The 144179-nt window shown below is 37.9% G+C and overlaps 5 protein-coding genes across 9 annotated transcripts in view; 1 reads left to right on the forward strand and 4 right to left on the reverse strand.

The window, feature by feature from the left end:
• Lsm10 (U7 small nuclear RNA associated Lsm10) overlaps window positions 1-5507 on the reverse strand; it is a 7216-nt gene extending 1709 nt beyond the window's left edge. Inside the window, exons 1-2 of the mRNA XM_071591893.1 lie at window positions 5076-5507; window positions 4892-5009 (exon numbers count right to left, since the gene is read on the reverse strand). Of these exons, the coding sequence (XP_071447994.1) occupies window positions 4892-5009; window positions 5076-5215 (258 nt within the window). The 5' untranslated portion in view covers window positions 5216-5507. The remainder of the gene's footprint in view (window positions 1-4891; window positions 5010-5075) is intronic.
• On the reverse strand, window positions 2124-4733 carry Nt5a (5' nucleotidase A). The gene has a single exon (XM_071591881.1). The coding sequence runs from the start codon at window positions 4683-4685 to the stop codon at window positions 3216-3218; it is 1470 nt and encodes a 489-aa protein (XP_071447982.1). The 5' UTR covers window positions 4686-4733; the 3' UTR covers window positions 2124-3215.
• A 6493-nt stretch (window positions 5508-12000) lies between the features above and the next one.
• Window positions 12001-66042, forward strand: spel1 (DNA mismatch repair protein spel1). Its single transcript, XM_071583323.1, has 18 exons — window positions 12001-12107; window positions 12186-12235; window positions 41383-41506; window positions 42297-42439; window positions 42595-42705; window positions 43712-43885; window positions 45727-45927; window positions 46929-47207; window positions 48476-48609; window positions 50036-50250; window positions 51326-51471; window positions 52756-52927; window positions 53777-54013; window positions 55442-55674; window positions 56864-57031; window positions 57478-57642; window positions 60544-60636; window positions 65849-66042. The coding sequence occupies exons 1-18, from the start codon at window positions 12074-12076 to the stop codon at window positions 66011-66013; spliced, it is 2844 nt and encodes a 947-aa protein (XP_071439424.1). The 5' UTR covers window positions 12001-12073; the 3' UTR covers window positions 66014-66042.
• LOC139693662 (involucrin-like) lies at window positions 19348-34242 on the reverse strand. Its single transcript, XM_071591903.1, has 2 exons — window positions 34135-34242; window positions 19348-21621 (listed from the first exon to the last, which is right to left on the reverse strand). The coding sequence occupies exon 2, from the start codon at window positions 21607-21609 to the stop codon at window positions 19606-19608; it is 2004 nt and encodes a 667-aa protein (XP_071448004.1). The 5' UTR covers window positions 21610-21621; window positions 34135-34242; the 3' UTR covers window positions 19348-19605.
• A 9583-nt stretch (window positions 66043-75625) lies between the features above and the next one.
• On the reverse strand, window positions 75626-108280 carry LOC139693672 (monocarboxylate transporter 14). Of its 5 annotated transcripts, XM_071591914.1 has the most exons (8): window positions 108173-108280; window positions 103755-103918; window positions 88312-88437; window positions 86278-86404; window positions 84342-84485; window positions 82970-83899; window positions 80276-80467; window positions 75626-76054 (listed from the first exon to the last, which is right to left on the reverse strand). In XM_071591914.1, exons 2-8 carry the CDS (start codon window positions 103848-103850, stop codon window positions 75861-75863), a joined length of 1809 nt encoding a protein of 602 aa, XP_071448015.1. In that variant the 5' UTR covers window positions 103851-103918; window positions 108173-108280; the 3' UTR covers window positions 75626-75860. The 5 variants fall into 5 exon arrangements, with proteins under 5 accessions (XP_071448015.1, XP_071448024.1, XP_071448040.1 ...); XM_071591923.1 differs by lacking the exon at window positions 103755-103918 and having other exon boundaries at window positions 108173-108254; XM_071591939.1 differs by lacking the exons at window positions 103755-103918; window positions 108173-108280 and adding an exon at window positions 101382-101464.
• Window positions 108281-144179: the final 35899 nt, after the last annotated feature.

Genomic DNA, 144179 nt, shown 5'->3' on the forward strand with positions numbered 1-144179 from the left:
GAATCAATATTAACAAAACAAAGGTTATGCGATTTTCTAGAAAGAAAAAGGCTAAGCTAAACATTAAAATAGGAGGGCAAAAACAAGAGCAGGTAGAACAGTTCACGTATCTCGGGAGTGTTTTGGACCAACACGGTCGAAGTAGTAGGGACGTAAGGAGAAGAATTGCACTAGGCAAATAGGATTTCACAAGGAGGAGGGAGTTGATGACAGGGACATTGAGTAAGGATGTTAAGAAAAGACTCGTAAAAACTTTGATATGGAGCGTAGCTATGTACGGCACGGAAACGTGGTCATTGAAGCAGGAGGATAGACGTAGGTGAAATGGACAGAGAAGAAAACAAATTAGGAAGTACTAGGTATGGTGGGCCAAGAGAGGGGTTTGTTGGGAGAAATCCTATGGAGGCAGGAAAAGTGGGTGAAGGGGGTATTGACCGGCAGCGGGATGTTGAAGACTGTAATTGAGGGGAGAATGTTAGGCAAACAAGGAAAGGGAAGGAACAGGATAGGGATGTTGGACGGGATGAAGGGAGGAAGAAAGAACTCAGAGCTGAAGAGGGACCTGATGTAGAGTGGGATGTTGTGCTGGGGGTCACAAAATATTTAATTAGTAATTATGTCCATCCAAAAACCTACCTTAACTGGTAGATTACCTTATAATAATAATTAAACTACTCTTCAACAACATATGCTCCGTTCTTCCCTCCATTCCATCCAACTTGCCTATCCTTTTCATGACTCTTCCTAACTTGCCTAATGTTCTATCACTGTCTAAAAGTCTAGAACATCCTATCACCAATTAAAATGCTCAGCAATTATCTTTCCCACCTCCATTGAATTTCTCCTGACAACCCCCTCTTCATTCCCACTATGGCTAACACTTCTTGATAAGCTTCCTTTTCTGCCCATTTCACCTTTTCCATCCATCTCTACAACCATACTTCAAAAGCCTCCAACATACTATCATCTTGCCTCAATAAATGTTTCCATGACATACAAAACCACACTCAAAGTTTTCACAAGCTATGCCCATAGTTCTTTTCTTTGATACTCTAAGCTATTACTTTTCTAAAACCTCCAAAATCTAGATTTTCCTTCAGCATCCATGTTCCTGTGTCATTCAAAACCATGCTGTTCCCAAGTTTTCAAGGGACTTTTCTAAATACATCCTTATTTAACTTCCATATCATAAATTTCCCTTTTCTTATGAAAGCTTCTTTGCTTAATGCAATTCTTGTTAAGTCTCAACTACTCGGACCATCTTGGTCCAAAACACTGCCAAGATTGCTACACCTACTCAGGTTTTTGCTCTACAATTTTGATGATTCACTTAGTCTTCATCTTTCTAAAAAAAACCTCGTTACCTTTGTTTTGTTAACTTGATTCTCATCCCACAACTTTTATCCCCATGATATATAGAGCCTGCCAGATTAAGATTGAAATGGGGGAGTCTGACAACTCATACTTTGATGCCGTTGCAGATATATTAAAATTATCTAATACGAGGTTCTCCTTGACAATATCTCACATTTAGCTTAAGATAATTTCAACTGGATTCCTAAACCTCTAAATACAGGTCCCAAACCTTATTTGCGGGCTCATTTGCATTCCCTTGCAGAAGATAAAAAAGTCGCATACCTTATTACGCCAACAAAAATAGCATCATGAAACAATTGAAGCATGTCTTAGAAGCATAGCAGTGAATAATTCCTATGAAAACCATGACACTATAAGAGTAGTTTCCCTGTGTTCAATAAAAATCTCTCTACCTCAGCCTACTGATAAAAAAATCTCTTTTCAGTTGACTTGACAAAGGGTATTTATCCCAAGATTATTAATAGCTACAAAATATTTGTAAAGGGCTGAAAGTGCTTCATCATAGGGAGTATGATGATGATTGATATTTTTACATAAATTAGAGTCAAAATTTAAGATGATAAATGAAAACAATATTAATTCCCAAAATCAAAATTATTTTCAGAAAAGAAAACAATTTGTGTACCATACGAGGCAATGATTTAAGTTTTAATTGATGCCCTTAGTACTTAACAGGAATGTGCTAAAATTGAATCCAATACACAAACAGATTAACATCAACAACTTTATTAACATGAATAAATTACATTATTAAAACAGTAACAAACCATCACTTCCGTCATAGGTATCTTAGAAAATGATCATTAAAAGATGGAAAATACAAATAGCAAAACATGGATTACCCAAAAGTTTGTGCTTCTAACAAAACCAAAGAGATCTCCAAAAAGCTCTCAACAATAATTAATGGCCTTTATTGCTATATTACTTAAATGTCAACAAGCTAAGTTGATGACTAAAATTATACAGAACTACATAATTCTTGTAACTTAAAACTAAATTCTTGAAGCTATTAGCTTTGATTTTACTGGCCACTAACTAGAATGCCAGAAGCGAGTTTCATAGCCACTTTCATTAAAATACCTAAGAAGTATTTAACATTAACGTTTTAACAAAAAAATGGTCACAATAGTACCATGCTTATAATGAAAATTGACAATGTAAACAAACTGAGAAAATTTTTGGTATAAAATATTTCACTATCCTCATTTTAATTAAGAAAATCTGAGTTGTATAGAGACATTAATAAAAAAGGTAACAATTGTCCAAAATAGCAGGAAGAACAATGGAGTTTCTTAATTTAATGAGCAAACAGAATAAATTAATAATTTAACAACAATACTGGGATATAAATAACATTATAAAATTGATATAATAATTGAAAAATAAAATTCTTTTTAAGTTATATGTTCCATTAAAATCAATGTTTATAGTACTGAAGAGAAAATTGTGAAATTCATTAATGAAAATATAACACATTAGCACTGGTTAAATCCACGATAATAAATCCAATGAGGAAACAAGGCAGATTTGTAGAAACAAATATTTAACACTCCAAACTCTAAGGTGCTTTCAACCTTTCACAAATCACAAACTTTCTCTCAATTAATACATTATGGGCACGGATAATCACAACTCTAATGGCAGACAAAATGTATGTACGCTTCTTGCAATCAATTGCTACATTACAATGAACATTTATACAAACCCTACTTGGCAGTGGTAATGTTCTTAAAGGAATATAAAAATATGTTTAAAGCTCATATTAATTATACTTAGCACCAACATGTAAGGCTCAATATGACCATTTTTCTGGATATGTGCAGCAAAATATTACTATCTTAGCAAGGAGGGCAACCAGGATAGTAACCAATTTTAAATGGATAATCAATAGGCTTTGCAGCACAAGCATTTATCGAAGGAACACACAATTTTGAATACTTAGATAGAACATCTGACCAATATGAAATTATACCATGAGATGCAAAAAATGAGCCCCAATCACTGGAGAGCAAAAATTCATCTACTAGTTTATCAGAACCTTCGAAAGTCATGTGAGCTCCCATTTCTTCACAAATAGCCACTGTCTGGCACTTTGTGTACTCCACGGGTGAATATACATCCTGTATTATGTTGTCTCCCACATAGAGGACTTTACCACCATTTTCTTTTCCATTCGCATCACCCAACGCTATACGAAGACCATCCCATGACCCTTGCTCATATCTGACATGACAATTTAACTGTGGAACAGCGACTTTATTCTCCTTCACTAGACTAGGCTCACAGACCGTCATGAATGGCCTCTCTTCCTTATCAGCAATGAAGAACCAAGGCTTTCGTGCCAAGGAGATAACAATGTCAAAAAGAGACCGCCAATCAGGTCCCAACGAATGTTCTGCAACAACAGACGCAAAACTCATTCCTGATCCTGTGAGAAGAAATAATTTCTTCCCCCTTTGCTTCAAAGACTTCAACCAAACAACAACCTGATGATCGACAGGGTGGACATATTTACTGACATCAGACCTCATGCTATGGAAATATCCTTCTCCTGAATCGAAATTTTCAGGATTAAACATGTGTTTCAAACCATCTAAAACATCTGGCCAAACGTTATATTTGACGGGCATATCGCCTGATTCATCAATTGTATTTACTGTTCGCGCAAAAACTAGGGCAGAAGGGGCATCGAAGTAATCGAGCAACGGTCGCACTTTGTCGGAAAGAGGGCCTCTCCAAGCTTCCAAAGGATCTTTTATATACGTAAGGCCATCCTTCCATAATTGTTCTGGCCCATAAGTGTCCTTTATTTCACTTTCTGACAAAAACCGTGTTCCATGGCTAGCTTTAATCACTTCACCTTTTGCTCCTAGTTTTACCAAGTTACCGCGTTCAAAATCAACAAACAGACACCGCTGCACAAATCCAATGTCTTTACTAAAAGGCATGAGCAAATATTTCGAGTCGTACCCTTTAACTTCAACCATATACTTGGCTAACATGTCATACTCGAGCGTCATCAACTCCGTCAACTTGTACTTAACAAGGGTATTATCCAAATCAAAGCCAATACAATCGTAGTCAGAAAATTTCAACGTGTTTTCATGACTTGAATTTCCGCTCCTGTTCACTGAAAACGCAGTCTTCTTCATCTTCACACTAAAAGAATGAAGACTTCTTGTCCCAGCAACAATGTCAACACTAATGCACACAGCAACACGCTTAAGTGAGGAAAAGTGCTTCACCTGAGGCAATTTTATCAGGTTAAACTGATTACGAATGAGAAAAACGTATTGAAAAAGCCTCATAATGATAACAAGAGATCGGAATCTCTTGCGATTTACGAAATCATTGAACCTTTCGCAATTACTTAGATACTATAAATTCGAAGCCACCTAGCTCGAGAAGGCGTAACCATCGTAACACGTGCATAAAGAAATGCGAACACAAATTTAGCTACCATGCTGGATTACAGTGAAGTCATTGACAGCAATAACTAAGACTAGGTACTTACATCATCTGGAATGTGGATATATCTTACATTCCTGGCCTTAATAAAAAAATCGTCGAACAAATGCTGCGAGTTATCACCATCCACATATATGACATTACTCATTAAAATGTTCATATACCTGAAAATGAATTCTAAATTCAGATACCTTTCATAAATGTTGGAGCTTCTAGTTTTTTAAACGTACCCATCAACCTGTTCCACTAGTCCTGTTACAGATGCTTCATTTCTCAAATCTATAGTAGTCACTTGGCCAACCAAGCCGAGAGCTAAGCAAGTCAGATCGTTGTGAAGCAAATAAGTTTCCTTCTTTGAACGTAAATCCATATGGAAAATTAAGGTTCCTTAGAAGAAAATATCTGGTGTAAACACGAGAGGCACGCTTTACTTATCCTACAAATTTGCTCAATTCACGTTCACTTCTGCTCAGCATGGCGATTGTGTGATGTATACTAACTACGCCAATTCGCGACTTACGGGACTTACGTTTGGCTGCTTCGAGCCATCTACCAAATGGTCCTCGAACTACATCGACCACCCCTCTCTGCAAACAACCCGACCTAACTCGCCTCTCCAGCCGCCGACGTTTTCAAAAAGCAAAAACAGTACCGTTGAAATGGACATCGGATCTCTCCCGGAAGACGCTAATCCGCCACCTCTTCATTGAGGAAGGCAACCATCATTCTGCTTACGAAAGATTGGACAATGAGTGCCAAATTTCGCGTCGCAAGTTTTCCGGCGTGGCACTGATGTTCCGCTCTTTTATTACGGCGTTGAAACTAAAGGTCACGTCAACACATGATTCATAATATCCTATTGGTGTGCTTATTCATTACTAATGTTAGTATTTTTATTATAATGCGAAATTACCATTTTAAAACTCTAAAATCGAGTTTATGTTCCCCGTATCCATAATGCCATTATCCTATGGAAGAGAAAGCAATAAAAAAACAAACATCCCTGCCAATCTATTAAGATCTACACAATACTTTTACCGTAAACTATTGCAAAAATAGTGACACAATGCCATGCCTATCCTAAATGATTTCAATAAACTATAAGGCTTTAGAAGAAAATAGTCTTGTGAAGTAAAATAATTCAAAATTTCAAATTGGATTTTAATTTTAGGGTGTACATGTGTTTAAATGATAGACATGTCCACATGAACATCACTACAAGTAAAAGTGAAATGGCCTTAGAAACTAGAATAGCATAGATATCGATACTAACTACTACATACTCTTGGTGCAAAGTAATGGATGTTTCAAGTAGAAAAGTCTTTAAAGGGGAGACTGCAAGGAAGGGATGGGAGTGGAATAATTTTACTCCACTCCATATAGATAAATATTAAAAAGCCTGTGAAACAAGATTACGTCAAACTACACTCAGAGTGAGGAGATAAAAGTGATTCACTCATGAGTGGTATGACTACTGTTTGACTAATTACCATGAGAACTAAAAATGCAGCATTTGGGCCTAATAAATATTGCCCTAATTTTTTAAAATAAGTTCCAGGCAATGCGAGGGTCTCAATAAAATGTCACTATTTAAAAAAACTTCGTGAATATCAGTTAAAATATGTTCTACTCTGTCAATCAATATATGCAACTCGAACTTGCAGCTATATCATTTTCTTTGACATGTCCTATATTTGTTCTACAAATCCTTGGACAAAATAAATGATTTGATTTCCCCTGAAAGACATTATAATAACTGGTACATCTAATTTGTTACTAAAATTATAATGTTAATTAATATTCAAATATTAGTTTGTGTATCACACTTCCACCTTGAGAAAAGGGGTATGGCCCTACTATGCTATTTCCACTGAGTTAACAGTATAGACCAATTGGTGCGAAAGTTTCCATGGCATTGAATTGCTTTTCTCAGCACTTCCGGGTTCTCCATCCACGTTGGTTGTCTTTTGGTGACGACAGTTTTGCTGGCCATCCTGCCAGCGTCTTCAGGTCGAAGGTGCTTCTAAGGAATGGAGCGAGGGGCCGGTGCAAAGTTTAGTCCTTTCAAGAGACCTAACGTGGTGTGTTCATCCAATTCCACGTCAGCCAGGTTAATTATGATTCTGCTACAGTCCAGCGGCATTTTGACTGCCCTGGTGCTAGGCAGTCTGGCCAATTTTTCCCTCTGTTTCTCTGAATTCTTTTTCAGAGGCAATTCCCCATTGGTAGCTGTAGCACGGTGGATGTACTCCCAATCCATTGAAGAGAGTGTCGCTGCGAGATGAAGATACCATGATTTCGAATCCATGGTGTTCATATCGAGCGATTGTCATCTTTCATGTATGCATTCATGAACCAGGGTATGCCCGTAGCACTTCAGGATGCATTCGGTTGCCGGAGTTCTCACGGCAGACCGAACAATGGCAAAAGCAGGAATGGCTTCTTCATGGTGTCATTCCAAGAGAAAGGCGAGAGAACTCAGTAGTCTTGCCCTCCCTTTTCTGCAAGTGTTCAAAAGCACGGATGTTACAATGAATCTCCTCCGCGTAGAGGTAGGTGAAGTAAGATGTGTTGCTTTTCCGGTATCCTGATTCAAAGAAAGAGTGATGGTACACTCGAAAGTGGGGTGTATCGTAAGCTGACACATATTGACCTGAATGGAAAGAGCCACCACCACCCAGCACAGCCGCGAGCAGTGCTGAAAACTCTACTTCAGCGAACCAGGGTCATCGCTGACAAGAGCAGTTTGTCGGAGAAGATGAGCCACCTCAAGACAACCTTCCTCCAAAACGGGTATAGCGAACGTGACATCTCTTTGACCCTTAAAAGGTCCTTCAACCCGTGAGTATGCATGATAAAGGGGAATAAGGAAAAGGAGAAACCAATAGTCAGGGCCTGGTTGCCATATGCCTCCTTGATTTCTGGAAAAATATCCAGGATATTGGTGAGGCATAAATCGAGGCTGTCCACAAACCACCGGGAAAAATTAGAAATCTTTTCATCAGAGCCAAGGACCCAATCAGCCTAAAAACCCCAGGCATTAACCAAGACTTGCCTGTGGAGACGGCTACTTTGGAGAGATGGGGCCGACCACTGACACCAGGTTAAAGCCAGGGACTACGGCTGGGGCAGTTGGAAAAATCAGCCATCGACACAGCATAGGGATGGATGGCTCACTCCATTAATTTCAATGGGACAAGGCTACTTGCCCGCTCCGGTGGTTACTCCTACAACTGCTACCCTCTTTTGTAGCCTTTTACTGTTATTTTCCACCCTAAACGGGGTTTCCATATTGCTTTTATTAAATTTTCTATTAGATTTTATACGTATTTTGTGTACTGTGACTTTACGGAGATAAAAACCTTTAAAACTGAAAAGTGTTGTGATTTGTGATTCCACCAGTGACTTGTGTGAGTGCCTTTATGAAAAAACCAGTGCCTTACTATTAGAGGAACTATACTATAAGAAAAAACAATATGAATGTTATCTGTTATATCTGTTTCAATCTTCTTTCGGCAGCCTGAAGAAGGTTTTGTGGGTTTCCCTCCATCCACGGGTGAATACCGGGCCGATGCTGCTCCCAACAAAAAGATGCAAGTTTTTTCGCTACCACTTCCATTCTTTCTATGCATCCTGTTGTTATTGCTCCTCCCCAAACAGTTATACTTTCCTAAAACAGGATTTCTGTTATGTTAATGTTTTTCAATTCAGAGTTTATACTTATTTCACTGTACCCATGCATGATGGAAATAAAAACCTTTAAAACAGAGTTGGCACTCATCTGCCCTGAGGATGATGCACGAGTCAAGCATCGAAATGTTGGCCAATATGGAACTCCTGACCCGGTGGAAGACCCAAGAAAACTTAATCAAGAATGAAGCGCGTAATCATACTTATGGGCACATAAAAATGTGAAAAATTTCAAACCACCAGCATGTTGGCCCTAAATAATCAACTGAAGAATAGGAAGTAAATAAATATTTCTTAGACAGAGTTGATATTTTTATCTGAGGAAGTAGTCAAACAAGGAAAGTCTATATATAGCGCTAAGAAATATGATTGAGAAGAAATGCAAGAGTAATCAAGTGACTTTTTCAGCATTCACAGATCTGAAACAAAATTCAATGGAGGCATGCTTAAATAGAATAAATGTCTAACATATATGGAATTGCAGAGATGGAGTGAGCTAGCTGGCATTTTCTGGAAATTCTAGAACTTCCTAATTTGGTTTTATTTATGTATTCATTATTTCATCTTGTTACTATACAATGATAAAATATAAGATGTTACACAAAAACAAAAAATGTATACAAATATATATACAAGAAATTGTTAAAATAAAATTACTGCTTGTCATACCTTAGCAAAAATATTCATTTAGATCATAAAAACAATTCCCGGTTAAAAAAGATTTTAATCAACTTGTGGATTTAAACATCTGATAACAGTTGGTATCTTTTATGACTGCTGGTAAATGATTTTACAGTCTAATGCCAGCATAAAGGGGTCCTTTTTGAAATAAAGAAATGGAATGCTGTATTACATGCAACTTCTTTCTTTGTCCTGTGGCATAATCATGGATACTCTCATTTTTTAAAAAAATAGGCATGTTTTCATAAACATACACATGTACATAATATAGAAGTTTGTGCATTTATATGTATGTACAAACATGTTGCAGATAATTGTTCAAGATTCATAAATATGAGGTCTATACATGATTCTCTTTTAGGAATTTTACCTATGTACATACACATCTCATAACACTTTTTCCATGATGAATACATGGTCAACATCAATAGCAGAGCTCCAAAACAATAATTTCATAGCACACTAGAAACCAAAGTAGACTGATATTAAAACTGCTTGAGCAACAACCTTTGCTAGATTTCTTTGGGCATAGGAAATCCTGGAAAGTTTACTGTGTAAACACCTAATATGTTCATTCCAGTTTAGGCTTTCATTGATTATTGAACCTAAAAAGTTAACACTGCTAACTGTCTTCAGAATTATCTTCGATGTAAATATCCATTTCAGGGGTTTTTTATGGATTAAATTGTATAGTTTGTTTTTCAAAATTAATTGTAAGTTTATTTTTTGTGACCTAAATCTCCTATGAGTGCTATGGAATTATTAATATTCTACTCCAGCAAAAAGTTGTTCTTTTTATTTAGTATTAAATTCACATTGTCTGCATTAAGAATTATTTCATGATTCTTTGCATAGGTTGTTACATGAATACAAATTAAGAACTGTATGGAACCTAGTATACCTCCATGCAGCACACCGAAATTTATTGTTTCTGAAATGTATAAGTTACTGCTTCGTATACTTTTGGAGTAGGTAAAACTTCCACTGCCTGCTTTGTCTTCAAGGTAGGATTTAAACCATCTGCTAGCTATTCCTCTAATTTTTGCTATGTTCTAATTTTTTCAGCAACAAAGGGTTGTCTACGTAGTCAAAGATTCAAGAGAGATCATTAAAGATTCCAGGAGGGAATGAATTATTATCTAAGCTTGTCACAATGTTATTGATGAAACAACCTGAAGCAGATGGGAACTCTCCCTTAATGAAAGACTCATTTATTATATGAAAAAATGGTTTACAAATGATACCCATACATATTTAAATAACAACAACTGGAATATTGTCAATTCCAGTTGATTGCTTATTTTTGAGATTATATGAAACATTCAGTAATTCCTTTTCTATTAAAGGTAGTGAAATGCTATTTATATTTCAGGCAATATCTATGGTCCATTGCTTCTAGGAATAATAAATTGATTTTGATATTCAAATACTCCAGAACTTTGAACAAAAATGTTTTATTGTCCACTGACCATACAATCACATTTCCAATTCACAAGTATGGAAGGAGTATACAGGTACATTGCTTACCAATCAATGCAAATCTATGAATACATAGCATACGTAAATTTGACATATCGTGATAGACCATTTGTAAAATGTAATTAACATGATCTATTATAACAATTAAATATTTGAAAATTACTCTTCGCCAAATATTAAAATTTTGATTTGTTTAAAATGTTAGTCTCAAGATAAATTTGAAATCAAAAAAGCTTAAGCATGGTAATGAGAAGTTTATATACACACACAATATATCTGCATGTGTACCTATTGCCGCTCTTGGATATAGCACGATTGAAATTCAACTGGGTTATGCATTGCTTCATATCATCATTAAGACCATAGAGTATACATTTCAGAAACGTTAAAAACTAACATATGAAGCGATAGATTTCTTACTTCTATATGGTAATTCGAAATCTTCCAATAAATATTCTTATGTATACTCTTACAAGTAGGTAGGCCTACGGCAAAAGCATAAAACCTCTCTGGAAGTCATGTATGTTTAAAGATATTTTATATTCAATTTCCCAAGCATTCTCTTTGAGTTGGCGGAAATTGCTGCGTATAATATTATGAAAACGCATATTATGGGAAGGGTTGACTCTTCCCATAATCTTCATACGGCCCTAGTAACCGTTCGCTTAATACATAAAAACGCATCTCTGAAGTATCGGTCCAGATTGAGAGGCAAAATTCACGGTAGAATCTCTCATCAATTTCACTAGACAACAAATACATTTACAAGATATTACATTGCAGAATAAGTTATGTTGTGTGCCATAAAAGCCATTATTATAAATTAATGAAATTCAGTCACTTAACGAAAAAGACATTTGAAAACAAAAGGTGCCTCGTTTTGCTTTAGCACGTTTTTATTTAAGTACTATTTAAGTATTTTTAGCTATGAATACATGGATATGTGACACATATATGATACATGACTTGAATTCATCCCTTGGCTCTGTCTACAGCCAGTACTCTCATAAGGAAAACAATATAAAACCCCTCAACCGTTGGGCGTAAAGACTTAGTTAATGAATACGTTGACTTCTTCCAATGAGGGAGGCAGATGGTTGACCAACTTGTATGTATGTCAACAATTCGATCTCCTATTACGTGTGAACAAATACACAAGTTTAGGTCTTGCGCCAATTCGAAAAACTTTATCGTGACGTATGAGGAAACGGAAATACGTAGGGAATATTCGTTATTCAGTTTACTTTATTTTCGCGGTTATCGCGCTTTGGCTCATTAAGGTGGTTGTTTAGTATTAGAGATATTAAGAACACTAGGCATTAATTTTGATGTTCTTCAGGTTGATATTTGAAAATTATTACATCTTATTAGAACAAAAATGACGTCTCAAAATAATCATGAGCTCTCCCTTGGTAAGATAGTCAATTTTGTTTTACAAGTTATTTGTGGTGGGATCCTCAAACCGACTTAGTTGTTCTCTTATTTTGCAGATTCACGGCAAGCTGATGGATTTGTTAATTTTTTCCAGTCCCTTCCCGAGGTAATAAAATATTTTCTAAGAACTATTTCTTTTATTGAAAGGGATCTTGCCAGTTGGTTGAGTGGTAATGTGATCGGGTAGACGGGTTGTCGATGACCAAGGATAGTGACGGTCATTTGACATCGACTCTGTTTATCTAATCCTATTTGTTATTGCTATCAGAAGTGCACTTCTTAAACTAATTAAATGTTCTAACTTGATTGTAATGTAAAGTTATTTATGCTATTATGAGTTACATACATACTTATATCATCAGAATTAATCGGCAGGTTTCGCCAAACTTAATTGCTCATGGAAAAGGAAATCTTAGTAAGTTTTGACAGAAGAATAAAATGACCATGAAAATAATTGGGATTTAGATACCGCTCGGTATTTTCGATGAATTTATGTTAGCATTGTCAGGCAAAGTTCTCTCGTAAAATTTGTGGGGAAGTGTAAATCTGGTATTGTAAAAACACTCAACGGTGCATTATTTTGATGGTCGATTGTAGTTATGAAATTCAATTCTTTTACTCGAGTACTAGTTTCCCATAAAGGGCTTACGAGATAAAATATTCAGTGGTTCAAAATTCAATATCCTGTTACGTACTTGTAAGATTGTGGATGTCTACTTCTTGTCACTAAAGTAGTACCTATTTTTTTCAACTTCACTTGAGTTAATGCATTAATAATAATAATAATAGTTTTTATTTGCCTGAGGATCTGGGTACATACATGTTCCAAGTTATTCGGCCCGTCAATGATCATAACATAATATACATACAAAACATAGTTCAATGCTCAGAAATTCATCAATGGAGTAGAATAAACATAACATGAAAAACTCCCACACTTAAAATTTAAAAGTGGACAATTTTTCAATACTCTTGATAACCTGAGGAAGGTTATGATACAATGTGAGTCCCATGTTCTGGGGGGAAAGACTGGACTTGCAAGTTCTTCTGTAGTTCACATGTAGATAACTACAGGTCCTAGTATAATGGTTGTAGATGCTGTTGTTAGTGGCATATAATGAAATATGGCGTTCAGCATAAACAATAGTACTTAGCATATACGCACAGGGAAGAGGAAGCGTACAGTTTTTTGAAGAGGGGACGAGATGGAGCTCTAAGGGGTGTATTGCACATTAGTCTTAGTATCCGCATTTGGATTTTGAATACAACATGAGCACAGGGCAATGGGCCCCAAAAAATATTAAAAATTACATGGGCGTAGAACTCACCATAATATATTGACTTAAGTACTTCATAATTGGCAGTTAGCCTGATTGAACGTACCAAATAGCGCACTGAACAGAGTTTTCTGCGTAAACTAGAAATATGGCTATCCCAGCTTAGTCTACTATCCAGGGTAACACCCAGGAAGGAGGCATTATCACTCCTCGGAATAATCACAATGTCAAAAGACACTGAAATATATGTTATAGGCTAATTTTTGTTTACAAAGTATATTAAATTTGTTTTATCCTTATTAATATGAAGAAAATTATGATCACACCACTCTTGCAAAAGGTGGACAGTATTGTTAGCACTTGATTACAGGCCGTTGATTGAAGAGGCTGACACTAAGACATTTGTGTCATTGGCATACATTATGGGAAACGTATTAGGTACAGAATTAAGCATCCTTGGGAGGTCATTTATATATATGAGAAAAAGCACTGGGCCTAGAACAGCCCTGAGGAACCCCGCAGGATATTGTTTTTGCAGGCGATACATGAGATATTCCATCTTTCGTAACACTTACACTCGGTTGTCTGTTGTTTGGAAAAGATTTAATCCAATTATATGGTGTACCTCTTATGCCAGATTCTTGAAGTTTCAGCCATAACATATGGTGATTGACACAATCAAAGGCCTTGGAGAAATCAAATGATAAAACAAGAGATTCCAGTTTATTGTCTAGGTCAGACAATATTTTGTTTATACAGTGGTAGGTAGCAGTGGTAGTGGACATGGATTTTCTAAATCCATGCTGGGAGGTTGATAACAGTTTGTGCGATTCAAGGTATGATGTTAATTGAGAATAAAAAACTAATTCAAAAATTTTACCGAATTGATTGAGTATAGATATTGGTCGATAAGAGCTCATGTGCTGTTTACTTCCTTTACCTTTGTAAAGGGGAATGACTGGTGCTTTTAAGGGATAATGGAAACTGACCAAGCCTAAGAGATTCGTTGACTAAGAATAGTAGAGGGGGTTTAATGACATCTTAGGATTTTTTAATGATGATAAAAGGAATACCATCCGGACAAGTGGTGTACTTATTTCCCAATTTGTTTAAGATATTAGTTCTCTGGAATTGTTAGCTCAGCATAGTGTAAATGGTAGGCTAAAAAATAAGCTACTTATGGTGTTTGAGAAAATAACTTATTATTTTTTGTTTATATGAAAATATTAGGCATAACATTTTTTTGGAATTTGAAACAACATCTTTTATGTACTTTCTGAATTGTAAACTGGGAAATTCTCTCCCAGTGACAGTAGGAGTGGGTGAACCAGTGCAGGTGCAGGTGAAATTGATACATTCATTACATAGGGCTAAACATGAGTGTAATTTGAAGAAAAGTCTGTAAAAAAATAATTTGTTTGATATGCTTAGGCTTTAGCCAGTGTGTCTATCCTATGTGTTAGTTTAGTTTGGAAAGGTATTTTGCGCAAAAACTTGTCATTAAATGACTGAAAACAAAGCTCCTTGCTTTTGAGATTTTTATTTTTCCATGAAAATTGGAACTTAGACGTGCAACATTTTCTCTCTTGTCAGGTACACATCGCGAATGAAATTTTACATTTGCGTTGGATATTGTGTTAAACAGTTGCTTGAATGTGCAAAGAAAATTACTTTGGAAAAGTTAGCATTAATCTGAGAAACCTGGAAAATTCGGGAATTACAAAATTTATATTCACTGAATACCCTGTCCATGTACACTATTAGTGATGAATCTCCCATTCTTTCCATAAGTTGTAAATGAAGCTTATCAATGTGAGATAACACTTCCCTTTTATTTTTCATTATGGTTTCCTTCTGCCTATCTAATGAAGTCAACTTTATTTGAATAGGACTCTATTGTTCAGTCATCTTGGACCTTTGGAGATGAGAGTGACTATTAAGTAATCAACATTAAAATTAAGTACTCACTTTAATTAATTTGTTCGTGAAGTACTCTATGTTTCATAGCATCAAACAATCAATTTTAAGAGAAATATTAAAAATCAGTGATGTGCTTACAAAGGAGTGAGTTGGGAGGATTAATCTGTAAAATAGGATGTTAGCATTGAAAAAAATAACCTCTGCGAAAAATACTAATACACATTTGAGGTTATGAGGAAGGAGAGTTGAAATGTGGTGACCTTTGAAAAAGTGCATGTGTGTCAAGATATATGTTAAATATGGCACTACCAAAAGTTTAATGCTACTATAATAGGATCATATTTCTAACAAAATAAACACACTGAAATTTTTCTTCTTAATCTGTACTTTTAAGTCTTGAAGAAAAAGGCCTTTTAAGCAAATCACTCATTTGCCTTAAATTTTTGCCTTATTATTTTTTTAGTAATCCATTTGAGGTAGTATTTTGTTGGACACTGGTAATAAGTCCTCCTTAACACTAAATAGCTTAAACACCCTGCATTATGATGTACCCTTTTTAACTCCACATTCGTTCTCACCCCCTTATTTCTTCTTAACACATGCAAAATCTTTTCCTATTATCTTGCTTACCCAAAATTACCTCTGTCAGTCTTATACAATTAATGTTCACTTATTATATCATGAATTCACTTTTCTTGCATTTTTGTATTTCGTCCAACAATATTTCTTTCCTTACCATATATACCTGTAGTGTTTTTATACCTTTCTGTCCCTTTTTTTTCATTCTGCACCCCCTCATCTCAAAAGCCTCCAGTCTAAGCATACCCCCAGCCTCGGAGACCACGCTTCAGAGTCAATCATAACCATACTCTCAATCAAAGCTTTCATTTATTTTATTTGTATTCTCACCATTAATAAATACCATTAACTCCTTCCTTAATAAAATATCTGCCTAATGCATTTATTTTCTTACTTTCCTTACTACGTTGCCCATTTTCACTTCAAATGTCCTTCTGCTCTCACTTATGCTGTCCAGTTTTAATATTGTATCTTCCTATTTATTGAGAACCTCATTTCCTTTGTTTCGTTAAGTTTGACTCTTGTACTGTGCCTGCCACGTTGATTGTGTGATTCATTCAGCATTGATTATAATCTCTTGGCTGACTAGTTATGGGCTTGATCACTTGCAAAGCTGACTGATCTAATCTGGGGGTGGCGAACCTATGGAACATGTGCCCAAAGTGGCACGCAGAGCAATTATTATGGCACACACAGCTGGAGGGTGCTACAGGTCATTCCATGGTGATCACACGATGGGTTGGTATGCAAGTCAAGAGTATACTCTTATTACGCACATAAACATTGGCACTCGGTCGTCAAAAGGTTCACCAACTCTTACCTAGCCAGTATTCCCCATGCTTTCATTCCTATCTACCTCCAGCTTCTCCCTCGCTTTTCTTGCTTTTCCTTTGTGTTTACATATCAAAGCATGGCGTATAAGGGAAGTTTCTGTCTTTCCTTTTCCCTATCCTTGTTAATCCTAGTTTTCCAACTGTTACCTGCACTTATACAGTCTGAGAGGAGGTATATTTCCTCTCTATTTCCAGTCCACTCTTACCTCTGCAATATGTTCATTAATGGTACCCTGTGCAGCCTGTCTAATGCCTTTCCTGGTAGTCTTTTCCTTTCATTTTGGTTGAAGTCACTACATTTTATTTTATTAGTTTTCTTCCCTTTTTTATCATACTGAATGTCATGTGCATGGGCTCTAAATTATGATCTGAATTCACATCCATTGCTGACAAACTGCAAATTGATAATGCCTAAACCTGTTTGGCCACATCATAATCTAGATGATAATTCCCTGAATTTCCCAACATTTTCTTGATATATGTCCTCCCTAAATTATACAAACTAGGAGTTTGTCTGACCCATGCTGGTTGACATTCCCTTCTAACCTCTTATTCAATGAATTAAATATCTATAAATCATGTGACCTTAATTCCATTCCTAATACATGTACTGGTTGATCAAATTTTGGGCAAAAATTTTATGCAAAAATGTTCAGATGATCGAAAAAATAACGATCTGCGTTATGTAATGGAAATTGAAAAATTCCAAACATTTACATTCCAATGCACACAGAGTAATTTAAAGAAGTCTCGCAAAAATAAATTGGTCTGGATGCATGCCTTTCTAATAGCATTCTATTTTATACAGATCTGCTACTGTTACAGTTATTTCATCTCATAAATCCATGAGAAAAAGAAGAAATATATAATTTGTATACTTCATTTATTCTAATACTTAATGCTTCTTTATTCTAATGCATAGTACTTCAAGTATACGTAGAGCACATGGTATATACACGTACTTATGTACTTGTAAGTATATACAGGTATGTACCTGTATGTATGTATGTACGTAAAATATGATAGGTAAAGCCTAGTGATTTCCTTTTTCTTTTGCGAAATTGATGACTTCTAGCTTAAATATCGCTGTATACGATTTTCTTCTCCATGGGTAATTTTCTTGTGAAAATTCTAAATTACAAAAGCTTAACTCAATTCCGGTTTGAAACAATCACAGTATAGGCAGCTCTTTCATAGAACTTGGAGAATATCTAGAACAGCTGAGCTCCGAAACTAACAAAGCAAACAAAACAAGAAAATTCTCTTTCATTCATTCTCTTATTTTTTCCTATTTGATTTGCTGAAAGTTATTGTATATAGCAAATGAAAGTGCACAAACCTATGTCTCCTTTCGACTTGCAAATCATAGCAAAAAAGCAATGAGGCGACATATTGTGTTGGCATGTAAATATTGTTTATTTTTTGATTCTTCTGTTGTTTGGAATTAATTTCAATCACCTGGCTCTAATCTTCTGTATACTTACGGTAAATATAGCCACAGGCAATTATGATTTCACGTATTCATTGGTTGTTACCTTGTATTAGTGTATGGATATAGACTTATTTTTACACACAATACATATAATTTTTACGCGCATGTATACATATAGATGCGCAGCATCTATAAACGCTCAAGATAACTATGCAGCTCTGGGCACGCGGTATCTATAAAAATTTATGTTAACTACAAAGTTCTGGGTGCATATTATACATAAGGTGCACATTATATATAAGGTGCACGTTATCGATGGGAAAATACCTTATTTACTATCAGGCTATTAACAGGTGGTGTGGTTATGGGTTTATCTCATTTGCCACCTACTAACAGATTAAAGGGAAAACATTGATTAGAATAAACAGCTTTTCAAACCCTTACCTCATTGGCATTGATATTTGATATTCTTTGTCTCTAGACAGAAGTCAGCCTTCCATTCAATTTGTTCTAAATGGCTTTGGTCAATTCTCTGCCTTGAGTTTGTTTTCAGTGAAAAAAGATTCTCTTGATATAGTAATAATTTTAGGTTCTTCAGCTTCAGTAATTTGTCAGAAACAACTGCAACTTTGCTATCAACGAGAAGCCAGTTTATTCATTCCCTATTCCCAATGAATTTTCTAGCTGGTAATCAAAAAATTTATAATTTCTGAGACCTGACAAATGTGTTCTATTCAGATGTGCTTATTTCCATTTGCTTATAATCTGCCACATAAATTATCAAGACATATGTTGAACTCATTTAAAGAAGCATAGATGCTAGATGCTTAGCTCTCTCTTAGAATTCCTAGTTACAGTCATAGATGGGATGACTTCATAAAAACACACTTGAAGTCTCCCCACTCTTCTACAGCCCTGCCACCTTCTTGGTTACATTTTAATTGCATTTGAACTTAAAATAGTTCCTACCCTCCCTAAAAATAGTGAAATTAGTGTGGGATTTTTCCCACTCAATTTGGAACATACCTTGAGTGTATACTGGTCGAATATATTTTTGCAAAAATGGTGCCAATGTGATGCCTACTGGAGGTTTGCTACACATGGGATCTATGTTAAACAAATAATTGTGAAGTGATTCTGGGGTTAACTTTGAACAGTAATCAATAAGATATTTTATTACTTTAACTATTTATTAGTACAGTCTTTATTTGCTTTATCAATGTAAGAACTAGTGTTGTCATAAACATTGGTGTCTTCACTTTATTCTTTAAAATATCACATAGAAAAAGTTTGATTCAAATAAATTTTGACTTTCCACTGCTTGTCTTTATAAAATTAGTGAAAGCCCTTATACTTTATGTATAGTTTTGTACATTGTTGTGTTGGTTTATTCATAATTTAAGGTTTACTTGTAAAAGAGTGTTAATCACAAATTTTATCCAACACTTTCCTTAATGCTGTGAATGATTTGTTGACCTTTATCTTTGGCTTTGCCATAAGCAGACTCAATTTTAGAACCAAGTCTTTTCCAAAATCCAGGAGCAGGGTGTGTTGTGAGGTGGTAGTCACGGCTCAGAGCAATCATCTCATTGTTGAAGGCATCATCACTTGGCTTCTGATGAAGTTCTCCACCATAAACGGAGGGTACTTGCTCTGGTTCAATGTTCATGGAAGATCCACCCATGTCATGTGATTCAACTTCAGTTGCCTCATTTTCCTTATTATAACTGTAAGGCAGTTGCTCATGTCGTACTTGAGATATTTGCAGGGCTGGTATTTTTGGTTCAGTGTGAAATTGGCCAACAGAGTATGGATTTTGGCCTCCAAGTTGAGTTTGCTGTTCTGATCTATCAAAAAATTCAGCTGAATTTTGCTCTTGAGCATCTTGTCTTATTTGTCCCAGTTCTTGATCCTGATATAAGTCTTCATTTTGTTTTTCCTGGTGCTCCTGAAAAATAGTTTCATCACCCAAATCCTCTAGTCGGCCTGATTGTTGTTCATTGGTTATTTTCCCCTGTTGAAATAGGCTTAAATCCTCAACTTGAGATTGTTGTTGTGAGTCATCTACAAAACTATCGTGGTCTTGAATTTGCAAGTCAGCTGAAATTGGTACTTCACCCAGGTCCTGAATTTGTCCTTGTTGTTCTGGGAACTCGCGCAAGTCTTCAATTTGCTTGTCTTGTGTCTGCTGAAAAGTGTCTGCATCATCACCTAAATCCTCCAGTCGGCCGGACTGCTGTTCATTTATTTTTCCCTGCTGAAATTGACTGAAATCTTCAACTTGGGATTGTTGCTGTGAGTCATCTACAAAACTATTGTGGTCTTGAATTTGCAAGTCACCTGAAATTGGTACTTCACCCATGTCCTGAATTTGCCCTTGTTGTTCTGGGAACTCACGCAAGTCTTCAATTTGCTTGTCTTGTGTTTGCTGAAAAGTGTCTGCGTCATCACCCAAATCCTCCAGTCGGCCAGACTGCTGTTCATTTATTTTTCCCTGCTGAAATTGACTGAAATCTTCAACTTGAGAGTGTTGCTGTGAGTCGTCTACAAAACTATCGTGGTCTTGGATTTGCAGGTCACTTGAAATAGGTACTTCACCCAGGTTCTGAATTTGTCCTTGCTGTTCTGGGAACTCACGCAAGTCTTCAATTTGCTTGTCTTGTGTCTGCTGAAAAGTGTCTGCATCATCACCCAAATCCTCCAGTCGGCCAGACTGCTGTTCATTTATTTTTCCCTGCTGAAATTGACTGAAATCTTCAACTTGGGATTGTTGCTGTGAGTCTTCTATTAAACTGTCATGATCTTGGATCTGCTGAGTGTCATCTGTTAGTCTGCCCATGTCCTGAATTTGTCCCTGTTCTAGCTTCTCTGCATCTTGTGACTGTTGTTCATATTCACTCAAAAAGGCTTCGTGGCCCTGAAGTTGTTGAACATCATGTTCATCTTGGCCTATATCCTCAATGCGAGCAGATTGAGAAGCAATTGGGAGTAGCCCTTGTTGGTCCTGATGGAAGTCTTCAGTTTGAGATTGCTGCATGTCATAAGAGTCAGGTATAACTTCCCTCAGTTGCCCATGCTGTTCAGGAAATCGTTCTAAATTTGCTGCTTGTGATTGATGCAAATATCCAGCATCAAGTATTGCATCATTTTCTTGGGCTTGTTGAAATTCTTGAGCTCTCTGATTGAAATTTTGTAAGTGGCCAGACAGAAGATCCTGTGGGATATGTTCTTGTTGATATTGCTGCAAGTCCTCAGCGTGAGCTTGATGTTGTAAGCTCCCAAGAATGTCTTCATCCTCTTGTGTTTGGTGAAGCTGTTCACTATCATCATCTGGGTTTTCTAAGTTGGCATAATCTACAGAATCGTGTCTTTGATATGGTGCACATTCTGCCCAAGCCAGCACCACAATTAGCAGCACCAGCATATTTAGGGTCTTCATTGTTCTGTAGTTCTGAAAAGAAAACCATTGAAAGTTAATGATATTCTCTAACTAATGATTATTCTCTTGGGAATTTATAACAGGCATAGCATATGGAATGCATGAATCACTTCAGGAGTATTAATGAAGAAAGAAATATAAACTTGCCAACTGAATTAGGAAATAAAATTAATTATATGTGTTAGCATAATATTTTTTTTGTAAGTTGGTGATCTCATAAGTTGTTATCTTATTTTAAAATAGTTACCAAGATGTCATCTGAAATTCTTTTCCCTTTTGAAACATTTACCCATAATTGCATAATTAATGGCTGATTTAAAACCCAGTACATCTTGCCGCTACGGGAAATCAAAGAATATGATGCAGGGGTGCATGACTTGAAGTGCATAAACTTCTGAAGTGTGAAATATTATGATCTTCTGGTGTGATTCTGCATATATTTTCAAGATCATAACGAAGGCCATTGTATACCAAATTTGCCCCTTCCTTTTATGAACTTGAATGGAACTTAATTACATATAATTCAGTATTATGGTGACTTAAGATTCAATGCATATGTTGCAATGTTCATATTTTTTTTGTATAGTTTTCTACTTGCTTTTGTATTGTCTATTATTCTCAAGCTTATGTGGTATGCCCTTGTTCAAGTTTCTGCTGAAATCACTGAACTTAATTCTCAATGCCTATTGCATTTGTGGCTAATTGTGGCAGTTTAATAGCTTATTTGAATACTTAGAAATCTCTTTGCTTATTTCATTTCTGGGGACTTGTTTTCGTTCAAATATTTTTCTGACTGAAGGGTATGCTAAAATTTTGGATGAGATTACTTGTATTACGTTAGAATGTGTGATTAAACAGGCAAATAATTTGATTGTCACATGGTATTATCTGGGGTCAGAATTTGTTGTAATGATTTGATTATTAATACTGAAACATATTGGAGCTTTAAGCTATAAAGTGCATCTATGCGTGCGAGTATCTGCTTTAATTTTGTCTAACTGTGATAACAACAACCATTTGGTCATGAAAATTGGGAAATCAAGAAAAAGTCTGAAATTGCTCAATATCTTCAAGAATGTGAGAAAAATAGGGGACAAGGGTAGCATTAAAAATACTGAGAATTTGATGAATCAAATCAGAAATATGCATGAATCTGGATTCCCGGTGTGGGTGATTTAGTTGTGTAATGAGTTTGTCTTTGCTGTATGCCATCTTTTGAGCAGGCCCTATCAAGCACTAAAATCATAGTTTGACTATCTGTTGTGATACCTGTGCTATGCAAAGTAATAGGGGATAATCCGTATAAAAAACATAAAATCAGATTTCAAATTCTTGAGAGAAAGATGGGAAAAAGGAAGGAAAATCATGGCAATCGGGAAAAAGTTTGGAAAGGGAATCCGTAAAATGATTGGCCATCTTTTGATAGGTGTTACTGCATAACCTAGAACTGTGTATCAGTTTCAATTATGATTAGCATTCTGATCTGATACAGCTCTCCTCAACAATATTCCAGTACATTTCTACTATCTTCTTATCCTGTTCCTGGGAAAGCCCTAATTGTTGCAGATAGGGAATTGTTTAGGCCGCAGTCTTCTAAGGTGAATAATTTTTATGATAAGTTTCACAGAATAATTGCGTCATTTTTTTATTAATATAAATTTCATATCAAAGACTTTCATCCAGGCATCCAAAAGTACATACATTTTTAAATTTATTTTCCTGACTTATTTTGATAAAATTAAATTCTTGTTATATTTTCTACTTGTAGAAGATTGAATGTTCCTTGAATTGAACATTTGTCAAACTTAATTTCTTCTGAATATGTTACATAGGATCTTATCTAATCATAACACATGCATAATATCATCGTTTAGAAACAGCTATTTAATGTTATGCCAATAAGTAAACAAAATATTGTTGTAAAGCACATAATTATAAACAGAACTTAGATTATACTATGGCCAGGTTTTATGATGTTTCATTTCAATGAATTTTAACTTAGCCTCTGCTAAAGGTCTAATATCTATTTTTTGAGAGCTGCCTCTGTGTTATGAGACTACTAGTTAAGTCCAAAGTGATTGTTCAACTACTCAAAAACTGTTACCACAGTTAAAATGTACACATTCACTAATGAGCAATCTTATTTATTTATGAATTCAGATTTGTCAGTGTTCTCTGTGTTAAGGTAGGCTTCACATAAACGAACTATTGGATTTAATGGTTGCCAGCCCTGGAGGCGGTGGGGTCACACCCTCGTCTGCCAACGGAGAGGTCACTGGTTCGAGTTCCCACCTACGTGGTTTTCCTTCTCTTAGGGCATGGATGTTTGTGATTGTCTTTATTGTAATGTATAAGGTTAAGAAGGGATTATGGAGTCTCAAATTTCACTCCAGTGAAGTCATAATAGAAATAAATATGAGACCTTAAAATACCAGGCCTTATAATTATCCTACGTTAGTAATCATTAATAAACTCTCCTTGCTGATAAATAAATCTGAAAATGGTTGCTCCACTCTTAAGCCAAAACTAATGCTTTGATTGGATTGAAATTTGCTACTGGCATAGGTGGACACCTTCAGAGTGTTATTATTAGGTAATCTACCGGTTAAGGTAGATTTTGGATGGACACAACTACCAAATAAATATCTCCTAACAAAATACAATACAACATCCTACTCTACAACAAGTCCCTCTTCATCTCTGTGCACTTAATTCCTCCCTTCACCCCATCCAAAATCCCTATCCTATTCTTGATCTTTCCTCATTTGCCTAACATCCTCCTATCCTCCCATCCTACAGTCTTCAACATCTCAATACTGATTAATACGCTTTTTATCCATTTTTCCTGCCCCTTATGATTTCACCTAACAAATCCCTCTCATAGGCCACTATACCTAGTAATCCTCATTTGAATTTCTTCCGGTCCATTTCACATTCTTCATTCTTCTCCACACCCACTTTTCAAAAGCCTCTAATGTACTTCTATCCTCCTGCTTAAGTGACCACATTTCCATGCCATACAAAACTATGCTCCACATCAAAGTTTAATGAGTCTATTCTTAACATCCTTACTTAACAGTGTTGTCATCAACTCCCTCCTCCATGTGAATGCCTCTTTTTCTAGCACAATTCTTCTCCTTACATCCATACTACTTTGACCATGTTGGTCCAAATTATTACCAACATATATAAACTGTTCTACCTGCTCTAGTTTTTGCCCTTCTATTTTAATGTTTAGCTTAGCCTTTATCTTTCTGGAAAATCACATAACCTTTGTTTTTCTAATATTGATTTTCATCCCATATCTCTTGCACTGAGTTTCCTATCCACTCACCAATAGTTGCAACCCCTTGGCTAACTGACTAGCTAGAGCTTGATCATCAGCAAACCTAATTGATTCTACGAATTCCCCTTCCTCCAATTCTTCCCATGCCTATTTAATCATTCTCTATCTCTCTATCACAGTCTTCAACATCCCACTGCCGATCAATACGCCCGTCATCCATTTTTCCTCCCTCCTTAGGATTTCTCCCAACAAACCCCTCTCTTCGTCTACCATACCAAGTACTTCCTCATTTGTTTTCTTCTCGGTCAATTTCACCTTCTCCATTCTTCTCCGCACCCATTATTCAAAAGCCTCCAATCTACTTCTATCACTCGGCTTCAGTGACCACTTTTCTGTACATAGCTACGCTCCATATAAAAGTTTGTACAAGTCTTTTCTTAATATCCTTACTCAATGTCCCTGCCATCAACTCCCTCCTCCTTGCTTAGCGCAATTCTTCCCCTTATAACCCTACTACTTTGACCGTGTTGGTCCAAAATACTTCTGAGATATGTAAACTGCTCTAGATTTTGCCCTCCTATTTTAATGTTTAGCTTAGCCTTTTTCTTCCAGGGAAATCTCATAACCTTTGTTTTATTAATATTGATTCTCGTCCCACATCTGTCGCACTGAATTTCCAATTCACTCAGCAATGCTTGCAACCCCTTAGCTAACTGACAAACTAGAGCTTGGTCATCAGCAAACCTAATTGATTCTATGAATTCCGCTCCGACTTTTATTCCTACCTCCAATTCTTCCCATGCCTCTTTAATCATTCCCTCCACGTACAAACGTTGAACAGCAACGGTGATAATGGTCAACCCTGCCTTACTCCTTTCCCTAAAACTGCCCATTCGGACTCTCTGTTCCCCACTTGCATCTGGGCAGTCTGAGACATGTACAGGTTGCAGATCAGCCTCCTGTCCCTCCAATCTATTCCTTTCTTCTGCAATATACTCATTAGTTTTTCCCAATTCGCTCTATCAAATGCCTTTTCAAAATCTACGAATTAGGCAAATACGTCCTGATTGTATTCTATAATCCTCTCAATGAGTGATCTCATTATTGCAATGATATCGCACGTGCCTCTCCCCTTCCTAAACCCAAACTGATCATCCCCTAAGTAATCATTTGCCTTGCTCTCCATACTTTGGTTGATGATCCTTAGAACCACTATAGCTGCAAGAGAAATCAAAACTATTGTTCTGTAGTCCTTACATGATGTAGTCTTTACCTTTTTTGGAATAGGAATCAACACTGATCTCACTAAGTCTTCAGGCCAGATTCCTTCCTCATAGATACTATGAATCAGTCCATAGCCAGGGTAGGGTTGGACTCTGGACTGTTGTCTACCCTTCACAACCCTATTTGATTTCATCTCTCTCATTGCCCTTTCTATCTCATCATCGAGTATGCCTGGACCTAAGTTATCTTCGATTATGTCATATTTTCTTACTCCAACTAAACTTACTGGCCTAAGTTCTTTGCCGTATAGTTCTATTATTAATTTGTTCCATCTCTCTTCGATCTTTTCTCTGTCATCTCTTCTTTTCTGATTTATCTCTAGCTGTTAGTGCAGATCTTTCCTTCTTGTATCCCGATAGTGTCTTAACCTTCTTTATACAAGAAGGTTAAGACACTATACCAATTTCACCCTTCCTCTGTAAACTTTCCATATCCTTGCACTGCATCTTCCACCATGCTTCTTTTCCTTTTTTTACTACCTGTTTCAATATATTATTTTGCTCTTTGTTCTTCCTTTTGCCTAACTCTGTGTTTACATTCTTCCATTTCCTTCTCTCCTCTATCTTTGTAATCTTCTCATCCATGATCCATGTTTTCCTTGTCCTTTTCCTATGTATGGTTCCTCTAGTTTCTCTTGCAGCTTTAGTGCAGCCCCTTTTTTGATTAATATCCGGCTCAGCTCTTTACTCAGCTCTATACCCTCATCCATGATTTTCTCTACAGCGTGCTGATACTCCTTCCTTTTTAGTCCAGTCAATGCTTCTACATTCCATTTGCTAACCTGCTGCCCCTGGCTTATCTTTTTGAAATGGATGTTACTCTTCATAACAACTAAATTGTGATCAAGAGCCCTCATCTGTTCCCAGAAAGCTGTGTGAATTTATCACACAGTTCGTGAATCTGTGCCTAACCATAATATAATCTAACTGATACCTTTCTTAGTCACCTGGCATTTTCCATGGATACCTACACCTTTGTTGTGACTAAACTAAGTGCTGGTGATGACTAACCCCTGTCTCCTGCAGAACTTAATTGCTTTCTCCCCGTGGTCATTCTTCGTGTCTAAACCGTAGGTCCCCACCTCATCAACGTATCTTCCTTCATCCACAGTCGCATTCCTATCCCCCATCTCTATCAAATGTTTTTCTGCAGAAATACACACAATTATGCCCTCTAACTGATCGTATATCCTATCGACTTCTTCCCCCGTATGATTGCTTGGTGGGATGTATACCTGAACAATGACCAAGTTCATTGTTTCTGCTTTTATTTCTACTGGTAATATTCTATCCGTTGCTTGCTCTATGTTGACTATGCTTCATCCTACCTTTTTATTCAATATTATGGCAATCCCTTTATGGCCCTTGTCTCCTCCACTGTATATTACTGTATAACTATTACTCCAGTAATCCCTGCTATCCTTCTATCTCGTCTTGCATAAACCCAGAATATTTATGTTTCCTCATTCCATCTCCCACTAATTTCTCTAATTTTCCCTTCCTCAACATTGTCCTAACATTCCAATTTCCTAATCTAACTAATTCGGTCTTCTTCTTTTGCGTCTTCTGTTCTGCTGCTGTTGGTTTTCCTTTGCAAAGTTTTCGTGAGATGATTACCGCAGAAGCCTTGCCTCTCCCGCTGTCGGGCATGACACATGGCCGATTGGGCTGAGTCCCGTAGTTGCCAGGACTCATATTCTCTATATTGTCCATCGTTTTATTCTTGGGAATGATAATGCAGGTGGTTTCTCATGGCCTTCCTCAATAGTGTTTTTAACGTGACACCATCAGTCAATGGCTGCCCCAGAGGGGTCAGATGCCTTTGCAGCCACCTCACTGAGGAATGGATGCTGCGGGAACTATCTTTCAACTGGCTCCTAACCTTTGACCTATCTGGCATGAGGAGCCTACCGGGAGCAATTATCATTGTTCCCACCATGACAGCTCTAGGGTTAATCGAAACGCACAAGATCTTCCACCACATCAAGGTTGTAGTCCATGGGAGGGTATTCACCTTGTATACATATTAAATTGGCTGAATTATTTCATATTTTAATGAATGAATGAAAATTGTTCCACTAGTTTTTTCCAATTTAAACACCAATGAAAAAATAAATATTTCTGGATTCAAAATAAACCCATGAATTTAAAAAAATCTTCTGGTATATTTATATTAAAATTTAATCCATGGGTTTAGTTTGAATCCAGAAATATTTTTGTCATTGGTGTTTAATGGGAAGAAACTTGTTCCAGGTGGAACAATAATCATTCATTTATTACAATATGAAATAATTGAGTCAAAATCATGGGTCTCGAACAAAGATACAGCTAATTACAAAAACTTATGCAAAATAGATGGGAAGGAATTGCCAGGGCAAAATGATACCATCAGAGCTTGTTGAGATAAAATAATAATTAATTAGTGGCATGTTGGTAGAAATAAGGATAGTAGTGTGAATATGTTGATTATAAAAATGAAAATATGGTGAAAATATTATGAAAATATTATGCTAAAGCCATTATGCCTATATACATCCAACTGGAAGGGAATTACATGAATAATTTTTTACCTTTTGATCCCTGGATATTTGATGATAGAAAATTATAAATTTCATCCAATATGTTGGCATTATTTGTTTAAAAAAAATAAATTGTAGTTGTGTGATAATTATACATTTGAATAATAATCATTAAATATTAATTTTAATATCCTATATTGAATTTCAGACTAACATAGACAGACTATTGAGTACAGTAACTCTTTAATTTTGCATATTTTCTATGAACATGTGCAGAATTAAAGAATTCTACATCTCCCATCCATGATGTCTAAATCCCATTCCTAGCCCTTCCTTCTTTTTTAACATTATTCCCTTTGCTTAGACATCCCATCACCAATCAAAATGCTCTGCATCCATCTTTCCTGACTTCTTTGTATTTCTTCTGACAATCCCCTCACACTCTACACTTAGGCTAGCAGTTCCTTGTTTTTTCATTTATGTCCATTTTATCTTTTCCACCCTTCTCCACACACTTATTTCAAAAGCCTCCAATTTGCCCCTATCATCTTGCTTCCATGACCATGTTTCCACACCATACAAAACCAAACTCCATATCAAATTTTTAACGAGCCATTTCGTGAAGTTGTTACTCAATGTCCTTGTAATTAATTCCCTCCTCCTTGTGAAAGCTACTTTGTCTAATTCAATTCTTCTCCTTATATCCCTACTTCTTTGACCATTTTGGTTCAAAACACTTCCAAACTACGTTAACTGTTCCATGTGCTCTAGTTTATGAACTACTGCTTTAATTATTTACTTAGTTTTCTCTTTCTCAAAATCTCATAACCTTTGTTTACTTTGCATTTGTTCTCATCCCATACTGATCATATTGATTTTATAATGCACTCAGCAATGATTGTTATCCTTCAGCGGACTGGATGACTCTTAAGTTTGATCATCTATAAACCTAACTGATTTTATGAATTCTCCACGGACTTTCATTCCTCTCTCCATTTATTCCATGCCTCTTTTACCATTTCCTCCACATATAAATTGAAAAGCATGGGTGATGATGGACACCCCAGTTATATCCCTCTTCCTAATAATGGCCATCCTGAATCTCCATCGTTCACTTGCACCTTAGCAGTCTGAGACATGTATAAGTTGTGGGTAAGTGATGTATCCCTCCAATCTACTCCTACCTTTAGCAATACATGTACGTTCATCGGTTCTATCCAATTAATTCGATTGAATGCCTTCTTGAAATCTACAAAAAAGTACATCGTGATTTATGCACTTTTGCAATAATTTCTGGGGGATTGGCACATTTTGGCCTACTACAATGCTGATCTTCATTTAAGCTGTCCCAACCAAACTTAAGCTCATGTGTCAACCTGGCAACAGTTGAACATGAGGGAGCAGTGTGTTCTGAAAGTCAGCATGCATTTCCTTTGCTTTCATACCTTTACTTATTGAAATATTTAGTCACTGCTCAAATCTCAATTTTTTCCATCTTCACAAATCACTACACAAGAACCACAACTGGTAGGCATCCACACCACAGATCTCTTTACAGAGCGCTGATGTGATACATGTTAAGGATTATCTATTACTATGTGGGTAACTCGTTGCGCTAGTGCTGACATCTAAGGGTGATTCCAAGAACCTTTCAAACTACCCTCGTGAAAAACCATAGCTACATTAAATAACCCAAATGTTAGTTTGGTAGGTGATGGTGCAGTTCACCCAGGACTAAGCCCAATGTTGTGTGAAATTCACTCATCAGGGAAGGGGGGCAAATTCCTATCCCTGTTCTGGTTATGGTTTCCCAGGAAGTTCTGGTACCCAAAAAATCACACAGCTCAGGTTAAGCTGAGGGTGCCCAGGTATTGTACCTGGGTCCTCTGCTGAGTAGTCCAACACTATCCCTGGGCAACTTCGACCCAATTACTGTTATATATTTACTATAAATAAACAACTTTAATATTTCATGCTCATATTTTTTGTGCACCAATACATCCTCTTAAGTAAAAACACTTTTGACATCCAAATCATAATGACAGTTTATTTTGAGCTGAACTACCCACGTATATATTTCACTTGCCCTTTCCCAAATTAACTGTATGTATAGTTTCATTGGTGGCTTTTAATATTCCAATTCTGAGATGTTCCCAATTTTCTTCTACTGTTCCCATCTCCCTGAACTCATTCATAAATTCCCTTGCCACCTCTTTGTACTCCTTCCTTTTCATTCTGTAAGGCTTCTACATTTCATTTCCTTATCCATTTTTATTGCTTTATCCCCTTGAATCTGATGCTACACTTTATTGTAATAATTATGATGTAAATCTGCATCTACTTTGGAGAAACTGTGAATTGATTTTCTGTTCTCAAATCTGTGGCTAACCAGAGTATTATTTAACATCCTGCTGAATACCTGGGCATTTTTCCCATACATGCCTTTGTATTGTGGGGCGCAGTAGTTGAGGGCCTAGAGCATTGTACTACTGGCTTTAGGGTCCAGATTTGATTCCTGGACATGCCTCTAGGCACCATCAGCTACACTCAAACTGTGTGATTTTTAACCAGATCTTTCTGGAAAATCATAGGTGGCACAGGGAAAGGAACTGATCCTCTTAGCCTCGATGTGTGAATTTTACATGCTGTTGGTCTTGGTTTGAGGTGAACTCTGCCCTGACCAATCAAACCGACCTTTGGGTTGATAGCAGTTTTTTTATGTCTGTTGTGGTGTTAAAACCAAATGTTTGTTATTATTGAACCATTTCTCCTTCAGAATTCGACTCCTTGTTCTCATGGTCATTGATTGTTCCTAAATTGTAAAGCCTTTACCTCATTCCCCTGTCATTTTGCTCACTATCAAATTCAAATCCTTCATCACCATCAGACTTCCTTTTAGTGACACCCACAGTTATTTCCTTTAGTTGATCACGTAAACTGCCTATTTCTTTCTTCGTGCATTTACTTGTTGACATGTATACTTGAATATTAACCAAGTTCGTTGGTTCAGCTTGTATCTCTTTTAATAAAATGCTATCTCTCACCTGGTTGTGTGTTAACTATGCCCCTTTTTACTTTTTGATTCGATTATACTGCCTACTCAAGTTTGCTCTCTTCCCATTAAAGTATACTACTCTATGACTGTTGCTCCAGTAATCTCCACTGTTCTACTATCTCACCTTGCTTAGCCCTAAAATATCTATATTTCCTCCCTCAATTTCCCTCAATGTTTCTGTCCTCAACATCGTCCTAACACTCCTAGTTTCTATTTTACTGTGTCGTCTTTTTCTGTGAGGTTTTCATGTGTTGATGCTGTTGATTCAGCTTTAATGTAATGACATCCACAAAAGCCTTGCCTCTACTGCTGCTGGGCATGACATGAGGTTCTTTGGTCAGAGAGTCCCATAGTTACCAGAGCTCTTTCTCATTATTATGTCCATCATAAATTCATGAATAAATAGATGAAGTGCTTTTCCTTCCCCCCCTCAATAGTGTTTTTAACATGACACCATCATTCGATGACCTCTGTAGTGGGGTCGCATACCTTTTCATTTTCCTCTCTGAGGAATGGATGCTGTGCAGAATACCTTTAGTTGGGCTCATATGCTTTGAACATTAAGGTTCTAATTACTTCTGGTTAAACCACCATGGGTGACCTCACTAAGGGCAGTTATCATTGCTTCCATTAGCTCCCCTGGCTCAAAGGAACATTAAGGACCTTAAACTACATCAAGGGATGCATACCATAGATTCTTAATTTAATTATTAATCTATCTCTATGAGCTGTTTTGGAAATTCTGTTTAGATGAAAAACTAAATCACATTGTATTTAATTTTTATCATTGTAATCCTTCTAATCGCTCAGTCCATGTCTGGCCATCACATAATTGTGCCTGATCCGAAACCCTAATTGGTCAAATATGTAATTCTTATTCAGGTTACATTATCTTTGTTCCTACTCTTTCCAAAATTTGTCCCAAGTATTGATCTTATTTGGCTTAAGTTCTCAGCATTTTTGCTCCAATCACCTTTCATCATGCAGTTTTAGTTTTTTTCATTTTTTTAAAACTGCACTTTGTTTGCCTGGACGGATAAATAACTTCATCAAAAGATTTGATAATTCTAGTTAATATTCTTTTAAAAACATCAATCTCTCAGTTTCTCTGGACTTCATATCAGGACTAAACCCTCCATCAATTGAGAAATAACTTTTCATGTGAATGTCAAATGAATCGAAATATATGTTAATAATCTAATTCAAAGACCTGATTATATTTTTTTAATACTTCACGACATTATCCATTCTTTATGTAAAATATCTGCCAAATTCTTCTGCAATCTTGATTTTATGCACTACTTTCTTGATAACAAAGTTAACTTCACCATAAACTTCTGTTATATGCATACCCTCTAATGATTTCTAAGTCAGCCACATTAAGTTAGAATATCCCCTGAATTAATATATTTTATGATAATATTAATAATTTTTCTGTAATAATTTTTTCAGTACTTTATTTCTACTCCATTTACAAATATCCAAGGTACACTCTCTAAATGCATTTTAACCCTGCTCTCATGTGGTTAATGGGTGTCTGTTTATTCTTGCCTATTGCTTATTACCTTGCTCTTAAAAGTTGAATAAATAATTTTTCTTAAAAATTCCTAATTCTATATTCAAAAACTTTTTATCTGTGTTTTAATACAGAAATTATGGTTCCAAACTGGACTGCACAATTTTTTATAGAAAGATAAGAAAAATAGCCCATTTAAGCAAAAAAAAAGCAATTGTTGCCTAAGTTGTCATCCTGACTTCTGCATTACTAAGGATTGCATATGTACAGAACATGCAGGAGACTTGAAATCAAATTATAGCAAAGAGATCAAGATATTTGGGAACTTAAGAAAGTGGCAAAATGGGATCCTAAATTATTACTCTTCAGGTTATTACCTCATTTTCAAACCCAACTCCAAAAATATGCAAATGTTGTTATACTCAATAGATATTCTGTATGTCATATATGATGTTAATGACATGTTCTTATCAAGTTGTCTAATCAATAATAAAAGCATCTGCAACTGTATAGTAAACGTAGCATCATGGGCCTTATGTGCAAAAGACATTTGGTTCAGGGTGAACGATAATACTATTCAATATTTTTTGCCGCTGGCATTTTGAATATAACTATAATTTAGGGATTGACATCTGTAACAATTAAAAAAAGTTCATGAAATGTGAGATAAAAGCTAATGTGAAATAAATTCTTGGCCCTTCGAGGCATTTGTTTTTAATTCTTTGTATCAAATTGCATTTAATCTTTGAATATGAAATAACTGTTTGTGAAATATTGCGTACCATGAAAATATTCCAAGATTTACGGGAAGTAATTAAAAACTAATATTTTGTAGGGCACAATTTAAAAATCTGGTAAGTACTTACTAAGCCAACACTTGATGCCAGGCACTTGTAGGAAACTCTCCTCGATGAATTCTAAGGGAAGTATTTTGACAGCAGAATTCTCTGGCTCACTGTCATCCAGAAAACTGTTGTATCCCCCCACTCCACATTGTGTTCTTTCGTAAGTTGGAAATCCAGTCAAACCAAGCACTCCCCACATCCTGTGATAATGGCTTATTTTTTCCTATTTATTTTCTTTTTGCATTGTCGTTTTTGCTATCAGCTGTAATGGAAACTTTGGAGATGAACTGCTATGCCCCCTGTCATGCATTCTTTTATGACATGTACTAAACCGACCTTCGGGTTGATCACTGTGTTTATGGTTTTTACATATTTTCTAGATCACTACTCGAGAAATGATAGCAGAGAAGTCTCATGTATTTACAATGAGTGATTATTTGTTTATCCAATACTATTCATTATTATTTTTTTATCTTAGACTATTCATTTGAACCATTATCACATCGGTTCATATTCCCAATGGCCATAGCCTTGAAGTCGAGTAATAAATAAATAGATTATAGAGACAAAAGAATGGCATAATTGGTAAGAAATGACTCTTGTATGACATTTGAAAGGTGTATGAAGTGCCAAATAAAAAGTGAAGTAGATTTTTTAATTTCTCTGAAAAATTATATTTTGAAAATAGATAAGTGATTTTCACTCTTTTTTATTGCAGTTATTATTGCGTTGGGCAGTAAAATTTTTAGTGAGCAATAAATATGTATCTAATTGTTAAAAGTTTATCAGATTTTGCTATTTTTAATTCGTCAATTTATGAATACTTTTCTACAAGATAGTATCAAGTGTTGCGCTTGTTTAGAAATCATCACTAAGGCAATTAATTTCGTTTTGTTGATGGGTATCCTTTAAAACACAATTTATCTCTCTTTATGGCGAAGCCGGGGATGTAGGAAAAGAGAGATTTTCCCCTTGTGAAGCAGGAAATGGTTATCAGAGAAAAGATAACCTAACCCATTTCCTCTGTGTTTGAGGCGCCTTACGAGGATTTGAAGTTCCCTTCTCCCCCCAAGCTTGAATCTCATTAATTTCGGTTTAGTTTTGGCGGTAGGTTTCAATTACAGAATGTGGAAAGTTGCTTTGTATCTTAATCTTTTGTGCAATTTTAATGATTCATTTGTAACATTCTGACGTAAAGGACCAAGTTTATTATCATGTTTTAACCTTTTTCGGCATAGGAGAGCGAGAATAACTTTAATATCGCCAGAAAATGAAATCCAATAATGTAGAAGAGCAGATTAATTTTACATGTTGTAAATTCTCGGTTACTTGTACGAATCCTATTAATTGTTAAGTTTTTTGGGCTTTGCATCGAATTTAGATTGAAAATTCCAATAATTGGAGACTTCTGGTGTTAGGGCAAATGTACATTTGGTCTCGGAAAAATATACGGCGGAGAATTTGGCAATTTGAATGCCTGAAGGGCGTATACCTTCCGGTAAAAATCAGTTACCTTTCCGTAATATACAGAGTTATTCACCTAATCAGTGTATGGATCAAATAAAGCAGAGGAAACAGAGCAGTGCAAAAATATGATGTGAAATCTAAGATATTAGTGATCATTGAGTAACTGGAAGAAGCGACGGAGAATTGCCTTTTTTGACTTGAAAATGGGAGTTAGTTCATGAGGAACTTGAGAAAGAAGTAGTGTGGCATTGAAGGTTTCTATGAGGCCCAGAAGTCGTTTCCAAGTCTACGAATGAGTGAACACTTTAGGAACTGTTCTCAACCTACCCCGACGCGTAATACACGTAACAAAATAATGAGAAAGAAGATTCTAACGTGCTGCTATTATAGTGATCCCAAAATGTAGTAATCCTCATACTGGGTTTGCGTAGCCTTAACAAACGTCAAGATGTAGGTAACCGACACAAAGCCACCTCCAGACGATACCACTTCCGCTAGTGTCACAATTTTTTGGAAAATTTAATGAACTTAACAATGTAATCTCCCAGACAGCTCAAATCTTATCTCAACGGGGAATACCTTTTGTCCTTGAATCTTAGTTTCCGAGAGTTATATTCTATGCTAATTGAAAGTATTAAGAGAATGCCGCCGTTAAGTTATGTAGGGCTTAATCCTTTCTTCATTTATCTGCTTTCCTACTTTTACGTTATTCATTAGCATGTCTTGTTTATTGCTTTCTCAATTTACTATGACTTGACACATTCCTTTTGGATCAAACGTTTCCGAGGTGAAAGGAAATCACAGGAAAGGGAAAATAATGAGGTTGCCGAGAGGTCGGAATAATGTTCGCAATGATTTAGTTGCAGTATTTTTTTGACGAAATCGGATTTGTGACGTGATATTTGGGCTACATTATTATGAAAACTGATTATTGCATTAAAAACGCTGGAAGAATATTTGGGATGGCATAATATATTTCAGAAAGGAAGAAATTGATATCCCGGATTATTAGTAGAGACGCAAAGAAGGGATTGATCAAGATTTTAATACAGAGATTATCAGTCGCGTTTAGAGACGTTGATATGCAGGATAATTGAAATAGGCAAATTTGAGAGGAAGGTAAAAGGAATACTTCGGGTGGGTGCAGGAAGTAACTGGAGGCATTTTAGCGAAAATAGGGAGAGTGAATGGATCAGATATTGAGAGGCTCTAAGAGGAAATGGTTGGTTGAGAGTTGATGGAGTATAAAGACTTGCAAAAACTGCGATATCGGAAGATATGCGATAGTTAATTATTAAAAACCGCCAAAGGCAATTATGCTCAGAAAAGTTGTTTGTCACACTTACAGCTTCATTTGGAGTCTTCAAGAATGCCTTTTTTAGGGATCGCGCAAAACCTACCTCCGCACAAAAGGTTTTAATAATAATATTTTAATTTAACTAAAACATCTTGTTGGACGGCATTTTTCTGGTAGTAATTTTGTGTTTCTCTTCCTTATCTCTTTTCTGCTTACTCAGTTCTCTTCTGAGAGCCTTCCATCGTAAAAGAATGACATGGTTTGTATAAAAAGTTTCGGAAAAATATATATGTTTCAGAAATTGCCACAAAATTCTTCAAAATACATCGCTTCAGTGCCAACACACTATCGCCAGCGGGTTTTCCACGATTCGAAGACTCGCGTCGGCGGATTCCGAAAGGTTCTAAAGGGGACGGGTGCAAACTTCTTTGACGGCACTTAGGGTCCCAGTGTGGTGCCTTTGAGGGAGGATTTCGCTTAAGGGAATAGGAAATAGTCTGCTGGTGCCAAGTCGGGACTGTTACGGAGTTGGGGAATCGTCGCGATGGCGTTTATCGTCAGGTAGTCGGTTACCTTGGACACTCAAGCGCTCAAGACCGACGAGTTTAGTGCAGATCTTTGGCATCGTCAAATTTTCGTTGATAGTGGTCTGCACTGCCATCTTATCACTGTCAATACGATCTGCGATCATGAGCACACATAACCGAGAGTCTGAATTCAGCACTTAACGCGCACGTCAAGAAAAAAATTGCTACCGATACTTTAGGAACTTTGTAATCCGGTACAGAGTGAGGTTTGCACAGCACGGTATCTCGCGACTGTACGCAACATTTTCTGGAAAAAGGTTTTTAAGATTCATCGAATACGTTATCGAATCTTGAAGATATGTGGTGGTGTTAGCACGAATTAACACTGGCAGAGAGCTCGTTGTTAGCAGAAACCCGTAATCTGGGTGTCTTTCATGTGTCCGCGCACCGTCGGAGTGTCACAAAATTAGGGAAACTCGGTGTTATGACATTCTCGAGGAACCCAGGCGAGGTTCATTACATCCGTTGGACCAAACCTAATGATGCCTATGCTCACATATTGCCGGTAGATTAAATCACTCGGATGTAATAGGAGTAGCCTCTATAACTAATAAATTTCAATGTTTTCCTCTGAGCATTATTCACAATAAGGTAAAGTAGAAGGATGAAGGCGCCGCGCCGTTCACGTGTATGTTAATACCTCGCCACAGATCTTTCTTTACCAACAAGTCAGAAAAGCAAATATCTGCCCTTCAAACTTCTTTCCCCACAACACGCCTTTTGGTGATTTGCAAGATCCACAGTACAAGATATGATACAAGTTGCTAGAGACATGAAAATGGAATAATTACAAGCTAATCGCAAGGGTGTAAGATGGTCGTGATGATGAATCATTTTTTGCCGAAGATACCATCCAATGAATCAGGATATTTACAATCGTTTTCCTTCATCGGCAGGGTTGTTTCACCGAATTCATAAAATGTCGCACATCTCTGGCTTCTAGGATTTCTGCGGCAGCATATGTTTTGAATATACGTTAATAGTAATGTAATTGTTTTTCCTTTAAGAATCTGTTCATCCGTTAAACTCCATTATCATAGTATAAATCCAATTTATTCTTAAGAACGAGGTATTCGGGGCCTTTCGGCTTATGTGGGCATTCGAATGCAAGTATTTTTTGTAGTGACCAATAAATTTGCCGGGAACACAATTTGATACGTCTCTTTTAATCTCTTCTCATTGTAGAATTTTTCAAAAGGGATATCTGCTCTTTTGGCAAAGGGATTTTGCAGTTTTATAGTATGGCAAAGATGTAAAGTAAACATTTTATGATTGCGGCGGATCACCGAACGAGTACAAACAACAATAGACGTGCACGCCCTTGGCATCTCAAAGCGAAGTAGGCATTCTTTTAGACCTTCAAGGTTTACTCACATAGAAACGAGGTCACGGGCCTTCATAGTTTTACGATTGCTGCTTAATATCTGCGTATTTGTCATGCTAACGGGCCATTTCTCGGTTCAGGTAGGATAATTTCATTGACGATCTTCCATGCATTTCACGCTTTAAGTGGAAGAAATAAGGACCGTAACTCAGCAGTTGAAGGCTTTTGAGTATTTGCATAATCCTGTACGAGGTCCTTTTCAAAAAGTTCCCGAACGTTTTATTACAAAAAACACTTCAATAACAAATTGTTGGCCAGGGTCTCCTTTAATGTAGTCTCCTCGCCAACGTATACACTTATCCTAACAGTGTTTCCACTTTTCGAATCAGTCCTGATATTTAACTAAAATGAGAATGGCATATTTATATGGTGCATCTCGGCACTGTTAGTTGCCTGGTAATACATTTGACTGATACTAATTGCTTTGGATGGGGAGTAGATGGCGTTGCACAATGGAACCGCGCACAACGAGCACAATTCTTAGCAGTAGTTTTTGGGGAGGCGACCGACAGTTGAGGTCACTTGCGCCATTAGAGATGGACAGGAAAGGATGAAGGGTGTAGAGAAAAACGGCGTCGGCATCATCCTACTCTTAACGAAAGGCGCCAATTAACGTCCCATCCGACGGACGTACTCACTCAGAGTGCTCTCCACAAAGAACCTCAAGTAGGGATAGGGATACCACTGAAAAATATCTGCCGGCTCCGGAGTTCAAACCTGGGCCTTCTGGGTGAGAAGCCAGTACGTTAGCCACCTCACCATCCCGATCCCCACACAATTCGTTCCGGAGTCTCCCGTAAAGCGAAACACTCATTAAGCGAATACATTTTTCCGTTGTAGATTGATTTAAAATTCAATGCTTTGACGAGGATCCTGGTCAAGGCGAATGCTTTTTACACTTAGAAATTGCTGTATTATAATGTACATTTAGCGGATGACTCCGTTAAATGTTACTATCGCGGCATCTCCCGCAGTTTCTTGGAATTTGTCTGTGAGAAATACGATAGTTCGTTTAATGCTGAAAAAAATGTGTACAAGCTTTATTCAAAGAAAATTATCTAATCCTTGTTTAGGATCGTGAATGATCTTATCTTCTATCGTGGAATAAGCCAACCTGAAAGGTGAATTCGATTTGCAGAAAACAAAAAATAATCGGACTAATTAGTTAATTATTTATGGTATATTTCTAATTCTTTGTGCATAAATGCTGTCTAGAGACATTTGTTTTTGCTGAAGCTTCAAAATGTTGTGGAAATGCTACTCAACATTATCATTAACTAAATTTTTAGTTTACATAGCTACTGCCACTGCAGGGTGATGCTTCTCAATGCACAATGCAACAGTTTCCCATTATCTCCACATGGCATTTGGCCTGCTCTTCTGGACTTGCCACCTTGAAGGCTCGTGCAGTTTCTGAATGGTAAACAATCAGGGATTTAATTTTCAAATCTCCGGTTGCATTGGCACAAAAAAGCAGCATGAGATAATGAGATTGCTTCCTTTAAATACTTTTACCTTTTAAATACTTATACCTTCCCTTAAATACTTTTTTTCGGCCATTAATGATCCTAGCATCTTCTTAAAGAGGTTAGCAAAAATCTTTTTTGCCATATAACAAATGGTGTTCACACCAATAGCGTTGCCTAGCAGTGGCTTTTCATAATTCATAAGAGAATCAACCTTTCAATATCATTGAAAATATGTCACCATTGCATAGATATTCTTGCCCCTTAAAAATAATGCAAATTATTGATGTTGGCTGATTATATGCATGCTAGATGCATATAAGCAGTGTGCTCAGATTTTGCTTTTACTTTTCTATAATTTTACATATTATTTCTACAATTATTGTTTATTCTCTTATGGATTCTCTTTGGGGACCTTTTAAAACTATTCATAAGATTAAACTTTGCACAAAAACGTCGCAAATAATATGCCTTTGCACAAATTTGGAAAAATATGTGATCACTAATGATCCTCAGATACTAGCTGAACAAGTACTAAATACTAACTGAAGCCACAAGGTGCAATTATTCCAGGAATCTCTTTCTCCTTGTCACTTATTATTTGAAAAATCTCTTGTTAAATGATTCATTAAAAAAATATTTTTGCTCTTGCGAATTACTCGCTATGTGAGGTACTCGTTAAGCAAGGTTCCAATGTATTAATTTAATTGCAGTATCTTAACTTTTTTGACTCTTGTATTTAGAGACCTGCACTGGTACTAATACTGTTCATCATAAATTCAATATCTTAAATTCGACAGATATAAATTTATGCCTTCCATGAAGAAATTAGCACAAAAAACCTTTTTGCATATTTAGAGTTTTAGTTTTGTTTCCTTCTTCTGGAGTCTACGTATTTTGACGTTTTGTTCAGCTAGTGAAAATATGAAGAGGATGAATTGAAAATAGTGGTAATTTTAGTCTGATTCCATTTTCTTCTATTTATCACATTATTTCTACATCAAATTGCAATTTTTGTGGTTGCTTTCTTTGGACATGATATTTAATGAGTTTTTTTCTTCTAATTAGAAACCTGCAACAACTATACGCTTATTCAACAGAACAGAATATTATTCTGTTCATGGTTCAGATGCTGTGTTTACCGCTAAAGAGGTTTTTAAGACAACTGCCGTGGTGAAGTACATTGGGCCAGGTAAATTTATTTACGTTATATGAGTAATGGGGGACATAGTAGTTCAGTGGTTAGGTTGCTGTACTAATTAGCAGAGGGCCCAGGCTCGATTCTGTGTGATGCCTCTGGACACCCTCAGCTTCACCCAAGCTGTGTAATTTTTTGGGTACCAGGTCTTCCTGGGAAACCATAGGTGGCACAGGGAAAGGCTTGCTTCCCCCTGTCCTAATGTGTGAATTTCAGTTGCCATTGGGCTTAGCACTAGGTGAGCTTTACCATGACCTATCAAACTGACCTTCGGGTTGATAACTGTCGTATATATGACTAGCAACACATTTATTACAATGCAGTTGTTAGATACAGATTGGTTTGTTTGTTGAGAGGGCATATTGCAGCTTAAAGTGAATGTATGGGGAGCTTATGCTGACAGTACATGAGCATAAGGAAGAGTGGAATGTGAAGAATCGGCCAATAGCTTTTCTTTGATTGCATTCTCATTTAGTACAGCCTAGGAGCTGCCAAGTCTAGCATGCTGTCAATTCTGCTTCCATTGATTTGAATTGGCATATATGTGACCTCTTAAAAGTTATCCATTGTCAAAAAAAGAATATTGTAGAAATCATGCTATAATATTTATTACTAACTTTGGGCTCGCTGGCTGCAGTACCTGGAATGTGAGTTTATAAATATCCAGTTTATAAATTCTTCATATAGCTAGTGTTATTCTTTTGAGAGGTTTCACCAAGTAAATACATATTATCTTATTCAGAGGTAAATTATCCTCAGTGTCTGTTTTCATGTTTCATTTCAGCAAAGAACAAGATTGAATCCCTTGCACTGGGCCGTGTACATTTTGAGCATTTCATCCGTGAATTATTATTGGTCAAGCAATATCGTGTGGAGGTGTATTCTGGTGGCGGGAAAACCTCAAATGACTGGCGTATTGAATTGAAGGTGATTTTTCCTGATATTGTTTTCAGATATTGGTGTTTTAATTAAAGCAAGGAAGATTCAAAGTGCTACAGTTGTTTTCTGTTTTTAAATTGAGAAAATATTGTTATTGGAAAATCCCTTGTAAATTAGGCATCTCATAAATTTATTTCATTTAGGCATCACCGGGAAACTTGTCAGATTTTGAAGACTTGCTTTTCAACAATGCAGATGTTGCTCTGGGAAGTTCTGTTTTGGGATTGAAACTTGGAGTGGATGGTAAAAATAAGGTAAGTTCAATATTTAGGATTAAAACCTTTTTACTTCCTAGATGCTTCTAGACATTAGATTCCTTAATCTTTCTTTTATGATGCTTGCTTGAATATACCACAAAGAACAATAACATTTTATTATTGGATGTGTGCATTTTGCTTAACTCTTTAAGCTGGCCCTGGATTACAATACTTAACAGCCAACTCAAAATTAAACATTCTTAATAAAGTCTTTACTGAAGTCTGTATGAGTTCATGGAAATAATGCTTGACCTTGGAAAACATTACTTTATTCACAATGATTCTTTCAAGACTGGCTTTGATCAGTCTAAAATTTTTGACTGAGAAGAATTAACTTGCCTAGGTTAGTATAAATTTTAAATTAGCTTAATGCAAAATGAAAACTTCCTGCTTTTAGAAAAAAATGAACATCCATAATTGAAAATTTCAGAATCAGGTTACTTTGAATTTCTAAGTAGAAACTGGTTAATTGACTTCATTCCCAATGATGGTACATATATTTAAAATTTATTTTTTATTGCTGTTGAAAGGTATGTCAGTCCAGTAACTTTATTTAAGCTTCAGTTGGATATTATGCACCTCAGTTAGATATACTTAAGTTGAATGAAAATCTAGCTGCCAAGCTTGTTTTCATCATATGGCATGGTGTGTGTTCCAGAAAAAACACGATGTTATTTATTTAAGAGTTCACGACTTTGATTAATTATTACATTTAATTCACTTTTAATGTACATTTAGTCAATTTGAAATGGCTTTATAATTTGATGCAGTGATGTTTTTAGATTTCCCATTAGTTTTTATGTAAATAAGCTTGTTCAAGGCATTAGTTCATGTTAGTAATGTGTACACACAATGGCGGGCAGTAGGCTGCTTGTGCTCCCAGAACCCTCTGCAATATAACCATGGGAGCAAGAGTATACCAGCAAAAAACTCCTGTACTTCATGTCCTTTTTTTCTTACTTATCATATGGCACATAATAGAAATATATTTTTCTGTATTTAGGTGGTCGGAGTAGCCTGTATAAATGCAGGTCAAAGAAAAATTACAGTTGCCGAATTTATTGACAATGATGTTTTCTCCACCCTGGAATCGGTACTTGTGCAGCTTGGTCCTAAAGAATGTTTGCTTCCCACTGGAGTTGGAGATGCTGGAAATGACTATGGAATCATAAAGAAGGTAAATCCTTTTTAGGCCATTGGAGTTGTATTGGATCAGAATAAGCAACCGACAAAGTTACCATATTTTGTTTCAGTGGTATATATAGGAAATAATATATCTGTCAGAGCCATAGGCTAGTTAAACCTTTGGGACCCATGCTTATATGGTCTGCAGGGAATTAAATCATTGGAATTGGTAGTATTTTTGGTGTGGGGAAAACTTACTAGCTTGGGGCTTCCATACTAGCAGGGGATCGAAAAGGGTGCAAATCATTGAATAGCATAGTATTTTGTTTTGTGAATATATATGACCAATGTAATAATCTATTTAGAAGTATAGTAAACTCTCAATTATCCATACCATTCTCACTTATGAGCACCTCAAAATTTTAATAAAATTACTGCAGTCATAAAGATAATTTATTTCTTCGGTAGATGAGCATCTTATGTGCTGGACCAACTACTTAGTTTTGATATTGTATCATGTATTATTTGATTGCATTTGGAATGCAAGGCAATTATTTTGGATTCATGAGGGAAACTAAAGGAATTTGTTCATAGGAAATCTGCTGGATTGCACTGAGAAGAAAGTAGGTGTAATGGGTATGTTAAAGGAATTAGAATGGGAACTCCTATGATTTATGAAAAGAGCAGGCAGGACTTTAAGAAAGGTACAGGATACAGGAGTTTTCTTGTGACATTGAGAGAAATAGTACAGCTCCAAATTAGTGCTGGATTCGATCAGCAGGAGAAAGTAAGAGGGATAATCAAATTTACCAGCAGATTCAGGTCTTCACATGATGTGCAATTGTACTAAAGTCCAACCTGGTTACTTAAATATGCTTACATAAAAAGCTGGAATTTGATGACTTGGTCAATTAAATCAATTATTGTATGATGTATGCATGTAATCGTGCTAGATATTGCATGGATGAGAAAATGAATGTTCAAATGAACAATATTTGTGGATATGAGGCCGGTGCCCTGGCAACCCCTGCCATATGCCCTTGCGGTTGATTTCAGGGTATTGTGCAGTCGGAGACCTGTAACCCTTCTTCCAAATGTAAGCAATTCAAAGATAATGGTATTGTATACACTTGAAATTTTGCTTTTTCTGATACTTCTCCTAATTATAGGAAAGGAAATATTTTAATGGTTTGACCTTGGGCCTCTTTCTTGGTATTTTTTCCCTTAGTCAATATATAGGAATAAAGTTTCCATGAAAATTACAAATTTTTGGCTTCTCTGTAAGTGTCTCACTTATAGAGTTCTTTGAATGCATAAATCGTATGCATTATTATAGAGACTACTGTGTACATGATTGTGCTTGGGATTGAAAATTAACTCAAAAGCTGGAATTTAATGATTTGGTCAATTAAATCAATTATTGCATGGTGTCTTGTCATTACTCTCTAATGATGGAATGGAATCCCTAGGTATTTCCATAAATGTATATTTTCGTTAATTTGTAGATTTTATATTTAGATGTAGTATTGTGCTTATATTTTTGGTATCCAAAGGAGGCAGGAAAGATGGATGCGACTGGTTTTGATTGGCAGTGGTAATGTTAAAAACTGTGATAGAGGGGAGAATGTTAGACAAATGAAGAAGAGGCGTAGGGATATCGACGGAATGAAGGGAGGAATAAAGTGTTCAGAGTGGACAAGATGTATTATAATGTAGGATATTGGATTATGCTTTGTAAGGAGAGGCAAGGAAATTATTGTCGTACTGTTTGGCAGCTTGTGTGTCCAACCAAAATCTTTACCTGCAGTTTACCGGAGATAAAAGTTTTTTTGTCTGATGTGAAATTCTAGCTCTGTAAAAATTTGATGCTCGTAATTGTTTTTTTTTTTACAGATTTTGGAAAGGAATAATGTTGTGCTGACAGAGAGAAAGCGGACAGATTTTGCTGTTGATAATTCCAAAGAATCATTAATCAAAGATCTCACCAAGCTGTTACACTTTGAAGAGGAGCAGAAGGAAGATGCAGCTACTTTGCCCCAATTAAATCTAGTCCTGGCTATGAGTTCCTTAAATGCAGCCATTAAATATCTTGAGGTATACTTGCTAGTAGTATTTAAGATTTTATTGTGCTTAATGCATTTTTATCATTGTATTTCATTTGTGAAACCTTAATTTAATCACAAATTCCAAATGGTTTACTGAAATGATATAAGTCATGGCAGCTTTAGCATCTTTTAAGCTCAGGTTCAATATGTAGCTGTAATGTATGCCATCAGGATCTATGGAATTAAAAAGCAATCTTGATTGGCAATGGGCATAATTCTCAAATAGCCAAAACCATAGGACTTAGGGAGCTAGCTATATCATTTTGTTGCAAATGTTAACAGCCAGTAATGGTGATTTGTTTATCATTATACTATTATTCCTTTGAATACAAATTAATTATAGATGAGATCATTTATTAATAAATACCACTAATTTAAGGCATTGCAATTTTGAAATCGAAATGATTTATTTGAAGTGCCACCTTTATTTTAAGAATTAAGGTTTGTTTTCAAGAATAAGTTCATAAATTATGCACATTGGACTGTGTGTCGTACCTAAGTGATGAGATGTTTAATTGTTATTTTTTGCCATTTTCAAATTAAATAATGCCTCAAAGTAGTCTGTTTGTGGGTGGGATACAGAAACAGTAATTTAATACCATATTTATGGTAATAAATTATGTTTAATTTTATTAATTCCAAAGTATTGATTTCAACCAGTTTCAATATGAAGTCATATTTAGTGTTTACCAGACAAAATTGTCCCCTGGTGTAATTTAATGTAGCATTCAGACATTTACACTGCTGAAAAGGCTTTATATGTTTTACCATTTCACCTGCACAAATATCTAATTCCTACCTGTGGAATCACTGAGAGATAATTTTATTGAGATAATGTGTAATTATCCATTTTTATGTATGTTAGAAAGTCAATAAATAGTCTGTAATCATAATATTTCACTCCTGTACATGATAAATAATGTTATTATAAATATGTACTATTTTTATTTCCTTACAACTTGTATTTCTAATGATTTTCCATCCCTATAGCTACTTACAGATGAGCGCAACATGGGGCAGTTCACTATATCCACTTTTGATTCTTCACAATTTGTCCGCCTGGATTTTGCAGCTACAAGAGCTCTCCAAGTATTTCCCTCGACTAACTCTTTACAAAATCACTCTGCTGCCACTTCAACATCAGATAATTTGTATTCACTCTTTTCGCGGTGGATTCGCACACCAGCTGGACATCGACTGCTAAGATGCTGGCTTTCCCAGCCATTGAAAGATTTGAACCACATATCACAAAGGCATGATGTTGTTGAGGTAAGAGAAGATAACCTGTTTTATTTTGAACTAATCCAGGGTAGGGGTGTTTGTAAGGTATCAGTTGCTTTATTCTCTCAAGCCATTTGTGACTTGGTAGTTTTATGAATGTATGCTCATGAATTAATTCACTGTTTAATTGATATGAATATGTAATGAACAATAAATAGAGACCTACAAATGGCGAGTTTATTTTTTAGCAAGAAGTGTTTATGCTATTGTTGTTTTGGAGTATGTGACATGGAGCTAATTCTGTGTTTTACCTGCCATTTACCCTCTTCTCTATTCCTACCCCTTCAATTTCTTCTCTTCTTGTAATTCATTGTCTCCATCTTAACTTTTGTTTCACTTTCCTTTCTCCATCTGTGGTGACCAGGTCTCCTACTTGATGGAAATTTCATATTCGACAGATCAGAGACCTGGGGAAGTGGACACAATATTACATGACAAATGTTGTGATTCTTCTAATACTTTTTTATGAAGCATTTTCACAAAACTGACTACTATTCATTATGAAATAATGGAATAATCATACATTTTAACCAATGTTACAAATATTTTCTACTCACCCACGTTAAATATTGATTAAAGGAATCATTCCAAAATTTCTAATCAATCATATAAAGAATCCATTGTGGATCTTTCCATTCTATAACTGTCCTAAGTGAGCTTTCACAACTTTAAATATGCCCAATAAAACAGGCCCTTTTAAAAGTTTTCCACAGAATTAGTTGTTTTTCCAAAAATTATTGTAGAAACTCTTCATTAGTTATTTAATTCATTAATTTTTTTTCTGTTAGGAAACTAATTACCATCAATTACACAGCTTTTCCTGTGAATTTTCTACTGCTAATGCAATAAGCAGTAAAATACTGCATTACATCCTGGATTGCCATATTTTTACTTATTTGAAAGTAGAACAGGCTTCATATCATGTAATTATTTTTACTCAAGCTGAATTAAAATTCACCACCTATTATTGCAGTGAAAGTATGTAGTTTTATTTGGGGAATTGCTCATATGATTGTAATAACATAAGCTTAACTGGATCACTATGAATGAAAATTCAACTAACCGTCAGATGTCAAATACTAGTAATTTACTTGTGTTTGATGTCTGACGGGTAGTTGAATCTTCATGCATGGTGATTTAGTTAAGCTTATGTTAATACAATCACATGAGGACATTATGTCAACTTTTCATGATTAAAAGTTTTCTTGTGTTTTATAAATGTTAATTTACCTGGCATAAATTTATACTTGTTGAAGGCACTGGTTGGTGGAGAGAATGGTGCTACCTTGCGGCGAGCCATGTCTGAAGTACATTTGCGTCGAGTACCTGATTTTGCTGCTCTAGCTAGAAAATTTAGGCGTGAAAAAGCCACGCTCCAAGATTGTTACAGGTAAACCCTTAAGAATTCCTGTCAATGACTAAACTGCACTTACAGATCAACTCTGAGCATGTGTTTGCCTCTATCAAAATTTTTTATCATTAAATTTCAGCAATTAAGTTAATTTTTATTATTATTATTAAGTAATCTACTGGTTAAGGTAGATTTTGGATGGACAAAACTACCAAATAAATATTTTGTGACTCTTAACAATACACAATCCAGTAACCTACTCCACATCGAGACCTTCATCTCCAAGAAACTGCGGGAGATGCAGCACCAGTGGTGCTGCATCTCCTGCAGCTTTACATGGAGTCATGCGCTAATATGCTTTTCAATGCAACAATTTCAGAGTGTAAAAATCATTCGCCTTGACCGGTATATGAACCTGGATCCCTTGATGTCCGGCTGAGTGGGAAGAAAATTTCAGAGTTTAAGAGGATGCCTCGATAGCTTAATTGGCTTAAGCACTAGGCTGGACATAGAGGTATCGGGTTTGAATGCCGGAATGATTTTTACACTGAAATTGTTGCATTTTCTTCATCTCTGTATACTTCCCTTCATCCCGTCCAACTTCCCTATCCTGTTCCTGCCCTTTCGTCATTTACCTAATATTCTCCCCTCTTTTACAGTCGTCCACTGTCGATCAATGTGCCCTTCATCCGTTTTTCCTGTCTCCTTAGAATTTCTCCTAACCATCCCCTCTCCTCTCCCACTATACCTAGAACTTCCTCCTTTGTTTTCTTTTCAGTCCATTTTACCTTCTCCACACCCACATTTCAAAAACCTCCAATCTGTGTCTATCCTCCTGCTTCAGTGAGTACATAACTGCGCTTCATATCAAAGTTTTGACTAGCCTTTTCTTAACATCCTTACTGAATGTCCCTGTTATCAACTCACTCCTGCTTGTGAAAGCCTCTTAGCCTATAGTAATTTTTCTCCTAACATCCCTACTACTTTGGCTCTGTTGGTCCAAAACACTTCTGAGATGCGTAAACTGTTCTACCTGCTCTATTTTCTGATTTCAATTTCTATCCCTTTCTATCTCATAGTCAAGTATGCCTGGACCTAAGCTATCTTCCTCTACGTCATGCTCCTTCTCTGTCAAAATTTGTTGGCCTAGGTTCTTTACCATACAGTTCCTCTATATATTCCTTCCATCTCTCTTGGATCTTTTCTATGTCAACTATTATCTTACCCGACTTATCTCCAACTGTTAGCACAGATCTTCCCTTCTTACTTCCCGATTGTGATTTAACATTGCTGTATAGTGCACCAATTTTATCCTTCCTCTGCAAACTTTCCATATCCTCACAATGTGTCTTCCACCATGCTTCTGTTGCTTTATTTGTTGCCCGTCTCAATTTATTATTTAAATAATAAAGTTAATAATGGTACTTAAATCAGTAATTTAATTTTGTGTTCATTATATTGGCAGAATATACCAGTCCTTGATTCGCTTGCCTCAGTTAAAAGAAGCCATTGAAGATGAATCTGACTCGTTTACTCTTAAGACAATGTATGGAACTCCTCTGGGTGAATTGCTTGATCTAATGCAAAGATTTCAAGAAATGGTGGAATCAACAATTGATTTACAAAAGGCTGAAGAAGGTGACATCATGGTCAAGCCAGAATTTGATGAAGGACTTCAAGGTGGGAAATAGTTTTTGATTAAAATAGAAATTTCTGACTTGCATGTTTGAATAATAATAATAAGAAATAAAATGAGAAGATAAGTACTATAAATTGTGATAGATGTTGAGATTTCCTGATTCAAGTTCTTCAAGCATTTTCATATCATTGGAGAAGAAAATGCAAATTATAATGTACAATAATGATTTTGCTTAACTTGTAATTGTTCCCACTCTCTTTGGAAGATCTTTATTGCCTTCATTAGGGGGATAAAAACTAATGAAAACGATATCATCCAACGAGTTAAGTTGGTGAAAATTTTGACGCTCAAAAAGTCATAAAATATATAGTTGCCAGTTGTGCAACAATTTCAAAGTGTAAAAATATTTTGCCTTAACTGGGATCCTGGTCCGTGGTAATTTTTATGCTTTGAAATTGTTGTATTGTAATGCACATTAATGGATGACTCCATTAAATTACTGTTACGGCATAGTCAACAGTTTCTTTGAATTGGTTGCCAGTTGTCTGGGAAGATGAGAAAATTGAGATAAATGGAATAAAATTTTTTTAGCCACCTCAAGCCCATAATTTAATGAAGTGTGTCTTGTGATCATTAATGAAGTCACTAAAAATTATGTGATTGGAGAAACTAAGATATATAATTGTATTCTGCAAAAAAATTCTTACGAAGTTGTCCAATAATGTGTATTAGTTTCTTCATTGTATCACTTTGTGTTTGCTACTTTGGTGAGGTACCAAACTCTTTCCTAGTAAGTAAGAAATTGTATCTGGATTGAGTATAATTTTTGCAAAACCTTTTTATTGATAATTCACTTATTAATGCAAACTATTTATGTGCCTTTATGCTCTATTTAGCCCTTCAAAGTATGAATTTTCTAGGAGCACAGTTAGAGCCAGATCTTCTTTATCATAGCACTTGAAGTCCAGATTATCTTGGATCAAAGTGTGGGGAAGAATTTATTCCATACATTAACATGAAAACTTTTCAGAGCTGAATTAGAATTTTTACCAAAATATGCAAATTTAATGTTGCCATGATTTTTCTCTAACTTCTATTTGATGATTTTCACCACAGAATTGAGATCAAGGATGGATGACTTAATGAGTGATATGAAGGACATGATTGGAAGAACTGCAAGGGATCTGAATTTGGAACCAAATAAAGGACTGAAACTAGAGTCAAATTCTCAGTTTGGGTACTTCTTTAGGGTAACTCTCAAGGTGAGTTTCTCTGTTTTAATAATGATTATTTATTGATTCACGGAGGCAATGTATCCAATTATCTACATTTCATTATATTGTGGCATTGAAATAATAATAGATATGGATCGAACCAAACACCCAAGGCCTAGGTGGTGGTGTAAACCCATCTATGAGGCAATTGAACTCATGACCTCAGAGTACCTGGCAAAGACATTACCTTGTTTTCACCAAAGCGTAATGGTAACTGAACTATAGTTTTCAGGGTAGAAATAAGTCATTCTCAAATCATTTTGCAGCAGAATTTGTATTGAAACTTTCTGCATTTTAAATGTATGCTTTCAGTATATTTAATTATTGAGTTTATTAATATAAATAATACCTAATGGGACCAGTAAGTTTGCTCTTTGGAATGATGTCTCATTAAAATTAGTGGATACGTTTTTAGCATTTTTTTTGTTGCTGCAATTTACTCATAATGTTCTCCAACTCACTTCAATATGCCTTGCCATCCAATGGCTACCTTCAGATATCTAAAATGGATCTTACGACAGCATGTCCCACTAAATGGGTATTGCCAGGGTGAACATGTTAAGAAAAACTTCAATGCTCCTTTTACTGTCCATTAAAATGATAGGCTCAAGGCTGAGCTGATTTTTCGTTAAATATTTGGTGCTACACTTATGTAGGAATCATGTTTTGATGTGAATATTCAGTAAAAAATATAAAAATGATGGCCTTACCATGAATATGATTCTGCAACTTTCTCTGTCCAGTGAACTAAGCATTGGAAATAGTGCATGTGATATTTTGATGGCAGATATTGAAATGGCATCATTTTTCAATTGTCTTTTCCCTGCCACTGAAAGTCTTGCAACTTGCCTTTTTCATGTAAAACTTCTGCTACTTCTTTAAACTACTCTGAGATATCTTTCAGTATCTTTCACCATAGTGGACCCTTTACTGTTTCTTTGGAGGGTCCTTATGGAAAATACAGATGTCATATGTGAACATACTGAATAAAATTGACTTAATTATATGAATATTTTAAACAGGTTCACAAAAATTAAATTTCTTCACCACTCTCATACCAAGCCAGGTGGTTTACTTCTTTAGTCACAACTTGGACATTTACTGGTATTTCACTGAAAATAGTTGTAAGCGCTTACCTTGATGCATATATGTTGTCACTTTTACTTGAATTTCTTTCTGAAAATGGATTTTTTCATCTTTTACTGTGTAAGTTTTTCAAATTTCATTGTTTTATTAGGAATGTTTGCTAAGGGCTGCTTTTCTTTCTTCAAGGATGAAAAACTTCTGCGCAACAATAGGGCATATGTAATTTTGGACTCAAATAAAGCAGGTGTCCGTTTCCAAAATGAGAGACTTCGACGTGCCAATGATGATTATGTTGCTGCTCGTGAAGAATATGGTCAACAACAAAAGATGGTTGAAGTTGAGATTATAAAAATTGCTGGTTAGTTGAGAGTTATTCTGAAAGAAAGGATTTTGGTTCTAGGTGTAGCAAATTTTAATGTAGCTGTTCACTTCCCTTCATTTTTCACGGGTGTAATCTCTAATTTGAAAATGTGGCCTCCCTTCTCTGCTTTCTATGACACCTTTCATTTTCTTTCCATTATGAGCCATTCACAAGTAAATTAAACACAGCTGATGAAGAATCAGAATTGCCAGCTGTAAAAGTTTAGTTAAAAACATATACAATTAGTAAAGTGATCAAATAATGTGATATTTAATTTCTATAAAATTATATTGTTATCTAGCTAGCTTTTTATGAAAGCTAGCTTTTTATGTTCAAAATTCATTTTGAGACTTCAATTGCTCTTAAAAATCATATTAAGTCTGAAGGAATTGAATATATTTAGCACTGTTTCTTATAATTAATTTCCTCACCAATGTTGCCAATATTATATGCATAAGAATTATATCATTAAGTTGTATGTAGCATAATATCCTTCCCATGTTGTCTCTTAAGAGTATTCCTTCTAACCATTTGACATTTCCTTTGGCACTATAGAGGTGTGGCAATGTTATGTTTTGCTTGAGCGTACATGCAATAGGTTTTATTCTCAGAATCATCTTAATATCCTTTTAAATTATGGGTTTTACTGATGTATTTGCATTTTGTGCCTGTGAGCTGATGAATTTCAGTAATGAGAAAATATTTAAAATATAAATTTTAATTTAATTCTCGAGTACTTTCTTGCTATAATGAAATGTAATATCTGATAAGTCTTACCAATACTTCTATGCAATATGTTCCAAATTCTTTAGATCATCGGTTGATCAGTGCATTTTTTCATTTTAGTTGGCTATGCTGATACTCTTCAGTCCCTGGGCGATCTTATTGCTTCACTGGACGTACTTGTTGCTTTTGCGTGTACAGCAGCTGCAGCCCCTACACCCTATGTTCGTCCAAAGATGCATCCCTTTGCTGGTGATTCTTCAGAAAATGGAATTATTGATCTTAAGCAAGCTAGGCATCCTTGTTTAGAGACTTCAAACTCAGTTGCCTTCATCCCCAATGATGCCCTATTTGAGAGAGGTAAATTAAGTATTTGTTTTTCCATTTAAATTTTCTAAAAAGAGGGTTCATTTGAGGAGACTATCTCGACTAAAGTTGGTGTGGTTCAATGGCTAACCCAGTCAGATTCTTTGGCAAAAACTATTGTAGAATTGTTTACTGATTGAATAATTTTATTATTTTTAAATTATTTGACAGTTAAATTGAATTTTGAAATTGGTACCAAAACTGGAACTTCATTCACTCCTCTGTGAAAGGATTTTGTGTTTATTCATTGAAATACCCTTTGAGACAACAAGTAATGATAAATTATGTTGGAATTGATTGTTATCTAATCCTTAATACACACTATCATTAATTTGAGCCTGTGAAAAAATTTGCAATGGAGAGACTCCATGTGAATATATGTTTAGTGGTGACAGGGATTTCAAAGATCTTGTGGCATTGAAATGCTGTTATACCTGTATATCAGTGTGAAAGATTTTGTGGTGGAGTGCCTAATTGCTTGGCAACTATGACACAAAATTTCCTCACTTTCTTTTAAATGTTGGAAGAATTTCACTGCTGTATCAACAATATCTATACAAAAATAAGTGAATGTCCTAAATTAAGTCCTCCTTTGTCCAAATTTCCCAGATTTAAGACTTCAAATTAAAAACTTTCATACTATTCATGGTTTTGAAGCAATATTGTGGAAATAACTTAAGGATTTCCTGCTTTGTACATTCATTACTTCCAAAATGACCATGGTAAATGATTAAACTGTTATTTTATGCATAGTACCAGTGGTTGGTGTACCCTAGTTTATTATAATTAGTTGAATTACTTTGAATTAACTCTGTATGTAATGACTATTGAGGGCATAATAGTCCAATAGATTGAGTGCTGGGTTACTGATCAGAGGGCCTGGGTTCAATTCCAGGGATGCCTCTGGGCTTCAACCTCAGCTTCACCCAAGCTGTAATTTTATGGGTACTAGATCTTCCTGGGAAACTGCAGGTGTCACAGGGAAAGGACATGACCCCCTTTCTACTCTGATGTGTGAATTTCAAATGCCATTGGGCATAGTACTAGTTTTGCTCTTCCTTCACCTATCATACCAACCTTTGTGTTGATGACTGTGGCTGGTGACTATAATAACTATTGGCTCTTTAATGATTCTAAGAAAAAAAGTGTGAACAGTTCATGATTTTGCATTCACACTAACTTGTTTCTTGTGCATATTGTTTTAAGAAGTCCTTTTAAATGTCGGCCATTCTATGTGAATATGAATGCTTCTCCTCTTAAATTTTTGTTCATTTTGTTAAACTTCTATGGTGCATGGGTATGATGTATTTTTGGTTATTTCTGTATAGATTTTTATGATCTATGTTGATGTTTATTGATGTAAATTTGTTTGGCAAATCTCACAATATATCAAACTAATGAAAGATATTTTACTAATTAAAGGGAAAAGTATGTTTCACATCATCACTGGTCCTAACATGGGAGGAAAGAGCACATTCTTAAGAACAGTAGGCTTGTCATGCTTGCTGGCTCAGGTGGGCTCCTTTGTCCCATGCTCAAGTGCTGAAATCAGTGTTGTAGATGCCATAATGTGTCGGGTTGGAGCTGGGGATTGCCAAGGAAAAGGAATTTCTACTTTCATGGCTGAGATGTTGGAAACTTCAGCCATTCTCAGGGTAAATATTTTTATTCATAATTTTTACTGTTGCTTAAAGAATGATACATATATTGCTGTAAGGGTTTTATTTTAGTTTTTAGGTCTTATTTGTTCTAATTGGATGTATAGATGGCCCCTGTGCAACATAGTTAATGCATTCCAATATGGACTGTGCTAGTTGAAAATTACTCCTGTAATAATGATATTCTGGGACTTCGATGATAATAGCCTGTACACCATCCACCAGAAATGTGGATACAAAAGGGTGGTGAATAACCAAGAACATACAGAAGAAAATCAGTGCCTGATTTTATGGTGTGCAATGAGAATTTTGAAAATAAAATGGACAGGCAGTATTGACAACAGCAAAGTTTGGAATGTAATAGGAGGGGGGCACACATAACTCACAGGGATACAGAGGCAGATCAATAACATTAGGGATTAGCATTAACATTGTGGATGACATAAACGTACCAGACTGCTAGAACAGCATGGAAATTAATGGAAGTTAGCCCCTGAAATGGATAGAACACTTGCTGATAATGATGAATAATGGAGGAAGTGGAGAAATAGGGGAAATATCTTTTTGCAAAATTGATGACTGGTACTGTGAAATTACAGGATCTTTATTCATTTCTTTCAAGTGTAAATGTAAACTTTCATTTAAAATTCACTGAAAATTGCACTGTACTATTAATATTTAAGATACAAAAATTGTGTACAAAACTAAAGTGCTGTAACTTTAAGAATACATGAGCTAATTTAACTTAAAATTCTCATAAGATATTATTGCAATTCTGTAATCACTGGGTCATATAACTTGGAATTTCACAAAATTTATTTTGTAATGCAGTACTTTTTATGGTGAGGAGGTTAACATAAGGAATAGATGAAATGGAACAGTTTATAAGGTACTCCTCAAGAAGCATAGTGAAATCATGCGCACTCAAGAGAGCTTACTGAGTCGCTCTTTCTTACTCTGTCTCTCTGATTTACTTCTTACTTATTTCTCTGACTTACTCTGTCAACTTTTCATCCATTAACCATTCATTCATTAACAATGAAGCTCGGGGTTATTTCTTTTGAGAAAAGTGATAAAAAATGAAATATTTTTGACTTCGGCTCATGTGAAATAAATGCTTTTGGAAATTGCCTGAGTTTAAAGCATTATGTTAATTACTTATGCTACCTTCTTTTGTTTTGTTCAGACGGCTACTGCTGGTACTTTAATCCTTATTGATGAGCTCGGACGAGGCACATCTACCTATGATGGCTATGGACTGGCATGGGCTATATCAGAGTACATAGCAAAAGATGTGGGTGCCTTCACTTTATTTGCCACACATTTCCATGAATTGACATCGCTAGCTGATAAGGTAAGGAAGCGTTTATTTGAAATGTCCCTCGTTACCTGCATTTATGAATTTAAGAAGGATAAATATGTCCTGATGGAAGTATTCATCATCACAGTGCCAGGATGCATACCTCTTGGTAAAAATATTTTCAGTCCTTTCAGAGATGTGCCATCAGTAGATCTCAATCATAAGCTGATATCTCAACTTATCATTTTGTGAAATTTACTCAAATGAAAAATGTGCAAATCCGTTCAATTACTGACTATGAGATGTGAGATTTTAATCTTCAGCGTTATTACTTGGGCCTGATGAACTTATTAAAAAATGGGCACATTCCTATTTTTGATCCATGTTATTTTCCTGAATTGCACATGTAGAGAATGTGATTCCAGTGAGCCCTTTTGCTTGTACATATCTTGAATTTACTTCTTTTCTTGCTTCTGAGGAAATTTTAAAAATCTTTGCAGTATCCATCTGTGGTAAATGAGCATGTAACCGCTCATATTACTGAAGATGAGGATGGTAAGGAAGGAACCTTAACACTCTTGTATGCAGTAAAGCCTGGAGTATGTGACCAGAGTTTTGGGGTTCATGTAGCTAAGATAGCTGCAATTCCAGAACATGTTATTGAGGTATTTATAATTTTTTAGCTGTACATATGTTGTTGCCTGTTCTGGTTGCCGTTGTGCATTGATTAACCCAGCTCAATTTCATTGCTATATTTTGAATGTTTCTGTTGCATGATAATGGTAGGTTATGGCATTGGTTAATTTGACTTATTTTCATTTTCTGCTGGTCTATAGTTTTATTTAATCCTTATATTTAAATTAATGTGGCTTTTTATTAATTTTCATATGCTTGCTTTAGTATGCTTGAAAAATCTTTCTGGCAACTGATATTAAAACTGCTTGGATTTTGTTTTCATGATTTTAATAATGTAATATTTTGTGTTATGCTTTACTGAGGAAGTTTAGGTACTTGTACCACAATGACTAAGGCCTTGTTTAGGTACTGTGTACCACAATGAGGTGTACATTTTCATGACTAGATGTTTCATTTCCCTCCTCCCTAGCTACCTCATTTCCCTCATCAGCATCATTTAGCTGATGAGGGAAATGAGGTAGCAGATCTTGTTGCACAATGAGTGTAGGAAAAGACCCTGTCAAATGGACTAAGTATTCTTGATTGCATATTATCAAGTGTTTTTCTCTATTAGGTTAACACTGTGACATAGAGTCAGCTGTCTGAGAAATTAGAAAACCTAGTGATGAATCAATCCAAAATTTAATTGGATGTGAAATCTGAATCAAAATCTTTTTTCATCAAATCCTGAATCTGAAACCTTTTTTAAATGCATAATTAAATATACTGATTGTTATTTTATCAGTTGGTATTTCAGTTGAAAATGAAATTTAATATTTAAAAAAATATTTTGACTCCATTGGTATTAAACCTTTTGCCTCCCAAGCAGATATCCATTTCAATTATTTAAAGAATAAAAGTGATGAAGTCAATTCTAAATCAAAATTTGATTATTCATAAATGTTAAGACAATTGCTCCCTCTTTGGCTTTGTTATAGACTGTCAAAATGCAGTCATCCCTTGAATCAAAATTTAGGTGTGAAAATACATTTTAAATACTTTTCTCTTGACTTATCTATTCTGTGTAGGTATTGAGATGCTTCTTGATCAATTTCACATGTGGGAGAAAATTAAAGTGAGAGAAAAGTTAAAACAGCATCCATAGCAAAAAGTGCCGGGTTTATGTATATTTTATCCATCTTACGGGTGATGTTGAATTATCTACATGCACAATACGTATACCACGCATACACCTTGTTTTGTGAGGTGCTAGGAAGAAAATTTTACATGATAAATGTCCAAAAGCAACAATAATTCATTAATAACAGGTGGTGATACTAAAGAAACTGCTGCAAAGTTCTCAGCTGAGTAATTTGTGTTCCGTGAGATGAAATGAGTATGTGATGTGATCATATCATTCTGACTTACACTTCCAAAGGATTTGAAATCATATTAGAGTTTTCCTGCTTCATCCATCATCTCCTTAATATATAATCAACACATATGGCATGCTGCATGTCTAAAATATTTACAATTTTTTAACGCTGAAGTACATTTGTGGCCAATTGATACTGTGTCACAGTTTTTATGATAACTAAATTTGCATTATATCTAATACATGTGTGTTATTTTGATGTTAATTCAAGGAATGTTAAATGATCATAGGCGTTATTCATCTCTCATTATGATGTTGATTTTTAACATTAGACCAAACACCCACTTGCATATTTAATGGAAACATTTGTACAACTACAATATTATTTCTATCCTGTTAATTTGACATCTTAAAATGGTGTTTTGAGATGTCATATATATGTCATTTTGTTACAATTCTCTTTATTTGTGCTCATAAGGTAACTCTCATTAATTGATAATGATAAGACAGGGCCTTCCTATGCTCTATTTTATAGAAATTTATTTAGAAAATCCATGAATTTGTACATGCTCTTATGGCAGCGGATGACCACCACCTGAAGAATTATGGGTAAATGGTACAGAAGTATATGTTGCTCTCTCAAAAAACTATTAGTATCTTATAATTGTATAACAGATGAAATTTTTGCATTGAAATGCACATTAGCAGATGACTCCATTAAAAGTTACTGTTGCGGCATCTCCCGCAGTTTCTTTGGAAGATGAAATGGCGTTAATTAGCCCAAATAAGAGCTCATACTTGAATTGGTATATTTTATATTTTTAACATTATTGTAACGGTGAGCTGCAATTGTATAGTTTCAAAAATGTACACCTCAAAGCTAACTATTATTCAAGTGTTATATTCCAGAAATTAATAAGAAGCTCGGAGTGCTTAAAGAATATATTAATATCATGTCTAATTAAGAATAATGCAAAAATGGGTATTGCATTAATGTCATCTCACATCACTGATGCATGAACTATGAGGCACCTTAGCAATCATGGTAAAACCTCCTTAATTGCACACCTCAGTGGAGTCTTGAATTTTAACTGAATCATTTTGAAAGTAAAGATGATTGAATAAAAAATAAGAAAGATAAAAATGGCTGGGGAAGAAACTATAGTGCACTTCTATGACATATTCCTGTTGACAAGGGCCATTGCATGGCCAACCTATACAAAATGGATTTGCAACTTAATGATTTTATCAAAGACTTCGTTTTAAATTTCTTTCAATAAGATTTGACTGCATCCTCAGATCCTGGTCTATCCATCTCTACTAGTTTGTGTTAATGAGAGTATGATCAGTGCTATATGAAGCAAGGATAAATAGTAATCATTGAGGAATATGAAGTGCATGGGAACTTTATTTCCTTGCTTAGTGTGTTTTGATCGCTGAAAAATGGTAGAACCAAGTATATGAATGCATCATTTTTCATATGCTCTGTGTTTTAATGTGTTTGAGGTGCATGGGCTGCCTTGTATGAAATTGAAATTTGAAAAATATATTTATCAATTTTCGATTTTTCATTTAGTTTGCCAAGCTGAAGCAAGCAGAACTTGAAGACTTGGCTGTCATAGTTTCTGATGAAAAAGGCTCAGATGTTGAATGGAGAAAGAGCAAAAAGGTTCGTTAGTTTGAAATATTAGCAAATTTTTAAATTATATTTTAAAAAATTTTCCGCAAAATATTGTGATTTGTTAAGTAAGTAATAAGTTGATTATTGACAAGCATTTTTTTGTGCAGCAATACAGATAGCTCTTTAAAACTTTCTAACATTAAAAACCTGTGTTAAGTAAGCTATTAACTATGGAAGAATGCAGCATTTATACAAGTAGAAATGAGCTTCATGGGACAGCTTATAACACTTTTTTGTGATTTATTATTGGAATAATATTACATTGGGCATTTACCAAATTTATTGTTGGTTGTGAATGAACCTACTGTAGCAATTACATAATTTCAAATGGGTCATTATGCTTTGTCAAAAAAACTTAAAACTTCAGTCATTTCCTTTAGCATGCCATGTCTTTGGAAATATATTAACTGCTAAAATTCAACAAATTTATGGTTTATAAAAGTTGACTTTACTATTTGATTTTACGAGAAAAATTTCTTCTGTTATATTCTGGAATGGTTGTGTAAAAACATAATTATTAAGCAAAATCAAAAATCACAGTTTTTAAAATTATTTGTGCATATTTGTAGACTATATTCGTAAAAATATCATATGAAATATTTGGCTGAATTTCCTGAGGATAAAATATTCAATCACAGTTTGGAAAAAGTACTGTATTTTTCCATCGATAACTCATACCCTGAATTTTGTAGTTATCATGAATTTATGAGGATACCGTGTGCCCCGGGCTTCAAAGTTATCTTGAAGGTACATAGATAGCTTCTGTATGTACATAAGCATATGTATAAAATGGAGTGCAATCAGATGCATTCTTCCAGACTAATTTATTTTTGCAAGACTCTTCTTTAAATTACTGTGTGCATAGGAATATAAATGTTTGAATTTTTTAAATTTTCATTACATAACGTGCAGTGTCAGCTTTTCCATCATCTGTATATTTTTGTATAGATAACACCCACATTATCGATGGGAAAATACGTTAATCTTGAGACTTAAAAATTTGGAGAAAACTTGACATTATCAGTATTACCTGGGGGACTATTACACAAGATAGCATTATGATAATTTTGAGTAACAGTCTATGTAATTTTTATTCATTCATAAATAAGTACCTTACATTACTGTCTCAACACAAAAGAAAGATGTTTATGACTCAATTTACTCTGGAAAGAACATTTTTTACTCATTTAAATGTACTTATATGGAGTGAATAAAAATAATTGAGTGATAATGGTCTATGTGCCAAGAAATTATCTCCACAACATTGAAAGGCTCTAAATAATTAATTTATAGGTGCTCAATAATAAGTTGATTTAATTATTCAACATGTGGATTGACTTCATGTTGTTGGAATGGCTTTGTTGTTCTCATATGATGCAAGTATCAGCAAGCACTTGACATGTTTTGCCAGACTACTGCCAGGTTTTCATAGCCAAATAAAATATTTATTTAAATTTGAAATGAAATGTAGTGAGCTAATATTGGTTGGAAATGTTTCATTTCCATTTCCTTGATGTCCCTGATTATTATTATTTATTATATATAGATTATATAGATTATTAAGATTATATATATTATATAGATTATATAGATTATTAAGAAGTTCAGTGCTCTTTCAGACTTAGAACTTCACCTTTATTCATCTTCATATTTAGTGTGGAATAATTAGTATTATTTGTACACATGCACTCCCATGTTTTCTTAATTATTATCATAAGGTAATCTACCAGTTAACGTAGGTTTTTGGATGGACACAACTACCAAATAAATATTTTGTGACTCCTAACAAAAAACAATCCAGTAACCTAATCTACATCAGGTCCCTCTTCATCTCCTTCCTCCCTTCATCCCGTCCAACATCCCTATCCTGTTCCTGCCCTTTCCTCATTTGCCCAACATCCTCTCCTCTATCACAGTCTTCAACATCCCACTGCCAATCAATACGCCCGTCATCCATTTTTCCTCCCTCCTTAGGATTTCTCCCAACAAACCCCTCTCTTCGTCTACCATACCAAGTACTTCCTCATTTGTTTTCTTCTCGGTCAATTTCACCTTCTCCATTCTTCTCCGCACCCATTATTCAAAAGCCTCCAATCTACTTCTATCACTCGGCTTCAGTGACCACTTTTCTGTACATAGCTACGCTCCATATCAAAGTTTTTACAAGTCTTTTCTTAATATCCTTACTCAATGTCCCTGCCATCAACTCCCTCCTCCTTGCCTAGCGCAATTCTTCCCCTTATGTCCCTACTACTTTGACCGTGTTGGTCCAAAACACTTCTGAGATATGTAAACTGCTCTAGATTTTGCCCTCCTATTTTAATGTTTAGCTTAGCCTTTTTCTTCCAGGGAAATCACATAACCTTTGTTTTATTAATATTGATTCTCACCCCACATCTGTCGCACTGAATTTCCCATTCACTCAGCAATTCTTGCAACCCCTTGGCTAACTGACAAACTAGAGCTTGGTCATCAGCAAACCTAATTGATTCTATGAATTCCGCTCCGACTTTTATTCCTACCTCCGATTCTTCCCATGCCTCATTAATCATTTTATCCACGTACGAACGTTGAACAGCAATGGTGATAATAGTCTGCCTTACTCCTTTTCCTAACACTGCCCATCCGGACTCTCTGTTCCCCACTTGCATCTGGGCAGTCTGAGACATGTACAGGTTGCAGATCAGCCTCCTATCTATTCCTATTTTCTGCAATATACTCATTAGTTTTTCCCAAATCACTCTATCAAATGCCTTTTCAAAATCTACGAATTAGGCAAATACGTCCTGATTGTATTCTATAATCCTCTCAATGAGTGATCTCATTATTGAAATGACATCGCACATGCCTCTCCCCATCCTAAACCCAAACTAATCATCCCCTAAGTAATCATTTGCCTTGCTCTCCATCCTTTGGTTGATAATCCTGAGAACCACTTAAGCTGCATGAGAAATCAAAACTATTGTTCTGTAGTCCGTACCTTTTTTGGAATAGGAGCTATCACTGATCTCACCAAGTCTTCCGACCAGATTCCTTCCTCCTAGATACTACGAGCCAGTCCATATAGCCTCTTCCTCCCACATTTTCCTAAACCTTTTAGTAGTTCTGCAGGAATTTTATCCATCCCCACGGTCTTATTTAGCTTCATCTCCCTTAATGCCTTTTCTATCTCATCGTCTAGTATGCCTAGACCTAAGCTATCTTCATCTACCTCTTGTTCCTTTTCTATGTCTAACCTTGTTGGCCTAAGTTCTTTACAGTTCTTCTATATATTCCTTCCATCTCTCTTGGATCTTTCCTGCATCAACTATTATCTTAACCACGTTATCTCCATCTATTAGCATAGATCTTCCCTTCTTACTTCCCAACAGTGATTTAACCGTGCTGTATAGTGCACCAATTTCACCCTTCCTCTGCAAACTTTCCATATCCTCGCACTGCGTTTTCCCCCATGCTTCATTTGCTTTATTGTTTACCCGTCTCAATTTATTGTTCAATTCTTTGTACTTCATTTTGCCTAATTCTATATTTACATTCTTCCATTTTTGCCGGTCATCCGTCTTTGTAATTATATCATCCGTGATCCATGGTTTCCTTGTCCTTTTAGCGTTAATGGTTCCAATAGTGTCTTTTGCGGCTTTAGACAACCCTTTCTTGAAACTCTCCCATTTTTCTTCGATAGTACTTAGCTCCTTACCATCCTCCATGATTTCCTCTACTGCCTGTTTGTATTCCTTCCTTTTCAAACCATTTAATGCTTCTACATTCCATTTTCTAACCCACCGCCCCTGGCTTATCTTTTCGAAATGGATGTTGCTCTTCATAACAATTAAATTGTGATCAAGAGTCCGCATCTGCTCCCAGGAAACGAATTTATCACACTGTTCCTAAACCTGTGTCTAACCAGGATATAATCTAGCTGATACCTTTCTGAGTCACCTGGCATTTTCCATGTATACCTGCATCTTTTGTGGTGTCTAAACCAAGTGTGGTGATGATTAACCCCTATCTCCTGCAGAATTCAATTGCTTTCTCCCCACGGTCATGCCTCGTGTCTAAACCATAGTTCCCCACCTTATCACAGTGTCTTCCTTCGCCCACAGTCGCATTCCTATCCCCCATCTCTATCAAATGTTTTTCTGCAGAAATACACACAATTATGCCCTCTAACTGATCGTATATCCTATCGACTTCTTCCCCCTTATGATTGCTTGGTGGGATGTATACCTGAACAATGACCCAAGTTTGTTGTTTCTGCTTTTATATCTACTGGTAATATTCTATCTGTTGCTTGCTCTATGTTGACTATGCTTCATCCTATCTTTTTATTCAATATTATGGCAATCCCTCGTTGGCCCATGTCTACTCCACTGTATATTACTGTATAACTATTACTCCAGTAATCCCTGCTATCCTTTATCTCGTCTTGCATAAACCCAGAATATTTATGTTTCCTCTTTCCATCTCCCGCTTAATATTCTCTAATTTTCCCTTCCTCAACATTGTCCTAACATTACAAGTTCCTATTCTAGCTAAATTGGTGTTCTTCTTCTGTGTCTTCTGCCCCGCTGCTTTCCGTTTTCCCTTGCGTTTGGTGGGAGATGACCGCAGGAGCCTTGCCTCCCCCGCTGCTGGGCACGACACCCGGCTGATTGGGCCGAGCCCCATAGTTCCCAGGACTATTCTTTGTAGTGTCCATCATTTCTTTATCTTGGGAATGATAATGGAGGTGATTTCCCGTTGCCTTCGTCAATAGTGTTTTTAACGTGACACCATCGCTCAATGGCCACCCCACTGGGGTCAGATGCCTTTGCAGCTGCCTCACTGAGGAACAGATGTGTACCGCGTGAACTACCTTTCGTCTGGCTCTTAACCTTCGACCTATCTGGCATGGGTGATCCTACTAGGAGCAATTATTATTACTCCCACCAGCACAGCTCTAGGTTTCATTGGAACGTACAACCCCTTCTGTCATGTCAAGGTTGTAGTCCATGGGAGGTTTTTCTTAACTGAGGGTGAAATATAAATATCAATATGTTTGTTCTGCATTGAAGTTAGAGTGATGCCAGCAAATTAATTTTTGACTGCATTCTATGATGGCAAACTTTTTTGTAATAAAAAACTTCATGTGCATTTTATGAATGCTCTACTTTTCTTAGGAGTGTTTTTTTAATTAGTACTTTCTATTATCAACATTCAGGATGGTGAGGCAGTTGTTGAAACATTCATTACCAATGTGAAAGAATTGCAGAAGAAGGACCTCGGTGATCAAGAGCTGGCTGCAGCCTTCACAAAGTTAAAAGAAGAACTGAAATCTGTTAAAAATCCATATGTAGATGCCATTTTAAAATCTGTACCTGTGTAAAAGTATTATTCATTTGTGCCAATCAAAAATATTTTGTAATAAAACATTTATACATATACAAAAATGTTCTGTTTTCATTTAAAGTAAATACTTTCTCATCGTCATGATGTACTGTTTAGGGCTTTAAATGAATATACGCCATAATTATCTGATATAAATGTGCAGGATAATATCATGAATGCTTCTGTACAGTGTAATACTTGATAAGGTATAATATAAAATTAAAACATAATTAAATTCACACCTTAGTGATTAGGTTTGTAAAATAATTTGATGAAAGCTAAAAGGCTCTAAGCCATGTGCCGGCTTGTTCTGTAACTAATTAATTTAACATCATAATTAATTAAGGCTCCTAAAGAAACTTCCAAAAGTTTTAGCAAATGGTATTTTGGTAATTTGTTTACAAAGCATTCAAGTATTTATTATCATGGACATTAGGGATGAATGGGAAAGGAGGAAAGGGGGAGAGAAACCTGGCATCGGCATAAGCCTATTCTTAACAAAAGACACCAAGGGGTCCACAGTTTAACATAAGGATGATGTACTTACTTACTCAACAAACTCTCCACAAAGCACCTCAAGTAGGGATCAGGATACCACTGAAAAAGATCTGTCGCCCCCCGGATTCAAACCCGAGCCCTCAGGGTGAGAAGCCAGTACACTAGTCTCCAGCCCAACCCGATCCCCCTTGGAAGATATTTATTGGTTTAAATATAGCTGAATATTGTGAGACATGAAATATGTGAAATGTATTCATCAGAAGGTGCTCCTTAATTAATTCAATGTCTTGTTATTATGGCATTGTATCTTCCAATGGCTCAATTATTGTCATTTTTTGGTCAATAGTTTGATGAGCTTGGTGCAGCATATGCATTATGACTGCATTAACTTGGTGACATGAGGGTATTGTTTTTAAGTAATTGTTACTAAGAAATAACCTACATCTGGATAAAATTCATTCTGAACATTAATTGATCCTTATGTGCATAATGTTGTAAATTACAGCTAATAATGTTAGTTTGTTTTGTTCTAGGAAGCTGTATATTGTGGCAACTTTAAGTATGGAGAAATAGTCTCGGATTGTGATTAAGTTTCTTTATTTGAAAGGTTACATTGCCTGGCAAATCCACGATGAAATGATGGCTGCTTTTGGAAATGATAGCCCATCATATGACACAGTTGCGAGTAAAAGGAATTTTCCAGCTGGCCACATGTCCCTCACAGACGACCCAAGAAGTGGAAGACCATCACTCATAGACAACGCTATCACAGGGAAGAAAGTGGAGGACTTGATCCAAAGAGGAACCATTTTAATGATCATGAATGAGAATGATCTTCTCTATGGCAGTGGGTGGAAAATTATGCATGAAGAACTGCACTTTTTAAAGTTGTTACCCACTGGGTTCCACGACTTCTAAGCTCTCTTCGAAGGCAAACGTGATGTGTCCTGTCAAGGGCCATGTTGAATCTTTTCGAGCAAGACTATGATGATTGTTTTGGTCACCTGTGAACAATGGATGAATCTTGGATATATCAATATGATCCAGAGACCAAAGAGGACCCTAAGCAAGGAGTAAGAGTACAGTGACTCACCTCCCCCAAGAAGGCTTAAGTGCATAAGGCTGCGGGTAAGGTCAATGCGGTCTGCTTTTTTTGGGACTGTCGTGGAGTCATCTAAATAAACTACCTGGAGGAGGATCGGATCATCACTGTTGCCTATTACTGTACGTACACTGCTGAACAAATTGCGAATATCCTGAAGAAGAAGCAGGTATGAATCACCAAAGGCATGCTTTCTTGCCAACAATTCACCTTCTAACTTATCTCAAGTTGTAGTCGAGGAATCAAAGTGATGTGGCTTTGAAATTTTGCAACATCCTCCCTATTTCCTCGATTTCACCCCATGTGAATTTTTCTTATTCACAAAAATCTTTGTGGGGTAGAAAATTTGACAACACCAATATCATTCAAGAGGAAGAACAATGGTTGTCAAAGCCATCTGCTGAGTTCCATGACAGCCTTTGAAAAGGTCAAGTAATGCCCAACTCTGAATGATGTGTATTTGGAGAAAACTTCAAATTAGTATATAAAATTATTTTTTCTCAATAATTTTTAGTGATGATTAAAAGTTTACCATACCTCCTTTTTAAGTTATGCTAGAGGGGAAGCACAGATGAAGCAGTAAGTTTGAGGGAAATATGCAACATAGACATTTAACAGTGCCTGAACCTGGTTTGAGTGGGTTTAAGTTAGAATTAGGATGATTCCCGAGTGTAAGGCAATTTACAGTTGCATAATCAGATAGATGTAAACTTGCATGTTCCGGTGGAGATGACGTTAGCCACCCCTATCCTTCCCTTCTATTTTCTTTCCCTTCTTTGAGTCGGGCACAGTGTTTAGGGAAGTGAGAGGGGTGGAAGGTACCATCTTGCCCATGACCTAAAAAATTTTGAATGCCGCAAACGAACATGAAGGTGATGTGAGCATTTTCTTCGATTGGGATTATTCATTATGAATATGTCCCCAAAGGATAAACAGTGTATGGGCAGCACTGTATAGAGGTTTTGAGAAGGTTAAGATGTGCCATGCTGCAGGAGAGACCACGAGTGTAGAAAAACAAGTCTAGGTGCTTTCATCACGACAATGCACCGGCGCACACATCATTGATTGTTACAGAGTTTTTGGTCAAATACAGCACTCCGGTGATCCCCCAGTCACCCTACTCTCCGGTTCTTGCTCCAGCGGACTTTTTCCAATTTTATTAGTTGAAATCTGCCCCGAAAGGACACCAATTTGAAAATATTGAAGACATCCAACAAAATTGTACAGCAGATTTGAAGGCTATCCGAAAAGAATCGTTCCAGGCATCATTTGAAAGCTGGAAAAACATTGTGAGTATAGTAATCGCAGCCAAGGGATATATTTTGAAGGCGCTAAGCATCATGAAAGTGTAACTAACAAAATCAAGTATTTATTCAAAGTATCGTCTTTTTTTCGCCAATCACTCCAGTAAAAAAATGTTCCCACATTTATCAATTTTTTGTTAGCCTATATGCAAGCTATGTCCCAAGACTAGTGGGACTTATTTTTTCCCGGATAGACAGATGGCGGTTTCTCTGGCTGGGTTCAAGGAGGGGAGTCTCAGGAATGGCTGTAGGTTGGTGGTAGTTAGCTCCCTGGCTTTTTGGAGTGCGGATCATTCATTTGCAAAACCTCTATAACATGACTTCGTCATGCTCCATCATGAACCGTTTATTGAAACAGTGGTATGCCATCAAATTTTACGTGAAACTGGGCAAACCTGGGAAATAGATAGATAGATGGATAGAGGTCTTTATTTGGGCAAAATTGAGACCAAATGGTCCCTTCTTCCATTTAACCCATCGTCGTATACATACTGTATTAGGCATTAAACTTATAGTTACATTCACATGTACACATAATACATATAGACACACGTAAATTCATTTAGCACAGATTTGCACATCGAAAATAAAAAAGTATATATATATATATATATATATATATATATATATATATATATATATATATATATATATATATACACACACACATACACATACATACACATACACACACGTACATACATATATGCATACACATACCTACACATATACATACATATCCACACACACTTACATACACACATAAACATACATACATGCATGCATACACATACATAAATACATACATAATGCGTGCGTACATATACACCCTTACATACATACATATGCGTATATAAATTAAGAATACACCTACACATACTCAAATTAAATGACTTGAAGATAGAGAACAATAAAATGAGGAAAGTCTAAGCAAAGAATGAGGTTGTGGGAAAAGCTAGGCAGAGCGTGGCATTGCTCAACTAGTAAAAACCCACGCAGGAAAAACACCCACGAAGAGAAGGGGGGTGAGAAAAACCTGCTAAAACCCTATTAATTAGAGGAAAGATTTAACCCACATTGTAATAATCATTTTTACATAGTATACATATTATTAAGTTACTGAAATTGAAATGGAGAAATTAAATACATTGGCAACACATGCGGAGTAATGAGAAACGTAATATTTCTAAAAATAATGATGCAAACTCCTACCGCTTGAGATGACAAAACAAAAAAGCAGAAAAAAAGTAGACACAGTGATCTGTATAGCAGCTGAGTGGAATGACGGTGGGTATACTGGTTAAGTTAAGTACCTGAGGAAAATGAACTTGTGAAGTGCTCTTCTAAATGTTGTTGTTGATGAAGAGTTTTTTATGTCATCTGGGAGAGAGTTCCACAGACAGCATGCTGTAACATGAAAAGATTTGTGATAGATTTCCGTGCGATGGTGTGGGACAAGAAGTTTATTATTACCCCTAGTATTTCTGTTGTGGATTGAGCTGATGAAGAGGAAATTTTTGTATAGATATTTAGGTGTGTGGTTTGAAAGTATTCCATAGAAAAGTGAAAGAATATGTAAATGCCTGCGGCCTTCTAGCTTTAACCAGGATATTCTATTAAATGAGTCGGAAATATGATCGTATTTCCTAAGATCACATATGAACCGCACACAGGAATTATGGGTCCTCTGGAGTTTGGTTTTCAGTTCGCCTGAAAGGTCTTGGTATACTACATCACAGTAATCAAAGTGGGGTATGGGAAGAGAGGACACAAGAAGCATCTTTCAGGAGGGGGGAGCAATGTACTTTAACCTTTTCAGTGAATGCAGGGATGAGTTAATTTTTCTGCAGATAGCAATTGCATGATCAGTCCAAGATAATGTTTCATTTATGGCTAAATTATTTACTGTCCTTAGGTATGGTATGACAGATCCTTGCAATTTTAGTGGTGGTAGTTTATCAATACTTATTTTAGAATGTAGTTTATAGTATCCGATTATAATGGACTGACTTTTGATTGGGTTTATTTTCAATAAATTTTATATTCCCTATAGTGACAAAGCAGCTAGATCTGAATTAAATTCTTTTTTAATTGTAGGTAGGTCTTGAAGGCGGGAATGGTGATATATTTGTAAATCATCGGCATAAAGGTGATAATTGCAATTTAAAATGCCTTTACTAATATCGTTAATATACAGGGAAAAAATCAAGGGTCCAAGAATGGATCCTTGTGGAACACCCCTGTATATTTGAAGCCAGTTAGAGGATGAAATAGGAGTAATGACTCTTTGGAATCAGTAGAATGGAAATAGACTCATAACATGCTCACGGCAGCTTATAGTGATAACGCCATAGGTAGAATGGGTGTTTTTGAGTGGCAAAAGTTGTTTCGGGTCGGTAGAGAAGATGTTAAAGATGCTGAACCTTCAGGATGCCCTTTGACCTCAAAAAGTGATGAAAATCTGGCGAGAGTGAAGGCTTTGTTGGACAGGAATCACAGAGTGTTCGCATAATTTATGATGAACTTAGCATCCCTATAAAAGCATCGACCTTTTCGAAAGAATGGCCATGAGAAAGGTGTGTGTGAATTGGTGCAGCAAGTGCTCTCACAAGCAAAAGGAAACTTGTTCGCAGATCTGCCAAGAGCTTCACGATCCTGCCTCAGCTACCCTACAGCCCTGACATTGCCCCACCAGACTTCTTCCTCTTCCCCATATCAAATCCCATGCTGAAAGGATGCCACCACGGATAGGTGGAAACTTTACAACAACTGTGACAAGGGAGCTTAGCAGTATTCTGGGCACTGCCGTTCAGTAGGCGTAGGAGACGTGGTAACCCACTATCAGTGGTATGTGGATGAACAACAGTGCTACTTTGAAGACTTTTGATTGAATATATCAATTCTGGCAATAAATATATTTTAATTGATTCAGTCCTACTACTTTCGGGACGGATCTTGCAAGTGACTTGTTTTGCATTTTTCAAAAATTCAGAATGTATTACCCATAAAGAAACAGAAAGAGCAAATTGATCAATTATTTAATGGCGTTCATGTGTCAGATTCATTTTAATTTAAATGTCCTGAAAACTAAGCCAATTTTCACAAAACTTTTTGTTTGGCTGTCAACGTGAACAATGTTGTAGGTATTTAGACATTGAAATATCTTGTCAGGTCTCGGTTTATTTTCGTAATTTTTTTTAAAGTTTTCATGTTCCTTTCTTTATTTCTATCCATCTATTAAATATTATTATCACTCTTTCTGGAAGCCTTAGACTGAAATAATTCTTCTTTCGATTCGCTCATTAATACTGTTTCATCTCAAATAATACGCAAATATATCCCCTATTCCAACAATAACCTTATAATTCATTTATTTATCTGCTTGTTTACTGACTCAAATGGAAGCCTCTATGTTTTTGACAGCCCATTCCCTGTGAAATGCACTCTTTATTAGCATTGCTATTAGCATCCTAATGTACCCATCAGCTACGCTGAGCCTCACCTTCTGTCAATTGCACTCCATTCTCTTACTATTTTGATATGTATCCCTTCTGTCAAATTATCTCAGCTTTCTTTGCAATCCTTACACGTACTCTTATCACCCTTTTCTTCATGCAATAATGTTTAGTGAAGAAATTGGCCAGCTATCGGGATAATCACTGCCAAGACTACTGGGCATAATTATTTATAAATCCCTTTAAAAGTTATAACATTCATTTATGCAGGTGAGAAAAAATATTTTCTACTACCACCAAGATCTGTACCGACGGCGGCTCCAAGCAGACTCGAGCCCAGACCCTTCTGCGAACGCTCAGTGCATCCTCAGTGCAAAACACTTGCTTCTAGCCTAGAGCTGAACCCAGTTGGAAAAGGCTATGTCATTAGATAATGTAATTATTATTTTATTTTTTATTTTTTTTCTAAGTGTGAATATCGATATTTTATCATTAGCTATTTTGATCAAAAAAATAAAAGACTGGCAAGACTTACTTTCTAATATTAGATTCTTTTGCACTGGTATTGATATAAATTAAATTTGGCATGCTCTAATAATATTATTTTATATGTTTAGGTGCAGCAAAAGTCTAATCAAATCACTCCTATTACAGGGAAAGGTGATAAAACACGAGTTTTTCCAACTGAATGAAACAAAGGTAAATGATTGATAAAATGCTCTTCCAAATTTTGGCATATTGGTAGTGTAATTGAGGAACAGATTATCTATTCATTCTAGTTTAACTTCCCGCCTCACAACGATTATTTATTACCTTTCTCGTTGTCCAAGAACCTATCGCTATGAACATATGTTGTCATCAACTTCCACTTCTATGGCCAATTCATACCAAAACATAGCTGAGAAAAAGAAAATGCATCGCAATGGCAATGGTTGTTTAAGCTGTGGACAATACAGACCAGAAAATTTGCAGATATTACTAAAGATACTTGTTACGTTTTTAGATTTAATACCACACACTTGAGAAAAAGGAAAAAGGTAATGTAATTATTACAATAGATGGGATAAAGTGATTTAAATGATGGCAAGTAAACTTACATTGTCCGCATAAAAGAAGTCCTTAGGCAGTTTTGATTTGCTTCCGCAAACATTACGGAATTTTTCTATGAATCCAGATCTCCTCTGCTGCAACATTAGTTTGTGAATCACCTTCTGCCAAGAGTGTCTTACCTACCTCGTACTTTGACGACAAATGGTCTCTACTCTATCGGCTGGGGAAGTCAAAGGTCCATGGTTCAAGTGCGGCCCCTGGAAACTTTTTTCTGCTTGTAATATGGTGTGGATCTAACTTACTCCCCAACCTCATACTTGCTCCTTATATGTTCATCACTATCACTTTTTGTTATATCATGTATATTCTACGTGAATTCTACCACATTTTACAAAACAATGAGTTCATTTCACTTCTATTCCCATGCTGTCCCTATGTCTCATTTTTATGCCCGTCAAACTTGGACAGGAAATTTTCAAATCTGTTCAAATCCATTTTCAAATCTACTACGTTACTTTTGCGCACCCTCCATCTTTCCTACTCCCCTCTCCCCACAATATGACCCCAACATGCCAAACACCACAATCGTTTTCAAACTATAATCTCTCCAACTCCAGAATCCTTAGCCAAAAATAATTCCTTTGCCACCTGTACCTTAGCAAACATTATCAGCCACCTCTCCTTTAATTTCTATCTTGCCTACCACGTGGGTGAATGAACTACATGCCGTTCCCTTCACATGAACAACCACTTCTACCATACTAAATCTCACACCTTCCTTTATTTTTTTGTTTTATTTAGAATTCTGCGAGCAACCACTAGGGTGTGTGGTAGCGGATGGATTACACAGCAGGCTACCGTTGACCCTAAACACCTTTCCCTCCAAGCGCAGTCGGGAAAACATTATTTTATTCTGATCCCTTATTGTTCATGAGAAAAATGAAATTTTAAATCTATGTCTTTTGCACTTAATCTCTTGAATTCCATCACGGTTATCTCTCCTTTTTATTTATTTGGTATTCTGTGAGCCATCACTAGAGTGAGTGGCAGGCGGTGATTACACACCAGACTACCCTTGACCTGAGACACCTTTCCCTCCTGGGAATACCCCTCTCCTCAAACCTTGTTTCTAAATGTCCCACACTATCTCTTACAGGTTACCCATCAAATCACTAATAGCCTCCACACTCTTCCCTCCTCCGAAACAACAGGACCTAATTCCTGGCTTCAGCCACATTGTATATATAATAATCAATTCCTTTTCTGATTTCACCATTCTAAACAGTCCTGGCTCACTTTCAATATTGTTAGATGGAACCTGCTCTTCTAAAAAATCATATATGTACTGCAAATAATCTAGTCTAGGTGAAACTTATACTTTCCTTTCCATCTGAATCAACAATCAAAGAATTCCTTGCAGTTTCTTGTTCCAAAATGTGCTCTCACCTACAATATTTCTTTGATATTTTCTTTTCCATTTTTATTCTCCACATTCTACCTCTCACTGCATCTATTGCATGCTCAAAAACACAGAATCATCAATTATCTGGTTGCTTAAGTCACTCCACCCACCAGGACTCAAGGATTTTCATTAAGCTACATTGTCTTTGCTTCCTCAAACATCGGCCTAATCCTTAATGAGATAATTTTTCACTTCCAAATCTAATCTCGATCCTGCCCATTACATTGTAACCTACCCTATCCTTTCCTTTCTGTATCTTCCTCCTCCCTCAACCCTCACTTTCTCCCTCAATGCAACATTTACAATAGAACAGTACACTCTCAATTTATTATTCTTCTGCTGACAAAGAAGCCTCCTTAATTTAACTTTGTAAGAAAACTGGCTGAAACCCAGCCTGGCAAACTTGGAAACCACATATAATATTTGGGCACAATAGCTTTCAAATTGCAATGTTTGATACTTTCATGTGAATGTTGTTTCAAGTCCAGGAATCTACTCCCAATGTCTTTGACTTTCATCTGAAAGTCTCAGACATTGGAAGCAGATTTCTCAATTATTGTAAATCACAAAAACTGTATAAATGGCCCAGACCTACATATGTCTAACTATTTTTATATACTTATTTTGATTTTTGGATAAATTCACCGAAAATAAGTATTTTTTTGCCAGAAGGAAAAATCAACCAATGGTATAACAGAATACTTTCTTGCCTATGCGTAATAATACTGCATCAACTTAATACTTTTATAAATCTTTTTATTATCAAGTATAAAAATTTATACTCCCTAAAATACATGTAGATAAATAAATTTTTCTATCAATGAAAATTTTACGCACCTTCCTCCACATTCTTCATGATATTGGAGTTATCATCAAAATGTCCTTTGAGCACATATGCTGAAGAATTCCTCCTCCAATGGAATCATTTTGCCATAGCCTCAAACCTTGACTCTTGGTGGCAAAATGGATGACAGCTAAAGGCAGAGGCATCGTCGAGCTTTTAGCTCAACAGAGCTGGATTTCTTTTGGCAGTCTCTGTGGTTCACTGCATTCCTCCTTCGATGGACAATAATAATCTCAGCCAGCCAGAATGCACTAGTGAGCAGCAGGAGTGTGTTTGGGACATGGATGCAGAGGGAATAACTGCCTGAATAATCCCGCACCCAACCTTCACTCGGAAAACAAAAAGGAAGAATGATTATGGGGTTGTCTTATTTGGAATGTCCACCAGAAATGATGCAGAGTTACTTGGGAGGAAAAATGACTGGATATTATAATGGTTAGACCATTGTGTAGCATCATATGAAAAGCACTCATTTTAATCAAAACTTAATTAATGTGACCTGCTGCCTTCTATATAAGACAGGGCTGTCCAACTCATATGTCCTGAGCAATATTTATTCCATGAGCATGTAGAAACCTTGATGGTTCTCTTTCCCTCATTTCTCTCCAGAGGAGGAACTACAGGGTGCAATGCTTTCTTCTGGACAAATTTCAATTTGAATTTCCCGCCATGTTGTAGCTCCTCTGTAGGTCACGATTGGGGTTCTCGAAAGCTATAGGCATCTAGTAAATAGTCATAGCCTCAAAATGGCTGAGAAGTTACATGCAAGTGCGGAGTACAATCGAAGAGCCGCTATTAATGAAAGTATTTGCCCTGGGCATTATATTTGAAAAATTTGGATTCTTCTGGTCCCAGATCAACTGTTTACTATATTTTGGCTAAGTATTATGCTTCGGAGAAGTCTGAGGAAGACTTCGCTAACCCGGTGAGGACATCTCATTCGAGGAAATGTGTGCTTGTCCGGATTCAAGCACTGCACCCTGTAGTTGGTGGTGGTGAGGTTTGGGATGGAGGTGCTTCTCTGTTCATCACTTGGTGGAAGAACTCATGCTCAGCCTAAAAGTGCTGATCCACAACTCTCTGTTAACCAAATATCAAGGAGATTGAGATGGTCTGGTGGCTATGTACTGACTTCCCACAATGAGGGCCTGTATTTGAATCCTAGAGATATTAGATAGTTTTTAGTGGTATCCTGATCCCTACTTGAGGTACTTTGCGGAGAGCTATAGCTCTCCGCAAAGTACATCATCTGTCGGATGGGATGTTAAACTATGGCCCCTTTGGTGCCTTTTATTAGAGTAGGCTAATACTGATGCCATGTTTCTCTCTACCCTTCCTCCTTTCCCATTCATCCCTAATGTCGCAAATGACCTTAGCTGTTAGTTGCCTTCCCTAAAACTACTACTAACAAACATCAATGATAAAAGAGGGCAAAGCATGGCAGGTGGCCTTTTCTTCTGTTCCATTACCACCTGCCAGATTGGAATTCATAGCTCAGAAGGACGTAAGGACTTCCATCTTCTCCTAAAAAATTACTGCGCTTAACGCTCTCATTGTTATATTTATTGGGGGGAAACTATATGGAACAAGGTCTGTGCCAAAATGCACTGGGGCAATGTTTGGACAGCCCTGCTATTGGTCAAAGATATTTTTGATGTAGAATGAATATTATAAAGAAACTATTAGTACACAAACTGTTGAGAGGATAGGGAAGAGGACTGGTCATGATGAATTGGCAGAATTAAGTAGAAGAAAAACATAATTTAATACTTACTAAAGCTAGGGATTTACCATGCATAGATGAATTAAAACCCTAATTAGTAATTTAATGATATTAATACTAAAATTGGAGAACAACCAGAGACTTTTTCTTTTCAACTGCAAGTAATTTTGAAAGTGGATGAACAAATAAGTTTTCTTTTGAAATTCAACATAATTTACTCCAGCAGTGACTATTATCTTTCAATGGTTAACCATGAAAAATTAATCTGTGGAAACTGTTTCAAACCAGTATAGTTAAGGTGTCCCCAGAAACAATTGTAGATGATTTATTAATATCCTATAAGTTGGTGTTACCTGGGGAAAATAATCATTTGAATTTTTTTCAAACAACTTTCACTGGGCATTGAAGTGACTTCAATTTGGGCATACATGATAACTGATAATAGTACTTCAAAATAATAAAAATAAATAATAATTGCAAGAAAAAGTAAAAAAAAGCATTAAAAGATATTTAAGATGTGAATAAAACAGATTTTAGTTTTCAATACATGTACCTCTCTATGCAATCCCTTATTTTAAACTTGGGAGTAATTTGAAAACCAACGAGCATAATGTCAACACAATTTTAAATATGAATGGTAGTGGTAGGTAACCTTGTAGTAGTTGCAGTTCTACATGTACTTGTACTTCCAAAACATTTCCTTTGCCATGTTGGCTGTTTTCTTCTTCTACTAATACTTTGTGTAAATACAACTTGCTGAAGATAAGGCGTTTTGGTTTTTTTCAGTTTTGGAATTTTTTTCCTTGGATACATATAGTGTTATGCTTGCTCCTAGGATCATAATACTGTGACCCACTTCTAGCCTGTATTTAGTTTCTTAGGAGCTAAAACACCAGAGCGTAGCAGCTATGCCTTAGATGGGTTTTGTATCTTACCACCTTTGTGATAGCAGGTGGGCGTGTCCCTCACACAGCTGATTGTTCAAATTAAAGAGAACTGAAATAAATCCTACCCCATGTACTTTTAGTAGACATTCCATCACCCCAACTGTGAGTCTGGTGTGATGTGTCTGTGGTTAGTAAATGAAGGCCAAGGCGACACAAACAATTTTGGGAAGCATAGTCCTTGTTTAAACTCCAAAAACAAGAAACCTGCTGAAAAAACGTGGAAGGGTTGAACATTCATCTGAATAAAAAATACTTACTTTAACATAAATTAAAATTAAGTGGGAATGCTTCAAGAAACCTCTTCTACTCTATTCTCTAGTGGAATTCTAAGACTGATATGGAGGTACAATGAAATTGTACGAATCAGGTTTCATTATTTTATTTACAGAATTTTAATTACATCTTAATAATTATATAGGTACTTCATATTAATTGCTTCAGAAAAAGTTCCACTCTTACTGAATGTTAATCTTTCATGTCTTTTTCTTATTAAATTTTCAGGAAAAATACAAAATATATGTGGAATACTGCTATTCTGTGCCTTATTAATAAATGAGTGAATTATTTTAAAAAATTGACACGATGTGAACTCAGTAAAGAACAAATTTCAAGCTCCTCTTCCATACTGATACCTTACCTAGGACTAGATAAAACGTAACCTGTGCTCATGTATGCATTGGTTAAGCCTAGTGATCACATAATTATTTGTAATCACTGAAATAGGTTTACTACCACAATGTTTGTGGAACTATACTTGTGTAAAAGGGATGGACTGTGCAGGGAGAGAAAATCTTGGGGATATTGTATACATATATTGGGGATCATAGTTAATTTTATAATGACCCCTTTGACAAACTTCTTTGAAGCTGTTGGTCTGTAAAAATTAATTATATTTACTCTATATTACATTACATAACCAGTGTTCTGTCTGAAGGCAGCATGATAGCTTAGTGGTGTATATTCTTGAAAGTTAATCCGAATGATTTCTAATGACACCGAAATTGAATCAAAGATGTATGAATTTCTGAGTATCTGATCTTTCTGGGAGACCACAGATATATTTGTAGAGGATAGAATGGCCTTCTTTTCCAGAGTATGAAAATTCCACCCATAAAAGCTGGGCTGAGTGTTCAGTGTAATGTATTTGCCTTTTGAGTTAAACTTAAGATTGAAGAAGCAATGGATACATTTTTTATTTCTAGTATTTTTATGTTAAATTTACTTCACTGCAAACAGAGAAATTTCTTTAAGTGATTTTACTTTCTGGAAATTGCTATGGCAAGATACCATGTCCATGCTTGGTATGAAACTGTCCATGAAATTCTTGAACTTAACTTGGGAACTTTACTGCTGAGAGGTGCCTTTTTTCAAAAGTTCACTCTAATTCACCGGAATATTCTCAGGAGAGCATGATTACTGCAATTATTCCTGGCCTATTGGATACCACCTTTCATACTATCTTTTGAAATCTTTGAGCTTGAACATATGTTCCTAATTGGTGGCATTAAGGTTTATTTTGGAAAAATACCTGTTACCAATCTGCCTATTGCCCTACTATATCTATTTAAATAGAAGTTCCATCCAATTTGTTTTATGTAATGCCTAATATGGAATAATTTGACTCAGTGTAGGCTACCAATTTGTGTAAAATAAATGAAGCTTTCTAAAATTGAATGAGAACCAGTGCATTCTATTGAAAATATTTAATACATATCACCTTGCCTTAAGCATATAAAATGTGACTTATGTAATTTTAATTTCAATGCTCTACCATAATGCAATGATTGAATCAAAATTTGTAGCATAACTTTCTCATGCCTTTGTTTGAACCGAGAAAGTGAATCTCTAAATTAAGAGCTTAAATTGAGGACTCACCTAGTATGGGACCAAGTATCAATATGGAGACTCCTTTCATCACCATGTTGATCCCCAATGCTGCTGGGAGCTGAGCACTTGAGCAATGCTCAGCAATGGAGAGGTTGAAGTTCACAATGGTTGATCCCCGAACGAAACCACAAATGGCTGATACAATCAAAAGATTGTAGTAATCTGTCAGTTCTGCAATGACTGTGAATGAAAGTAAGCATTGAATATTTCATTTAAAGATCTTAGAGCCTCCTTCCATGAAAAGTACGATTTCCATTACCTGGCTTTTACAAAGATCTCAAACGTTATTAAAATAAGCAATAGAAAACAATATTTTTCCATGAAAGTAGATATGTGCTAAGAGATTAGAGGTGATAAATATCAAATTAAGTCTTGGCCAAGTCTGTTTATATGTTTTTCCAGAGATAATTAATGTAAACAAAATATGCACTGTACACGAACATGTCAACTCAAAGACAGTAAGAGGCCTCAGCAGATATCAAAGAAATAAGTTGATTGTAGCAATACACATGGTAGAAATTGTATTGCAGTAAATCACAATTGCTGAGATCTTCCCTAATTGGTAGGAAATAACAGTTGTTCAGGGCCTTGGGAGAGGAGAAAAAGGGGAGAGAAACCCAGGATTGACACTGGCATATTCTGAATGAAACTTGTTTAGACAATCCCAGTTTATATATTCTATTGTTTCAGGCTTCACTTCGTGGAAGTAATTGATATCCATTATTGAAATAGAAAGAAAGACTCGTACTTTTCCACAGATTTTATTATACGGCACGACGCGTTTCACCGACTTGCGGAAGGATTTGAGGGGGGTGGGCACCTGCGAGCCCCCACCCCCCTCAAATCCTTCCAACCCTCCCCGCCCCCACTCTGTCCTGAGGGTATATATGCTTGCTCTGTCTGTTTTGCAAATTTGTACCTGATGATGCCGCAAGTCGGTGAAACGCGTCGTGCCGTATAATAAAATCTGTGGAAAAGTACGAGTTTTTCTTTCTATTTCAATAATGGAAATCCCAGTTTAATTACATCTGGTGGAGGGTGCTCAAAATCATTCCTACAAGTTTCAAAATCATTGTCAATATATGCTGGGTCATGTTTCTGCACTCAGTAGATTAATTAAATAGGTAATATTGAAATCAAAATGACATCTAATCTCATGCATAAACGATCAAGGTTTAGTTTTAAAAGAAAAATAATTGAGGGCTGAAAAATGATTAGATATATCCGATGGGGTTTCTGGATTTTAAATTGTAGGGACCAAGATTTGGAATTGTGAAATTAGGTATAATGGAAGGGGAATAGTTAACACCAATTATGTGATTTGTAGTTATATTAAAGTTACATAACGTAAGTAAATTGAGTTTTTTGTTATTGCTAATGCAATATTACCTACTGCTGCAAGGTAAATTGGCGAATTCCTTTTACTGTGCCACCAGTGTCCTTTTACTGTTCCACAAAAACATTTTTACACAAAAATAGTTTAAAAAAAAAACATTTTTAAATATATGAACCAGAGTGAACCTAGGACTTACTGGGCATCAATCAGTGAGTGTTTTTTTTCACCAGTCAAAATTCACATTAACATAATGGAATTATGATTAACATGTGTGACATCTAACAAATTCAATGCGGTGAAGGTAGGTATACATTATGATATTATGTATTGAAATCCAGGTTGTAAGATTAAAACATTAAGTGGAAATAACAAAGATGGAATTTTCTTTCCATGATACCAATCTTTACCAGCCAATTAATATCAAGTAGAATACATTCGGTAATGGCTATGATTATGGCCAACTCCTTGCAATTTTCAATACCTAGTTGTTATTTTACCATTAGCTCCTAAGGCAGAGATTACACCTGAAATCCAGTTGGGGTCTCGACATTTACTCCAGTGCTGAAAATTAACTGTAGTCTATACTTGAATAATTATACAAGCCAACTTCAGTTGTCATTGAATAATTATAATTATCTCAATTACTGTAACAATTATTTAGAAGTATGATAAAGAATATATTTGCTATTCTAATAATCTATGATTTCCTTCACCTTTTAAATATCACATCTAAGACCTTATTGGACGAGAGAATTTTGAATAAAAGATTCTGAAAGAACAAATATCATTCAACAACACTAAAGATGCTTGACCAAACCAAGATGAATAGTTTTATGGGCATGCAAACCTTTCAAAGTGACAAATCACTTTGAAAGCTCTCTACAATAGCTATAAATGCAATATAAAACTTTATAAATAACATATAGAAAATTGTGAATTATTGAAATGTGTTTTTGCTTATCGTTGTCAGAAGTTTTCGCATGAGCAACCTACGAGAACTTGTCAATTGGAAATTTTTGAGAAGCAGGCTCCAGATTGTGAGAGAGCCAATTAAGGTAAACAAGGAAAGCTCCAGATTTAGACAAAATTCTCAAGCAAAGGCTTTTTCAGCACTCTTCAATATTACTAACGGGAAAACACCAAGTATTTTGACGCACCACCTGAAAGCCTCTCGCCTAAAGGCAGTGCTTGGGGCGAGCCCACATATCAAATCCAACCGTCTGGTTGGTTGACTGTGGAAAGACAAGCAATCATTATCGATCATACCGATCAACGAGAATACACACTGGGGTATTCCAAAATCTATCAACCCTTCACCATATATTAAAACGCGCTCTCTTACTTACCCGATCTCGATATCGCCAAGCAAACTACGCCCACTAAAAAAGTCCTTCGGTTCCCGGCGCCCAGCTTGTCCGTGATGGAGGGCAGGGCGACCCGGGAGAGGATGTCTGCTCCTGCTAAGGTGGACATGCAAGTCGCAGTCTCCGCCTTTGTGAACCCAATGCTGGTCAGGTAGAAGGGGAATACCATGGCGAAGTTGATGCCGGCTGAGTAGACGAGGGCCAGGCCCACCACGACGTTCACGAATACGGGATCCCCGAGGAGATTCAGGTCCATGAAGGCCACTATCCTGTCCCACACGCTCCCCTCACCCTCCTCCCCCGCCCCCCCGGGTATATCCTCGACCGAGAGGCCGGCCAGCACCTCCACCGGCAGGCCAACGTCCACGCTGGTCACAGACACGCAGGAGGCCTTCCGTGTCATCCACCGTGGGGGCGGGGTCAGGGAGGAGCGCCGCCGCTCGACGGTGATCGACCTCTGACCGCCGGCCACCGACGCCGGCGAGTAGGACTCCCTCCGCAGCCGCTGCCCCCGGAGGTCTGGCAACTCGTCCTCGGCCTCCTCCTCTGCGTCGCCCGCCGGGTGGCGCTCGCCCCTGGGATGTTCCAGCAGTGTGCCGACCTCGCTCTTGCCTCCTTCCTCGCCGCCACCCCTGCCCTCCTCTCCGGCCGCCGGCTCCCTCGCCCTCGCGTGCCAGTGGACGGGGTGGAAGACGGCGGAACCAGCGATGCTGTGCGAGGCGACGGCACCGAGGATGAGCATGGCGCCACGGAAGCCATACTCATCGAGGAGGGCCCGGACGGCCTGGGGCATGAGCATCTGGCCGATTCCCGTGCCGGCGAGGGAGAAGCCGACGGCGCGACCGCGCTTCTCGGTGAAGTAGGCGTTGATGGCGACGAAGGAGGAGGGCAAGATGAAACCCAGACCGAGACCTAAGGGGATGAGGCGGGAGATATCTTTAAATACGCTTTAATGGCAATGTGCTGAGTTTAATTTTATTTCAGTTTTTTTATGCTGGGGATCACAACGTATCGTGAGGTCCTATAAAAACACCATTGAAAACAACATAGTAATCTTGCTCGAGGCTGGATACGACCTCGTGATCATTGTATCATTTGGCACCACAAAACAAGTACAAAAGGCAATATCAAATGAATTAGGGTAAGGGGTCTCCTAATCGTGTCATTAGTGGGGCTTTAACACCCTTGTTATTGATATGTATGAACTGATTCTGCCCACCCCGCAATGTATGGCGAAAAATATTACCCATTTTTGGCCGTGGCCTATTAGATTTTCAATTATTATGAGGGTTACGTGAGTCATGAAGAGATATTCAAGTATATAAAAGTTTAAATGAAAATTTTTCTTCCTTACCGGCCATCATACTGTAGCATATGATGACTTGCCAAGTTGTTTCACACCTACTAGTAATCATGATGCCAGAAGCTGTTAGTATCCCACCAGTCATCGCAACCTTACGGTAGGAAAATCGTCTTATGACAGGTCCGGTCATCAATCCTATTGGAAGGAAAGCATAAATGAATCGACAGCAATTGAGCAAGTGCGTATTAGGTTAGACCATCCAATGGCACGACATGTATTCACATCGTGTTCCGACGGTTACTCGGCAGAGTAGGTGTGCAGGAAAATAAACCAAGGGCCTAATCTTATGACCCCATGACAATGTTAAAAAGTCGTCCCATGAAATTTTTACATATGATAATTTTACGATCCCTCCCCATGGACCACGGCCTTCTCGTAGTGGAAAGGCTCGTGTTCTGATAACCCCTTGAGGAAAGGTTGATGGAGTAGTAGCATTCATTCCTGGTAGGGTCGTACATGCCAGACAGGAAGGCGGTAGGATCCTGAAGACAGTCGGCACAGCGTTTGTCCCTTTGTGAGGCGTCTGACCCCAGTTTCAAGTGGTGGAGTCAAGTTAAAAACACTAAGGGAGCCGAAGGGGAATTCCTTCAATTATTTATCCCAAGCAATCATGAACAAAGGAAAAACAAAAATGAATCCTGGCAACTACGGGATCCTGCCTACTGATGAATCCTAGGGATGAAGAATTAGACAGGGTATATGATGAACTAGAGGAAATATCCGCGGGAGGAAATACTTGCAATTGATGGGACACTGAAATGCTGTGAAGGGCTAAGGGAGAGAGAGTAGTGATGAAGGGGAGTCTGATTTAGGCACAAGGAATTGCTTAGGTACACGTGGAAAATGTCGAGAAAGATATCAGATAGATTACATGTTGGCTAGACATTAGATGGCTGTGTATTTAGAAATAGCGTCATAAATACATAGTTTCCCGGGACTAGATGCAGATGCTCATGAAATATAAAATGAAATTCATGAAATTTTGCTAGATAAGAAATAGAAGGATATGGAAGGTCTAACTGGAACAAAAATGAAGGAATGTCAGGAGGCATTTGATAATTACTGGGTGAGGTTCAAGGGATGAGTATAGCAGAAAACAAGTTGGAATAACTGAAATAAGGATAACGAAAGCAGTAAATGAAACAATAGCGGACGGTAAATAGTAAAAGGATGAGAAGCCCATGGATATCTTGCGAAATGGGAAAGGAAAACGGAGGAATATCAACAAAAAATAAGTAGTAGGAAGCTCAAAGAAATAAGTTATCAGCCAAGACGAGAACCTAAATGGGAAAATAAATGTTACCCCGTCAAGGAATTGCAGTCATTGATGAGCACATAAATCCAAATCAGTGCAATAGGTTTGAGATTAGGAAAAAAAGAACGCAATGAGGTTCTCGCGAAAGGGGAAGGCTTAGATAAACATAAACTTTGGTGAGCCGGTAGAACAGTTTAACTACTTGGTTTAAAGATCTTTGAGCATCCGGGATCTTTCCTATTATAATCCAATTCTGCGGACTAATTACACCCATTCAATGACAACCACAGGATCAACTCAAAGGTTGGTTAGATCGGTGCTGGCACAGCACACCTAATAACAAGCCAAAATGTGTAATTCTCACGTCAGGATATGCGGGGGGGGGGGCAGTTCCTTTACTTGTGCCTCGAGGAAGACCTATTACCCGAACAATCACACAATTGGATTGAGGGAGCTCAGAGATGGCCCTGGAAATCGAATCCGGACCCTCTGGGAAATAGCCCAGCGCTCTACCCATTCGCCTACCACGTCCCCTCAATATTAATATTTGTCTGAAAATCTGTTGTTTGTTTCACTGTGTCATATGTTTTCAATAAAATGATATTATACCAAATGTTTTGGAACTGAGCCTCGAGAAAAAATGGGTTGATCACTAATTTTACTTTAACAAACCTGACAGATTCGTAGTTGCAACCATGACGCTCATGATAATGGCTGCCCCAGTGGTGGACTCTCCTTTCGCTTCCAGCCAATCGCCGAAGAGAAGTCCGAAAGATGAGACGAGTGACTGAGCCGTCATCTGTGTGGAAAAGCGTCAAAGCCATGTAGTCGAAGAATCCGCTATAGCACTCTAAAATATGATGGGAAATTAATAGTTAACCTTCGTAACTCCGGGGGTGATTTGAAGCTTAGAGTGACGTGTTTCATTATGAATTTGAATTATTATATTGTCAATGATTAAGCTGATTATATATAATAAACAATTTAAGGAAAATATTTCAATATCAAATAATCTTCGAATCCATGCTGGTTTCCGGGAATTACCGTCGCGTCGGTTAGTCGGTTGACAACTGTTTCGCCCCCAGTCCTGGAGGCGTCTTCAGGTCGAAGTGATGTGCGTTGCGTTTTGGCCGCTATATATAGGAGACGCTGGCTGGCCGGGAGCTATATATCCCTATATATAGCGGCCAAAACGCGATCTGATGAACGCACATCACTTCGACCTGAAGACGCCTCCAGGACTGGGGGCGAAACAGTTGTCAACCGACTAACCGACGCGACGGTAATTCCCGGAAACCAGCATGGATTCATCAGATAGACGGCGCGGAAGCCTAAGGATTAATATCAAATAATCTTCATTGACAAATAAATGTAAAATTATAACAACTAACTGTTATAAATATATACTACCCGCTATAAATACATGGGTGGTGTGATGGCTCAAATATTACTTAATTTAAAAAACAATGGTCCGTGTACACAAACTGAGTTTTACTCCAATCATTTGGATGTAATCTATTTAATGGAGGTGGACAGGTTTAAGGATTACGAAATATGTTTATGAATTTCACAAAACTCACAATGAGAGTAAAGAATATTTCAAATATATCGTCAACTCAAATTACTAATCTTATTAGATAATAGGCTGTATGGAGAGGCTTTTCAATTTGACGATTTTGTTATTTTTATTTAAAATTTTAGTATTTAGAAAAGTAAAATTATAAAATAACATGAATTTTCCTTGAAAAACGGAGTACTCTTCATGCTTGTGCTGCACTTGTATGAAATTTAATTGATAGTAAAAATAGTACTTCTGGGTTTCAATGGGGGCAGGATTTTTTGTAGGTCCTAGAATTATAGGACACTATCTATTGTAAACATGAAACATGCATGCAGAAGACTGTAGTGAATATTGCTTCGAGGAGAAAATCGAACACCCGGTAACTGCTCATCATCTGCAATAGCTGACGAAAAAACCTCTTATAAAAGAGGTTTGTGATACCTTTTTTCTTTATTTGATAGTTTTTTACTGCAACGGCTGAAATTCTGACATTATATGCCAATACATATTTTTCTCCGAGATATAATGTGACAAGTGAGAAATAAGTGCACAATCTACCAATTCATTAAGGGTGATTCATATCAGGAATCCTTATTCATTTTTTTAAGGTTAATGATTTTATTTAACGCAACAATCCTATTGAAAAGATTAACATACTTGGCATTATTGACCAATATTTGCTAAATAAAAAAATATTACGTAGAAATATTAAAAATACTATGACAGTATTTGGGTAAATATTTTTCATATAATTCGTCGATTTAAGCAAAAGTTGCGCATTGAAAATTGACTGGAAATTAATTAAGGAAAGGCAATTATTTATATTAAAACCATTCTCATAGAAAAAAGATTTGAGGATCATTACATCTACTTTTAGAGGTAGAAACCTCATCAAATATCCAAAAGAATAAGAGACGTAACCGCACTACAAATTATGTGAACCTCGTTAATACACTATCACTGCAATAAGATAAAATAGCAATATTTTGGTATTTTAGGTAGCTGAATTAAAAAAAAAAACTACGGGACATTTCTAGATTAACGGAAAAAATTGATAACGACATTTTGTAACTATTCCAGCGCAAATCATTTTATAAAGATCAAGTGAAGACAATGGAAAGGAAAGGTATATGAGATCGACTTACGTTCATCAGCGCTACACCTAGCACTACTATCCAACCCCAGCCACCATCCGGTTTTTCATAGATAATCGCGTTTTCGTTTTCATTTCCATTTTTACCGCATTTTTTTAAAACAGAGTTGTCCATCACCTGAAAAAGATACATTAAATTAAAGTTTCATTACGAACAAAAAATACTTTAAACTGTTTTAAACTTGTGTATTATACATAAGTGAATAATAATGAATTGGGTTTAGCAAGAATTAAATAACGCAATAAGAATATTTATAAAGCAACTGTTTTACTAAGTTTACAGATGTAACGATTACTTAGTAATTATAAATTTATGCAAGCAATGGTTGGTCTTTCACACTCCATTTGCCATGGTGGACTTCACAACAGTAGGGTCATGCACCAGCGCGTTACATGTAATTATTTCGAAGATAACTAACAACTGCAATACAACAACGGGGCTACAGTCCCAAATTCTCTTGCGATGCAGAATTTTGAATGTACTTAATCTTCATAGTCTTCAATTCGAATTTTTTTCTGAGACAAGAGCAATTAACTTGTTGAACACATTTGCTCACACAGTAGGGACCGAAGTCAGTTTCTTCATCAAATACCGACTCATCTGATCGTGATTATGGCATCTTACCATGCTTGAATTATTTACATCTACACAATAACACCATATATATGTATGTAACACCATATATGTATATATATGTATTTATGAGGGTCGCGGTAGTCCAGTGGGTAGAGCGTTGGACTGCTGACTGGAGGGTCGATCGGGTTCGATTCCCGCGCAAGGCACTCTGGGCACCTGCAGCTCCACCCAAGCTAAAGTGATTTTTCGGGTACCAGGTCTTCCTGGGAAACCATAACCGGCACAGGGAAAGGAACTGGCCCCCCTACCCTCATGTGTGAATTTTCACACGCCGTATAGGGCTTAGTACTGGGTGATCTCTACCATCACCTGCTAAACCGACTTTCGGGTTGATTACTGTGTTTATGGTTATGTATATTTATTCATTCACATGGAAATAGATATAAGGAAAAGGGATAGGAACACACATAAAGGACGAGGAGGGGAAGGTGGAATCGAGCTGATCACAAGTGCAAAAACATTTCCTTGACCGAAACTTGAACACCGGATCTTTCGATTTGCCGGGTCATTCCAGTAATCCCCGCTATCCTTCCATTTCACCTCACATAGACCTAAAATATTTATATTTCCTCTTTCCATCTTTCGCTCAATATTCTCTTTTTTTCCTGTTCTTAATATTGTCCTAACATTCCAAGTTCCTATTCTAACTAAATTGGTCTTCTTCTGCGTCTTCTGTTCTGCTGCTGTCAGTTTTGCTTTGTAAAGGTTTCGTGATATGACGATCGCGGAAGCCTTGCCTCTCCCGCTGTCGGGTACGACACACGGCCGATTGGGCCGAGTCCCGTAGTTGCCAGGATTGATTTTCTCTATAATGTCCGTCATAAAAGTTTTGGGGATAATAATTGAGTTCGTTTCTTGTTGCCTTCCTCCATGGTGTTTTTAATGTGACACCATCACTCAATTGCCGCCCCACAGGGGTCAAAAGCCTTTGAAGCCGACTCACTGAGGAAAATAAGCATATATCCAAACACCCTAACACTCGAATACATACTCATGCATTATCTACATGGCCCATTATACAATAATTGATCTTTTGTTTCCTCTTGTTCCTGTGTTTTTGATATTACACTTCAGCACAGGACATTTTCTTATATTTAATTATAACCTATTGCTTATACCACTCCCACAAATCTAATCTTAATCTAATAAATTTAAATTGCAAGATAGTATCCCGTTATCTATTTACGCTTAATTTCTCTGTAAATTACTGTATCGTCAGCAAATAGTTTGAGGTTGCTGCTAACGTGGGTAGTAAGGTCGTTTTTATAAATCAAAGAGAGCAAAGGCTCCATATCACTTCCCTGTGGTACTTCTGAAGTTACAACTACCTCTAATCCGGCCTCCACTCCGTTGACAACTTTTTTTGTCTACTCTTAGATAAGAAGTGTCTAATCCAGTTGGTCACTTTCTTATCAATACCATAATATCACAATTAATGCATACATTTTTGAAAGAGACCGTGTAGAAGGTTCTCTTGAAACGTAAAAACAGAGCATCAACTTTTATATTTTCTTCCCCAAAAGAAAATGACTCAATTATGTTTCGAAAGAGCTGCTTCTCCTAAACCCGTGATCGTTGCGGCAGAGCATTTTCCTTCTGTCGAGAAAGGATATTACCCATATTGCTAACGATGATATATCACAAGATTTTGCGGGATAGCGATGTTAAAGAGATTAAATAGTTATTATTTTTTTGTTATCCTCTCCCTCTAGAGGGAAATTATGTGAGAAAGCTTCCAGTCGCTAAGTACTTAACCTTCTTCTCAATTTACGTAACTATTTTTAAGTAAGTGCTCTGTTTACAGCGAGTTCCTTCTGTGTTGTAGTGGAGATTTTTCCTGGACTTGGGGCTAGGTTTTTCATATTTTATAGAGCCATTTTCATATTCCTTCCTTGACCAACAATCCTCATGAGCTCTTCAGATGCCTGATTGACTTCGATTTTATCACTTGTACTTTTGTTTTAAACGTTCTGAAAAAACATTTTGGATATTGTCCTTTTTTACGTTTCCTATAAAAAGTTAGCCATTTTCCACCTTTAAAGAATGTACACATGGACGTTTCACTTATATTTCCTTTTAGGCCGATTTACCCGTTAGACCATAATTATTATTTAGGTTTTAAATATTCCTATGCGATTTTGAATTTAAGGGCACGTAACGAATTTCATATATTATTTTTCATTTTTGCTCTAAATTCTATGAGTTTCCTCTCTGGTGCGTTCAATAAATTTCGTCAATACCTTTTTAAAGCTATTTTAAAAATTCGAGTGAATTTTTCTTACCTCCTTAACGCCCCTGAATTCTCTGTTGCACTATTTTGGTTTCTTATTGCCGTGCCTGCGTGTGCATAAGCTTTGCTATCCTTTCACGTATGAAAATTAAGAAACATTTTCCTGAAGTTTCCGGCAACAGCGCTAAGAGTATCCAACCTGAATGATGGAAGTCTTTGTTTTATTATATCCTGAAGCCCATTAAAACTTAATTGTTAAATAGATACACTTTACGCTTTTCCATTATCTCTTTCGCGAATTATGCGCGTGCTCGAAAAGAAAAACTCTCCTATTCATATCGCCATCGCATAGTATCACGTTCCTTCACTGCTCTTCTCCCAAGCCAAGAGAGAAACAAGCGAAGATGCCTCGTGGCTAATATAATACTCGGTGACTTTTTCTGGCCCTTGAATGGGTTTTCTCTAATTACAACCATGAAAGAACTCCAACAACTGTCACTATATTGCATCATAAACAAATAATAGTTTTAAGATTTGGTGCTTTCCCGGCGTATCTGCTTGATGAAGTTCTCTCGGGCATCGAAACGTCGGCCAACATTGAACCCCTGACCCGGTGGAAGACCCGAAGGAACTTCATCAAAAAAAAATAGTTTTCATCGACATCCCAACACAAAATCTATACCATCAAGGAGATTAAAATTCGCAACTGAATATTCTCCAGCAGTCTGGCATGTCTGGGTTATCCCACCGGTCTGTCAGTCGGGCAGCATTACGTATCTTTCATGAGAACTGAGATGATTTGTGCGAAAGTCCGGGGCATTTTCCATCGTAGAAACACAATCTGATCGTAATGTCTAGGGAGGGTTAAGTTCTCACCTAAACACCAGATGTTGTTGGGTTCGAATCCAGATCGCGGCACGGATGTTGCGTTGTCTTGCGAAATATTTTCTCAGAACTAGTACCAATAGGACTAGTTACAATAAGATTGCAGTCGTGGTGACACCTTATCATCCCAATTACAACAACTAAAGCGCTCGAAAGTAGTGAAGCAATGCGAATGCACACAAGAGAAAGCTATACCATTCTGTGAGGACAGTGTCGCACAGGGCCTCATGTCGTGAGGCGAGTGAATACGAGTGCCCTCAAGAAAAAACAACGAAAGCGCACTTTCAAAAATGTCCAACTAAACTTTTCTCACGAACGAGATAGTACACACGTGTTGAATCTTATAAATGTGTATTACAAAACTGGCACGTACGACTAATGGGTGACTCTAAGCTCGTTGCTGTGGATACGAGCGATTAATTCCATCCGTCTGACTAACCGGTTGGAATTGAATGCAGAGAATCGTGAAAATGGGAAAATCAATTTCCCCCCTCTCTCTCTCCCTACCGCATGGTGTTACTATTGTTACTGCATCTATTTATTTAATGTGGGGAAAATATTAGTGGGATGAAATGGTTATGCACTGCGATTACTCTACCAAGCGAGCAAAACGGACTAAATACGAGACTGCAGAGCGAAATACCCACTGGAGCCGAGCGAGTTAAGGTAAAATCACCGGAAAGAATGAATATCGGCTTTTAAAGATAGGTGTAAAGTAAGCTACTTTCCAGTCCAGGGGAACTACATCTCCAAAAATTGAGTTGTTTAATATGTTTTCTAAGAAAGGTACAATTTCTGATGCGAGATCTTTCAGGATTTTGGCAGAAATATCCTCTGGTGCAGGGGATTTGTTTGTTTTAAAGTGGAAGAGTTCCGCGTAATTCCTTAGCGCTTCATTATAATGTCATCCATTTTTCCGATAGACCTTCACTGGGTTGTTTGTGCCATATAGACGCTTTGAAATAAATTATTTAGAATAATTGATGTTTGGGTGTTGTCGTAAATATTACCATTGTGGTCTTCAAGGGGCTTCATACTTAGGCGTTTTCCTTGCAATTCCCTGACGTATGACCAGAAAGCCTTAGGGCCATCCTCCTAGTAATCGCGCACACTTTTTCCTTATAAGTTTGTTAAGGCGCACAACGTTATTCTTTTGGTTTTCTTACTCTGTGTAAAGTATATTTCCCATGGATTTTCAAATGTTCCTCCACCGTTTTTACACGTATTTCGAATGCAATTTCCTTTGTTGCCTTAAATATCTTCTAATCTTACTGTTGCACTATCGTGTTTCGTTGCTTTTGTGTTTTGTTTTCCTACATGTAGCTCCATATCGTGTCTAATTAAACCTAAGAAATATTTACATGTATTTCAGTTTCAGAATTGTGCATTTTTGTCATAAGTAATCGAAGGTTTTCCATAAGATAATCGGCTAAGTCTTTCGGCAGGTCCCTTTCTCGAAAATATATATTTCTTCTAGAGTTTCGAGCATTATTTAATGACGCATATAATTCAACAACAGTGGCTTTGAGCTCACTTATCCCTTCGGGTTCATCTACATGTGTGATGATTTTGGGTAGTTAATCATACAGATATGGAGAATGCCGTTTACCCTGGTTGGCATTTTTATTAATTGGGGCATTGAGGGGGTGTTGAGCGTATTAAGTGTTGCATGAATCGCGGTTTCTCGCTGCGGTATCAATGCAGTAGTTTTCCCTATCTATAGAAGGAGTATTGAAATCACCTGCAACTCTAAAAACGGTTTTGGCGTTCTTGCGGCTGCAATGCGATATTTGTTTATCCAAGGTGTGTATTGCATATGAAGTGGAATACGGTTGCTTGTAAAATGAGTACTTGTGTATGTTTTTTCTGATTATTTTTCTCTATTGTACGTCAATCTGGTCGTCAAATTCGTTCGCATACTAGCTTTTAGTGTTTGTTGACGGCAATGGATATTCCTCCACCGTTTCTGTTACCACTGCTTTGTCTGTAAATGATGTAACTCAAAGGGAAAACTTCACCGTCCCGTAACGTCCTCGGTTAGTCTGCTATCCATTCTCAAAACTACGCCAGAATCTTAATTTCGGAATAACATGTACGACTGCAGCTCTTTTGTTTTTAATACTGCGAAAATTTAGTGTAATTACGTTAATCTTCTCGGCCTGTAATTTCTTTTTTTGCTTTAACTTGTGCACCACGTGCGTTGAGAGTGTTTTCGCTGGCATAATTTTCTTCACTGACAGGTCTTAAGAAATTTTCTCTTTTACTTATGTCCTCAGAAGTAGACCTACGCTCTGAACTGCGCTTAACTTGTGTTTGCGTATCCTATGCGCAACCTTCTGCGATGCCTCATTCGTATAATGATCTCAATGTATCCTTATATGCATATGCGTGTGCGCGTTGTTGTGGATTCTCCCTTTAATAACCGCCTTTCATGTGCTTTTCAGAGGTTTTGAGTGGATACTATCATCTCCCCCCACTCCCTTCATGCCATAAGAAATCCTTCCTCTTCCTCATCCCTTATCCTTTCCACGGGGTGCCTGGACCCCCTGCTACGAATATTTTAGGCGTATCGCGCGTTATTTATATAGATGTAGATTCCTGGGCTGGGAAAGACTCCAGTTCCGATTCCATTTAAGCTCACCTTATCTCCAGAGCTGGCGCACCAGACATTCCATTCCCACTCATGCGATAAGGTACGAGAATATTTATCCCCATCACGATGCAGCTGTTACACCAGATGCCTGCCGAAGTCGGTGGCACCCATTAATTGATGTTTGGAATACGTGTTCAGGTTTCGACTTCGCACAGTCTTTGTCGCCAAGACGAGGACGAAAATCAAATGACACCCCGGAGTAACTTTGTGTGGATACGGAATCTTCTAAGTACTGTCTCTCGTCATCAAAAGTTCTCCACTGTGGACGATGGATTCTATATTCATCATTTCCGGTCACTTGTACTCTATCGACGCAAGTAGAAGTCGGAGCGAACTCTTTATAAAAGAATGAGAATCAAAAGGTAATTAAAATTTAATATATTACTGTCAATCCGATATTATTTCAACTTATATAGTCTGGCTCCAAGAGATAGATAGATAGATAGAGGTCTTTATTTGGGCGAAATTGAGACCAAATGGCCCAAGAGGGGAGTAATGTAGGGGGATTAAGGGAGAGGAGAGGGGGTAAGGTAGGTTAGTGTTACATTGTATTATTCATTTAATGATCATTTAATTAACATAATCTTTCACAAATTTGAGCCAATATCCTTCCAATACATACCCTCCCCCTCCCCTAGCCCACTAATAGGTTGCTGCACCCGCACTCAACTTACCCCCTCTCCCTTACTCCCCCTAGCGGTAAGAAAGGCACACAGATTAAAGAATGAAAGTACAGAAATGTCACACCATTACAGGACCTTGGTCCGGAACCTAAATAGGGAAAAGAAGGAGGCAAAGGAAAAATTTCTTATCAATGCAATTTCAAAAGACAACGCAACGAAATTTTATAGATACATGAGAACAAGGAAAGATAACAGGGAACGCGTGACTATATTAAAAACTAAGGAAAATGGTATTGTAACAGACACTGTAGAAATAGCAAATATGTTCAACTCCTGCTTTACGGATGTTTTTCCGGGAATAGAAAACAAAAAGGAAAATAAGGCTTGCCTAAATTGCTCAGAAACGACAGAGAACTTCATCAACATAACAGCACCAAATAGCCTACTGCCCTCGACAAACGGTATTATCTTGGAGGACTCATATTTTGTGAAAAAAATAAGGAGGATGAGGAAAAATAAGTCAGTGGGACCGGATAATATCTCAATTGACATTCTAAAACTGGGTGATACCGCAATAGCTTTGTACCTAAGTCATCTATTCAAAGTAACTTTAAATAATGATGCCTTGCCCAATGATTGGAAAAAAGCAAATATTACACCAATTTTCAAGAAAGGGGATAAAACAATAGCCAACAATTATAGACCAGTAAGCATAACCTCAGTTGTTTGCAAAATAATGGAAAAAAGAATCGCTGACTACATTCGGGAATGGTGGGCAAGAGATAGATGGCTATTCAAACACCAACATGGGTTTAGAACGGGATACTCGTGTGAAACGCAGCTTTTGGGTTTAAGTCAATACATCGGCGACGCAATAGACGAAGGAAAGGAAGTGGATGCAGTAATTGTTGATTTTTCGGCAGCTTTTGACCGAGTGCCTCACGATAAATTATTGTTAAAGTTGGATTCGTTACCATTGGACTTGAGGGTAAAACAATGGATAAAAAATTTTCTCAGAGGCAGAACTCAAAAAGTAAAATTAGGGGATACATTTTCAAATGAGGCGAGCGTATTAGCAGGAGTTCCACAAGGTAGTGTTCTTGGGCCATTACTCTTCCTAATTTACGTAAACGATCTACCAAACAACTTACATTCCCAAATAAGACTCTTTGCTGATGACTGCATTATATACAGACGGATAGAACATGTAAATGACCACGTAATATTACAAAATGATATCGATCGCCTTGGTGACTGGGTTACAAATAATAATATGGGCATTAATATAAGTAAAAGTAAGCATATTAAATTTTCAAATAAAAAGAATGCAGAAGAGGAAATTTACACTCTCTTCGGAGAAAGAATCCTATGTACTAGTCAATGCAAATATTTAGGCATTTATTTAACTAGGGATCTTGGGTGGGGAGTCCAAGTAGATAATTTGACACGGAAGGCATTTAAAGTATTGCATTGGGTGATGAGAAATTTAAAAGGAAGTAGCGTAGCCACAAAAGAAAAAGCATATAAGGCACTGGTTATCCCTATCCTAGAATACTCCTCCATAGTATGGGATCCATATGAGGTGGGACATATTAAAAAGATAGAAAAAGTTCAAAGAAAGGCAGCAAGATATGTACTCGGAAGGTACAAAAGAACAGATAGTGTCACGGATATGTTAGATGTACTGAAATGGGAGAGTTTGAAAAATAGAAGAAAAAGGAGCAGGTTAGGCGCGATGCATAGAATAGTTAAAAAGGACGAAGCGTGGGAAGATTTATGGCAAGGGATAGAAAAGCCTAACTTTAAGGGAAAAAACGACCATAGCCACAAAATAAATATAAGGACTCAAAAAACCAATAAGAAAAAATACTCTTTTTTAAATAGAACCATTATTGATTGGAACCAGCTGCCTGGAGGTTTGTTTGAGCCCTTTCCATCCAATTTTAGAAGTTTTAAGTTTAAATGTAAAGTAGCCACTGGGTAATAAACTTCACTGTAGTTTTGAAAATATTGTTTGTGTGTGATGTGGTCGGCATTTTGTATGTGGTGTGGAAGTTTGTTTGTATGTGATGTGGAAGTGTCATTATGTAAAAATATTTTGTCTCTTATCTGTTTTTATGTGTTCGAATGTAATTTTCGTTGTTAGTAGTTATCTTTGACCTAACCTGACCGTTGCCACCAGGAAATTTGCCTAATTGCAACGTAATTGTGTAAATAAAATAAAATAAATATAAGTTGAAATAATGTTAATGTACGTCACCTGATGATGGTGCGCAGCATTGAAACCATGGTCGTGAAATATTAAATCTTTATTGTAAACTACTCCGACTCCAAAAGTGCATCGCTACTTACTTATGATAGTTTAATACTAATTGCTAAGTATCGCACCAACATTATACTTCATTAAGGTCATCTGCAAAAGCTACGTTATCCTCAGGACTACCGATACTCTGTAAACCTCTGTATCGTCGGCCAATTAGCGTATCTTACTATTTATCACTGAGTTAATATCGTTAACGTAAAAAAGGAATAAACTAGGTCCAATAAAAATTTCCTTGACGACACCTGAAGGGACTTCTACTGTATCAGATATAACGCCACCTTTGACTACTCTTTGTATGCGTCCATTCAAAAAGTCTTAAATCTCGCCGAGGATAGTAGTATGAGGTACTTTGCTGAAAGGAAATTAAAGCCTAGCAAAGCCACGTACACAGAAACAATATTTTCTACCGAATCCAAGATATCATAAACAAAGTGTGTAAGCTCTGTCTTTCAGGATCTACCCTTTCTGAAAGCGTGCTGGTTTTTCATCAATAACTATTGGAATATCGACGAGATGCCTCATTATAAAGCTAACAATTATATATTCCATAACTTTGAATGATGGGATGTGAGGAAAATTAGTCTGTAACCACTCGTTTCCTCCCAGTCTACACTTTTAAGCGTGTGTGCTACATTAGTTTTTTTCCAGTCACTGGGAACCTTGTGATCTATTTGGAACTTTTTTAGTTTGATTTTTGGATACGAAGTGATTTCCGACGTCACCCCCTCAAACATGCAAGCTGGTTCTTGATCGGGCCCGGAGGATTGGTTTGCATCAGCGTTTTCCAGCAAACGCTCCATTTCACTATGTGTATTTTCAATTTCGGGCTGCGGTTGGCGGAAATGATTTGGTAAGCTCTCGGAGACAACCATGGGATATTGATGAATACGCTTTGGAAAAAGGTATATCATAAGTTAGCTTTTTTAAAATTGCTATTTACTTTTTCGCCTTTATCGTTTTTGAGTGAATTAAGAGTAGACATTTCCCTAAAACTCTCTGGCAAAGGACTAAAATACTTTTGGATCCTCATTTTAATTTTAAACTAATGTTTTCCTTTCTATTTCGCATAACGTTTTTTGAAATTCCTTTTTGGCATTCACCCTATGCATCTTAAAATCGTAAAAGATCCCATTCTGTTCGTCGCTAGATAAATCTTTCCGTATATTTTGCATCTTGGCATGGCTTAAGCCTTGACGTGATGACATAATTCTACAACTTCCGCGGTGTATTATCTAGGTTCCGCGTTATATTTCACAAATTGACTTGGGATGAACCTGTTCGTTGCTGAGCTTGTGATTCAAGGAAGTGTATCCACGTATCCTCAATATTTCGATGTCCACTACATTTATAGTATTTACCAATGAACTCTGTAACACTCATTTTAAATTATTATAGTCATTATTTTTAAATAGGTCAAGTTTTATTTTAAGCTTCTTATTTCTGACTCCATATAGAAAATTATAGCATTTACTGCTCTGTTTTCGCTAATTCCTTTAGCAGTTTATATAATTAAGACCATTTCGGGTACGTCCTTTGCTACATTGGTAGATAGATGGCATACATAGATGACACTTCATAATCGGTTGATATTTTAATCTTCCGACTGATATACCGATTATTATCTCGTTCGCTGTTTTTGGTTGAAAAACTTTTGATTTAGTAGCCTAGTTCTAGTATTGTCTTACCTCTTATCGTCCGGTGGCCTGTAAAATGCGCACACACGGATTATTTTAGATTTAGGACTTGTCATCGAACATCAAACAACTTCCAAACCATTATATGGACATAATGCCCTGCTGACATAATACAGCACGGATTTTTGCCTGACGTTGTTATATTTTTCTTAATGCTGAAGTGAAAATCTTAAATTTCTTAAGCAGGATGCAAATCAGAGTAATATAGGTTCAAAAAAGGGGCCATTTGTTCCACTTGCTTTCGTACTTTCGTGGGTGAGCTTATTTTATAATTCTCCCTTCAAACTAATTCTATATTATGCGTGAACAATTACCTTTTATTGTACCGTACCATACAATTCCAATATTTTCGCAGGTTTTTAATGGGAGGAATGTTAAGGATACACATCAGATAAATACATTCCAATGAATATTATCCTGCGCTGCGAAAAAAGACACCCTTTAGAAGAAGTAAAGAAGAAATATAAAAGCGACCAATGTTACGGGAAGTAACTATCGTGAGGTAACTACCTAATTTGTAGGGAACGGATCTGCTACGATAAGATCTGTTTGTTTAGCTAATTATCTGGACTCCACATTTTTCTAGCATCAAATGAACTAAATGCATTATACTATTACCCTTAAAGTATTTTCTTTTTCAAATGTTTTTCAGAGAACTAATACCTCGATAGGAATAATTGGCTCTTATTATTGTGACTAGGGGTACTAAGAAAACGACTGTGGTACTAGGATACTCGTACTATGACTAAAACAAAAAGTAGTTGAATAGGATTTAGGTTGATAACCTGTAGTTGCGTCAATTACTGCAATAATGCCCTCGCGGAAACAAGTGAGTTTTTGAAAAATATATTCACGCGGTATGGTAATAATACATTTTGAAAAGTGCACTTAAAATAGACTATAACCGTCAATGGTGGAGTAATTATGTCGTGGAATTTTTGCACTTTTGATAACTGGACAGGTGGACAAGATTCTCTTTGTGATAAGGGCCTCTGTATTAAAATACCTTTAGAAACCGAAGATTCTTGATGTTTGTGTGTAAACAACCATAACCTCGGGTTAGCAAGAGGACAGCTAAGTACCCAGTGCGCTGAGGACAATCGATCGGTAATTTTCAATTCACTGTTCGGAAGTAGTGATTCGGGTACCTGCCCGCAGCTAATTGCGACTGTCAGGTGCTCATTAACATCGATCATTGGAGGTCACTAATTAGGACAACTGGTCTCCAAGGCCTGGCTGGTCCTTAGTAGCCGCAACGCCGAGGAAGACTGATGGAGCTCTAGTTAAAGATCATCATTACCTCTGGCTCCACACACTGCTCGAGAAACAGAGGCCCTACACTCGCCATCATGACGCAAGCCCAATGGAGGAGGGCCAAGAAAGAGCTATTTTTGCGCAAGTTTCAAGTGCAGCGCTTCGGTCTAGGCAGTTATCCCTTTCGTTTGTGAGGTATCAAGAAGCAGAAATCATCGATTGGATGCATAAGGAATTGACACGAGACAATTTAATCGGATTAACATCGATTTGTTTACGAAGGGGAGTACAATAAAAGCTGTCGTTACTGAAAGAAAAGAAAAAACAGCTGCTTCGTAAGACTCTTCTTGTGCTGTTGGTTTATTTTCACAAAAAGAGTTCTTGTTAGTCCTGGCTGTAGTTAACTCGACGGTCGACTCAAAACAGCGGCGGTTTCGAATCCCGACTACGGACGACACGCGTGATTCGACTATTTGATTTGGCTGGTTATTGATGCGGCAAATCCACTGGGAAACTTAAATATCCTAAATACCTTCAATGGCTGCAGTGGAGTACCCGATGTTAGGCATCAGGCATGAAGACCATTCTCTTCAGACCGGCCGAAATGTGAGTCCATATGACATGCTTGAAAGTTACTAGTGCACAAACCCAAAAGGTTGGCCACTAGATCTTCGAACGAGGACGGTTTAAAATCTATAGTTCGGAATGACGCAAGATATATGTAATCTCTGGAAAGAAGTGAAAGAAAAGTGGTGAAACTTACAGGCTATAATTAAGAGCGTATACGAATTCACTGTTTTTAGTTTTCCGCTAAATAGTTACGCGTCTCGCGACGCTTAAGTTCTGCGCTCAACTGTTTCGTCTCTCTGCGACATCACGGCGGTAAGGGGGAGGGAGAGGGTGGGTGGTTGTGTTGCGTCAACGAAGCGGAAGCCATCGTTAGGGTGAGGAAACAAAAGGGGTCCGTTTTCACTTGCTCCTCCGCCAAGGACTGCGGTCGATCCCTCTCATCCAAGCAGGTGCAAGAGATGAGACTTAGTATTATCGGCGGCGGACTAGAAAGATTTTAGGGAGGACCTTGCAACTATGAAGGCACTTCGTTGCGGGTATTTCTGAAGCAAGATTAGATGTCCCAATGCTTGTACACTTCTTTTTAAAAAATGTAAAATAAATTTTTCATGATTATGGCGTGAAAACCTCTGAAGAGTATTAGTACGAAGATTCACCGAATCTGTTTTCCTGACGCGAAAATGGTCGAAAGAAAAAGGAGGAAGCTCCAATATCCCTCTGATAGGGTCAACACGCGATATCTTTCGTGTAGTCGTGTTCACCTCATGTGACGTCGTGCGGGAGAATGGAGATAATAGTGTCTCATCATACATCATGCCATAGAGTTAATAAAACAGCTATGCTTACTATTTGAGAATATTAACTATAAGTTGTCAAGTAGCGAGGTGAGATAGTACTAAGCATTTCCCATAAGAGTTATCATCTAAGTAGTTTCCGTCCATTTTTAGAGCCTCAGTTCAAAAGTGCTTCCTCCCAAAGAAATATGAGTGAGATAATTTGATTCAAAATCGTTACATATCAAAGCTAACAATTTATTATTGACTTTATTCTTCCTGGAAAATGCCACGGCATAATGTTGCGAAAATAACCCATTCATTAGACAATTTGATTTAACACGCATGCTTCGATTCTGACGCACTTCACTAGACTTAGCCAAAGCGCTCTCCTCCCGTCTCGCAATCGTGTCTTTTGGGTCTTTTCTTTCGCCTAAGGGGAGGAGTTAGAGGGGGAGAAGAGTTAGACGGGGAGGGGGAGGGGGGAGGGAGTAGGGAGGGGGTTGTGCAAATCACGCCAAAGGGACATCACTGAATGCAAACTGGCTGGCGGTCAAATTTTTGTTGTCTCCGCATGGTTGGGACCCTTGTCTGTCCCTAGTTCAAATAGACTTGAGTTATCTACGGCCTGTGTTTTCCTTTCTCCCTTATTTGCTCGGGGCGGCAATGGGGTTTAACTACTCTCCCTACGCGGAAGGAAAACGAATAGAACAATGTGCTCAATGGATCGGAGGCAATCATTTCCAATTAAACTGATTCCCGCCAACGAACGTCGGCTCCCACGTTTCGGGTTTAAAATAACACGGATGGGTACGCGAAAACACGCGAGACAAGTGGCTCAGGGTTCCTGTTTTGCCAAAAAAAAATGTTATTCTAAATGACAAAATCAAGTGAATATTATAAGGAATGATATGGTGGACCAATGCCAGAACGGTAAAACTATATAAACTAAGATTTCGTTGCGTCCACTTCATTATTATAACTGTGCAACGCTTCCTAAAGCTTGAGCATCTTCATCGGGTGCAAAAAATGATGTGTTTTGGCACTCAAGCGTCGAAATGCACGGTAAATAATATGAACTGGATTAAAAGACATATATTTTTATAATAATTTAGCTGATAATTAAAATAAAATGTTCAATTAAAAAAATAACAAACGGCGATAAATATCAAAGCAAACGCTCCGAAATGTCATAAAGACAGGTAGCAGGTATTGGAGGGGTTTTTAACCAACGCAGGACTTTTCTGGAAGCTCTGCGTCTGAGGCCATATCGCGACGAAAACAACACTGACAAGTTACTTATTCAAAATATTTGCGTTGAACACAGCATCGGAGGGGGAAAACTCGAACTCACGACCCTCCGCTGAGGCAACGACCTCCTCTACCCCCCCACCGACCCAACTGGGCCGACTGAACGGCAAATTGGAACAGAGCCGGGACGTCAGAGAGAACCGAACTGATTCAAAAACATAACAAAATTAGCTAAAAGCCCTCGGCGGGAAGAGCGACAGCCCACGTCATGTTTGTGGATGACAATTTTTAGGGAGGGGAGGACGAATACGTAAACGCAACCAGGCTCAACGAAAGATTGCGGAAACCTTCTCGAAAACGCGGACTCGAAACGTAGAAATGTTAAGTGGGAAGAGGAGGGGAGGAGTTTGGGGAAGGAGATAAACGTATCAATTATCTCCGCAAGGGGGGGATCGGAGATGCGACACCTTCTACGATACGCTAGTCCGGGGTTGTGAGAAGTGAAAAGAAACCGGGATGGAAAACAGTGGTGATCAACGTACGCGTGAGCGAGCCCCTCCTCCGCGAAGTCTCTCCGTATTGTGCGTGGTCGATGGCCTGCGGCTCTGGCGACAAAGCAGACACACCATCGCCGTCATCCGTGTCGTACTGGCAACGGCATGCGCTCATTGTTGGCCCGCCGACGGATTCCTCGAATGTTTGCCGCCTTTGCCGAAGAGAAGAAGGGTTTTAGTTGCGAGCGAATCCGTATCGGCGCTCCGGGCGGAATGGCGAGCGAGAGGAGGATTTCGGACGCGTACGCCACTCGTGGGCGGGTCGGCTCCCCCGCAGTTACTGACTGCATTAGGTGAGACGGCCAGGAATTGAGAACATTTGCGAGAACCTTGATGGCAGTCGAAAGATTTGGTTAAGTTGGGTTTTTAGGAAGTCGAGGGATGCCACGTCGGCGAGCAGAAATAAATGGGAAGCGCCTAAGGAACCACAGTTTCGCGTCCCATCTGGCGTAACAAGGAAAAGTAGTAGGAGAACCACTATTTACGCAATACTGGATACGAACCAACAATCATCAGACGGATTCGCTTGCTTATGAATGATGAAGGTAAGAGAGCTCACCTCGAATTATTCAAGCTGTGTGGTGATATTCACTAAATCAGATGATCGCGACCAATTTTTTTTCCCGCGGCACCGTTCGATTTCCTGTAAGTTCAAATATCCAGGAAGTGGAATACCTGGATTTTAGATGGATTCTTCAAATATATGACCCGGGATTTGAAAACTGGACTCTCCACTCAGTTGCCCAAAGCTCTACACACTGGTCTACCACGCCATCGTGGACCGGCCAACTATGGAATAAATCGTCCCTCTCGTGATTCGAACCAGGCCTTCGTTGTGGAGAAAAGCTACATTGACCATACCAATCCAATCGTTTCAATCAAGAGAATGTCACCTGGGAATTGAGGTTATTGTGCCACAAGAGCCTCGGAACACGTTGACGAGCGAATTTACTGATTTTAAATACAGAGAGACAGAGATAGAGTTATGATAAGGAGTGGCAGGTGGAAAGAAACCCAGAGTCAACGATAAACTACATATATGAAAACCAACGGCAAAATTGATTCGCGAATATGATAGTTCGGCTCCGATTTCGACGGAGGGTTCAATGTACGGTCTGCATAATCCGGAGATACGCGCTGGATGTCCAGTCGCGTGTTGAGGAGGTAACCAAGACTCTCCACTCGAGCTTCTGGAGTGTCAACCACCGCCTAGCCCAGTGAACTGTCTGCTGGGAAACTTCGGTGCATGGGACAGTTGAGAAGGCAAAAGTCTGAGGCCGAGGCGTATTGAAGTGATTCACTCACCTGTGGTTCCGCGATAAGGACGATGGGGAGGGAGACGAAAGGCTGGACGATCGGGGGAAAGGGATAGATACTCCCCTCTCGATTGTCCCGGACGACGGAGGCTAAGCTTTTGTGTGTTCCCTTAACTTATGATGTCATAGCTCCCAGGGGAAATTCCGAAGACAATTCTCTGCTCTTTAACCTTGACCGCTATATTTTCATCCTGGACCCCGCTTTGAGTTTCGAATTCTGACATCTGGCCGTCGTGGAGAGCGGGACTAATCGAACTGATAACCCAGAGGTCGCTGGGATAAGCGTTGCCTCGGGTATGAGCGTTGTGTTTGTTATACAAGCCAACCTCTGGATTGGTATGTGGGATATAAAATTGACCAATGGGATACCGAAATTCACTTCTATAAGGAAACGTGAAAGGGCAGAGGAATAAGCAATGAAGTGTCAATCGTGAAGAATCCACTACAGGATGCCTTAGGTGCGCTCGCATCTGCGAAAATATTCATTGACGTGTTTTGTTGAATGCGCAGTTTGGACTGGAAAACAACGGCGTGAATTTTGTTATCCAGATTTATGAATTAATGGAGTAAAACCTTTACTATGTGGAATCAGGTGACACAACGTCTTTCATCGTGTTCCGCAGTGATGGAAAATGTTCATACGCTTCTCGAATACATGTGCTGGAAATAGCTGACAACACAACAGTATCTACTAACCTAAAGAAGATAAAGGGATAAAATTACTGATGGAACAGTTTTATGGCAGGAGACAACATTGAATTTCGACCAGATTACTTACGAAAGAGTAGTCCAGGAAAACAAACGAGTCTCGACATGTAGAGGGCGCGGTAAATATTATTTCGAAAATATTATTAACGATCGCCATTGGCTACTCCCATTTACTGACAGACCATTCTTTAATCTGGTTGATCTAATCTTAGTCTACGTATGTTTCATATCTTATCTCATATTTCAATGAATGCGATTTAATGGACGATTGACCTTTCTGAATTTTAGGGATTTAAACACTCATTCTTTGGTTTGTCATTATCTTAGAAGTGAAGATGCTTGTTGTTGAAATACTATTATCACTAAACGTGAAGAGAAATATCTCTACCAAAAGAATGACATAACTCACTGAATGAATCTAGACGTTGAGAGAAAAAAATATTATAATGGCTCATGAGTTAACAACCAGAGAAGACAGATTAGACAGTTGAGGATGGATCACAACATTAATGCTTGATGTCTCGAGAACGAAAAACTTAATGACCCAATGGTATTGCCTAAACGTACGCTATTATTCAAATCAGAGATCAGTGGATCTGGGACCATTTTAAATCAGAGAATTTACTAAAAACTGTATTCAATCTTGTTCTAGATATTTAGATATTTTAGTGCCCTACAAGCCACCGCTCAGGTGTGTGGCAGGGGGTCAGAACACACCAGACTAATTTCGACTCGAATATAACCCTACCGAGGTCGGATAATAATATTCTGATCCCTTATCGTTCCCTTATCGTTCGTGGAAAAATGGCATCTTAAATATATCTGTTGTACCCTTAATCTGTCTAATTTTATTAACACGATCTACCATTGTACAATGGTCGTAATGATACACTTTCAATATCAACGCTAGAAACATTCTTCCAATTTAAAAGTTTAATTATAGTTACGTGACTGACAGGCATATTATATACAGCCTTTAAAATGTGCGATTCTCCCACTAATGATACTTCACACTGATGGAAACCAAGTTCATTTCCTTGAAAATGAGAAAAGTTTAAAATTTTACTCGATCGTTGATATAACTCCAGGGATAAACTTGACTCAGTGCGGACCTGAAGTTAACCTATAATGTCATCGAATTAGCCTCATCCGGGAAGACGCTATGGAAGGGATTCATCATGATCAGTTTAAAAGTTTAACGTTACTTCACTAAGTTTCCGAGTTTGTTCATTTAGACGCGTTTAAATGAACAGTAAGCAATGTTCAGTTTAGGTTAAATGAGATTTTACCGTTGGGGTGGCATGCTGGAGGAGAGCGAGAAATACTTCTCGCGCGGTGAAATTGCCGATTACTCGAAAATGGCATTTGTGTGATGACGAATGCATCGTAATAAACAGAATTCAAAAGCGAGAAGGGTATCGCGTTTCGTCAAGAACCCATGGACCCTAGGGAATTAATGTTTCTCGGAATATGTAAATCGAAAGTCGTGCACTCCCGAAACTTCTCGAAATATGTTTCGGAAAAGCGCCGGATGTAGAAGAAAGGAATCTTTGCATTGCAAATTACACATTTCGACCCGTCGCCTTCGATTTGGAGACCCAGATAGTCGGAGGAGCGCGGGGCGAGAAGGGGAGAGGGCGCTGAGTGGCAGGGACGGGTAGAAAGCCTCCTTAGGTCAGGTCGCTGCGATACGAGATACGATAAGCCCGAACGGAAAAAAGTGGCTATGAAAATAAAAGAAAGCGGTCCATGCGATTAAGTTCAACCAGGGAGATGGCTGTTGAGGAGCCTGCGACCATGAACAGAGGCGTCAGGAGAAAGGTGCTAGGATGAGTGAACTAAATGGTACACTTTGGCGTCAGACTAGTCAGAACACCGGGTGTGATCCGCAAATCCCGATTCACTTAATTAAGGCTGCGAGCTCATTTTAAATGTTCTAAAATATCCAGGAGGAATTGTCACATCGGACGCATCATATGGACAACGTCATAATCTACTTTCAATACCGCCGATCCACGAAATTAAAGCCACGCCGATATCATCTCGCTCGTCGTCAGTGAATACGCACACCTCCGGGCCCCGTTCGGAAAAATGTCCCAGATCCTCACGAAAAAGCTCACGCCCTCAGCATATCCCACTCCCCACGTGATATCGACAAACCTATACTTTGACTGAGGTCCCGGCGACTTAATAGATTAACGATATTCATATCGGCGATCGATAATGAAAATTTGAACATCGCTTCACTGTTTCCACTTTCCCATCCTCTGAATCATTCTGCGAGTCCCGATGCACGCCATAATAGCAAAGACTCCGGGTCGAAGTCCAACCGAGGGGGACAACATGTATACATTCATAGATAAATGCACGAGAATCACTCACCTTACGCAAAGAGTTTCCCGGGCAGGCGAATGTGCGACGCGGATGTGTGCGACAATGTGTGCATCGTAAGGGAGACTGGAGACCGGGGGTGGGGAGGGGCGGGGGATGTCCGGCCGCGGGAGGTGGCGGGGGCGGGACGAGGGGAGAAAGTGCGGGAGGGAAGGCGATGGAGGGAGAGGATGGATAATGTGAGCGTGGCGGGGGGACCGAGGGGAGGACGGCGGGAGGTGTGTGCGCCGTGGAACGCGGAGACATGAGGTAGAGTGGAGTGGGGGCGGGAGGGAACAGGGGAGAAAAACTAATTAGGACAATGAAGGGATGGGAGGAGTTCGCGAGAGAGAGGAATGGAAAGATTAGAAAGGAAAGGTGGCGATAGACGGAGTATTAGGATCAACTCGTGGTAGATTCCACAACATTCATGGGAGGCCCGAGTTTGTTCTTCAGACGTGAAGTTCAGGTGAAGTTAGAAACCTCAGAAGGCTTTCACTGTGTCTCGTCTGTGAGCAGAGGCAAGTCCTAGAACGGCCGTTGAAAAACTCTCATGAAAATGTTGAATGAAGGATTTTATTTCAAGGAGGCTCGCATGCTATTCAAAGTTTAAGATTTGCCGCTTTCCAATCAAAAATTAGGGGAGATACATTAATATTTTATAATTACTGAGTTCACAAGGGGCGTGGCAGTCCATTGAGTAAAGCGCTGGGCTACTGTCCGGAGGGCCTAAGTCCAACTCCGGGTGATGCCTCTGGGCACCCTCAGCTTCATCAAGACTGTGCCATTTTTCTAGGACCAGATCTTCCTGTTGAACTAGAGGCGCCAGAGGGAAAGGAACTGACCCACCTACTTTTATGCGTGAATTGCGCATTCCGACTATAGCTTAAATTAAGTACGAGGGAAGCTCTCCGCATAGCCTACCAAGCCAAACTTCGGGTTTTTGACTATAGTTTTGGTCGTGCTCACAATAAGATATATTTTATTTTTAAAATCATGTCGGTCCTTATATATTTCTGAAAAGATAAAAAACTTATTTTTATGTTTCTGCTCCTTCATTAGTTACAATGCATTTAGTACAGAGGGGTGGTAACCAATGACAAAATATCCTCATTCCGGAGAACATTCTTGAACGCATTTTATTTAGACAAGCAGTCCCAATTTATTTTCCCATTCATGGATTCAGGGATGCGCGTATTTTTTGGGCATCGGGACTCTGCTGTGGCTAACTGGCTTCTCACCAAGATGCCCGGGTTCGAACATAAACATGCAGGTGGCAGATATTTTTCAGTTGTACCCGACCCCTACTTGAGAAGGGACGTTAAACTGCGGACCCATTGGCATCTTTCGTTTAGAGTAGGCTAATGCCGACGCCGGGTTTCTCTCCACCCTTCATCCTTTCCCATCCATTCCTAATGGCTGGCGCAAATGACCTCAGCTGTCGGTCGCTTACCTTAAAAAAGTACTACTACGTGCTAGGAGGGAAAGGTGTTTTAGATCCAGGGTAGTCTAATGATTAATCACCCCCTGCCACAAACCCAAGCGGTGACTTGCAGGGTACTATGTCAAAAAATACGGAGAAGTATTTGAATTATCGAGTCAATATGATAACTGTGAGAATATCTCGCTTTCATTAATACGCAAGATAACGACTAAATTAACCATTCAGGGATGAAAGTGAAGACATTCACGAATAATTTGATTTTCACGCAGTGAAAATGTTGAATAATGATGGATCATATAATTTCAAACAACTTATATGCCACTTTTGAATTTGTGCCACCTTGGACGCTGTGTAAGGAGCATAGCCTGGGAAATAAGCAACCGTCTTTGGAATAAGCATGCTGCGAATTGCTTCTAATTTTTGCCGCTGAAAGTGACACTATTTTGACTCAATATCATGCAGGTCCTTGCAATGCGCAACACTGGTCTAAAGGAAATACGCGAAATGATGACGAGAAAATATAATATTTGGACATAATCGCACTCATGGACAAACCAGTTAAACTTGTGACGCGTGTGCTGCGTTTGTCGATTTCCATTCTTGAGGCTCATAACTTGTTCCTCATATAGTTGTGGTTGCAAATTATGCAAGGAAAGAAAGGGTATTAAAATGCATAGGAGGCGTGGTGACAGCGGAAGGAGATGGGGGGCATAAAACATGACCTTTACCTGCATGCGCCACAAATACAGGACTTGCTGATTCGTGGACATTTTCCTATTACTCCGCGATCACATTAACCACGCCGATCGGTAAACAAACTTTCCCTTGGCTGTTTTTATCTCTCATGTTATTCATGTCGGTGATGGTCTCACTCCGCGTGTCACCAACTCACTTTCCTGCATCTTCTTTTCTAACAATAGGCAACGGTCTCTCCTGGATGAAAACAATCCGTCCAAATCTTCCGGAACCCTCTCTGCCGCCTTTTGTTGTGAGGAATGCCAATTCAGAGGGCATATGTGGAATACCTGTGAAACCTAATCGACTTTGCCTCTGGCGTTTTTCAAATATCTAATGCTTACAGCAGTGGTCCAGTGTCCGCAAATGAAATTTACTGCAATAGTATTGAGATTTTGTGGATATCGAGGATGATTTCGAATGACATACACAATGTCGAGGTGAAATCTTGAATGTAGAAAAGTTTAGTTGTTGATAAATTATTCATGGTGAGGCATAATTAACGCAAAATAAGATAATAAGAGTCGAGTAAATGGAAAAATTTCAATTGTACTTTTTTCTCTTTCTTTCAAATGTTCGTAATTTACTTTTCCATTTTTGCCGGGAGTGCTGAAGCTGAGATTCGGAATTAAAGGATGTATGGTTACGAAAAAAAGTGATTACCGTGAACCAATAATGGATTTCATTCCAGGTTTTCTTTCGTAGATTTTTGTGCAATGAGTTTCCCATTGATGGGGCTGATGAACGGCTTCGGTCCAAAGGGAGGACATTTTGTTAAACGCTTTGCAGGTACTACAGTGAAAAGATTGTCCTCCAGGGTGGGAAAGTTCGTGGGAAATGCAATCCGTTACCTTTCATACGGGCGAGGTCGAGCGAAGAATATCATCCGACTGTCGCTGCCGAACGACTCTTATTTCCAAAACGTATACGTTATACTCCATTCTCAAAATCTATTATGGAAACAAAAGTGAAAATTGTGTCAAAGCAAGACAAGGAAAGAGAGACGATCGTCTGGGCAACAGAGTTCAGGGAATTCTGGCGAAAGTCTAAGGGGGGGAAGGGGAAATTCTTCGAAGAAAATTCTCCCAAGCTCGGGGACGGGGTGTGAGAGGAGGATAGAGTGGAAGGGTGATATTATGGGGCCCGTGGGGGAGGAGAGTTGCAGACGGGAAGGCGATCTCGGAAATAAACCACCCCCCTTCGTGCGGTTAGATGGGGTGAGGAGTCGGTCGGATCTTGTCCCGTTTCGATATCATGTGCGGCCGCTACTTGACCGAGAAAAGAGAGACGGGTGCGATGTGACCAAGATTGCAGGCGATGGGGTGGGGGGGAGGGTTGAAGGCGGGAAGATGGAAGTAGGAGGAGATATTGAATTGCTCTGGGGGCAGGGCGGAGGTGGGAAAGCACGACATAAATCATATCGATGTATGTAAACATTTGATACTCACTCTAGAGGACCACAGGTCTCGAGATACGGAGGAATGTTCCTTGATAGCGAAACATGAATGCTATTGGTATCGATATTTATTGTGTAAATATTAAAAGAGGGAAGAAGTTTTTCTTCGAGAGATTATATTTTCAGAAACTCAAATGCCAACAAAAAGTATGCCGAGAAACAGTAAACAGGAGCCCACTTTGCCAGAAATGAACAACGATAAGTCTGTAAACGGTTTATGTGGAATTCTTTCGTTCAGCAGTTTATCTCCATGATTTCACTAAAATTTCAATTTCTTAAGGATTGATTATGTCCCCACAGAGATTTGCGACTTATCTATAACTGTAGTAACAGTGGAAGCTGGTCAATACATCGGCCATAACAGTGAAGAAATCGGTCTGCTCGAACGATGGCGAATGACGAAATTAAACTTTGCATTTGCATTTGCATCGTACTGTTTGAACATTTATGGTGAGAAAACCGCAAGGAAAAAAAGAGCAGTGACAAAAGGTAAAAATGAAAGCAACTAATTGGTTATAATTGAAAAATTCCGCAGAGCGAACAAACGAAAAATTAGGAATGCAAGCACCTAATAACTCTGTCGCCATTTCTCATTACGTGGATGATTGTGCATAATTTTATTTTTACTGGTATGATAAATCTAGGGAACTTGAGCTCTACGGCCTCGTAAAATTACAAATTAAAGGAAAACTCCTATGGCGGTAAAAAGTTAGCTCAAATCGTCCCGCAATGAAAACTAAATTTGTTGTGACAGTTTGTGGGCAAAATATTCCACGACACTGACCAACCACAACCTCTCAACCAGAATACCCTTATCTAGTATTTTAGGGGAATGTTACTTCCTCGCCAAAGACCAACTACATATGCAAACACTCAAGCCCAATCGGGATCCGTCACAGGGTTAAAGGGACTCCGTTAAGGCTACCTGGGTTTATGATCACATACATACTATCCATGAATGTTTACGGGAATAATTCCGAGCCAGGGACAACCACAGAGCTGACACACTCACGAGCACTCAGGAAAATACTCGCTCACGCATTCCAAAAGCTCCTCACTACTGGGAGAATAATGCTAAAATTGAGCAACTTCAAGAGATAACAACAAAGAGGGAGATACGAGGGTGGGCGTCGGATATGCGTATTTCGGCCTCAAGGTGGCCATTCTCATCGAACTGAAGGAAAATAGACGCAACAGGAAGTTGTGAGTCTTTATGTAGAAAGTAGTTGGTCACTGGCGAGGAAGTAACATTCCCCAAAACTACAGATGGGTATTCTGGTTGAGAGGATGTGGTTGGTAACTGTCGTGGAATTTCTTTTTCCACAAACCATCACAGCAAATGAAGATTTCATTTGCGGGACGAGTTGTGCTAACTTTTAAGGCTGTAGAAGCTTTCCTTCAATTTGTTATTACTGGTATGGACTTAAAAACACGAACGCGATAATTTCGCGACCCTTTCACACACATATGCGTGGGCGCTTGCTAAAAATGAGTGGGATATTTCAAATTTTTAATGAGTTTAACAGTGAAAAATGAGAAAATGGCCGACAGTATTGGTGAAAATGGGTTATCACTTGTAGTGAGTGCTATCTTATTTCATTGTTAGACAGTTATGCTGCTATTTTGTGGTAAATAGGTACTCCTTGTACTCTAATGAAAGTGGTTGGGAAAATCAAAATATCAAAGCCTAATGTGTTTGTTTTTATCGCATCTTTCTATTATAATTTTGCCACGCTTAAATGTATCTACAAGGTCTGTCCCAAAAATAATTAGAATAAATTTGGAGAAAAAACTATTGCAGAGTAAAGTAAAAATTGCTAAATTGCTATTCATAAGATCACCCTTATGTATCGACACATAAATACCAGTGTCTCCGCCAGTGGTTGTATGCTTCCTGTAAGGTATCAACACGACCCTCGTTCAGGCACCTCGTCATGGCCTCTTTGACATTATGAATTGGGTCACAATGGCACTCAAAGGGGTTGTACTTGAGTCGTACTCAAAGACCCATGTCTCGCCACCAGTAGCTACCTATTATAAAAAAATCGGGTCACTTTCACCGTGGTCCAAGGGGTGCGAGGCAAGATTGTCACCCAGGCAGTCTTCTGACAGCACCTTGGAGACAATCTTGGCACAACTTTCTCATGGCTAAATCTTCTCTAAGATTGCAGTGCACTGTGGTTTTCTGAATATTGCACTCTTCTCCTAACATTCTGACAATTAGGGGTTAATCAGAATTTAGCATGTGTCTCTTTTTTCGCACATTTTCATCATACTGTGTTGTTGATGGATTTCCAGGATGCTGCTCATTGTCAACCTCCTCTCTACCCTCCTGGGATATATTGAGCCAGCAGAAAACCATTCCTCGGGAAATTGCTGTATCTATCAAACCCGATTTTCCAAGCTTAATGCAACATTTTATCGCGTATCGTGGCTCCATGGAACGTGGCATCGTGAATTCGCGACGTGGCCCTCGAACAGAGGTCCGGTTTTGTAGGTATCGGCATACTTACGCCCTACAGACATCTTACGCGGGTCGCGTTGCTTTTCCAATACCTTCCACCACTTATCCCGCCACAAATCGCCTCACTCCAGCCGTCCATGTTGGCGGAATATATCATTCTGCATTTTTTTGGATAAAATATGTTAATATATATGTATATATAAATTCATAAATACTTATATGTGGGCCGCGGTAGTCCAGTGGGTAGAGCGTTGGACTGCTGACCGGAGGGTCCCGGGTTCGATTCCCGGGCGAGGCACTCTGGGCACTTGCAGCTCCACCCAAGCTAAAGTGATTTTTCGGGTACCAGGTCTTCCTGGGAAACTAAAACCGGCAGAGGGAAAGGAACTGGCCCCCCTACCGTGATATGTGAATTATCACACGCCGTATGTGGCTTAGTACTGGGTGATCTCTACCATCACCTACCTAATCGACCTTCGGGTTGATTACTGTGTTTATGGTATTATTACCATATTATTATTATTACCATTGATCTACCGCTCAAGGTAGGTTTTGGAGCTACCTAACAGCACAGCGTACAATTAGTAGAACGTAAAATAGTACAATTCCCATGTCTCTCATAACAAAACACAACCCAACATCATACATCACAAGAAGCCCCTCTTGCACTAAATATGCTTCCTTCCTCCCATCATTCCGTTCAAAATCCTATTCCTGCCCCTACCTCGCCAGCCTAACCTTCTCCCCTCTATCACAGTCTTCAAAATCTAATGGCCAATTAAAATGCCCTGTATGCATCTTCACTACCTGCTAAGGATTTCTCTCAACTATCCTATCTCTTACGCTTTCCTACTTAGCACTTCCTTGCTTGTTTCCTCATCATTCTACTACACCTTCTCCACACTTAAACATCAAAAGCCTCCAATCTACGTCTATCTTCCTGCGTCAGTGACCATGTTTCCGCGCCGTACATAACTAGGCTCCATATCAAAGGTTTATGGAGGCCTTTCTTAACATCTTACTCAACGTCCCTGTCATCAATATCTCACCAAGTTAAACGCTAAAATAGGAGGGTAAAAATAGAGCAGGTGGAATAGTTTACATATCACGGAATTCTTTTGGATCGTATATACATATATATGTGTCTATATGTACCTGTATGTGTATGCGTGTGCATATATATATATATATATATATATATATATATATATATATATATATATATATATATATATATATTTGTAATCATGTATGTATGTATATGTGTGTGTCGACGATGGAGCGATTGTGTTAGAGCATCGAATATCTCGCCGCTCTTCAGTGATGGAGGAGTATGAGGAGGAGGTGAAGGTGGGGGAGGTGCGGGTGTGACCGTGGAGGAAGCGGGAGAGACCCCCGGGGAAGGAGGGGCAGGGAAGGCGACGATGCGGCATGAAACGAGGAAATATGGCTATGGGGAGGGGTTCAGCGGTTTATGTTGGAGGGAAGGGAGAGAGAAAAAGAAGAGGATGAAACATGTTTTCCTCTGCGGACAAATACGATCAAACGACAGAGATAAGTTTCACGATATGAACGGTACATCTGTAAACATGATTTCAACAAGTGAGAGCTTTCCTGTTGCCATTTCACTCAATATCTTATTTTAATGTATTTATTCCAGTGTCAATTATCACGGGTTTGTCGGAATTTATTTTAAAGCCCGTCAAACTTATCATGTACTTGCAGATCGCCGACTGAATAAATATAGGTACTATGTAGGTTTTTAAACAGATGCACTTATCGTGTGACAATAAGGTGTCATAATAACATTTTTTCTTCAGGATGAATGAAATTAAGGTTTGAATATTCATTAGCAGAAGACGCGATATGGATGGCACAGCCATTCGTAAGACCGAGCTTCCTAAGAAATTCTCTGTAGTTTTCAAATGTTTCTAAAAATTACCTTGAGTACGACGGAGCAAAATCATTTTGAATTTAGGGCACCTTTAGGATTTTGAATATTTTCTATTGCCGAGCTCTCTCTTTAATAATGGCTGTCAAGACGTGTTGAGAGAATAAAAGAAAATATCGCCGGAACTGTCTTCACTTCGCTAATTACTCCCGCTCTGTGTTAAGTTTGTTGATTTGAACCAGCCTGTGTGTAAAGAATGTACTTTAGATTATGTGTGTGTGTATATATATATATATATATATATATATATATATATATATTTTTTTTTATATGTATGTATGTGTGTCGCGGTAGTCCAGTGGGTAGAGCGTTGGACAGCTGACCGTAGGGGCTCGGGTTCGATTCCCAGGCAAGGCGGTCTGAGCACCAGCAGCTCCACCCAGGCTATGTGAATTTTCGCGTACCACGTCTTCCTGGGAAACCACAACCGGCAGAGGGAAAGGAACTGGCCCCCTACCCTGATGTGTGAATTTCACACGCCGTAGGGCTTAGTACTGGGTGAACTCTACCATCACCTACCAAACCAACCTTCGGGTTGATTACTGTGTTTATATATATATATATATATATATATATATATATATATATATATATATATATACTATATGCCAATCGCAAAAGGCCACATATCAAAGCAACAGGCTGGATACTGCACCATGTTAATCCACGGCCGCATATCACAAATGTGGCTGTTGGATACCTTGAAAAAATAAATAGGAAGCGTGTTCCTCGTCCTGTATATACTTCAGGTAGTATAGGGAGGGCGAGGAATACGCTAACGTGACTTTCCCTGCGCCTCAATGTGAGTAAACACCTTCGTGGGAAGCGTATTTCATCATCACAGGTGGAAATGCTTCAACTTGCAACGGCTACCGCTGACGCGATGCTTTAATCAAATCAATGAAACTTGTACCTCATAATCATTGCATATTATGCCAACAATACAACATAATAATGAATGTTTCCGCCATAAATCACGCGAATAAAAAGAATTAAGATCATTCATTAGTGAACAGCTCTCGTAAATTCATAAAAATTTCAGGTGGAAAATTGCGCATTTTTTTTCTTTTCCTGTTCAACGTTTACTACTTGGACTGCAAAAATTCAAACTCACGGCCTAGAGGTTGATCGGCGGTGTCATAATACCCTTCATTTAAACTACTGCAAAGCACTCGCTACCCCTTGACGCGTCAGTTTAAAGGGTGTATACTTCCCGAGGGAAAATGTTGAATCATATTCATGCAGTTAGATTTTATAACACAAAGACTACGCCTCTAAGGCAGACGGTGGTGAGGAAAAGACGCATTTAGTGTGAACAAGAACAGTGGTCACATCATTCATTTTTAGTCATGCCCCACAGTGATAATACATAAAGGATAGAAATTTCGGTTGTGTCATGTCCACCGTCATGGGGATTTTCCTTGAATAAATGCGTTTCTAAGCCAAAATGGTTGGGGATAAACACTTCGACACGACTAACAAAAATCAAAATAAGCTGTGGAATATTCGGCTAAGGACTCACGAATATGATTCATATTCCTCGGGGTAAATGTCATGAAAATTTATAATAATTAGAATTCCGCCTAAAGTAATCTCTGAGTACGTGCACTCGGATCACAATGGTAGTGGTAGTCGGTGAAATAGCACTTACGTATTGCCAGAGCGCCGTACTGTCAACTGTACCGCATTGGAGGGCGGGTTTAGGAATGATTAAATTTGGATTGTAACTTTCCGCTATACTTTTATTGTAATTTACAACACGTTTCGACATTACTAAGTCATATTCAGCTACAAACAAACACGTGTTTGGGTGTTCGACGATACATAGGGAACTACAGGGTCCGTGCAATAAGTATCAGGACTGGTTCCAAAAATCAAAATTTATTGCAGTTATTATTAAAATTACTTAATAATCTTCAAAATACATTCCTCCTGCATCTATACACTTAGTTCGGCGTCTGCCACTCGTCAAAAGCCCACTGGAAGTCGGTTGCCGGAATACTGTTGAGAGCCTTTGTCGTAGCCGCTTGAACCGCCTCGATGGAGTCGAACCGATATCCTTTGAGCTCCATTTTTATTCGCGGAAATAAGAAAAAGTCAGGTGTAGCCAGGTCAGGGCTGTAGGGGGGGGGGGTGAGGCAACGTTGCCACGCCGAATTTCGTCAGCAGCGGCCGCACAACAATCGCGACAGTTTTTGTTCCTCGCTCAAGACTTTCGGTACCAGCTTCGCGCACACTTTCCTCATCGCAAGATCCTCTGTTACAATGGTGTGGACGGTTCCGACTGAAAGGCCGGCCTCCTCACTGATAAGGGCGATAGTTAAACGCCTGTCAGAGTCCAATACTTTTTCCACTTTGGCCACTTGAGCATCGGTTCGAACGGTCGTCGGGCGTCCGACGCGGTGCTCCCGGTCTTCCTTAAACATTTTGTGCCTCTAAAAAACTCTTGTGCGGCTAAAGGCATCATCCCCATAAGCCTGTTTAATAAGTTCAAGGGTCTATGACGCGGATTTACCGAGTTTAACGCAAAACTTCACAGCGTAGCGTTGCTCGACGGTACGCTCCATGCTGGCACGACGACACCACTAATAATCACACGTCACAAAAATCCACCTCCTGTCTCAACACATGCCCGGAGGTGACTAAACTAAAGTGCAGCTGAGTGGGGGGGACCCCTCTACCGAGCCGACCGGTCGGACCCTTATCCACCGCTCCGTTGAGGCTACGGCGAACCAGTCACGATACTTATTGTACGGACCCTGTATGTTTTTCATTTAACGAACAGGAGCTTCAACAAAAGCCAGAAACCATCGAAAACTAGTATTACCTATATTTGGTAAGAGGGTCTGCTCTGTTTTTTGTCAACATTTCTTTTCGACATTCTGAGAGGGGTATCAGAGTTAAAAGAACACTTCCGGTATTCATCAAGTCACAGACAATAGCTCATTAAGGTATCTTTTCAAATAACCATCAATCCAATTTTAAATATTGTATAACACAGTTCAATACATCTGTTTAGGCGCCTTAAACTTTAAAATTTTTAAAAACCTATCATACAATTTTGATATAACACATTTTAATTTTTGCCGAAATAACAATTAATAATGCATTAACAACTGCAGATTGAACATTTGGGACTAAAAATGCATGTTCAACATATTTCTCTGGGTGATATTGCCAAGGAGATAAATTATATGGCAAATATAATATAAATGGACTCTTAAAAAGCCCAAATTCACTCATTGCCACTGATGTTGTTCATCTTATGAATACAATATTTTGAAGCGCACGTTTTCCCCAGAACGATGCGCGTGGAACAAATAAACAACACAGGCATTATCCAGTGCTGTTGACTGGTCCCGAGAGGAGAGGTGGCGTCGCGGCGCTTCTCTCTGAGCTCTATCTCGCAACCCACGCGAACTGAAACGGGGGGGGGGGTTGAGCGCGAAGTAGGGTGGGCAGGGATGGAAGGACTCGGTAAGGAAGACACGGGTTTCCCACTCGGGTAGGGGAGGGGAATGGAGGAAGCAGGATATTTAAGGAAGGGGAATCGAGGAGGAGCGGAAAGGGAAGGGGCGAGGTGTGGGATCATTTTGAGGAGGCGCCCGGTGGCGACGCTATCGAAGGGTCGGGGGTGGGGAGCGGATGGAATTTGTTTCAAGAAGGAAGGGAGGGTTCTTGAGGGGGTGCGAGGTGGACGACGTACTCTTGAGGTGTAGGGGGGGTGGTGGTGGAGGGGGTTGCACCAGACGAAGGGGACTAGGGTGTGTGTGGAAGGGAGGGTGTGAGGGTACGAGGAAGCGGGGAGGGGGATAGCGGAAATCCCTGGCTCCCCCATTCATTCCCGCAGCCGTAATTGAATCATACTCTCGACTCCTTACAAACAGTCGGCGAGTCGGGCCGAGGCATTGGATAATCGGATTTCGAGGGAGTGGGAGGAGGGGAGCTGGGCGGGAGGGAAGGAGGGGGACTCACCCGAGATGTAAATCGCCGACACGGTTGATTGTTTCTCTCCTTCCGTGCTCTCCCCAGGCGCCGTATTTCCTTCCTTCCCATTCCCTCGAAAACCCCTACGCAATTGAAAACACACCCCTCTAACCCATTCTCCTTCACCCCGACACGCTTCCCCCTTCTTTTATCTTTTCTTTTTCCACACCAACCGTCCAAGAAACAACCGCCTTACACCCAGACAGTCACCCCCACCTCCAACGATCAATTCCGATGGACCAAGGGAGTCGGATGTTTCAGATCCGCCTTCGCCTGGATAATATCGGGACGATAGGGTTTCATGGGAGGTGAGAGCGGGTCCGATTATTCATGGGGTTTGGGGACGGGCGATCGGAGATCCCATCCATCCCCTCTCAACTCCCTTACCGTATCGTCTCGTCGACTCTGTAAACCATTGTCCGCATTCGTTAATCGTGCGAAGAATCCCCCCCCCCCTTCCAAAGTGGACGAGGTGTAGAGGATATTTGAGGATATTTTTAGTTTTCTTAAAAAAATGTGATTTTGTTTTTTTTCAAAATTGTCCCCCTTTTCCCCTTTCTTCTTCTTTTCTCGTTGTTGTCATCTCCGCAAAGTGCAGCGCGGCAGTTTTTCTTCCTTGTCGTCGGACGGAATCCGATTATCCGTCCTTGAATTAAGCTAACGATGGGACGAGACGGCCTCCCGGGTGCCTCGCGTTCCTTCAACCGTCCCATATTTTTCATTCCATTTAATGACGGACGGACGCACTTTTAAAAAAAAACGCATGCATGCGAAAACGATGGCCTAAATATGTGATGGGTAGTTTTTACCCCATGGCAATAGATGGGGCTAGTTCATTCCATCTCAGCTTTGAATGTACATGGTGATTTTTTTGTCTTAAAAAGCTATGAATGAAAATGGTAATTAAGTTCCACCGAGGTTGAGTAAAAGTTATCGATCTTACAGGTTTGATTTATTCCGCGGGAGGTTTTTGAAAACAGAAGTTGAGCATTCTAATCGCTCTACAAAATAAATATTTGATATTTTGATTAAGTTGGTGTATACTTTTGGGTTTTCACACAATATTTAAGAACAATATTGATCTAACTGAAAATCTTTAAGGAATTTAAATTTGAAATTTTAATTAAATTAAAATAATTTAACTTTCATGTAGATGACGTTCTTTTTCTTCGTGTTGCCTGACTACGCAGTGTTAATCGCAATCAGAATACTTGGGTAAAAATGCTAATATTTACCTTTTAGCAGTAAAATATTACACACTAAAAGCCTTAAAACTGGGGAAATACCTTTCCTTCTCCCCGTTCAAATGCCTGTAATCGTTAAATATGTTTATAAAACCTAATGCACGTAAACTTTGGAACTCTCTTTCCGAACATGCAAAATGAATAAAAAAATATAATACTCTTTTGAGAGCAGAATGTGAATTCATTAATATTGCGACGAAAAAATATTTAATGCATATTTTATGTTCTGTCTATGTTCTTATGACTTTTTTGCATATTCTTAACTGTAAACCCACCGTTGAAACCAGCATTTCGTAATTGTAATGATATAATGATATACATTGATGAAATTCATTACATTTATGACATTTTCCCCACAAAAATAAACAATGACGGTGTTGGAAAAGGATATACTAGGATATAGGATATACGAGGTTGGAAAAGCTATGATTTGATTGACAGAAAAATTGTAATGACTTAATCCAATAAACATGCATTATTTTTTAAATATTTTTCCTCCGTAGCACAGTTTAAGTATTTTATTTACACCATTATTTTACGGTAATCTCATGTTTTCATGTCTCCCATTGCCAGAAATACTGTGCATTTATTTTCCGATTTTCCTCCACAGTTTCAAATGAATCGTTTTAGCAACACATTCGAGCCACTCCCAACCGGGAAATCTTATGTCACTACTTCCGAGGAGATTCTCGAGGAGTGGAGTTCATCCCCACTCCACATTCGTGTATTTCATTGAAAGCAATTTAGAACAAACGAGGTCAGGGTCGACCATTTGCATCGTGTAGTCACAGTATTTTTTGGAAAGAATTACGGTGTCTTGGAGCAGATTCTATCGTGTTGACAAGCATTGTATACTGCTAACAATACAAGGAAAGAGGAGATAATTTACTCAGCCTATTGGTTTCCTAACAGGCTTCCTCGTATCACATGGTGGGTTTCTATGAGCCTATTATTCGAGAATCAGCACATATTTGCAAAATAGAAGTTTTCAATCTTTTTTGTAACATACAAATACATTTAAACTCATTAAGGGTTAAACGTCTCAAGTTAATCGAAAACACCAAATGGTTTTTTTAAGTTGAGCTAAGATATATTCGATTCGATCCAATTCGACGATATTGGAAATATGCTGAAAACGTTATTGCCTTTTAAAGATGCGGTTTGTATTAAAAAAAACAAGCTCATTTTTTTATATCAGGAGACAATATGATCAATGTTATTCCACCGAATCTTGGTCATTTTAATTTGTAGATTTGTTGTAAAACTGTAAGAATGAATTGATTTTTCGTTAAGTTTTTGATAAAAAATATGTATTTTTTCAAAAATAATTGGTAGTTGTGCACACATTCACAGTATTTCGTTTTATAACTCGTATGTCAGATATTCAGTGAAAATGATGTAATTTTCAATTTTCAGTATTTAATAAATAGAGGTCGGAAAGATGATGCTTATAATATTCCTATCGCTTCATTTCATTACTTTGACTGATAATACTGCTATAAACAACTTTAACCACCATCGCTCGACCTCATATGTAATAACAAAGGAATAGTTCCTTGATATTTTACGAAACATTACAAGACATCGAGAGAAGAAAAAGTTTGGGAGCAAAGGAAAAGGATGAGAGGTATTCACGCAGAAATTACCTTCTCCTACATCACGTTCATATTTAAACATTCAATCCGTTTTTTATTTTAATAAATTTTTTAACATTCAATTCGAGGGTTATTGCAAAGGAAAATCAATAATTAACCTATTGGGTGTTGTTACTTAACTAATTCAACAGTTGATATTTCGAACTTTCCTTTGATTTTCGGTTTTTCTGGCGTTTGATATTTTTATCTCATATTTGACTCTAGAATGTTATATCACATGTGTTAATTCTACTTATGTCAGGCAGTTTTGATCTATTTTTAACTGATCGTCGGAATACTTACTTCTATAACCTAAATAGCAGAACAGCCTATAGCAGAATGGTCTAGAAAGTCGAAAGACGAAATATGCAATATAAAAACTAAATATATGACAAATGCTTTCATCAGCCCTCTTCTAGCGTTTAATTGTATTAATTATTTTAAACAATTAATGTGAAATTCATAATTTAATGGATGAATAATTGAGAGATGAGGTAATAGTTACGGAATCGTAGGTACGGAATAGAAGTAATTGCAGATACTACCCACTAAGTCCGGGGAAGAGAACATGAGTCAAATAGTCCGTAGATTGCTGATTTGAATAATTTTAAAATTAATTTCCCATTTACAACGGAGGAAAATGAGCAATCTAAGATTAAATAAGTTTTAATTGAAAGCGGTTACCTCATTAAATCTATAAATTTCTATATTTATTACCGTTAACGCAATCCATGTTACATCAAAATATTTCGCGGTCTGATAAGCACTTCTACTTTTATAAAGATCCTTGTGGCAACATAAATACGGTCGTGAATTAAAGTGTTCCGTTCCATAGAAAACAGTTGTTTCGGTTGAAAACTCTGGACTTTCTTCTTTCTCGGCAGTGGTGAGGCAATGCACGAGATCATTCGACTAAAAACACTTCCTGTACAGAAGAGGCGAGAAATATTCTTAAAAACATTGTGTGCTTTTTTTCTTGAAAAAATTAAGTGATTTTCAAAGAGCTTTTTAGTATATAAAATTTCAAACATGTTGAAAATAAAAAGAATTAATTAAACCCCTGCAGTTTATTTCCCTTTAACTTATGCCTTTTGTGTCCGTCACCAGCAGTTTGGCCGGCCGGCCAGATCGGAAAATCAGTATCTGGCGTCCCAATTTACATTTCTAGGACAAATATTTATAATAAATCCTTGAACGAATCTTTTCAGGTTTTCCATCAGGCGGTGGGAAACGTTACTGACAGCTCTTTTGAGTTGGATAAAATTGCCCGATATATTTTAACTTCTTTCAACCCCATGCGTCGTACAAGAAAACCAAAATTTCCTAATTCCTAAATCCCATATGGAGTCCTAGTTTCATTGGAACTTGAGTCGCCAAAACTTATCCAGAGAGGAGAGACGAAGCGCGAGCCCTGGGTTTCGATGGCCTGCTGTGACCCATTGGGTAGACGACCACGACATAAAGGAAAGACGGATGCCCCAGACTAGAACAACGAAACTGTGAAATAAAAAGGTATGGAATGGGCGAGGGAGGACTCGTCCTTCCCTTCCCTCAGTTCGCAATCGCCTCGAATGGCAGCATAAGGCGTACCGGAGCTAAATTCGAAAGCCGAAAGAGCCGTGGTACTCGTTGATCAACTCTCCAGGCTATGGCCGCTAAAACTAAATTAGAAGTTAGAGGGCCGGACTTCGCACAATCTCTGTCCAAGTGATGAATAAAATGAACCCTCCATTAAGAGATTCGATAGTCACGACATAAATATCGTCGCCCGAAGTGAAAAAAACATTTATTTTTCTCCGAGAAAACTTTACTAAACAATAGAATAGATGGCAATTTGAGAATTTAAAGCATTCTTAAAAGTAAGCTCTTCAATGTCTTCGGACAGGAAAATACCAGGTTAGTTGTTACCATTCATGAACGATCTTCATACGTTTGGCTCAAAAGAAGTTGCTGTATTTCTGACAAATTTTCTAAAAATTTCATGCCAGCAGATGATTTTATATGCAGAGTGGGAATTTCAATAATGTATTATAGAAACAATAATAAAAAGAGCGCATAGTATTAAAAGAATTAGTAAGGGTCTAGAATTTGTTAGGATCATATCGGATACGCGGAAGGGACGAATGCATAAAATATTCGAATATCGGCTACTATTTACGCATAAACCGCTAGAGAAGTTCAAAGTAATACATATACGCTCTCAGATATTTTACACAAATGAGTTTTTTGGTCTGAAAAGGGTAAATATAATAAATAAATATTTTATCCCACGAAAAATCCAGCTCCAACTTGGGGTTAAGCCGATCCGTTAAAATTTCTAAGGCTTGATTTTCATTTTATAACATTCGAGTTCAATAAAGTTCGGCATATATATTTATCTTAATAACACATTCTAAACTAATCTATCGTTCATATTCCATGAGTAAATATTTGGTCGAAATCTTTACCTCCTGGATGAAGTTTTATCCATCCCATATATCTGTTCTCTTTGTCCATATTTATGGTGGAATTTACAATTTATCTCTGTGTTTCTTTCGACCACAGTGAGACGGTTATATTCCAAGATTGAATTTTACGAGCACTTATTCACATAATTTACAATAATATCCATTCATTATTCTAAGACAATTAAAGTATATAAATAAATCACATTTCATTTTTAGTTTCGAAGAATATTGTAAAGTAACAAATAATAAAAGAAAAAGAAATCAAAATTAACATTACATGGTCACAACATACTCCTATATAGCAAGACATGAACATCAATAACGCTAAATGAACAATGACTCAGAAGAAATCCATTTCACTATCATTTATCATTTTCTAACATTTATCATGCAATTCGTACTTTTTCAGACAAAATTGCCGCAAATAGTTTTATTTAAAAATTAGTAATTACTTGGCACAATTTTAAACTATCTCGTAGTGAATCCAGTGAGATTATGGATCGTAGACGTGAAACTTTTACTACATATTTCCGAATACTGCTGTGATCTTTTTACATTGAAGGGATGAATTCTTGTTGTGTGCGGTCGTGGATGTCTACCTTGTAAATGAAAGATTTGCGGATACACGGAATCTGTCTCAAAAGTTTTGAAAGCTGCCTAAAAAGGTATATAAGAGTGTAGCCGTTTTCATCATGCTTTGAGCCATTTTAGTTTCTTGCATGATGAGTATGTTACACGATCCCACAGTTTCAAGCCACACGCAAATCGCGCTGTAGGATTTATTGTCATCTTGACTACAAATATGTATTTAGTTTCTTCATCAAAGTTGCTTAACACACGAAAGCAGTCATCAAAATGATAACAAATAATTCCGTGAAAAACAGTTTTAAGTTCATTTATTGGTAAAATATTTCTTGCATAATTTTCTCTTGGCACGTTCTATGGGATCTACATTTACATCATATTTACATTTATACATATATACTTATAGGGATATACTTATATGATATCAGGAAATTATGTGATACTCATGACTGAATTTATGAAATTCGACACTGGTTTTCAGGTGAAGCAGTGGCAGTGGTCTTTCTGCACCACTGCAATGACACTATTCTTTCAAAGCAAATCGAGATATGAAGGCCATCCAGCGAGTTCGTTGCCCACCGGAATAATCGGCTTGGCAGATCTGTGATTGAGGCTCAATTCCTCGCGACCGCCACTCCCACCGACTAAGTCGGTCCACGCGGTCCTTATAGTAACACGTTTTTAATCTCCCTTAACTCACCTCCCTGCTTCACTCACCTGCAGAACTTTCGCCCCAGTTCTTTTCCGGGCTTCATCGATTCGAAATCAGCCCCAGCTTCGGGCGTCTGTACGTGAAGTATTAATGCGTCTATTGCGCAAAAACGTCCGCCGGCGGATTTTTATTGCCTTATCCCTTTCTCCCCTCCGGACCCAGTGAAATATATGACCTTTCCCCGCGAAGGAACACTTTGCTGCATCCCTTCCTCTATTTTTTTTCCTGGCCCGTCTTTAATTCGAATAAATATCTTCCGAAGGGTACGTACACACAATAGGGTTCCTGGGAGGAGAGAAAGGGGATGAGAAAGGGAGGAAGAGACCCCTTCCAACGCCGCCCCCCCCAACCGTACACACACACCCAGTTCTGAGGGCAAAAGGACCCTCTTTTGAATCCATATACGCGTCCGGAACGCGGCGGCTTCTACGCGACGCGTCGAATTGGCACGGAGCCTAGCGAGGCCGGAGCCAAACATCGGTTTCGCTAGAGTAATAGGTTTCTTATTCAATGAAATTATTTAACTGTGAGGCTATTGTCCGGTGACCTATTGCGCTGAGGTGAAGTGAGGGGTCGTTCTTCTTCTCACGGGGGGTAGGATACCACACCACCCGCCCAAAACCCTCGCTACTTCTAGTCTTGGGAGTTGCTTCCTTGAGGTGCGAGGTAGAGATTATCTCCTCGACGGGGTAGGAAGCAGAAACACTGCCAATAACACTGGTGGGAGGGGGGGGGAAGGATGCCCACAGCGGAACAATGTAGAACGCAGTCACTGTTACGTGCAAGTGAGCCCACTCATGTGGAGAATCTCTCCACACGAGTCGGTTCGCCGCGGTAAGGTTTGATTCACCGGAATGGCAACACTGCGTATCCAAATTGTCGGATGTGGCCGCAGCAACAGCAGTCCGGGAAATTGTCCCAGCGTGGAGAGTATTCGAAAGAGGTTAAGCATAATGCTCAACGGATCCGACTCGACTGTTGGCATTAGAAAAAAGCTAACCTAAGATTATATAATCATAGAGAATAATTCACTCCCGACACCAGTACTTCAATCAACAAGCTGACCATGGACACAAGCTCAAAGGCTGAAGGCTGGATTCGAAGGGCACTAAGGTAGAACTTCCCAGCGGAAAGCGAATAATTACGAAAAAATCAAAGAGCGTTCTAATATTCCCACCCGACGAATGTGAAAAGATCGAGACCAGCGAAGACACAAAGAAGGCACTTATAAACCTAGTAGATCCCAAAGAAAAGGGAATAAAAATTCTAAGAATAGCAAGAATAAGGAATAGAGGTATTAAGGTAGAATCAAACGACTCTGATTTGGAGGAAAAACTAAAAAGCTACGACTGTTTCCAAAAGAGAGAACTGATAATGAAAAAAGAGGAAAAGAATAAGCCGCGTCTCCTTATAACGGGAGTCAAAGAGACACTTAAGGAAGAAGAAGTACTTAAGTGTATCAAACTGCAGAATGACCTACCTGAAGAAAGTGAGGTAGCTCTAAGGTATAAATTTGGTAAAAGAGAAGCCAAAAGAGTAAACTGGGTGTTAGAAGTTGACGCCACGACGAGGAAAAACTACTGACAAATAAAAGAGTGTATATAGGCTATGAATCACACCAAGTCCGCGACCACCTTACGATTCTACAATGTTATAATTGCCAGAAATTTGGACACTTAGCAAAAGAATGTAAGAGCGATAAGAGTACCTGCAGTCATTGCTCTGGGGAACATGACTCGAGGCAATGCAACGAAAAAGGAAGCAGTCCAAAATGTATAAATTGTGCGGAAGCTGGAAACGGGAAATTTGACCACAATTCCCATGACAGCAAATGCCCTATCATTCAGAGTAAGTTGGAGTGGCTAGCCAGTACGATAGACTATGGAGAATAATCAACATATTCTTAAAATAGGGCAAATAAACACCCAAGGAGCCAAAACGCCCACATTAGAACTGAGGGAAGTCAGCGAAAAACTCGGAATAGATATTTTATTTGTCCAAGAGCCCTACGTCATCAGACCGGGAGAGCAAAAGACCTGGAAAAAACCAGGGATGGGGATGCGGGCAAGAACCATCCCAAGTAATCCAGCAAATAAGGTTTTCGCCAGCATTATCTTATTTAACAACAGCCTGGACGTCCTGGAGTTAACACCTTACTGCGACGACTACCATGCTGTCGCTGAGATAACGTCAGGGAAAAGCTCAATAATAATAATAAGTGCATATTTTCCTCCGAGCAGGTGTATCAAACCGTTCATAGAACACATAAGAAAAATCGTTAAGGAAAATCGAAGTCATAAAATCTTACTATGTACAGATAGTAATGCCAAAAGTGAAACCTGGTTTCATAGGTTTACGGACTCTAGAGGAAAGTCAATTGAAGAACTAGTCCTAGCTGAAGACCTCTACATTGCTAACTGTATCGGAGAACCGTTTACCTTCTCCAGTCCGAATGGCAAATCCAACATAGACCTGACTATCGGTAATGCCAAAATCATCCGAAATATCACCAACTGGAAAGTCCGGCCAGGGAAGATTACCAGTGACCACCAATTGATCACCTTCGACATTAAGGAAGCTAGTTACAGGGAAACACCCGAAATGAGATATATACTGAAAAACGCTGATTGGGAAAAATGCGAGGAAACCTTCCTGAACGAACTAGTAGCCTCGGAACGGAATACTCCATGGACACCAACAACGGAGCAAATAGATCTTAATATAGCAAGACTAACCAAAGCTATTAAAAACTCCATGAAAACAAGTATTCCAGTAAGACATTACAGAGGCAAAACTCATCCTTGGTTGAATGACGACCTAAACATCCTCAAAAAGCAAGTCCACAAACTGAGAACCGTCTTCCAAAAGAGTCGAAACGAGGACAGAGGAATCCATCGTCTGAGATACCTAGCAAAGCTAAGGATATATAAGGAACGTATTAAAAAATCCAAAGAAAATGCTTGGAGAAAGTTTGCTAGACAAAACTTTGGAGACAACTCCTGGGGCTTTATCTACAAGCTGTTCTCAGATAAACTGAAACTCCCAACAATACCAGGGACTAGACGAAATGACAAGGGTGAGGTAATGCTGATAGAAGAATGGATGGACGAAATGTTGGACACCCTTCTACCTGACGAAGATCAATCAGATAATTGTTACCACGAGTCTACCAGGTGAATGTACAATGAACCGCTTGAGAAAAGCGCCGCAAGGCTCTTCTCAGACGACGAAGTCAGTGAAGCCATCTACCTGATAAGAGATGGCAAAGCCCCCGGCCACGACCAGATTCCGGGTACTGTAATAAGAAAACTGTGTCAGCCTATCTCAGGAGAGCTAACCAATATCATTAATGATTGTATAGCCCTCTCATACTTTCCGAACACCTGGAAACTTGGGAAGCTACACGCTATTCTAAAGGATAAGCGTAAAGGCCCAGCGAACGCTGAAGCATTCCGACCAATCACTCTCCTCCCAGAGCTGGGAAAGGTAATGGAGAGACTTATTAAAAAGAGAATTATAGAAGAGGCTGGGGAATGCCAGATCTACCACCCCAAGCAATACGGGTTTACTCCAGGGAGAAGCACGATTGATGCCATAACTAAACTGCTGAGACTAACTAACAACGATTGCAAATACACCATGGTGGTTTTTATAGACATAAAAGGCGCTTTTGATTCCGTCTGGTGGCCATCCGTAATTAAAGAACTAAAATATTTAAGGGTCTCCAACAACCTAATAAAATTAGTCAAAAACTATTTTACCAACCGCGTGATAGAATACTCCAGCAAACACCTCAAGTTCTCTAAAGTAGCCACGAAGGGGTGCCCACAGGGTTCGGTTCTTGGCCCAACCTTGTGGAACCTCTTAACCAATTCGCTTTTAAGAGAAGAACTCCCGGATAGGTGCGATATTATCGCATACGCGGATGACATCGCAGTAACTATCCCTGGAAACAGCAGAAAAGAGCTGGAAATGTTGGTGGAAAAAACTCTACTTATCCTAGAAACCTGGGCAAAAAGTAACAAACTGAAGTTATCCATAGAAAAAAGCCAATACATGACCCTAGGAGCAAAAATATTAAGAAACCCGGCATGTAAAATCAATGGAAAACAGCTAAAGAGAACGAAGACCTTTAAATACCTCGGCATACACATAGACGATAAACTTACCTTCCAACCTCACGTGAACTACATTTGCTCGAAGGTTAAGACTATCTTTGGTGCCATTAGAAGGCTTTGCCTCGTACATATGGCCTCAAACCGATGGAAAACATTTATGAGGGAGTAGTAATACCCATAGTCACTTATGGGTGCGAAATTTGATCCCATAGAGTCAATCTCGCAAGATTCGAGAGAAAGCTAAAGGAGACACAGCGTGCCTGCTTGATAGCGATGTGCAACAGCTATTCCACCGTGAGCTGCGACGCACTCTGTATAGTGGCTGCAACTCCACCTCTAAAATACCGAATTTGGGAAAGAATTGCTATAAACAAATCGAGGAAAAAATTAAATATAGAGTATTTCAACCTCTCGTTAGATGCAGAAAATGCAGTACAAATATCAAAATTAAAAAGACTACTGAGACAGGAAACACATAGAGAATGGAACGACGAATGGAACAGAACAGAAAAGGGAAGGAAAACAAACCGTATATTTCCGAACATAGATGACCGGATTAAATTAAATATTAAACACACATCAGCAAGCACACAAGTGTTAACCGGACATGGAAACTTTAACTCCTACTTAAACTTCATAGGGAAATGTTTTACCCCTCTGTGTAACTGTGGAAAAGAAGACACAGCAGAACACAGAGTGGAGGATTGTGTTTTCTATGAGACAGAGCGGCAACTCTTATGGAACAGTATGGAAGAGAAGCTAACGAGCTTTAGGGAAATGACTACATTCTGCCTAAAGAACAACAATAACCTGCTCGGAAAATTTGCAATAAGAAAACCAGCAAATAATGAACCACAACAAGCGAACTAACTGGGAAATATTTTGTGTAAAATTTTGTGTAAAATTTTGTGTAAAATGTAGCAATGTATTCTATATGTCTATTGAGTGATTTTTTTTCTTTTCTTGAATGGTTTATCATTAGTTTAACTCCCAACATATGTACCTGTAGATGTTAAAATTTTAGAAAAACTTTCCTTATGTCTGATTATTTTTGTCTTTTTGTCTGTTTTGTTATGTATGTTGTTTCCTTATGTCTCATTATTGTTTGTAAAAAGGGGAACTAAGATTCAAAGGAATCCCCAACTAACTGTGAAGTAAAATAAAAGTGGACCCAGGAAACCATTGGTCAAATGGGTCCAAAAAAATGAAAAAAATGAAAATGGACACAAATGAGTTTTGTGTGAAGACCATCAGTGCACGGTGAAGACACCGTAGCCAATCACAGTCCGTGTTCAAATGTGGGGTGGAGTAATTATTTCTTATGCTTACATAGGTTTAGGTTTAGTTATATTTCGTTTAGTTACATATTTTTAGTTACTCGTAGAACAGCTTGTTGAATTCCGGCAAAAATCAAGAATTTTTTCAATCACCATGCAAAATTGTGCCATGAAAAACTGAAGCGGCAATATGGGGGAGGTGTAAAGACTCATGTATACTCTCATAAAAACCCGTTCATTAATAAAAAATCCAACCGGTTTCAACGAACAGTAGCAAGCCTATTAAACTTCGTGGTGAAACACGGTAGTACTCAGCTTAAGTCCACGCAGTAAACAATAGGAATTGGAGGACCGGCCCCAATGCAGGGGGTGAAAAGGAGAATATTTGTCGTAAAAGTCACTTAATAAATAATAAATGCACTCCTCATTATTATTCGTGAATACGAAAAAATAAACTTTATATTATCACTCATTTTGTTGAAGTATGTTTCGAAAACATGATATTACATGTATCACCTGTATGTTGAGTATGTGTGTATTTGGTGTAAATTGTCTTTAAATGTATTTTTATGAATGTATTCTCTTAAAGAAAAAGAAAATTATTGGCGAATTGTTAAATCCGAATATGAAGTGCACGGACACACATATAAAAGAATTGTTATTTTGATATTCCTTTTGATTAACAATTAAAAATAATAGCCTATTTAAGCATGCGCTGTCATGATGTATAACAAATTTTACCGCCATCGCAGTCATAAAAGCGTTCTTCGGAAATAAAGATGATGTGTACTGAACATAATAATGAACATTTAAAATATTTGTCACCTGCGTCATCATTAAATGAATTAAGTGAAATAATATGCGTTGGTATCAAACGTACCGGATCAAGAAATTTATCTAACGCTCTCCGTGAAACATTGAGTCAATTCTTAGATAACGCCAAAATGAAGTGCATCATTCATAATAATCCATATTTTAAATTAAAGGTATTAAAAAATTCAAATTATTAGCAAAGAGAAATAGTACAGGCGTAATGCTGTTAATGCGTTGTCTACATGCATTATATAATGTGGCTGTTGCCTAAAAAATCATAACACTAACTGAAATTTATCCAGCTTACTATATATATATATATATATTTATATATATATATATATATATATATATATATATATATATATATATATATATATATACACACACACATGGGTCGCGGTAGTCCAGTGGGTAGAGCGTTGGACTGCTGACAGGAGGGTCCCGGGTTCGATTCCCGGGCACTCTGGGCACCTGCAGCTCCACCCAAGCTAAAGAGATTTTTCGGGTACCAGGTCTTCCTGGGAAACCAAAACCGGCACAGGGAAAGGAATTCGCCCCCCTACCCTGATGTGTAAATTTTCTCACGCCATATAGGGCTTAGTACTGGGTGATATAAGATAAATAACAGCCTGCATGAAACTAAGAAATGAATACTTTCCTACAACCCTGTGAATAGCACTCTTGAGCATCATCTTACTTATTGGAAAGTAATGCTGTAATAGTTTTTTAAGGTTTAAGAGGAGATAAAGAAAAAAAGTCTTCCAAAAACTATATGTGATATTTTAGGACTGACTATATCTTGTCATCAGCAACTAAAAATTCGTTTACCAGAAAAAGGCAGTAATGAAATGAGAATTTACCTTTGACTCTATCCGCTTTCTTCAATAGTTTTACGGTTATTGTCATGGAGTCTGTGTCGCGGGGACATGATGCTAGTTCTGATGTTTCGGAAAAGCCATGTAGATGGCAGTCTCAATACACAATGTCGCGGGGACATGATGCTCGGACATCTAGAAGAACTCATGCGAGCTAGTGTCCTTTTCGCCGAATCTGCGATAGCAAATTTGGCGAACAGTGGCTGGACAATTATCATTTATAATATTTATTAGTGGCGGGTCAATTCCTCTGCATTACTTTACGGGGAGCATTTTTTTTTGCCATTTTTGCTCTCTGATATCGACATCAAACTTTTCTCCCCTTTCCGAGGAAGTCACCAGGAAGACGGCGCTAAATAGTTACCAAGAATCATTTTGGAAAATTAGTGGAAGCGCAGCATCAATGGCATATAGTGTAAACTTAAAATAAAATATACAAGATTTAAATGTCGATTGAGTGTGTACATGAAAAAGGTTATAAAGAAATCAAAATTAAAATTCATTGCGAAATTAAATTAAATAGCTTACACAGTTGAACATACATTCATCATATGATAACTAGAATCTAAATCGATACCTGAAGATTATATGTAGATATACAACAACCTCTTCAATCTTTCTTCTCGGGTTTCAATCTGTCATACTATATTTTTACTAGCCTAGTGATGTGAATAGAAATTTAACCACACCAATAACAATAATATATTAAAACGCAGCCGCATTAAGAGAATTGTAATAAGTAATTAATTCTGAGTTTTGAAATTTGCCAAAGCTGAATTCATTCAAGATAAAAAGAAGTGAAAGAAACCAGTGAGAAACGCTTTAGCTGAGCCAATTCCCATCATTTCCGCGCTAGTGGCAACGAAGACTCGGGAAGAGTTCGAACGGGTGGGGAGCGGGTATTTGCGTGCAAGGTGCTGCGAAGGTTATATCACTTCGCGTGACCTACGCTATTTACATAAGATACGGGACATTACGACGACTTTACCTCGTCCTGCTGCAGGATTCAAGACCACGACTTCCAGACGACCACGAAATGGATTGACCATGCCGGCGGAATCCGAGAGACCGGTGCTTCGGAAGAGTGTTGGACGTGGTCGAGAAAACATACAATTTGGACTATTTGGCCCAAAAGACCAGAGTCCTGGAGTATGACCGATCTTGAGGGCGTTGAAAATTTCTTCAGCTGGGAAATACTCCATATCCCAAAAATTCATCCATTTGTTTATGCCATTGCTTAAATATTTGCAAATAATCTTATTTTATCTGACTTATACGTAACACTTTCATTTTACATATTTTGATTTAGATGTAATTTTTCATCGTTATAACGTTTAGACACGATAGGGGTGAGGTTAAAATACTGGGTTAAACATTTGACTCTAAAATCGATGTCTAAATGGGTTTTTCTTTGGTTGGGAGGGGAAGAACACTGTGGGCAGTGGTGGAATATGTGATGTGTTATGGGGTATGAGGATGAATGGTAGGGGAAAGTAGAAGGGAGGGTGGAAACGTATGAAACGCCAATTTTAACTATTTAAATGTCATTACAATAACGTTTATGGTTTAAGTTTATTAGCCACAAAAAGGAAATATTCCCAACTGAATTTCCTCTATCAATAATTTCCAAAACGGTACCTTATGTGAAATATAAAGTGCAATTCAATTCGAGTTTACCCCGGAAAATATTAAAAGAAAGAAGTATAAGCAAATAGTTTGTTTTTATGCTCTCGATTGGAACTAAAACACTGTCCAACTATTGTGGGAAAAAAAGAAAGATAAGCCCCGTTGATTAAAACCTAGCTGGACGGAACCTCTAGCGATTCGCCAAGGAAAAAACACCGATTTAAACAGCGCATCAATGTTCGAATCCGATTTGAGGATTGTGAATGCAGTTAGTTCGCAGCGTAGGGAAGGCTCTCTTCATTAGAGCTGTGGCGACCGCCTGGGTGGGAAAGGGAAGGAGGCGTGTCCGGGCGAAGGAAGTCCCGGAAGGAGGGCGCGGGCGAGGTGACGCAGGAGGCAATAAAGAAGAGGGGGAATAAAGAGTCGACGGGAGAGAATAAAAAGGAAATAAAATGCGCCTCTGCTTGGCAAAATTATGATCCAGCGAGCCCGTTTTTACACCCAAATGAAGTCCGTGAGATTACGGAAAGAGACAGGAATTAACGTTAAACAAAGTCACCAGAGGATGAGCCAAAAAGGCAAGGGAATATGCACAGTGAAATACGATGCGGAAATGACACGCAGATTCATGAGCGTAGTGCGGCGTAGAAAGAAAGGAAGTCAATAGATTTAATTTGAAATTAATATTCAATTGATCGAATTAATTTCTACGTATGAGGGAAAGAGAGCGATGTAAAGAACGATCAAATCGCAAGCGAAAGAAATGGAAAAATTGAGACAATTCATCACCTAATTTAATCTATCTTATTTACTCTCAACAAACATTGTGTCACGGAATCCATAATCACTCATTCGTAATATTATTTTGCTCCTTGCCCTTGAATACACTTGGATGGAATAATTCGTTTCGTTTCTAAAACACGGTTACTCTTATTTGGAACGAATTAATCCCTCGGTGTAATTCTCTCTTGGCATCTCACGAAAGCGACCTTCGGCTCCATTTACATCTACAATCATTACAACTATCTTCTCAATGTAGATACAGATCCATACCTTCATAGAGACATCAATGTCTATTCACATTGGCAAACATTTAGCCTTAACTACTTCAATCAACAGTGATAAAGTTACGAGTCGTCCTTTAACACCAGTGACACGTTTTTTTTTCAAAACAATCACCCAAGGCCTCATTTACGACTAAAATCCCCGTGCTTATTTCAGAATGCTTCCATTATAATCAATGACTGGTACTTCACTCCCATATTCTCTTCAAACCTTCCATGACCCTCTTCTAATTACTCTCTCTTATGCCCTCTCCATAATAGTCAATGCACACCAAAGTTTCTAGTACTATATCAAAATAATTAGAGGAGCTAGGTTGGGAATCACTCATAGAGCGGAGTATAAATTACTGATTCAATCTCTTGCATAAATTGGAAGGATGTCTCTTTAGCAATGATGTTGAAAATGTTTTAGCCCCATCGTATTAAGGTATGGGAGATCATGTAAATAAAATGAGAGCGATTAAAGTGGAACAGATAGATGCCATTTTTCCCACGAACGATAAGGGCTCAGAATAACTTCCGACCGCGCCAGGAAGGAAAAATACTTTTGGTCAAAAGTAGTCAGGTACGTAATTACCCCCTGCCACATACCCTAGTGGTAGCCACCACCAGTTACAGGGTACTGTGTAATAATAAAAAAAAAGAATCGATTGACGGTTACCAATCACGGAGTAGAGCCAACGTGATATGAAGCATCGATCGACCATTATTTTTTCCTAAGTAATCGATACCTTTCATTTGTTCATAAGAATCAGGTATCCGTTGCTATGAATAAGTTTACGAAATAAAATTAAACAAAAACAGTCGGAGGGAATGAAACGTATTGAAATGAGGGAAGATTTTCAATGTGGACCCTAAGGGACGAAATGGATCCCTGAGGGTGGCAACTAAAGAAAAGATGAAAGTGACGGCAGTAAGAAAGAGAAAGAATCAATTCCAGAGACTTTCAAGCATGAGGTGCGTTCAAATTCTTCAAGTTCAAGCTGACACTTTTGCCACTTCTCAGTATTATCTCCCCTTAAGCGGATACATTTTTCACAACGTCGACGCCATGATTACACGTTTGCCGAGAACGCTTCTGCAGAGGCCCCTTTTACCCACTGGAAAAGCCAGCTTATTCGTAGTCGAGGCTTCATGGAATTGTTTATCACAAGACGTTTGGTTATCTTTAAGCGGTCACACACACGGACGTCCATTTTTCCTATTCATATCACCATCACCGCTTGTCTTGCTCAATTGGCGATGAATTACGATGGCCGTTAAACCATGAAAGTGGAAAAAACGGATGATTACCTAATGCTCCTTTACGTCAAACGATACTATTTTAAGCGCTAAAAACACATCTGACTCTAGCGGAAACTTAGCTAACCCTGTTCACTGTACGGTGTAGCCGTTTATTCCTTGTATATGTAAAAATTGTTAATTTATTTTGCGCTCAGTCACATCTTATTACCAACTCGACTATTATGAAAAAAATTGCTTGACTTAAGAACTTGAACTCATCTCGTATTATGGATGAGAGGAAGGTAAGGAAGCAAGCAAGAAATGGTAATTAAGTAGCGTGTTAAAGATAAAGTAGGAATGAAGATTCCAAAATTAAAATGGAAAACAATTGATTATTTGAAAATTTCTATGAGATATCTGATACGCAGTTAAAAAAGTTTCGTACGATTTGCGGTTCTTCAACACACACTCAAGTGCCTACGTATATGAGTTTAAAGGAGTCACATTTTTAACAGAAAATGAAAAAAAACATCCATTGATACAACTCTTCCTTGTATATGATTGAAGGGATACGAGTCAGAGTAAGCTCAAGAGTTTCCCCGAGACTGGAGATTTACGCATAAACAATTAAATGATATTTGAACTAATCCGATCTCGCGGAATTCAAAACTTTATGTTTTGGTTTAACCAACATAATTGTGCCAGCCTCAAAATAACTTCTCTGTACTCAAAGATATAAAAACGTTACTAGCACAGCAATTATTTGGTTTTCATAAACAAACCCGTAGATAATAATGGACGATCGTTAAAATCGATGTAAATCGAATTTTAGTCAAGATTTCCGTTATACGTTATCGAAAGTTTCCCGACTGATCCAAAAATTCATTGCAAAGTCCATTTTTGTATTTGTCTCCGGAGATATGACTGATATCTAGTGTCAAATAAGGATCCGATGATTGCAAAATAATTGAGGTAATTCGAAGGTGCCATTTCCACCTGGATGCACGTAATGTTTGGTGGAGGGCGTTTGCCGAGTTCCACCCAGATGATGGAGTCAGTTCGGAGCTGAGGTGGCAGCGTGATCTGGGGATGAGAGTGGGAGGCCTGTGGAGCAGAGAGGGCTTATCAAAGGACGTCCTGGAGATTGAGCGCCGCGGGGAGGCTAGGACGGTCCAATGCGGGCTCCGTCGTGGGACGCAAAAGGGTACTGGGAAAAAAAGATGCCCTTTAGGTTCACTTATAGGGGATAATTAACGAACCATCTCTGTGTGACAAATATTCTTTCTCCCTGTGCGACTGGTCTTTGCCGTGCAGGAGTGAGAAAAAAAGAATAGCTTAAGAGGGCTTTCTGCACATTTTGGGGGACGAAAAGTCTGAAAGTTGGAAACATTGCCCATTGGAAAATTAGCCGCGCTTGACACTTGTCCCAGGAGTTCCAAGTTCACGGCGTGATAAAATATCTGGGGAGTGCTCGAAAAAATTCCAAACGTGTTCCGGAATTTCCGTTAGGTCGCACCCGCACGTTTACGTGCAAACATTTAGGTGTGTGAGCTACTTCTAAATTTGTTATTTCCATTTGTGTGTAAATTTATTTTTTCATTTTCAAAATCAGTGGTCTTTACGTATAATTGTGAAACTTTTCAGGACTTAGGGACAGATAAATATTATTAAATGGTCGATTTTACGTCGATCAAAGAAAATTAAAACTAAAACGCACTATTCATATTGACCATCACGCGGAACATATGTTCAAACAATTCTATAGATTTGCAAATTTCAAAGACTGTACAAGAGTTGGAAGTGAAAAAAGTGTTACTTTGTTTCCCATCATCACCAATTTTTTTTAAGGAGAAAATGCCTTTCCTGAAACACGCCACATTCGCGTCTATCTCGAGTGATATGAAATTCGGTAAGGTTGAAACCGGGAGAAAATGTAGCCGGATCAATGAAAGTTTTATCTAGGAAGAACAATCTTTAGAAGAAATCACTGCAAACCAATCACAACCGCGGAAGTGACGAAGATGTATTGTTAGGATGAAGACGCGACGAAATTCATTCCCATATGATGAAATGGACAAAAATCTTGTGAGTGTATAGCTGAAGAAATTTTCCGCAGTTGAGGCACACGTGCTACTTTTTATGTCGGTAAACTCATGGCCGTGAGTACGAGGTGTATTTCAAGCTCAAAATACACCGAGAAACAAAAAGAAAGACAATGCTCAACACCCCATACTTTCAAGCATACTCTTACACTGATTAAAAAGCTGAGGGGGCAAATGGCTATAGTTGTTGCTATAAATTTCAGTTTCAAGTTCAACTCTAATTTATGTATGAAATGAAAAACTTAAACATACATGGAAACACACAACATTATTATCATGTTAAAATAAATAATATAATCCCGAATGACAGTTTGTCATATGCTCTAATAAATATTTATATACATTTAATTAACACTAATACTCAAAAATGGTGAACTTGGCGCTTGCAGCGTTATACTTATATGAATATTCGCAATTTATAATGGGCATAACGGAATGGCTGTATGATGTCGCAAGAATGGTACCCCTGAATGTCCGCAGATAGATCCTAGGCAGTGTCCCGTAGGGTTCCGTCGCAATCCGATCCTGGGATGATAGGAAATACAAGGTTGTAAAAATTTGATGAAATGACAATAAAATAAAAAATTTGGTCGTCGTAAAAGAAATGAGAAGGGGTTGAAACGTGAAGGAGTTGAAATTTGGATGTGAAGTGATTTCGTATCTAGAAAAACAACCAATTGGCCTCCGAAAGCAACTCCGGACTGTGCAAAATATTTTCGCTTCGGAGAATGAATTCCTATTCAATGCAGGGATGTAATCTTGGCAAACGAATCATGAGCGGAAAACAAGGGAATCTGGATCCATCCGAGCAGGGAAATACAAAATTATGTGGCTTTCTCGGAATTTAGGGGGCACGAGATGGGTGGTAGCTTTCCAATCATTCCCCGTGGGGCGTTCTTGATCACCTTCATTATAATTGACAAATAATCATTTCTGCCCTCTTCTCCCATATATTTAATGAAGCTATTTGGTTTTAAATATAAATATTTAAAACACATCGTTAACTTGGTCCTATGCTGCGCACTGCCGGAATGTCTTGGCGTATCTGATAAGCACAGTTTACTTGAAAAATAATATAAAGTTCTTTATTTATTTATATTATAATTTTAATTATTATTTATCAAATGACCATTGATATATACATACAATGTATTTTACGCTCTTAATTATTTATAAAACATTAATTAAAACTGAATTCACGAAGTAACAGAAATGTATGAACAATCTTGGTTGATTTTGCTGAAAGAACTCGTGGAGAAATGTTATATATGTTGTTATTCATTTTGATTATATTTTGCAAAATGAGGACTTTTGAAATTAGAGCAACATTTGAAATTCATGAATATTCAAGTCTTCGGAACGCATATAATTGAGTGTATGGTCTGCCATTAAAAGTTTTCACTGCTGTTATCCGAATGACTCTCCATTACCAACAGCTGCATTTTTATTACGCTCCAAGTAAAAAAGGAACAATCAGTGCGATGCTTGCTAGAACAATACAAAAAAACAATATGCAATACAAAATTAGGGAACGGAATAAGGAAAGTAATTGTCAATATGAGCTAATAAGCTTTACAGGAGTGTCCAGCATTCAAAATCAGATGCCGTCCCTTTTACACTTTCATATAATGGAAATACCCAGTCACCGCAGTAATCTGTGTATTTACTAGTGGCACCTGAAAACGCAAGCCTCACTTCAATAATCCTCGCTAACATGAATGATTTTTAAAGCTAAATTACTTATTTTGGGATCGGCTCTGATCTACTTCGGAAATTTCTGCTTTATGTTGCTTACTGTTATTGCTATTACAGATTTGAGATACTTCTGTTACAACAGTCACTTACGATATTGCACTAGCTTTGAATTTCCATCCAGAGTTCATTCCCTTGGGAGAAAAGAACATGGGGAGAAGAGGATATCCTCCGACAGTAAAAACGTCTTTTTACACCAGTTCTGGTGCGATAGTGGGGCGTGTGTTGTTTGTCTGAGCGTATCCCTGGCATGGGTTTTAGTTTCTCGCGTATCCCGACATAAGATTTGAGTGAATGTTTTCGGTACTTCTTTAATTACAACTTTTATATGATCTTGTTTATTTTCGCGAATGACATAAAAAAAATTGTGCGGACATTTGAGTCTCCTTTAAAATATAAACATTTATGGCCTCAGCAACTCGCCACCCGACGGTAATAAAACATCAATCGCGCGCCGTCCTTATAATGGCTCACTTTGGTAATCAAAACTTGTTTACAGCGTCCTAATTATTCTCGAATTCATCCAGCGAAGAAAAAAATGATTAATTATGATTTTTCCCGCGTGCAAACAATTTTACATGAGATGACGATGCGCACACGTCAAATTTCCCTGGGCGCAGAAGGGGTGGAACGTAGTCGGAAAAGGGGTCGCGGAGGCGCCCAAGAAAGAGAGCGAAGGGGAGAGAGGGTGGGATACCGGTCGCTTTGACTGCACGGAATTCGCTAATGCAATGAAGTGCAAGGATGATGGGCACTTGCCGTCCGTGGGTCTGTTAGTTAGCGCTCGACGGGGCGAATGGGGCGGAGGGAAGCTATTGAGGGAGCGTTGACGGTGGGAATCGAGTGAGAGGTGGTTGAGAGGAAGGGGTGGAGGGAACGATGGTTAAGAGGGTGGTGGGGAGGTTCTGTCCCCGCCGTCCCATGTGTCGCTGAGGAGAGACGGCGCTCCGTGACGTCGTTAAACTGACAAAGTGCTGCCCTGCGGCGGCGGGCGGACGAAAGTAAAAGAGCGCCTGGATTCTTCCTTGCCCTCTTCCGTCCTCGTTGCGAAGGGGGGGGGCAGTGGGATAAAAGGGGGGAGGGGTTTGTGGGGGTGGGGCAAGGAGGGCTGGTTTGAGGGGGCGGAAGTGCTTGGGGAAGCTCCTAAATTGAAGGGTCATTCTTGGGAGTGTTTGGGAGTGAAGGAGGAGGGGGATGAAGATAGAAGGAGCCCTGCAATGGCCACTGTTTGATTAAAAGAAACAAACAACGCTTTCGGATGACGTACCCTCCGATGCTAACAAGAAGACGAAAGAATGTCCTTCTCCCACCCCAGCTCTGGAGGACTCTATTCATTTGAGAGTCCACACGCGCAAACAAAAATACGCCCGCTTGCCATCGGGAAGTCATTTAAAACGGAGGGACACAATTTTGGGTTGTTTCCATTCAAAATATGCAAATAATTAAGGCTTACAGAATAAGGTCCGAAGCAAACAAAGTAATTGCTTCGACCAAAAACACCTAAATTAACAAAGGAAGCAAAAGAGAAATAACGTAAGTATTTTTAAGCATCAGCACACGACGAAAGGGGAAGTATTCGTATCAATGGACCTGGAATTAATATAACAAGAGGGAACGGTTTCCTGGATATTGCTTTTGCACACACTTCTTCTTAGCTTAAGTCAAAGGAATAACCGTATCTGTTACTTGCCTTAGATATATATAATTTAACAAATCTCTTAATCAATATCGGAGATAATTTTAATGCCACTATTTGATGATTGTGATTATAATGCTGGGGCCAATTTTATCTTTACATCGTGTAATATCGACGTGGGATTTTTTTGACATTTTGGTTTATTTTTGCTCCAACGCCTTAAGTGCTGCAAAACGCTTTGGGCACATAGAAATGGGTACGGATGGGCAAAATACGGTAAATGCGCGCTTTTATCTTTGAAAGAGCACTCGCAAAACCAGAAATAGCAACAACTGTGGGGTAAATAATGTTCGGCTTTTCTAACGGCACACAATAGGAATTGATATGAATACGTGTTTACTACCCGTATTTTGCGCAATGGTTCACAGCGCAAAAAGGACTCGCATAACGTCTGAATAGCTACCTAGAGAGTATTCCACAACAAATTATCTAAGAATGAAACATTGTAAACAAGACATCTGTGAAATAAACTGAGCCAATATTTGCAAATGTCGACTGTAATGAAACGCCCTAAAATACCCTTTATTAGCCAAATTAATGTTTTTGCGAGAATTAATGCGCTTGGAATGTTCGTTAGAACTTGTAACAACATCACACAGGCCCAAAAAATTCAAGGAAGAATAATAAAAGGCAAAAAATACTCAAAATCAAGAATCATACGGTACAAAAGAGTACTTCAAAATTAAATGGGTGGTTAACGAACAATGAAAGAAGATACCAAGTGAATGACTATCTCAGAAAGATACATGAGAGTAAATAAGGAGAAAAAAGCAGCAGGTATGCCACCCATTTCTGGAAACAATTTAGTTT

Source organism: Hetaerina americana, unplaced genomic scaffold (genome assembly GCF_022747635.1).
Source record: "Hetaerina americana unplaced genomic scaffold, ioHetAmer1.1.p SCAF_1, whole genome shotgun sequence".
In the NCBI taxonomy this organism is placed as follows: domain Eukaryota; kingdom Metazoa; phylum Arthropoda; class Insecta; order Odonata; family Calopterygidae; genus Hetaerina; species Hetaerina americana.

Excerpts from the sequence above, each read along its gene's own strand:
- LOC139693672 (XM_071591914.1), bottom strand. The coding sequence starts at position 103,850 with ATGACGGCGATGGTGTGTCTGCTTTGTCGCCAGAGCCGCAGGCCATCG. Across the intron at positions 80,468-82,969 it reads CTTGGCGATATCGAGATCGG|TCATTGCAGAACTGACAGAT; the intron begins GTAAGTAAGAGA and ends TTTCATTCACAG. Across the intron at positions 76,055-80,275 it reads GATACTTGGTCCCATACTAG|GTTGGGTGCGGGATTATTCA; the intron begins GTGAGTCCTCAA and ends TTCCGAGTGAAG.
- LOC139693662 (XM_071591903.1), bottom strand. The coding sequence starts at position 21,609 with ATGAAGACCCTAAATATGCTGGTGCTGCTAATTGTGGTGCTGGCTTGG.
- Nt5a (XM_071591881.1), bottom strand. The coding sequence starts at position 4,685 with ATGAGGCTTTTTCAATACGTTTTTCTCATTCGTAATCAGTTTAACCTG.
- spel1 (XM_071583323.1), top strand. The coding sequence starts at position 12,074 with ATGACGTCTCAAAATAATCATGAGCTCTCCCTTG. Across the intron at positions 41,507-42,296 it reads GGTGAAGTACATTGGGCCAG|CAAAGAACAAGATTGAATCC; the intron begins GTAAATTTATTT and ends GTTTCATTTCAG. Across the intron at positions 45,928-46,928 it reads CAGCCATTAAATATCTTGAG|CTACTTACAGATGAGCGCAA; the intron begins GTATACTTGCTA and ends CCATCCCTATAG.